This window comes from Parambassis ranga, chromosome 1 (genome assembly GCF_900634625.1).
Source record: "Parambassis ranga chromosome 1, fParRan2.1, whole genome shotgun sequence".
Lineage (NCBI taxonomy): Eukaryota > Metazoa > Chordata > Actinopteri > Ambassidae > Parambassis > Parambassis ranga.
In genome coordinates this window covers 25,001,408-25,128,637 of record NC_041022.1, presented here as the reverse complement: position 1 = coordinate 25,128,637, position 127,230 = coordinate 25,001,408, and the positions used below count along the sequence as shown (strand labels likewise).

The 127,230-nt window shown below is 44.9% G+C and overlaps 11 protein-coding genes, 1 non-coding gene and 1 pseudogene across 15 annotated transcripts in view; 7 read left to right on the top strand and 6 right to left on the bottom strand.

Annotated features, from left to right (window-relative positions):
* Positions 1-6,290: 6,290 nt before the first annotated feature.
* Positions 6,291-35,623, top strand: LOC114442536 (nidogen-1-like). The gene is made up of 21 exons (XM_028416215.1): positions 6,291-6,376; positions 6,850-7,171; positions 17,133-17,426; positions 19,653-19,882; positions 20,046-20,629; positions 20,709-20,849; positions 20,943-21,194; positions 21,429-21,629; positions 21,803-22,036; positions 23,689-23,826; positions 23,894-24,022; positions 24,704-24,847; positions 26,227-26,355; positions 29,136-29,378; positions 29,575-29,747; positions 30,514-30,640; positions 30,724-30,895; positions 31,303-31,460; positions 31,553-31,676; positions 32,069-32,181; positions 34,649-35,623. The coding sequence occupies exons 2-21, from the start codon at positions 6,965-6,967 to the stop codon at positions 34,765-34,767; spliced, it is 3,912 nt and encodes a 1,303-aa protein (XP_028272016.1). The 5' UTR covers positions 6,291-6,376; positions 6,850-6,964; the 3' UTR covers positions 34,768-35,623.
* On the bottom strand, positions 32,299-32,370 carry trnat-ugu (transfer RNA threonine (anticodon UGU)). The gene has a single exon. It is a non-coding gene; the product is annotated as a tRNA-Thr (tRNA).
* Positions 35,624-37,847: 2,224 nt separating the features above from the next.
* On the bottom strand, positions 37,848-46,438 carry tbce (tubulin folding cofactor E). Its single transcript, XM_028413792.1, has 17 exons — positions 46,163-46,438; positions 45,929-46,054; positions 45,440-45,524; positions 45,100-45,267; positions 44,852-44,937; positions 44,624-44,723; positions 44,444-44,546; positions 41,920-41,996; positions 41,717-41,809; positions 41,288-41,352; positions 41,113-41,168; positions 40,842-40,994; positions 40,634-40,772; positions 40,461-40,529; positions 40,309-40,368; positions 40,074-40,165; positions 37,848-39,254 (listed from the first exon to the last, which is right to left on the bottom strand). The coding sequence occupies exons 2-17, from the start codon at positions 46,041-46,043 to the stop codon at positions 39,159-39,161; spliced, it is 1,557 nt and encodes a 518-aa protein (XP_028269593.1). The 5' UTR covers positions 46,044-46,054; positions 46,163-46,438; the 3' UTR covers positions 37,848-39,158.
* Positions 46,437-49,817, top strand: rbm34 (RNA binding motif protein 34). Its single transcript, XM_028413804.1, has 11 exons — positions 46,437-46,647; positions 47,052-47,208; positions 47,371-47,498; positions 47,625-47,835; positions 47,994-48,053; positions 48,163-48,206; positions 48,329-48,412; positions 48,499-48,562; positions 48,648-48,690; positions 48,777-48,895; positions 49,390-49,817. The coding sequence occupies exons 1-11, from the start codon at positions 46,535-46,537 to the stop codon at positions 49,729-49,731; spliced, it is 1,365 nt and encodes a 454-aa protein (XP_028269605.1). The 5' UTR covers positions 46,437-46,534; the 3' UTR covers positions 49,732-49,817.
* A 997-nt stretch (positions 49,818-50,814) lies between these two features.
* tomm20b (translocase of outer mitochondrial membrane 20b) lies at positions 50,815-54,019 on the bottom strand. Its single transcript, XM_028404225.1, has 5 exons — positions 53,774-54,019; positions 52,330-52,376; positions 52,033-52,114; positions 51,740-51,882; positions 50,815-51,419 (listed from the first exon to the last, which is right to left on the bottom strand). Exons 1-5 carry the CDS (start codon positions 53,895-53,897, stop codon positions 51,375-51,377), a joined length of 441 nt encoding a protein of 146 aa, XP_028260026.1. The 5' UTR covers positions 53,898-54,019; the 3' UTR covers positions 50,815-51,374.
* Positions 54,020-67,801: 13,782 nt separating this feature from the next.
* On the top strand, positions 67,802-68,216 carry LOC114440191 (histone H3). Its single transcript, XM_028412511.1, has one exon. It carries the CDS (start codon positions 67,806-67,808, stop codon positions 68,214-68,216), a length of 411 nt encoding a protein of 136 aa, XP_028268312.1. The 5' UTR covers positions 67,802-67,805.
* Positions 68,217-70,575: 2,359 nt separating this feature from the next.
* LOC114440360 (histone H2B 1/2) lies at positions 70,576-70,958 on the top strand. The gene has a single exon (XM_028412783.1). The coding sequence runs from the start codon at positions 70,584-70,586 to the stop codon at positions 70,956-70,958; it is 375 nt and encodes a 124-aa protein (XP_028268584.1). The 5' UTR covers positions 70,576-70,583.
* Positions 70,959-72,893: 1,935 nt separating this feature from the next.
* On the top strand, positions 72,894-73,536 carry LOC114440033 (histone H1-like). Of its 2 annotated transcripts, XM_028412291.1 has the most exons (2): positions 72,903-73,428; positions 73,480-73,536. In XM_028412291.1, exons 1-2 carry the CDS (start codon positions 72,907-72,909, stop codon positions 73,534-73,536), a joined length of 579 nt encoding a protein of 192 aa, XP_028268092.1. In that variant the 5' UTR covers positions 72,903-72,906. The 2 variants fall into 2 exon arrangements, with proteins under 2 accessions (XP_028268102.1, XP_028268092.1); XM_028412301.1 differs by having other exon boundaries at positions 72,894-73,536.
* Positions 73,537-74,896: 1,360 nt separating this feature from the next.
* Positions 74,897-76,826, bottom strand: LOC114440570 (histone H3-like; annotated as a pseudogene).
* Positions 76,827-79,545: 2,719 nt separating this feature from the next.
* Positions 79,546-85,199, bottom strand: LOC114431740 (GTPase IMAP family member 4-like). The gene is made up of 5 exons (XM_028399352.1): positions 85,028-85,199; positions 83,598-84,464; positions 80,066-80,265; positions 79,656-79,897; positions 79,546-79,552 (listed from the first exon to the last, which is right to left on the bottom strand). The coding sequence occupies exons 1-5, from the start codon at positions 85,038-85,040 to the stop codon at positions 79,546-79,548; spliced, it is 1,329 nt and encodes a 442-aa protein (XP_028255153.1). The 5' UTR covers positions 85,041-85,199.
* An 18,462-nt stretch (positions 85,200-103,661) lies between these two features.
* On the bottom strand, positions 103,662-109,444 carry LOC114439537 (GTPase IMAP family member 4-like). The gene is made up of 2 exons (XM_028411559.1): positions 109,263-109,444; positions 103,662-105,053 (listed from the first exon to the last, which is right to left on the bottom strand). Exons 1-2 carry the CDS (start codon positions 109,273-109,275, stop codon positions 103,960-103,962), a joined length of 1,107 nt encoding a protein of 368 aa, XP_028267360.1. The 5' UTR covers positions 109,276-109,444; the 3' UTR covers positions 103,662-103,959.
* Positions 109,445-122,210: 12,766 nt separating this feature from the next.
* LOC114439603 (GTPase IMAP family member 4-like) lies at positions 122,211-123,886 on the top strand. The gene is made up of 2 exons (XM_028411657.1): positions 122,211-122,332; positions 122,732-123,886. The coding sequence occupies exons 1-2, from the start codon at positions 122,311-122,313 to the stop codon at positions 123,736-123,738; spliced, it is 1,029 nt and encodes a 342-aa protein (XP_028267458.1). The 5' UTR covers positions 122,211-122,310; the 3' UTR covers positions 123,739-123,886.
* Positions 123,887-125,658: 1,772 nt separating this feature from the next.
* Positions 125,659-127,230, top strand: part of LOC114440091 (UPF0687 protein C20orf27 homolog) — a 7,385-nt gene continuing 5,813 nt past the window's right edge. For all 3 annotated transcript variants that reach the window (XM_028412393.1, XM_028412385.1, XM_028412377.1), the window contains exons 1-2: positions 125,659-125,790; positions 126,976-127,071. The gene's annotated coding sequence lies outside the window, so the exon portion shown is untranslated. The remainder of the gene's footprint in view (positions 125,791-126,975; positions 127,072-127,230) is intronic.

Sequence of the window (127,230 nt, the reverse complement as noted above, 5' to 3'; positions counted from 1 at the left end):
TAAATTGGGATCTGTGGTCCCACCCCACACAGACACACACACACACACACACACCTACTGTGTCACAGCAGCATCATACGACAGATACAGTTTTTACCATCACCTGCAGCTCGAACCTCCAGTCTGATTATTAGCCTTCAGCAGGGTGATTTTAATGTTTTAAAGTAAAAATCACCATGTACAACAGTATTTACTCTTTTCATTCAGGAGTATAGATTACTGTCACACCCCTCCTCTCAGATTGCTTGTGTGGTTTTAGTGAACGGCGAGTATCAGCGCTGGTATCAGTCCTCCTCTCTGCAGTTTTCTTCTGTGCTGTTACATAACAGGCGGGTTGTTAGATAATAGAGGCTGCTGTGAAGTTCCTCTCACCTCGCCATGCTGACAACAAATACAGATCTCCTGCAGCTCCATTTTTATCCACCATTATGAGATGGCATAGATGTGAGCACAAATAGTGTCTCGTTTGACGTCACGCTAAAGCCTTTGTGTGTAGGATCCACACTGTTTCTTATGTGAACGCAGGAGTGGATTTAAGATCCTTACAGCACTCCTAATAAGTACGTTGGTCTGTATTTATAGTTTTATGCAATGATTATTATATTATCGGGATTTTGTTTGCGTAGCCAGATTACAACGCAAAATTTTATATTGAAAGATATTTTTGAGTCAGACCAACTGGAATATTTGACTTTATTGCTAAAAATACAAACACCATGGCTCACATTGGTCATTAATATACTGCATGGCCACTTGTAATCCCCGGGATGCAACTGCTACTTCCCCATTACTTCTGCAAGAATAAAGGTTTAGATGCTTCCTACGCCACTGAGGGTTTGCATGTGACGTCACAACATGCAGAAATCACTGAGTGGTGTAGCGCCATTGTATTCTAAACCGTGGCCAAAAGTATTCAAAAACTCATCTAAAAACAGGGGAAGAGCTGTGACGTATTGTTTTGTAAATGAAATTATGTTCTAAGTGATGATATATATATATATATATATATATATATATATATATATATATATATATATATATATATATATATATATATATATATGACTGCAGGAAGATCAAAGGGTCTGGGGTTTGAATCCCGACTAGGGCATCACCAGTGTGGGCTACTAGCACTACTACGCTACTAGTACTACCGCCTACCTCGTTACGAAATGAGTTACAAATACTGGACATACTGGCTCGGACGTCGCCCGGGTCAACAAGGTCCACGTCAGGGGTTAGGGGACCAGGGCAACCTGATGAGAAATAGGCTACTGGAACAAGAACAAGACACTCTTGGACGAGGGAACTATTGGAATGTTACTACATGAGTAACCCCAGCATTAGGGGTTACATGAAGCGGATGTGGGACCTTCATCATGACATGACGAGACATGTGCTGGTTTGGATTCAGGTCTGGGGAATGGGCAGGCCAGTCCATAGCATCAAAGCCTTCATCATCATCAACTTTTTACTATTAAACTCGGACAAAATTGAGGTAATTGTTTTTGGACTTAAACATCGCAGAACTAGATTATCAGATACTTTCTCTCTGAATGGATTTACTTTGGCCTCCACTACGACTGTGAGGAACCTTGGAGTTATCTTTGATCAAGACATGTCGTTTGTCTCTCATATTAAGCAGGTCTCCAAGACCGCTTTCCTTCACCTGCGTAATATTACTAAGATCAGGAGCATCCTCTCTCAGAGTGATGCTGAAAAGCTCATCCATGCTTTTGTCACTTCAAGACTGGACTACTGCAACTCTTTATTGTCAGCATGTCCACATTACTCCATCAACAGCCTGCAGCTGATCCAGAACGCAGCAGCTAGAGTTCTGACAGGAAGCAGCCAAAGGGATCATATCTCTCCTGTCCTAGCGTCTCTTCACTGGCTCCCAGTGGACTCAAGAATACACTTCAAGATCCTTCTTCTAACCTACAAGGCTCTTCATGGACTTGCTCCATTGTATCTGCAGGACCTGATTGTACCATATGTTCCTAATAGGACACTCAGATCTCTGAGTGCAGGTTTACTTGTGGTTCCTAGGATTCATAAAAGTAGAATGGGAGGACGAGCTTTCAGCTATCAGGCACCACTATTATGGAACCAGTTACCAATCTGGGTCCGAGAGGCAGACACTGCCTCCACCTTTAAGACTAGACTTAAAACTTTTCTGTTTAGTAAGGCGTATAGTTAGTCTCAAACATAGTGTGTAGGGCTGATAGGTATAGTTACAGTCGCCTCAGCCACAGGTATAACAGGTGTCATAGGGCTGATGAAATCTTAACTTTTAGCACAGCTATGCTGCTCTAGGCCTACGTTGTCGGGGGGCACCAACATGATTCACTGAGCAGTTTCCCTCTCACCCTCTGACCTCTCCTCTACTCTCCTTAGTCTGGATCATACTGGTAATATCGTCTCATAATCTGTGTTCTCTGTCTTCCTCGTAGTTTTGTTCCTCTCTCTCTCTCTCTCTCTCTCTCTCTTTGCAGGTCTCCAGACCTGCATGCTGACCTGCAGTCCGGCCCCTGATCTCTCCTGTGCTCATTGACTTCACCAGCCCCTGCTGCTCATCTTTGTTTTGATTAATATCAAATTACTATTACCGGTACTACTTATGGACTGACGATATATATAGATATCCATTATAATATAATCACTGTTTCATCTTGCTGTCATGTTTGCTCTGTACTGTATCATGTTTGCTGCATGTTTGTTCCTCTCTCTCTCCTTCATCCTCTCTGTCCTGTCTCCCTCTTCTTCTGCTCTCTCTCTCTCCTTCATCCTCTCTGTCCTGTCTCCCTGTTCTTCTCTTCCTCTACCCGGCCGACTGGCAGCAGGAAGGTTGTTCCTTAAGAGACGGGTCCTGCTCAAGGTTTCTTCCTCTTAAAGGGAGTTTTTCCACCTTGGTTTGTCACCCTTTAACTCCACCATCAACAAACATTACAGTAAAGAAATGGAGTCTTGTGCACCTTTTCTCACCTGTAAAATCTATAAAGGGGTTTCCAGTGACACTCAGTATCAGTCACATGTTTTCTGCAAGAGTCTGTTACACTGCCAGCACTAAATGCACCTTGACAGAGCATAAATATTGTAAAGTTTAGGGATCTTTTTTGTTTCTTGCTCTGCACTACTGGCAGCTGCTGAACCTACTGAACTCTGTTCTAACTCAGACAGAGAGCAAATAAATGCAGAGATCTTATGTAAACAAAGTCACGCATGACACGTGGTACTACTTTGATCTTTTTGCTGCCAGCCGTCGTGTACGCGGGTTGATTGCTTCGTAGGTTTGTGTTTCAGATCTCTTCGTATTTTTTGCAGGTCGTAGAAGAGAGGTGAGCACAAGTGGTGTGCTTCAGGGTTGCCTTCCTGCCTGTGACTTTGTGTCAGAGTGCAGTTTACTGCCCTCTAAGGCTGTGGTTGGCAATCTGTTTTACCATGGCTACTGCCGGAATTCGTTCTAGCTTACATAGGTAAGTAGGCTATAGTGATAAATGTTAGCAGCTAGGGCGGTTAGCCTGCTTAGCTGCCAAGCAATTTAGCCAGGTGGCTCTACCACCTGTCTGTTGTGGATTCCAGCCAATTCCTGTGTGAGATCACAGCTTACATCTGGTTTCCTGGTTAACCTTCATGTGTACAAATGTGGGGAGTGGCCAGAGATTCCGGTCGCATTTGGTCCACGGTTCTTGCCTGAATTGCCTGGCTGTGAGTCTGGTCGGAAGGTCCTGTGGCAGAGTCACAGTTCTCACTCAGATTGCCTGACATATATATATGTCTCTCTCTCTCTCTCTATATATATATATATATATATATATATATATATACTTCCCGGACTCTGGCAGGGGCTGCCCTTTGTCACCGGTTCTGTTCATAAATTTTATGGACAGAATTTCTAGCCGCAGCAAGGGACCGGAGGGGGTCTGGTTCCGGAAACACGGATTTCATCTGCTTTTTGCAGATGATGTTGTCCCGTTGGCTTCATCGAGCCAGGACCTCCAGTGTGCACTGGGACGGTTTGCAGCCTAGTGTGAAGCGGCTGGGATGCGAATCAGCGCCTCCAAGTCTGAGGCCATGGTTCTCGACCGGAAAAAGGTGGCTTGTCCTCTCTGGGTGGGAGGAGAGCTCCTGCCCCAAGTGGTGGAGTTTGTGTATCTCGGGGTCTTGTTCAAGGGTGAGGGAAAAATGGAGTGGGAGATTGACAGGCAGATAGGTGCAGCCTCCGCAGTAATGCGGCCACTGTACCGGTCTGTCGTGGTGAAGAAGGTTTTCTCGATTTACCGGTCAATCTACGTTCCTACCCTCACCACTGTTCATGAGCTCTGGGTAATGACCGAAAGAATGAGATCGCGAATACAAGCGGCCGAAATGAGCTTGTCCTTCGAAAGGTGGCTGGACGCTCCCTTAGAGATAGGGTGAGAAGCTCGGTCACCCGAGAGGAGCTCAGAGTAGAGCTCCTCCACATCGAGAGGAGTCAGCTGAGGTTTTGGATGCCTCCTGGACGCCTCCCTGGGAAGGTGTTCGGGCATGTCCCACTGGGAGGAGACCCTAGGGAAGACCCAGGACGCGGTGGAGAGACTATGTCTCTCAGCTGGCCTGGGAACGCCTTGGAATTCCCCCAGAAGGTCTGGAGGAAGTGTCTGGTGAGAGGGAAGTCTGGGTGTGCCTGCTTAGACTGCTGCCCCCGCGACCCAGCCCCGGATAAGCGGTAGAAGATGGATGGATGGATATATATATCCCATATATAGGTACACGAGGAGAGGAATGGTCGAATGGTCAAAGATGATACCCAAGTTGCGGACCTCAGTGCATATATTGTTAGACCAGGTGCCAAGACAGGTGGAGAAGTGGGCAACATAACTGGAGTTGGGGGTGGAAGGTGTAATGATGATAATTTCTGATTTAGCATTGTTTAACTGTAAGAACTGCTGGACATCCAGTTCTTAATTTCTGTTAAACAGGACAAGATATGTGAGACATCAGAGCTACCGGGTGTGAGTGGTATATAGAGTTGAATGTCGTCGGCATAACAGTGGAAATTAATATTGTGTCTGTGCAGGATATCACTGAGGGGTAGCATGTAGATAGTGAAGAGAAGAGGACCCAGTATGGACCCCTGGGGCACACCACAGGACAGGGGGGCGGACACTGAGGATGTGTCACCCAGTCTCACAGAAAAGGACCTGTTAGACAGGTATGAGGTGAACCATCCTAGTGCCACTTCACTGACTCCAACAGTGTACTTCAAACGGCTGATTTAAACATTGTGATCCACAGTGTCGAATGCGGCGCTGAGGTCTAGGAGGATTAAAATTGAGTGCAGACCGGAGTCAGTCTGCAATCTCTTATGTTCCTGTCTTTCTAGAAAACTCTACAAGTCCAGACGCCTTGCTTCAATCTTCTCTACGTCCTTGTCTCTTCATTTAACCAAGGCAGGACTGCAGGCTTTAAAACTTTACATCTAGCCGGAGCTATGGAGTCTAAAATGCAAGAGCAAGTGCTATTAAAATTTCTAACCAGCTCCTCAACTGTGCTGCCGTTTTCCTTTTCAGATTCCCAATTTTCAATAAAAGCTTGACAGAAAATCAGGGCAGAGAGTCAGCTCAGAGGGCGAGAGTGGATTTTTTGATGGGTTTATGGTCAGGAAGGAGTGGAATTTGGAACTGCACTGCGCTGTGATCAGAGACAGGAAATGCTGTTAGGGATGCCTGTTCTACGGCAACACAGTTTGAGATCACAAGATCCAAAATGTGACCTTTGCTGCGGCTGGGGGATTTTACATGTTGGTTCAGATGAAAAGATTGTAGCAGTTTAATGAAGTCGGAGGCAAGTGGAGAAGAAGTAGGACAACAAACGTGAATGATAAAATCCCCTAAAATGATGACCCTGTCATATTTGACCATAATGATTGGTGAGTAATTAATGAAAAGTGAGATTTAACCACCAAATGTGGCTTGGTGCATTTGAAGAGATGGCAGCCACAAAGAAGATCTATATAAGGAGTTATTTTGTAAATAAACCTGTAAGTCACTTAAAGTCAAGTTCCCTAATGAAATTAGTTCATCAAAATAATAATTGTCGGAGACTTGGTCCCCACCAATGCCAAAAGCTATTCACCCTTGCCATACACACTCACTCCTACAGTGGTCACAAACTCGATTTTGTAGCCTTAATGTCACAAGGTCATGGACAATACAAAATGTTGGTCATATATTTGTGCAAACTAACAAACATCCTTTCTCCTTTAAAAAAAAACCCTACACACATTCTGCATGTGTCTCCTGTGGAGTGGAAGGCTAAAGAAAACAATTCTGTACTTACAGCCTGCGTCCAGTAGGTGGCATTGATATGCAGCTGCTGAATATCCTAATGATAGGTAGGTTTACTTGCTTCTTTGCCTTATTCTTATTATTTTGTAGAATGTGATTGTGGTTTGTGGCCAGGTGCCTTTGTTTGGTTCACATACTTGTTTATAAATGTATGGAAAAGTGTTTTGTTGTGTAGTTTTTTTTTTAAGAAACCAAACTTACAACACACACATTACTCTACGTGACGATTCGAAACATCTTATATGCAATTTAGAGATGTTAAAATGAAAAGTAATTACACAAAGAAAAAGAATAATACTTATGACATTTAATTGAATTGAATTGAATTGAATTGAATTGAATTTAATTGAATTTAATTGAATTGAATTTAATTTAATTGAATTGAATTGAATTGAATTTAATTGAATTTAGGATCGCTGCGACCTTTACTTTGATAGGAATTCGCGGAAGTTGTGTGGTTGTTACTCCCACTGTTCTTCCATCCATTCATCCCTCCCTCCCGCCTGTCCGTCTCCTTCAGTCCGCCGGTGAGCGCTGCTGTGTCGGTTCTCTCTGTTGCCCGCTGACCTTACATCCTGCCCAACTTTCTTCAGTGGAGAACACCGCTACCTGTGGAGCATCAGCAGGGTTAGAAGATGGGCCCCTGGTTCCGGAGCTCCTTGTGGGTCTGGTCGTGCATGTTAAGCCTGAGTGTTTGGACCCGGGCTTTGGAGTTCGAGGAGCTGTTTGAGTTCGGAGAAGAAGCCGGGGACCATGAGCTGCAGCCCGGCTCCGACGCCACTGCCGAGCTCTATCTGAACCAGTCCCTGCTGTTCTTCAGTGAAGCTTTCGACAAAGTTTATGTGAGTTTATCATCCCGTTAAATGGTTAATGTTAATGTTTAAATGTGAAATTCATCAAGTTGAGGAAACTGCTGAATAACCCCGAAATGCGTAAAGGCTGATTTTTATTTGTTTGTTTGATAAAGTTCAGTTTTAGCACAACATTCTAGAACTGGATTTGACTTTAAATATAATTTTGACTGATGAATTCATGATTTCTGAAATGTATAGTGATACAGATAATGCAAAGTTTTAGTTTTATGTGAGTATTATTAATCCCCATTTTATTTCCATTGTGCTTTACTCTAAACATGAAGTTACTTTTATGTAATAATTGCTCACATGCTTTCAAAGTAACAGTATTACCTTTTAATTTGGCATCTCAAGCCTTACAAGTATGTCTTCATCCTAAACACACACAGGTCAGTAAGCTACTTCTGCTGCTTTCAGAGTCACTTCTACTGGCATCAGCTCTACTTTTGAACAGCTGGTTTCAAGTTAATACTCTAAAGCTAATTTCTCCAGGACTTCGCTGTTATTCTGGTACTTCAGGCTCAATCTGTGTTAACTTTGTGACAGTTCCCACTGCTTTCAACACTTCAAATGATGACTGACTCGGCCCAGTGCTGCTCTTTGTTGTCACTGCAGTTTCATTCACTTCATGATTTCAGGATAGTCCTTAAAAATCTCAATGGACTTTTCTGTTTATTCTGCACTATGTAACCGACTTCAAACTATACTTATAGTTCCTGGTGAACTGCAGTTACACTTCAAATCTCAGAAATTCAGCAATAACAACAGTTTATTCATTTGACCCCTTCAATTCTTTGATGATTTCATTATGTTTCAAGACCAGTAGTTGAAGTTTTCAGCAGTGTGCCCCTGCTTGATTGATCTGATTGATAAGCAAATTGCTGTGTCAATACAGCCTTGGAGTACTGTCTGCTCTCTTTGTTTGTTGAAGCCTGATAAACTCTTCTATTGGTTCTTGATTACCTTCACACATTTTTATAGGTGTTTACAAAACAAGAGTCCTCTCCCCCGTCCACATGGAGACTAAGTTGTTTTTGTTTCCAAAATGTTTTCCGTACAGACGACATTGTTTTAATAATGCGGCGTCCACATGAATCCACACAAAACCTATGAAAACGCTGTACATATGCCAGGCCTGTGAGTGGCGCTCTAACGCTACCACAGCTACACTACAAAAACAGAAAAGAAGACATGGGCATGCACACAAATTCAACGTAAAACAGAATAACATGGATTTTAAAACATGATTGTTTTGTGTCATACATTAGTTATGCGCCTATACGATACAAACCTTTTGTTGTTTTCGTCCTTGTGTGGGCGGGGCCTCTGTGTCCCTTTGCCTGGAGTTGAGGTTAATTGTTTCGGATCCATAATGACACTGCTGATTTCTGATTTGGGTGGCGTTGTCTTTCTAGTTTAGATCAGTTCAGAGGTGTTGAATTCTCTGTGAATATGTGAACAGGGGCTGGAATGTGAGTCAATTAAAAGCTAACCAAGATAAGCCCCTCAATGGCTGACACACGCGTGAGCGCGCACACACACACACACATGCACATGCACATGCATTCCTGAGGTCATGTGACAGCTAATCCAGGTTAGAGCATCTACAGTTGTTGGTTAACTCAGTTGAAGTTCAACACCTTTTTCCGCTGGTTCCTCCAATAGTGCAAAGCAGTATCTTGTTTGGACACAGTCGTGTTTGGATCAATGGGCTTGAGAACCTCATGTCATGTTTCTGCTCTGTAGTGCATGATCATGAGGTCTGATCCAGATTATTGGTAGAAGTGGTTGGAAGGCGTGTTGTTGTTTGTCGCTGTTACATTTCTCACTGGTGACACACCTGTTGCCTCTGCCTGAGCTGTCTTTTATTTAGCAGCATGCTGGCTGCTGTCCTCAATGTCTCCTCCATCTTCCTTTCATCAGCTAAGTTATGTCTTGGAGGCAACCTGCTGTGAAATGAAGCCTACTAGGAAGGGTCAAAAACTGCAGTTCCGCCCCTGTGCCTCCAGGGGCTGGCTCTAACAGTGAGTCAATCAAGGGTCCACCAATATGGGTAAATAAAGCCTCCATCACCATGTTTGGCAATGCTCAATTGTTTAATTTGTGTTGTTCCACTTTTCAGTATTTTTTCAGAGTAGACCCCTGCTACATCTTGTACTTCTCCACCACAGAGATCACTTTATCATAACTTGGAAATTGTACTACCAGGGCTGATACTGACAAAGTAACTGGTCCTGGTCAGTGACATACACATAACATTTACGCTGGATTTACACCAGATGCGTAACGGAAGCGTAGCGGCAGCCAGTGTTGATACACTTCTGTTTTAATGAGAGTATTTACACCAGTTGCGTAGCAGTGCGTTTCAGAAGTGTCCCAGAAGTGCTGCTCCACAACAGATACACACCTGTTCTGTTTTTGAGCCAAGACCATTGACAGTAAAAACTGTGGGCAGAGCTTCCGTGACATCACCCAGGCTGTAGACATGTTCATTTCTGCTGTGAAGTCGGCAGTTGCGGCGTGAATTACAAGTTTTGACACTTCCACATGGGCTTCAAGTTTGAGCCCTGAAGTTTGCCGCTTGACCAAGACGCATAAATTTGCACCAACCAGATCGAGCAGACAGGAAGTCAGGCACCAGAACACCAGAGAGTTTTCCGGTAGATTTTAAAAATAAAACACTAACTAAAGGCTGAATGCTCGCTGATTAAACATCGCTACCAGCAGAGAAACACAGAAACAGTGTAGGTTTAATTTAGGTAAATTTGGCATTATAATGAAATGTATCAATATTTTTCTATGTATTTTCCCTAAAAATATATACATTGATATATTACTTACAAAAACTGCATTGTACACAAATCACAATTTATAACAGAACTATGGAAACTAAAAAAAAGCCACAGTAAGACTAGGATTAAGCTAATTATATGTGTGAAAGAAGGCAGGTTGGTGAATTAAAGTTAAGCTGAAACATGACAGGTTGTAGTACCTACTTTTTTGACCAACTTTCTGTGAATTTACACAGGCCTGGAACTTTCATTGTTTGTGCCCCCCTCTCCCCCCGTCTTAGTCACTTCACCATTTGTCTTCCTCCTGTTAAAACAAAAGCTTCAGACCACACAGATGTCCCCTTGTCTCCACAGGAAGTTGACGGGACACAGTGAACTCCGGTCGCCTTCGTGTTTCACGTTATTTCAGACACCGAGGGCCAAAGTTGTTTAATTAATTGTGAGCAGACATGTATTCAGGTTTGTTGTTCGGAGGATTAGGTAGTTAAACAGTGTTTAGCTGTTCAGCCGTGGGCTGCATTCACATACAGGACAGGAAATGTATGGATGCTGGGTGTCCTGTTGGTTTTACCTCACAGGCAAATACTTTGTTGGCAGGCTGTTGTTTTTAGATGCTTGTGTTGATATTTCTGTCTGCAAATGATACTTTGATGGCTTTGCTTTGACAAATTCTCAAAAACTAAGACTCAAACTTTGTCTAAACAAACCATTTCAGAGCTGAAAGCTGTTTGCATTTCTTTGAACACTTAAATTTTGTGTGTTGAGTTGTTTGTGAAGTTAATTCTCTTATTTAGTCTGTGTGTGTTTTTAAAATCCTCAAAGCATGTGCTGTGTATGACAAATAACTTAGATTATATTAGTTTTACTATGTCAGTAATGATCTTACTGTAAATAAGTGCTGAGAATGTGTCTTCTCTTCAATAATAAATACTGTGTAAAATGGATGACTGTAGTGACCACAGTGACCATTTAAGGAGTTTTCGTAAACTTTGATTCAGCTTTTACAGCGTATACAATTATTGTATTTATTGTAAAGTGACTTTTTCAAAGAGCCTGGTTGCACCAAATGGTGTCTGAATAACGTGCTAATTTCTCGAGTCATTTTGTGTGTTACTAATATGCAGCATTTTGTGTGTCATTTCACGCCACGTTCGTTTCCACTGATTTGCATTAACATGCTATTGCAGCAACAGAAGGTTTTTCTTGTGTGTGTGTTCTAAGACAAACCTTGAACTTTATTTAACCTCTAACTGTTTAACATTAGTTCTAATAACTAACTATGACCAAGAAAGTTTACAGCAAGTGAAAATAAAACTTTATTACACGTGAAAATGAAAACCTAACAGCAAGCCTGCCTTAAAGTGTGCATGAAAGGTCCACAGCATTATGCAACCAACAATGTTTTTGTTAAAAAACTGCGTGAAATGACAAGAAACGTCAAAATAATATGCAGTTAAAAAAACTGTTGTTAGTGTAGGCAGAATGTCATCATACATCCTGTCGTAGTTGTACCCCATGGCATGACATCACGTTGGAAAAACAATGGTTGTCTTGCTTGCACAGCCATTGTGGCAATGCCTACATGTACCTAAAAGTCAGTCTATCAAAACCATCTAAGACCTCATGTAAACATAATACAAGTGCTGAAATAACTTTTTACACTAAAAAAAATTGAAGAACACAATAAAAGAAACAATTGCTGCCTCAAGTGGAGGAGCTCATGTATTGCATGGGGTCTGCTCTGGTCCATTATGAGTTTCAGTCAACTTAGTGGCTGATCTACCTACCCTACTCTCACTTATGGCCATGAGAATCTGAAAAGATGCTTATAGTTTTAGGAAAGTTTTAGGGTGAGGAGCTGAGCGTAGAGTTGCTGCTCCTTCCTCCACTTTCTGAGGAGTCAGTTGAGGCATCTCAACGATCTGGTTAGGTTGCCCCTTGTGAGGTGTTCTGAATATGTTCAAATGGAAGGGGCCACAGCTCAAGGATTATATCTCTTGGTTGGCATTATAACTTTTTGGTATTCCCTTTGGTGAGCTAGAGAAGGTGGCCAAGGAGAGGGAGGACTGAGCTGTATGTCTACATAGTTTTTAGTTAGATTTTAATATAAGCATTGGTTGATTTAGTTGTGTTAAGGTTCTAGCTTGGCTTAGAGCTTTGTAGATTCATGTTGTAGCGATGTGTTTCTAGGAGCATCGAACATTTGTGGAACACCCTCAACTTTGTTCTTCTGTTTGTTCTTCTTCTTCAATCCAACTTGTTAAAATCCTTGCTTACTTTTGGAGGACTTTGGTATATCTTCTTACTGAGTGAATGCTTTGTTGGTTTAGATTTGAGCAGTTAAACTTTTTTTCTAAGAGGGAATATTTGAGTAAAAGCATCAGACTGACAGCTGCCAGTGATTATCTCTCTCTCTCTTTTCTCGCAGTGTGAAGCTCTAATTGGTCGCTGTGAGTTCATAAAGGACCCACCCCCTCTTTTAAGTGTCTCCAACTTACCCTCCCAGCCCCCCTAAAATGAGTGACATCCTGCTGCACTGCGTTTCCCCAGTAATTATCAGCCCTGCAGTGACACTTTTCAAGCCTCTTCTTATACATTCAAAGCAACATGAGGGTTTAAATTCCTAACTAAAAACTAAAATTCTATCTCCTGGCTGAGCTCCAGGTTTTGCTGCCGTGAAGGTTTTTCCGGCCGTGTGCTGGATCGTTTGTCAGGAAGTGGAGCGTCCTTGCAGACCTGGCACATCTGGAATGTGTAGACATCTGTCCTCCAAAACCAGATGGCAGCGCTCAGGGTGTTTCCTCCCTCTGCTGTTCTCACACTGATAATGATGATCTCAGGGGTCGGACATGTGTGATGTCAGTGGCGTCCTGGCAAACCTCCCCCCTGAGGAAAACATGAGATCTCAGTGCTCCAGGTCTCCGGACAGTACAGGCATTATTACATGTTGAGCCCGGCCAGCTGAAAGTATCACACACACAGTATGCAACAGAGCAACAACATGCTTCACACAAATGCACTCATTGTTTTCATCACTTCCACAGATGTGTGTGAGTGGTGAATAGTGAGTTCCATGCTGTGAAATGTTTTGGAGGACTTCATTACATGCAGGATTTATTTATTTAAGTTCTTAGCTTCTTAAACAGACATTTTTGGGGAAAAAATGATTTTTAAATGGAATTCTGAAACTGAAGTCAAAATGAGTAAAAAAACAAAAAGAAAAAGTTTTGGTTTTATTCTCACAAAGACAATGCTCCTATCATCTTTCCATTTAGCTTGTTGCTGAAAGCTAAAGCTTTAGGAATGTGTTGAGCTGTTAATTCCATTTAGACAAAAGATCTCCTGTGTCCTCTGTGATGTAGCCCGAGCGTCCTCAGCTCTGCAGGTGTCTTCTCTAAAGTCAGATACCTGCTGGGAGACCCTGGCCTTTCACCCACATGCGGCTGCCAGTCATGCGGTTCTCTGGAGGAAGTCTTTGTGGGGTGGTGGTGGGGGAAGGATGGTGGCAGTCAAAAGCCTCCTTGAAGACATGTTTCTGCTGAGACACTGGAGTATTTACAGAGGCACTCAAGCAGGACGGCTCTTCGCTTTGTCTCCTTTTCCCTCACTGCTTTCATCTTCCACCATCATCTCAAACTCACAGAGATGTTTTTCTTTCAAGTTCTTAGAAGCTCTGACCTTTGGACTCACTGCTTGTGAAGACCTATGAGGTACAGGAAAGAATTATTAGAACCCCTGCGAATTTTGTAAGTTTGCCCACAAAACAATACCAAAAAATCCAGAAAATTGCATTTCAAAATGATATATATTAAATCACATTTTCATGAATGAAATAAGTATTTGATCTCCTGTCAATCAGCAAGATTTCTGCTCACAGGTGTGCTTTATACAACTGACACTGGGAGCCCTCTCAGCTCGTTACCTGTATAAAAGACACCCGTCCACAGAAGTAATCAATCAATCCAGATTCCAAACTCTTCACCATGACCAAGACCAAAGAGCTTTCCAAGGATGTCAGGGACAAGACTGTGGACCTATACAAGACTGGAATGGACTGCAAGACCATCACCAAGCAGCTGGGTAAGAAGGTGACAACGGTTGGTGTGATTATTCACAAATGGAAGAAACATAAAATAACTGCCAATCTCCCTCGGTCTGGAGCTCCATGTAAGATGCCACCTCGTGGAGTTTCAGTGATAATGAGAACGGTGAGGAATCAGCCCAGAACTACTCAGGAGGAACTGGTCAATGATCTCAAGGCAGCTGGGACCATAGTGACCAAGAAGACTGATGGTAACACACTACACCATGAAGGACTGAAATCCTGCCATGTGTCTTGAAATGGCCTAGTCAGTCTGCAGACCTTAATCCCGTAAAAAAATCTGTGGAAGCTGAAGGTCTGAGTTGCCAAACATCAGCCACCAAACAATAACTTGGAGAGGATCTGCTGAACTAGGACAAAATCCCCCCTGAGATGTGTGCAAACCTTGTGGCCAACTACAAGAAAGCTCTGACCTCTGTGATTGCCAACAAAGGTTTTACCACCAAGTACTAAAGCACGTTTTACAAAGGGATCATTACCATTGAAATTAGACTGATCTGACTGATTTCTTTGTTAGTGGGCAAACTTACAAAATGAGCAGGGTTCAAATAATTGTATCTGTGACTAATTCTGTCTGTCACTAAGATATTACTGAGTAACAATTGAAATGTAGAAAAATGTGTCAGCAAAACCATTTCTAGCAATGATAAAGTTGCATTCAAGTACCAGATGAAATTGTGTGTGATGCTTTCCATGATGAACAATGTTATATTGATGGTTTTAGAGGATATAAGATGGTTCCCAAATCCCCATCTGTGGTACAAGTGGATTAAAGAGTCATCAAAATGTGGAACCACTGTAATATTCTAATGTGTTTAGCATAAGTACTGGTTATCATCTGTACTCTCTCTGTCAGGAAGACATGAAGAAGAGGTGCAGCTGTTTGGACTTTCTGCCTGGCTGACAGCAGAAAGTCCATGCTATCCATTATATACAGTTTGGGCCTCAGTCACGCACCAGTATCAGCTCTCATTAAATATAAAGTTAGCCTCTGAGCTGCAGCAGTTTAAACTACCCTATAGTCATTGTGAGCAGTTTAAAAGATAACACTGGTTCCTCATGCAGTGTACCTGGAAAAAATACCCTTTTGTCAATCTATAGATGCCTTGAAGTTCAATGTCACTACAGTAAATGAATAGCAGGCATATTTCTGCTGTAAAGTTGGCTGTTTTATCTGGGTCCTTTGATGCTAGTCCTCAAATGGCCACATAAGGAACCGTAGATTTTTGGTCCCTTGCTTTTTTTGTTTGGCCTGGAGGTTGTTGTTTGATCAAGTCAAATGATCTTAATTTTTACTCCATTTCCAGCACACCTTAGTGTGGTTGGAAAAAGGTCAAGGACTAAGACTGGATACTTGGTGAAAATGGCCTGCAATTTATTCCACAGTCACCTGTAGAAAAATCCCTGATCACTGATTTTCTAACGTATCAAACCTTGATAGGCTGTAGCTGTAGCACCTTCAAAACATGAGTTACTGTGTGCCTTTTTACAAGACAAAAATACAGTTCAACAGGAATTCCTGTAGTGCCCTTTGTTTGGAGCTCCTTAGTTGACAGTTACACATTAACCACCTGAATATGTGAGCCTCTCTTGAAAAAACAGCCCCACAATCCTTTAGTCAATAATAGTAATAGCTATACAGCCTGCAACCAGATTGCTGCTCAGGAACACTGATCTGCACTAATGGGACACTAATGACTCACATTGCAACCCTTCTGTTAATTTTATTCAGCTTGATAATAAGAGAGAAAAAACCGGTATAGGCAGGGTTTATGTCCAAATGAAATGTAAACTTTAAGGTTTGTTTTGTTTTTCAATGCATTTATTGCTCATCAGTTGAGGGCTTCTATTTTACAAAATAGTTCTATTTTATTAAGTCAAAGCACAATGTACACATTTTTGTTTGTTGGCTTAAGAACTACAAAATATTCAGAAGAATTAAAAACTGCCACTGGAGAACAGACTATTGAGAGTTAAATCATTCCCTGGAACTTCATTCAGTATCTGATTCCTCCACCAAAAAAATAGAGAACTTAAAGTACTCAAATGTTTCTTAGTCCCTTGGGAAAGTTAGGTAGAATTTTACACTGTATATGATGAAAAAAAAGACTTAGGATCGAGCCCCGCACACAAGATGTATGAAAAATTACCAACCATGACTGATCTTTGCTGTAGGTACAATTCAGACCACTCCAACCCTAACCGAAGGTTCCTTCATTCCTTTGTTACCTGCATTTGTACTGCGGTCCAGAGAAGATTAGCCAAATTCCTCCAGAATCAGGGTCCTGCAGGGAATCTGCACCCAACCGGAACCCCCATCTAAACCCAGACAGAAGACCTGGCTTCTCAAAAGGTTTTTAATCTCCTGTTACCGAGATGCTTTAGTGGAGATATTTAAAAAATGAGTTGTTGCAGACATTATAAAAACATTCTAGTTGCTATCCCTGAAATAAAGTGACTGCTTATCTACTGCTTTATCTGGAAAGGAGAGGATACACTTCATGGTCATGGTTCGTGGTGTTCTTGGCTCAAACAGTAAGGTGGATTTAAGTTAATGATGTTAAAGACTTTGTTCTTCTGAGTGAATGGGGAGTTTTTGTGTGGAATTCCTGTGGGCTGAGGCTCCTCTCATTCATATCTCTCCACACTCGTTAAACGTATAGATTTTTTTTTAAAACTGGCCCCCTTGAGTTTTCACTGTGTAATAATCCTCTTTGTCTGCTGTATGGAAGCCCATTCCTGCTAAGAAAGCAAGCAATCTTTTTTTTTTTTTTTTTTTACAATACTTGAAAATTAGTAAACTTTGTTTACTGTTACTTTTGAACAACTATAGCATATAATCTAATACCAATCTAATTATGACTAAAATGCAATTTATAGATCTAACTTTCAAAGACTATAAAATATAAAAGACTTGTTTGTCAAACTAACCCATATATTTTTGTGCGATTTATTAAGTGAGCTTCTGTAAAATATCCAAATAAAGCATACAGCACTTTGTTAAAAGAATAATGATAATAATCTTGGATTAAGTAAACCTGATCTTCTGTTCCAGATTAACACCAATGGATTTGTATCTTTTGTCAACCCTCCGGCTGAGAATGAGTACCTGGGGGACATGCCCAGCAGTTTCAAAATGATTGCAGCCCTGCTGGGAGACCTGGACAACAGTGATGGACAGGGAAAGGTCTACTTCAGGGAGGACAACAGCCCCAACATACTGAGTCGAACCGCTGAGCACATCCTGCAAGCTTTCCCCAGGGATACGGGAGTGGAGCCAAAGAACACGCTCATTGTCACCTGGGAGAACATAGCTGCCAATGGGATGCCTGGTCAAGTGGCCACTAAGGTGATTTATGTCAATGGGTTTTATTTTTGCACTGGATTATATCATGATACAATTTTTGGGTTATTGGTTTATCTTAGCAGACAAGGAGTATTACTGTATTTATTTCATACTTTATTTTGTATGCCAACTACAATATTGTTCAGGCACTCTCAGAAAAGGGAAGAATTGCAGTATTTTAAAAGCCCTTGTATATGTGAATATTAGTCACAACCATACACATAAACATGTCTTTCCATGACAATTTTAGCAGGTGTGGTTAAAAATAAATAAATAACTTTAAAAAAGTGGTTATATATGAAACATGCTTTTTTGTAGCTTCACAAATTAACATGATAAATTTATTAGCATGCTAATTACCAAAGAACACACATGTTTACAAGATCTTTTTGCAGTTAATGCAGTAATAGTAAGTCCGTCTCTGCAAAGACAAATTACACTCAACAAAAATATAAACGCAACACTTTTGTTTTTGCTCCCATGTTTCATGAGATGGACTTGAAGATCTAAACTTCATTCCAGATACACAATATTACCATTCCTCTCAAACATTGTTCACAAATCTGTCTAAATGTGTGATAGTGAGCACTTCTGCTTTGCTGAGATAATCCATCCCACCTCACAGGTGTGCCACATCAAGATGCTGATCTGACATCATGATTAGTGCACAGGTGTACCTCAAACTGCCCACAATAAAAGGCCACCCTGAAATGTGCAGTTTTGTCTCACAGCAAAATGCCACAGATGCCACAAGCATTGAGGGAGTGTGCAATTGGCATGCTGACAGCAGGAATGTCAACCAGATCTGTTGCTCGTGCATTGAATGTTCATTTCTCCACCATAAGCCGTCTCCAAAGGCGTTTCAGAGAATATGGCAGTACATCCAACCGGCCTCACAACCGCAGACCACAAGTAACCACACCAGCCCAGGACCTCCACATCCAGCAGGTTCACCTCCGAGATCGTCTGAGACCAGCCACTCAGACAGCTGCTGAAACAATTGGTTTGCATAACCAAACAATTTCTGCACAAACTGTCAGAAACCGTCTCAGGGAAGCTCAACTGCATGCTCGTCGTCTTCATCGGGGTCTTAACCTGACTCCAGATCGTCGCCGTAACAGACTTGAGTGGGCAAATGCTCACATTCGATGGCGTCTAGCACGTTGGAGAGGTGTTCTCTTCACGGATGAATCTCGGTTTACATTGTTCAGGGCAGATGGCAGACAGCGCGTGTGGCGTTGTGTGGGTGAGCGCTTTGCTGATGTCAATGTTGTGGATCGAGTGGCACATGGTGGTGGTGGGGTCATGGTATGGGCAGGCATCTGTTATGGACGAAGAACACAGGTGCATTTTATTGATGGCATTTTGAATGCACAGAGATACCGTGATGAGATCCTGAGGCCCATTGTTGTGCCATACATCCATGAACATCACCTCATGTTTCAGCAAGATAATGCACGGCCCCATGTTGCAAGGATCTGTACACAATTCTTGGAAGCTGAAAATGTCCCAGTTCTTGCATGGCCAGCATACTCACCGGACATGTCACCCATTGAACATGTTTGGGATGTGCTTGACCGGCGTATACGACAGCGTGCACCAGTTCCCACTAATATCCAGCAACTTCGCACAGCCATTGAAGAGGAGTGGACCAACGTTCCACAGGCCACAATAGACAATCTGATAAACTCTATGCGAAGAAGATGTGTTGCACTGCATGAGGCAAATGGTGGTCACACCAGATACTGACTGGTTCTGAGTCCCCAGACCGCCAATAAAGCAAAAACAAAATGCACATTTCAGGGTGGCCTTTTATTGTGGGCAGTTTAAGGTACACCTGTGCACTAATCATGATGTCAGATCAGCATCTTGATGTGGCACACCTGTGAGGTGGGATGGATTATCTCAGCAAAGCAGAAGTGCTCACTATCACACATTTAGACAGATTTGTGAACAATGTTTGAGAGGAATGGTAATATTGTGTATCTGGAATGAAGTTTAGATCTTCAAGTCCATCTCATGAAACATGGGAGCAAAAACAAAAGTGTTGCGTTTATATTTTTGTTGAGTGTATATTCTGTAACCCAGCAATTAATGAGGCCCACAAACTGAAAACATAATGGCAATCACATTATGCTATACATCTGCTGGAATATTTGGCAAAATAATTTGCAGTATGTATGCCACCAAGAACCCAAGAAGTCTAATTATACAATCATCTTCTTTCAGAGAAACACGTTCCAGCTGGTCGTAGCCTCATTGGAGTCGTCCTCGTGCGCCATCCTCCTGTACCCTAGAGATGGCCTGCAGTTCCTCTACACACAAGTGAAGGGAGCTAGTAAGCTGCTGGAAGTTGGCTTTAATGAAGGCCTTGTGGCGGGCTGGTTTTGGAACACCAAACAGGGAACGTACTTCCAAGCCACCACCACTGAAGAGACCTCCATCAGAGAACTGACCAAGTAGGAGTCCGGTGTCACCTGTTGGCCACTGGTGATGGTTGTTTTGAGAGTGAAATACTGTAATTTGAGTTGAGTTAGAGGAACTTAGATGGGAGGGGCATTGATGGTAGATTTATACAAAAAAGTCTGCTAACAGATTTTATTCCTTGTTGTCTCCAACCAGAAAGACAAACTCTGCACGGAATGGAGTTTGGGTGTACGAGATTGGTGCCTCACCATTCTTTTCCGCCATCACACCAGGGATGGTCACTAGTTCTCCTGAGGACGAGGAGGCTACTGAACCTCCTGTGACAATGTTGCCAAGGCAACCAGATGAACAGCAGGAAGTGGACTTCTCAATCTTCCAAACCCAGACAATTAAATCTGAAGCAATACCAGAAGAAACGCCAACTGAAATTCCCAGTGAGTACCAGACAAGTTATCCACAAGCTGAGACTGAAGAGCCAGAATATGAAGAAGAAGAATATCCTGATGAGACTCTGACACCAACACCTCCTAGCCCTGAAAGCACACAACGCGCAAGATACCCAGAGGTACCTGAGCCGAGATACCCTGATCAGTCTGAGCCAAGATACCCCACCTTAGAAAATGTACAACCAAGGTACACCATTCCTGAACCCAGCGAGCCGAGATACTCTCCAGTGGAGCCAAGGTACCCTGAGCACGAACCTGTCCAACCAGTGCCACCACATTCACGTTCACAGCACCCACAGATTGTTGTGGTGGATGAAGATGAAATTCTGGATGGTACTGATTTTTGTTGTTATTTGTCTTCAATTACTTTGCCAAATGTGTCGAACTGATTCATTTGTGATTCTTGCCTTAGAGTTTGAATACCATTTGGAGACATGCGCCCACAGCAGGCAAAAATGCTCTCCTTTCGCTGACTGCCGGGATTACAGCAATGGCTATTGCTGCCACTGTAGGCCTGGTTTCTATGGTAACGGGAAGGACTGTGTTGCAGAAGGTGAGAATTATGATACGGCTTGTTCTCATTCATGACTTAAGTCATTAATTCATGACTTAAGTAGAACTTGTGTAATCAAATGCTATTTTCCAGGCAAACCCCAGAGGATGAATGGAAAAGTCAATGGTCGGGTGTTTGTGGGGAATATGCCTTCACCAGTGGAACTTAATAACAATGATTTACACTCCTACGTGGTGGCCAATGATGGACGGGCCTACGTGGCCATCAGCAACATCCCTGACAGTGTGGGCCCCTCCTTGCAGCCGCTGTCCTCCCTTGGTGGAATCATTGGCTGGGCCTTCGCCCTGGAGCAGCCTGGCTTTCAGAATGGTTTTAGCCTCATAGGTAAGTGAACATGTGAGGTAGTTGTCTATAATTAAATCTAATTAAGTCTATAATCTATAATTAAAAGTAAAAGTAAAAATTGGATTTTGTCAAAACTGCTGCCCAGTTCTCGGAAGAGAAATTGACTGTTTACTGTATCTCAAGCCTTGGCCTTGCTGTGCATTTTTGCCAGTCTTTGCGTTTTTAGAAACATTACATATTTTGATGCCCATATGTTTACCCACATCCATGCAGGTGGACAGTTTTTCCGGCAGGCCGAGGTGATCTTCCAGCCTGGAAACGAACGTCTGAGCATCAAACAGCAGTTTAAGGGAATCGATGAACACGACCACCTGGTTGTGAGCACTGAGCTGGAAGGCCGCCTGCCTGCCATCCAGCTTGGATCGTCTGTCCAGATCAGCCCCTACAAGGAGATCTACCAGTACGGCAGAAACTGTAAGCAGCAACATACAAACACTGAAGCTGAAGGCTGACACACTAAATCTAACATTCATTTATTTTAACATATTTTTTGTCATTCAAAGCGAATCATAATGTGTAATCAATTAATTAATTAAATGCATTATTAATTTCTAGCTGAATGGATATATTTTTCGTTCTCCATTCAGTGATCACTTCCTCCTCCAATCGCGAGTACACCATCACCACTCCGGGTGGCAGTGTCCAGATCAGAAGCTACCAGTGGCGTCAGACCATCACTTACCAGGGCTGCGCTCATGACGACAGTACTAGGGAGGCGCTGCCTCCTCAGCAGCTCAGTGTGGACCAAATCTTTGTCATGTTTGACACTGGCAACCATCTGATCCGCTTTGCCATGAGCAACAAAATAGGCTCCATTCACAGTGAGTTCTGACATGCACAAAAAAAGGGAAAATGTCTTTTTTTAAACAATTTTCTCTAATTATCAGTGGAAGAATCTGTGTGGGGGTAATTTTAAAGATTTCAAATATATCAATTGGACTGGAATTTTTGGTGTTTTGAAAATGTATGTATTTAATTTGTTTATTAGTTTATTGTAAGAGAAAGTAAATGGCAAATATTTTCCTAACTGGTTAATATTTATTTTTAAAGAAGTAATTTGTTTCACATAATTAGAGCATATTTTGGTGAATTTGTGTATTGTTAGATTTTGGTGTATTGTAAGGAACGGAAGGAATGGATTTTAAATCCATAAAAAATAATGTAGTAGTTGTTGCTTCATAGTCCTTGTAATGTAAACTAATTTTCCCTATACGGAGGCTCAAATAGGCCGAATATTTTAGCTATTTTGACTAAAAACAGGTGCAGGGTTTTCTTTGCGTTGTGTTTTTAGCATTTTTTGTCTCACCTATTTTGGCACAAACATCAATACTAAATAAATAAACAGGGAAACTTGCTGTTACACACGCACATAATGAGCAGAGTTCATGTTGTGTAGTTACAGATGGACACATTGCAGGGCGATCAGTGTTTTCCAACCTTTATTGAGACAGCACATTCCACATTTAAAAAATCCCACATCAATAGATCATTTAGGGTTACCCTCCTGTAGAACAGGTCTAAATAAATATCCTTATGTTATACCTAATGTACATGATGGCATGTTATTTCTGTCTCTAAGGTTACGCACACACCGACTGCACTAAGTTAGTGGTCACATTGCCAGACCAACACAATGCATGCACTGACACAAAAGTCTGTTCACTTATCTAACTCTAGGGGTATTTAATAGTTCTGCTGGCATAGACGATCAAAGACAAATTATTTATAAATAATATTTTCGGACCAATTAAGTGAAAATGAATCATTTCCCACCTAATGATCTCTAATGGCACACTAATGTGCCACTGCGGCACACTGGTTGGGAAACACTGAGGTGGATAAGGTGGTCTGACTCCAGCTGCAGGTCATCAGATTGCATCTCCTCTGTCAGGGACAGTCAGGAGTAAAGCAATGTGTGTTATTACCCAGAGGAATGCACTGAAACACGCCTCCGACAGTTTTATGCCTTGCTGGTGTTTGCAGTGGAACATCAGAGGAAGATAAACAGTAATCTGAGCCTGGCTGTATTTCCTCAGCTGCACTCAAGAGAGGCAGTGAGTGTGGCAGGGAGGTGGGTTGAAGGTCAGTGGCTGAGGTCAATCAGATACCAACCTTTTTTGTACAAGATTGTAGGAGGGCAGGGCATCAGGAAGATGTTTTGTTAAAAAAAAGAAAGAAAAGGGCTAAAGGTAAAAGTGCAGGTGGGTCTATTTGATGGGGCGCCCTGAGTTAAACAAGCAAACAGCACTCAACAGCTGGAGTTTGTTGGCAAAAGGTTGAACATCTGGCCGTGTTTTCTGTGAGGAAGAAAACTTCAACTGAAGCACCAGCTCTCAGCTGCATGATGGGAACATCTCTCCCGATAAGTTGTAGTCGGATGCATCATTTATTTCTCAAGAACTGTATGTCCGTGCTGCCAGATAAGACGTGTCAGACTTTGTTAACCTGCATTGTGTTCTCATTTTTCCGACAGGCAGCGTTCTAGAGCAGAATCCGTGCCACACAGGTCGACATGGCTGTGACATCAACGCGGTGTGCAGACCCGGCGAAGCCCTCCACTTCACCTGTGAATGCACAACTGGTTTTGCTGGAGATGGACGCTACTGCCAAGGTAACACCACTTTTTTTTCATATGTGTTGGTTAACATATCACTGATCTGTTGGTGTGTGTTTGGCAGATATTGACGAGTGCAGGGAGAACCCTCAGGTGTGTGGACCCAGTGCAGTCTGCAATAACCAGCCTGGAACCTTCCGATGTGAGTGCTTCACTGGCTTCACTTTCGCTAGCGATGGAAGGACCTGCATTGGTACGTTTGAATTGATTGTGTGTGTATTGACAGCTGTATGGGTGGGCGGAAATACGGGTTCCTGTGTGACTTTATTTAAAGAGTCCCTTGTTTCGCATACAGATGTTCCACCAGCTGCCAACAGACATAAACAATGGAGGTTTTGTAAGACTCTGACTGTAGATGGGACTCATTGCAGTGCAGACATGAGTGACGTGACGTTATTCTTTGTTTATATTCCTGAATCACTTTGATTCTAACACATATGGGCAGATCAACATCATGTTTGGAATGCTATCATCAGCTGTTTATGTTTTAAGACACACTAGCTGCTGGCTAATGCTTATTAAAAGATTCAAAGCAATTAGCAGTGGTACTGTCACAAAAATGTGTCAGCTGTTTGTCCCCTTGCAAGGTTTGAAAACTCTGTCTCATTTGTTTGTTATTCCACCATGTACATAAGATGTCGGTCGATGGTGAAAAGTGTACATAATGTCATACTTCTGGACAGCATGAAGACACCATCCAGTTCTCTGCAAGTTCCCATCCTTGTCACGTAAAAATAGGAGGTTTAGGATTTGAGAAGCAGCATACTGTTAAGTGGACTGCACTGAGCATAGAATTGTTTTTCCATCTAACCCTTTTTGTTCACATATTTGTTTTTCTTAAACTTGACTAACACTTGTCTCCCTGGTCCTGCAGAGGAGAATCGTCCAGTGGATCACTGCCAGAGAGGAAGTCATGACTGTGACGTCCCTGAGAGAGCAATGTGCAGCTACACTGGAGGCTCAGCCTACGGCTGCTCCTGCCTGCCAGGGTTTGTGGGTGACGGCCGGTTGTGTCAGGGTGAGTTGGGAATTTACTTACCCAGCTGTGTGTCAGTGAAGTCAGCGCACCCTGGGGTCACGTCAGCCAAACCTCAGCGCTATGACTTACGCTTGTTACATACTCCGTGAGAACAGAAAAATCTGTTTGTGTTCCCGAGGTGGCAAGAACAAGAACAAGAAGTTCATTTCGGCCGGGACTTCTCATACTTCATGAAAAACGTGTGTGCAGGACTCATAGGGCCCTTCCACTGCAGCGTGCAGCATCGTTTGACCTGTGTGAATTCTGCACACCTGAAGAAGCGTTTCTGTTTCTTCACATTCACCGCGACCACTCCAACAAAGTTATGCCCAGACAAGAACAAGCTGCGAGGCCTCCCAAACCAGCGAGAGAGCGCCAGAACAACTTTCTCTGTTCTCATGGAGCATGTAATAAGCTTTATATCAGCATTAACTACATAATAATCACTCATGTATCAAGAGGACAGTGTTTTGCACAATTCTCACGGTTTTGCCATTTGTAGGAGTTCCAGAGATAAAGATAAAATATTTGGGAATTACTGTAACAACTTCCTTTTTCCACAGTCCTGTCTCTCTCTGTGTAATCCAGCCCGACTTCATAGTTTAGCGTCAAGGCTCTGTGGGGGCCTAGCCATCTGTTATAGGACTCCATGTCTGTTTTTGGCCACAGTTCTTCATCAGTCTGGCTGAATGTTTGGACTCATCATCCTGCTGCAGGAAGATCTTTTTTATTTTGAATGTCCATTTCTGAAGACTGCTCATACAGCTCGACTGGTCTCTGTGCAGAGAAGGTTGTAGCAATGCTTTACCTGTCACCTTGATTTGAAGACATTCAGCTGAATCTCCTGGCCTTTATTTCAGTATTTCCAGAGGCATGATTTAAGTTGATTTAAATGGATTTAAGTCCACTTTTATTAGCAGTTATGGTCTGTCTAAGCTTTTTTGAAGATGTTTCACGTCTCATGCTTGTTGAGGTCACATGACCTTAGGATCACATGACTAAAGATGTAAATGGGAGTTCTGTTTATTAACCTCAGACCACCCTCTTTGTTTAGTGATGACCGTTTGAGGTTGACTGATGAGTCCTTGTTCCTTGGCATTGAACTGCACTGTGCCTGTTTTAAACTAGGATAGAAAGCCTTCTAATGCAGGAATGCTCGAAATTTCAACATTGTAATTCTGTTCTGTGTTTTTGTGCTTTTAACAAAGCCTAGTTTGTGTAAGTACAGGTTCTAAAGAATCGCCTCTAAAGCCACCTTCAAGCAATGTCAGTATCTCAAAGCATTATCTACAGCTTTGTAGATCTGCTTATATGACGCGTGTCTCTACTTCTAAATGCTTTCGAAGACAGAAACCATATTTTGTCTTCATTCCCCCCAGATGTTGATGAGTGTCAGCAGGAGCTATGCCACCGTGACGCCGTCTGCTCAAACACACAGGGCTCCTACACCTGCCAGTGTCATTCAGGTTTCTATGGCGACGGCTTCCAGTGCACTCCAGTGTCTTCAGGTAGGTAAAAAAAGTTAGGGGCTGGTTCAGAGAATTGTATTACATATTTTAGTCATAATTAATGTGCTAGGACTTTTCATTGACCAAAAGCTGTAATAACAGACCATTTTGTTCAGATGATCGCACAGACTGAAGCTCCTTCAGACATTCCAGAGACGAATGGAAGCTGTGTAAACACTGTGGTGTATAAACATTTGTGACTGTACGATAATTCAGCCTGAGAATGTGAAAGTGTGCAGAGAAGACATGACATGAGGTGTAAACACTGGACGATACACAGCTGAGCTTCGTGATAGTACAATAAATGTTATTTACGAATTTGCACTACATGTGTATCCAAAGCTATATAATGTATGTTGATCTCATATGTTGATGAAGGTTCTCAGTCATCCAGGTCATCATACGTAGAGAAGGTTGAAGCAAGGCATCTGGACTTGTAGAGTCTCTTAAAGACGTTTCTCTGCTCATCCAAGCAGCCTCATCAGTTCTGTCTGTTTGGTGGGAAACATGGTTTATATGTGGTGGAGGACCTCAGTGGGTGGGTCTGGATAAAACTTACAAACAATAGCTCTAAATGTTTCCATACTTACCTGTGATGATCTGGCTGACTGGGCCAGGTGTGTCTAACGACTGAAACTGCTATGAAACTGCCGGAGGTGGACTGGTTGACAGCCCTTTGTTCTTGCTGTGAGTATGTGCAAACTTCCTGGAATGGATGGAAGCTGCATTGTATGTGGTAGAAAGATGATGTCTCAGGCCACCTCTGTTAAGGGAAGGTTTTTCCAGCTTAACATAGATGCTCCCTTGACTCCTCTTTCTCTTTGAGGTGGAGGTGAACAGCTGAGTCTTGTCCTGAGGAGGTGGCTCTCCTGTGCTGAGCCATTCTTCTGTGGAGTGGTTGTTTAGTTTCTCCAATGTACAGATCAGAGCATTCCTCACTGCACTGGACTGCATATATCACATTGCTGTGTTTCTCCCTGGGAATCTTGTCCTTTGGGTGAACACACTTTTTTCCAAAACCTACCCAAGAGAAAGAAACTCGCTTTGGGGGGCGCTCTCTGGGTTGTACACTCAAGACTGCATAAAGTTCCTCAACATACAGAAAATACTACCCCTTTAGTAGATACTTATGAGGCATAACACAAACCTCACTGGAACTTAATTCAGACTGGGAATTCTCTGGGAAATGGGGAGAAACTTTGTAAAACAGAACAGCACCTATGTTTGATTAAAAACTGGGGCCTAAGATGAAGGCTAGGGGTGCACCAAGCCTTTCCATCATGTTATAACAGCCTAGTCTGCTTATATCTCATAGCTAACAGAAGCTTTGAGCAGGATAGGAGCTCACCATCTCAAATCTACACTAATAAGGCCTGGACTTGTTGTGTACCAGACTTTTCTGTTGCTTCACTATGTGTTATCAAAATACAAAAACAAAGCTGCCACCTCACCTAAGCTCCACTCCTCCTCCATCCCTCAGCCTGTATTTGGATTGGCTAGGAGTTCAGTGGACTGAGGTGCTGCAGAGATGGAGGGTTAGACATTTTTATTTAAGTTCTTGGTGGAATTGTAGATAGAAGACCAACAAAAGTACAAAACACGCCCATGAACAATCTTCCTCGGACCTACAATGATGTGATTTCCATACAAAGCAAAGCAGTAGTTCACTTGTGAGTTCTAACAGGTGGGACAATATTTCAACATAGGAAACAGTCTGTCTTTCCTCTTTCATCCTGTCTCCTTGTTCTTCTTCTTTGTCATATTCAACCTACGCAGACACCACATTGGCTGACAGACTGTAGTTAACAGCTGCCTGGTTAGTTATTGTTGTTGTCTGCTGGTGGTTTGCTGTTGACCTAAAGCTGCAGACACTTTTAGTGAGTCCAGGTGTCACTAAGTAAGAGCTAATTACAGCTTCACTAGTCCACTCCAACGTTTTGTCATATTTTCATTCTTTTTATGACCCGCTTGGCCTCTGAAAGGCATCATTTAGTGTCCCCTGTCAAAACTTGTCAGTGTCTCTTACTGTAAGCCACAGTCAGCCTCCTTTTGTTTCCACTGTCGGCCTTTGATCTTCGCTTGTCTCTCAGGGGTCCAATTTTTTGTTGTTTGATTGTTGGTAGATGACGTGGCGCTTTGAGGACACCCTGCTGCCATCAGACAGTGTTATGGCTGCCTTGTGGTTTGTCTCACAGGTTGATACCTTTTGCAGAATAAGTGTGTGGAGATAGCAGAGTCTCTGTCAAAAGTCTCTGTGGCCCCTGGATGCAACCACAGAGATACAGAGCTTCCAGCTCGCCTTTAATCTCTGGTTCTCTCCACAGCTTGTGGAGCTGCCACGTACTAAAACCCCTCTGTTCAGGAGCTAGGGCATGTCACATGAAGTTCCTTTATGTTGTTTGTGTTACTATCCAACTGCCGGATCATTCTCCACCCATGCTATCCCAAGTTTCACTGCTCACCAGTGACTGCTGGGAAAAGGAATACACTGCAGGATTCATATACACTTTGGTGACATATGAAGCCAGTATGTGGCCAAATCTCTCTCCCCATAATCAACTGTAATGCTAAACATAGCTGCTAGCTCACAACAAGTAATTTTAGCAATACAGTCAGCAAACATAACTTTTGTGTTTTTGTGTGACTTTATCTTTATTTGACATCATGCTAACCGTTTCCATTCTAACCTGATTCTACCTAAATTAAAATTCGGATCTGTTTCCAAAAAAGTAGTATTTGAAGCAAAGATCCTCGACCCTCCACTCTCTCTGTGTCCACAGAGCGTGAGAAGACCCAGTGTGAGCGGCACAGAGAGAGTGCCCAGGCTGCCACCACCTCCAGCACAGGCTTCTTCTCCTTCTTCCGTCCTCGGCCAGCTGTCGGTCAGTACATCCCACAGTGCAATGAGTATGGAGCATACGAGCCCACGCAGTGCCACACCAGCATTGGGCAGTGTTGGTGTGTGGATGCCAACGGCCAGGAGATCCCAAACACACGCACCGGACCTGGCAGCACTCCTCTGTGTGAGTCTCACACTGGCGTTTGTTATTTTATGTTTGAAACCTTTATCAGACTAGATGTACTGGATAATTGTTACCTTTAAGACCAAACACATTAATAACTTATAAGACACAGATGTAAATCACATATATTCTAATGAATTAATTGATGCTACTGTATACTATATCAGAGTTCAGTATCATCTCCTCTTCTGTTTAGGTATCGATCAGTCGGTGACTCCTTCGCCGGTGGGCCCGACCCCACGGCCTGATGTTCATCCTGTCGCTCCTGGAACGCACTTGCTGTTCGCTCAGAGTGGGAGGATTGAACACATGCTGCTGGATGGATACAGCATGAATAAGGAGGAGGCCAAACCGCTCCTGCACATTCCTGTGAGAACAACATCACTGCAGACACAGAAAACCACCGGCTTTCATTCTTATCCTGTTCGTATCCAGTGCACTGCTGCACATTGTCCTGCTTGTTACTAAAGAAATCAGTCACTTTGCAAAAAAGGTTTATCTGATATGAAATTTATTGCACTTCTTAAACACAGTTCAGGAATAAGAGATCACTCCTCTGTGATCCTGTGAGCCATAGCAGCAGTATGGTGTACAGTACATAGCAATGACCAAACCAACAGACCATAGATGGCTTCTAGATTCCTTCTAGCAATATTTCACATACACTAGGAACATAGTAACATTACCACAAGAACTTTCGGTCTGTAAACTGTGCTATTCTTCTTCATAGCAATGCAATTAACTCACTCACTCACTCACTAAATGTGTGAAATGCATATGACTTCCAGGAGTGACAGACAAAACTCCAAAAACAATCTTTTTTAGCTTGAGCACTCGGCCAAACTAGATCCTGGTGGAAGGAACATGTAGCAGCAGCAGGATTTTTGTGATGTCGACTTTCACTCCCTTTATGTTCAGATGTTCTAGAATTTATACCCACTGTTCATCATTAATTCAGTCAAAACCCCATCTCAGCATTCTTCTGAACAATCATTGGGTTGTTCCTGAGAAGATTTCAGCCTCTGAAGCCTTTTCTTATCTTTCATGAAGTCTGTAAATCATCCGTCACACAGCAGCTGAACACAAAGACTCCTTGTAAAAAGTCTCAGATGAATGAAACTGTGTTTTCTGTCAGGACCGGGTTGCGATCGCTGTGGCCTACGACTGTGTGGAGAAGATGGTTTACTGGTCTGACATCACAGGGCCAGAGATCAGCAAGGCCAGTCTGAGTGGAGGAGACATCATCCCGGTCATCACTAAAGGTACAGTGGACCTTACAGTCCAGTCATGTCATCGCTGAAGTATCAGTAGCTGTATTACACTGTGTCTCTTCCTTCCTCCTCAGAGCTGCAGAGTCCTGAAGGTATTGCCATTGACCATGTGTCCCGCCTCCTCTTCTGGACTGACTCCATGCGGGACACCATAGAGGTCTCCAAGCTGGACGGCAGCCAGCGCAGAGTGCTTTTTGACACAGACCTAGTCAATCCTCGACCCATCGTCACCAACCCAGCATATGGGTAAGTGATCTGTTAAGCTGAGGAGGTGGAGGGAGGAGACGGTGAGTAAATACATGTTGGCTGACATGTCCTTTGAAGTAAGATAAGATAATGCTTTATTAGTCCCCCACAGGAGAAAAACACAGTGTTACAGCAGCCAGGAACGATAGAAGCACACATTGTAAGAAGAAGACATTGTAACTATATGACTATAGTAATAGTTATACATTGCCATAGTGATGTAATCTTAGTTATGTATAAACATACATACATGTAAGTTAGTAGTCATAGCAGTAATCTTGGTAGCAGTCTCAGAGTTGTGGTTTAGGAGTAGTAGTAAAAATAGTAGTAGTAGCATCAACACTTACAAAAGGTTTTCCAGCTCAGGCATCCAAGGCGTACTTTTTACGAGATGTTTTTGTTGTCAGACGGCTGTACTGGGCAGACTGGAACAGAGACGGGCCTAAGATTGAGATGTCCAACATGGATGGGACAGAGCGGGTTGTCCTGGTCAAAGATGACCTGGGGCTTCCCAATGGTCTGACCTTTGACCCTGAAAATCAGCAGCTGTGCTGGGCTGATGCAGGTGAGACTCCCGGTGGGCAGGATTTGCAGAGCTGTTGTACAGCAAGATGTACTCTCAGTGTCCCTGACTAATTTATCCACACTGATGTGCAGGCACTCACAAAGTGGAGTGTATGGATCCGCACCGCCAGCTGAGGAAGCAGATCGTTGAAGGGATCCAGTATCCCTTTGCACTGGTCTCCTTTGGAAGGAACCTGTATTACACAGACTGGAGGAGGTATGCTGCTATATACTTACAGATATATTCGAAGTCATGTGAATCATGGAACGTGACATTTGATGTTTTTTACATTTGCATTGTCATGATGAATTAGCCATGGCTCAAAGAGCTGGCTGCAGAGTAACACACTCACTGTGCATTGTACTATGTACAACTGTGTATGTGACGAATAGAATTTGACTGAACACATCCATTAACAGGCCCAGAGTCTGAGTGGATTTTAAATAAACTGTTAATGGTGCATTAAAGTCTGCTGTTTAAAGCTCAGCTATTTGACTGGGTAAGGCATATAAAAGCTAAGTGTGTTTAATCTAACGTGTCTCAAACCTCACTGTGTGGTCTGTATCAAATACAGTTTACATGATGTAATGTTGTGGTTATTTTTGCAGGGAGGCTGTAGTGGCTGTGGACCGTCACTCTGAGAAAGAGACAGAAGAGTTCCTGCCACAGAGGCGCTCCAGGCCGTATGGCATCACCACAACACCAACACAGTGTCCGCAAGGTAAAGGGCATTTGCACAGTAAACTGCAACACTTGAAGGAATAGTTCCGCATTGATTAAGAAAACCTTTATTTGTCCCACAATAGGGTTAATCATATAAAGCTTGTCTGTATTGCTAAGGCACAGATGGGGGTTGAACCCATGATCTTTGGTTTACAAGACCAACGCCTTACCACTTGGCCACCATGCCCCTGATAAAAGTCCAGACTAGAAATTGATGAACCCAACAGCCCAAACTACAGGATGCTAAAAGAGCTGTGTGATTAGTAAACTGAACTTAGATGTGAATTTCTGAAGTTAATGTTACTTCAAGTCAAATAAGTAAGTTGCACAGATAATTGCTTACTAGCTGATATAATGATATCATGTCATGCATATAAATAATACAAAACACAACTTTCGATGACATTCTGTGTGCAACAACTATGCATTTTTGCTGCATAAACTCACATTTTAAGCCACTCGCATATTATTTCATGCTGTTTCTGGACAAAACAAAACAATGGTGATGAAAATCTTTTTCTTCTTTCCCTGGTTGACAATCACCAGGAGGGTCCCACCTTATGAGCTGGGTCCTGTTCAAAGTTTCTTTGCGTTAAGGGGGAGTGATTTCTTGCCAGTGTTTGACTTCAAGTCCTTGCTTCGTGTTCAGGCTCCGGGTCTATGTAAATTACCCAGAGACAGTTTAAGATGTTATACAAATAAAATTGCATTGAATTGATGTGCAGTACTGGGGGTGCAGTGGTTAGCACCGTCACCTCACAGCACCTCAAGTTATCCCGATTCGATTCTGACTGAGGCCTTTTTGTGTGGAGTTTGCATGTTCGCGCCTGCATGGGTTTTCTCCGGGTGCTCTGGCTTCCTCCCACATTCTTATAGGTCAATTGGTGGCTCTAAACGATGCCCTGTCATGGACTGGTGAGCTGTCCAGGGTGAGCTGTCCTGGGTGTAGTTAGCTGGGATAGGCTTCAGCCCCCCATGACCCTGCACTGCAGGACAAAGCGGGTTCAGATAATGGATGGATGATGTACTGGATGATGTTACCCGATAAAGCTGAAACCATCCATTTGCTACCAACTATTATATTGAAAGTTGTTTTTTGAGGTGTTTGTACTTGGGGTCTAGCTTTGGATAGAAGGAGGCTAGGTGTTTCCCCCCTGCTTCCAGTTTTTATGCTAAACTATGCATAAAACTCTTAGCACAGTTAGCACAGTTAGCTAACCTTCAAACAGTTGTGTTTTTTTATGTTTTGCATTTGGAAATGTGGATGAACCCTGGAGTGGTGAACTTCAGCTGCACAGTCCGTTGGTCAGAGCAGCTTAATGCAGTGGGAGTACAGATGTGCTCAGTGAGCGTAGTAATTGATTCCAGGCTCATATAGCTTGTGGATGGATATAGGCGTGGGAACACCAGGCTGATGTGACCTCAGGGAAACCAGCTGTGGATCTGGAGACGCACAGCTGGATCAGTGCCCTGAACTATACAGCAGGCAGTGAGAGAAACCACATCACCTGCTGCTTTCTCTGGAACATGAATGGGTGAATGAGTTTCTGTCACCAAATGTTGAACCATTCCTGAAGTTGCAGTCTCTTTAAAACATTTCTGTGGTGATGTTGTTTTTTTAACCAGATGTTAAAAAGAACATTTATTGTAGATGATGGTGTTGTAGGGCGTTTTCATTCTTGGCCTGTTTAATGTGTTCTTGTCTGGGGATTGGAAGCTAATATTTAGAATACCAAGGATGCTAAATTATTGTCCCATTGCTTGTCAATTGTATAAAACCACATGGTGCAACTAAAGATTACATATGAACGCTACTTAGCATCCCAGCAGGTGTAATGTTGACATCCTGGTAAGAAGGAAAAAACTAAACAAATAACTAAGATGACATCACTATGACAATGTAGCCTATAACTAATAACACAGACTGAGGTTCACCAAACTGCATCTGAACAAAGAACAACACTTGGAACAATGTCCTATGGACACATGAGACCAAAGTGGAGCTGTTTGGTCTTAATGATCACCACCATGTCTGCTGGAAACCAAACACAGCATTTCAGCAGAAACTCCTCATACACACTGTCTGACAGTTAAAGCTTGGTGGAAATTGGGTCATACAGCAGGACAATGATCCAGAGTACAGCAGCTATACAACTTTAGAATCTTTGAATCTTTACCTTACCTTACCTTACCTTACCTTACCTTACCTTACCTTACCTTACCTTACCTCAGTCTTCATCTTTGCCAAATAAATACTGGCATGGTGAAAAAGGTTATATGTTGTTGTTCATGTTGCTGTCATTCTTCCTGGATGATGCCCCTATAAAATAACCTAAATTGATTGATTACAAATATTTTTTAAGCTTGTACTTTTCCATATTGTGTGTTATGATGATCAGAAGTCATGAATCATGTGTTTCAAGCTGATTTATTAATGACTTCCTGATGTTGTTTTCCTGCTTTAGCTTATAACTACTGCTCCAACAATGGTGGCTGTAGTCACCTGTGCCTGCCACGGCTCGGAGGCTTCACCTGCCGCTGCCCGGACGCCGCTGAAGGCCAGTGTGTGGAGAGGAACCTGTGAGTCTGCAGATCGACCAGAGTGCTGCTGGAAACCAAACACAATTTATACTTTTTTTTTACTTGAACTGAACATTTCTATGACCATTTTAGAGTTGTGTTTAGATTTGATCAGTAGCCTAAAACCACTTGGATTAATCAGGAGATGAAGAAGAACTGAATAATACTTCAGGTGTCTTCATGGTTTTTTTACAAGCTTTCTTACAAATGTGGTCTAATAGATTTATGCGAGAAACAATCGTTTTTTATAATATTCTGTGCAGTTTAAAATAAAGTCACAGAGATTTGTCATTGACATTTTCCCACCAAGAGGTGTATGTAATTGCAATAATAATTACCTGTTATATATAATGTAAAACCATCCGACATTTCTTCCCATTCTGTTTGCAATGATCTGATTGGAAGAACTAGTTAACTGAATTATGGGTTTAAATATATGTATAATACCACTAAATGATATTTTAGGTGTGTTCTATATAGTTTTTTGTTATTTGTTTTATTTTTAAAATAACACTTTAGTCACATGAAATAATTATATCATTTACAATCCTAGATGATGGCCGTTTTTTTCATGACTGATGTACTCAACATTTTGGAATTGAACTGCTAATAGCAGCACTGTGAGCCAGTGACAGATCCTGTGTTGTAGTAGAAGATGTTTTCTTTTGTATTTTTTTGTATGGACTTGTAAATAATTACCTGTTATGTAGACAAGAGTTTTTGATATGTAACGGTGCTGATGATCTACCTGATAATGATGATGATGATGATGATGATTACTGTGAAGGCATGACCACATTCATGTTACATTGAGTGTTTACACTGACACCCTTTCAAAATAAAAGGAACAACAGATTTAATATTTCCCATCCTCATATATGGAAGACAAACAGTTGCTCATTTCTCTCATAAATGGTGAATATGGAAAGTTAGATATTTTACCATTGAAAGGCATGAGAAAGTCTGGAGTACAATGGGAAGATTACCATCTGTTATATTGTCTGCAACTTATAATTACTTTCTGGAAATCCAAAGTAAGATTTTACTTCAAACCTAGCTAGCCTCCAAGCACAAGCCTCCATGTTGTGTTGGATTTGGGAAACTCAGCTCAGGTTTTTTTTTCTTTTTTTTTCCTTCAATTTAAATGAAAAGCCATAAACTGTCAAACAGGACTGCACTACAGCAACACATTATTTAGTATCTGAAGTTTCAGCACAGCCTGAAATAAACTAACCATGTATATTGAAGTATACTGAGTTTAATTGTTATAGTGTTGTTAGGGTCGTGTTGCCTGGTTCAATCAGGTCGCATCTCTGAGCAGGAAGTTCTCTTGTTTGTACTGGCCATCGGCCTAGGAGGGAACATTCAAAACATGTACAGCCTCAATAAAACTTTTGGAACCCTGAGTATTTTGTTTCATTTCAGTTATTATAACCTATTGTTGACATTGCATACATTAACTCTGAGCATGCTCAGTGAGGTCTGTAGGCTCTGACATGTAGCTCTTGGATTTTCTTTGTATTTCTCTGATCTTGGGGTGAATTTTCTGGGACGTCCACTCCTGTGAAGATTGACAAATAAACTGTCTTGAATGTTTGTGAATAATCTTTCTCTCTGTAGAATGTTGAACTCCAAATAGTTTGAAATGGTTGGCCAGATCTGTACCTTGTCCCAGTTCTGTCTCTGAGCTCTTCAGGCAGCTCCTTTGACTTCATGATCCTCACGTGCTCTAACATGCACTGTGAGCTGTAAGGTCTTATACAGACAGGTGTGTGTCTTTCCTAATCAAGTCCAATCAGTGTCATCAAACACAGCTGGACTCAGATGAAGGTGTAGAACCATCTGAAGGATGATCAGAAGAAATGGACGCACCTGAGTTCAATATATGAGTCACAGCAAAGGCTCTGAATGCTTAGGACCATGTCATATTTCACTTTTTCTTTGTTAATACATCTGCAAAAATGTCAACAAGTCTGTGTTTTTCTGTCAATATGGAGTGCTGTGTGTACATTTATGAGGAGAAGAATGAATTAAAATGCGGTTCAGGCTCTGGCATGGACGAACCTAGGGCTGACAGATGGTGTCCCAGCTGTCCCCAGCAGCTGGGACACTCACAGAATATGTACACCTTACACACATTAAATGGCACCAAAACTGTCCCCAAAACTGTGGCATGGACCAACAAAGCGGCACATACCACTAAAACAGCCAGCGAGTGATGCATGTAGTGCTTGAGCAGACTGTCTAAGCCATAAAGTCCAAAACAGGCACTAAATTCCATCAAAACTTCCCCCAACATACCACTTTAAGATAGGCACATACCACTTCAGCAAGCGAGGCATGCCAAATGCCACTTCGGGATCTCGCCCCTACTGTTTCTGTGTGGAGTTTACATGCTCTCCGCGTGCCAGGTGGTTTTTCCCCCGGGTTCTCCGGTTTTCCCCCACAGTCCTAAAATATGTCAGGTTGATTGATAAAGAATCTGAACTTTCCATGTGAATTTAAGTAAGTAAACCCTATAAAATTATACTTAACATGCCATCATTTCAAGAGTCATGAAGGTAATCAGTTTCTTAATGTTGCATATCATCAAATGAATTTGTGACAATCATCACCTGCAAAAGATCCGAACACAGAAAAACAGTGTGACACACAGTAGTGTCCATCCATTGTAAAGTTTGTCCTCTTGACTGAAATCTCTAGACATGATTCTCTGAAAGTAATGAGTGGTTATAACTGCCCTGAGTATTAAGTGTGCAATAAATGATCGGACTGACATCATCCAAAGATGACATGATATATGTGGGGCAGCAGAATTAGAGGCTGGTCTCAGGTCAGTTTTCTGATCCCATGGAATGCAGAAGTTCAGTTTAAAGGACTGAAGCTGAGGTGGACATAACACATGAGAAGCCATTTTTAATGAATGGTCAGATCTTAAATTGTTTACACCAAAGGCTTTTTATTAAAATGTGAAATATGAATGAAATGTGTAAAACTGAAAAATAAAATGAGTGAGAGATAAGCGATGTTTTTGGGGTAATTTGTTTGGAAAGCTCCTCACACATAAGACAGTGGAGACAGAACTGCAGTTTAAAGAACTCAGCATTTGAGTTTATTTAATGAGTCATCAGGCGACTGCTCATTGGAACGTTCACCTTCCGTTCCTGTCTGGGAGAAGAACAAAATATTCATCTGTTCACTCCATTTTTGCCACATGCAAGATGGCGGCGGTGGTGACGCGAGATTCATCGCTCAATGATGTCGCCTTTATGCATGCCCGCTAGCTCCCTCCAGATTTGCGTGGGGTCGCGCGGGAATTCCCGCCCGTTGCAGGGCTCTACCTGGTGGTTCTGCCAGGCGTGTCTCCCACATGAGGCTGGTTTTCCAGTCTGCTAGAACTGAGCTGAGGGCACAGGTTAGGGCTTTGCTGTACCACTAATGGAGATTCTTTGGAAGCAGGTTGCTCTGATGACAAAGCTGATCCTTCTACTGTCTACAGTTCAAAGACCTGTACCACAGCTTTCAGGCAGTTCATGACTGATGGTGTGAGAGTTCGTCATATAAATATCAACAGCACACATTCAATCAACAACAAACGTGGGAAAGGCCTCTATCCAATGTAACAAGTTCAGGGTTAGTATTGTATGATTTGTATACCCACATACATTAAACTACAGAATTCAGAAAAGGGTGTTCTTTATGTATTTGTATAATGCTTTCAATTTTACACAAGGGTGTGGCAGAATTAGGTGACAGCATCACAGCTCCACCTGTTTGCCCATATTTGGATAACTGAGTTAAGGCAGACTCAGGGACACTAAACATGGTGACTTTTGCATTCAGTAAACACAGCATTCAGCGTACATACCTGTGTGTGAACATAAAGAAAAGAATGAATTTAAGCCTTTAGCAGAGTTGCACTACTTACATTTTGTGCCATTACACATCTCTACTCTTTTGCAGTGTATTCCAGTGCAAATAATGCAACCAGGTACAAGGGCTGTGTGATTAAAGACCAACATCAGCTGCTGAAGGGTCATTTTCTTCTTCTTTGTGACTGAGAAAAGAATATTTTTTTTCTGCAAATTTCTGCAGTAATTCATTATTTTTGTTTTCCTTTGTTTCCATATGTGTTACATACAGCAATGAAGAAATGAACGTCCTCACAGTCATACATGAAACAAAAACAAATCATAGTAGTCATATTTGTATCTTCTTGTTCATCTGAAATGAACTCAAATGTAACCCAGGCATTAACCAGACAGAGGAGAAATTAAATCCACCTCTTAGGGTGAGGGTGCGGCCTCTTCAAACAGCACACCAATGGAAAGCATCCCCAGAGTCTGACAGTTCATGCGTGCTGCCTCTGCCGTGTTCTCCAGCTCTTGGTGTGGGTCAGGACCAGCGCACCAGCACCTGGTCTCCATCTGTTATTGAGTAAAACTGCAAAGTCTTCAGGTCGCTGTTCATCTCGAACTCTGTGTCCATCCTCTATAATGGATGTTTGACCCATCGGCACAGATGGACATTAAATACAGACGACAAAGGATCAGTTAATGTCTGACAACATTCTGTAGTCCAACAGTGAAGCTGGTCATTTCTTTAACTGGTGCATCGTTCATAAAACTGCCCCAACAGCCAGACTGGAATATAAAATGAACTTCTCTTTCAGTAATGTGTGTTTGTGATCATCCTACATCCAACATCACAGCTGAGCCTATGTGTGTTATCATTAGCAAAATACATAATACATAATGATGCTATATACCAACAGTATATACATACATATATACATATAGCTTCATTATGCATGTTACAGATTAGCTTTGTACTGTAGAGGCTGTTTTGTTGGTAAGTTCTACACCATTGGACATATCACATGTTAGTTGGAGGAGTAGCTGGTGAACATGGGGAAAAAAGCAAGCTATCCAACTGATGATGGCATTGGTCATCTAGCAAGCTAATTGTAGCCAGCTAGCTGTGGCAACACTACATCAATTGAACCAAGCTCATAACTTTGGTTCAAGCGAGGTAGCCAATTTAGAAACTAATCACATGACATTATCCTCAGTAAATTGCTAACAACACATACCTAGCTTACCGAATACTCTACGAACTACTCTAACATAAAAATATTGAATTGCAGATTGTTTGCACCAAGGCAAAGCTGGTTTATAGCTCTGTTCATGCATTAGCAATGCAAACTTTTTTTTTACATATCAACCTAAAATAATACCAAACAGGGTGTTTAATAGTATTTACCGCAGGTCCAAGCGTATTTTTAAGCAGCACTGTGTGTGAGCATGTTACCTTAGGGGTGGTGTAGGTGAGGCTAAGACCTGCTGCAGGGACCTTCAGCAGTCTGTACAGGAGTCCCTTCACCTTGTGGACGTCCATGGTGGCTACAGAACAGAAAACATGCTTTACCTCATTGGTTTCAGCTTCATCTGGAAACACCCTCTCGTGGCAGGCTGCTGTGTTACAGTTCAAATACAGTAAAGAAAAAGAAGACAAAAAACACAGCATAGTGTTGCTGAGTGTGTACCTGGAAGTTTCTTCACAATCGGCCTCCGGTCAGGGTGATCAGGAAACACAAATGTGATATCTGGTGAGGGAAGAAGTGCTGAAAATGATATCAGATCGGATGGAATTGTATTTATGTTTATTCATTTGACAGCAGAAAGAGGAGGCACTGACTTAACAGCTGATTTTTCAGGACAGATGGCTGCTGCTTCTTCAGCTCGCTTGAATCAGGAGCTCCATACTCTGAAAAATGAAAAAGCAGGGACTAGTATTCTATGTGGGGAAATAATCTTTGGTGTTTTTTCCTGTTATTCACTGATAACACCATGATCCACAGTATGACTTACTGGTGATGAGCTTCTGGTAACGAGGGTGCTGACAGGTGAACTGGGTGCTGGTCTGACTCTCTCCTCCCGCCTTCAGCCACTCCTCCCCAAACATCTTAATGTAGTCCAGCTCTGCCCCCCTCCTTTCCTCAGGTAGAATCTGCAGTAAACAAAAGACTGGATGAGTTAAAGCACACGTGCAGACACACATATGCGCAGACACACTCACCTGAGAACCGTTCAGGATGAGCAGCTGTTCTAGTTTGGCAATAATCATCTGATTGGCTGTTTTGGGGTTTCCATCACTGCTCTTCAGTCGGTTTCCACGACACGAAAGTCGCGACAATCTGGGAAGCTTGGCTAGCTCATCCACCACACACCACTAAAGGAGAGAGATTAAAAGTATCGACCCACACCAATGAGAATATGATCTTTTTGCATTACCAAATAAACTGGATGCAATTCTGTGAACTCCTGTTTAAGCAGGAAGACACACTGACCTCTGAGATGTTGTTGTTGTCTAGGATGAGATTCTCTAAAGCTGGAAACATGGCTCCTACAGGACAAAGATTCTAAACTTAACATGCATTATATCTCATAAAAAGGAAGTGAAAATCAGAATTAATTTGATCATGAATCACATTTAGTAGAAAAATATTCAATAATTGTTTTTACCGGGAGAAACATCTTCAAACGGAATGACAGTCAGGCTGGTGTTGGACAAATTCAGCTGCTCCAGTCTGAGATAAGACACACATAGTGACATTAAAACACTGACTGATGAAGTGACGAGATAAGACAGCTCACTGAGCAGTCACTTCCTCTATCTGCCACATGGACTTTTACTGCCATGTCCCTTTAGGACACCAGTAGCAGGTCCTAACATTTTTTCTGTCACTTTCAACACAGAACAGGCATAATAAAGTGCGACAATATGAAAATGTGTTGATGTCTGTAGAAACAATATAAATTCTTCTTTTCATGTTTTTGGCTTTTATCAAATGCCACTGAGTCCATCACAGAACGTACTGATTCCTGATGATGTGACCTTGCTAACACTTTGCTGCATTCAGTCTTAAAGTCATTAGGAACACCACACTGTACCTGGGCAATGCAGATAAACTGAGCACACTGTCTTGTACTAATGGATTATTGGACAAGTTCAGGCACTTCAGTGATTGCAGCGCTCCCTCTGGCCTTTAAAAGAACAACAACAAAAAAAACAAAATAATCAAAGTCAGTTACAAGAGTTGGTTTTAGAACAATATGAGAGGTAAAAGAGAGATAAATGAGGAGGAAGGAGGTACCTCTGCAGTTCTGTGATGTTATTTTCTTCTACAGACAGATCCTCCAGCTGTGGCCACATGATGGCACACCTCAGGATCTAATAGACAAACAGAAGAGAACAAGGTAACTCAAGGCTGTTCCATACTCCACGAGACAGAGAACAGAGAACTCGCTCCACGGGTCGTAAGAGTAAAAAAAAAGTTCTTTTCCGCACGGAGGTACCATACTCCGCGAGACGTGTGTGTGCAGAACATCTCATACGGCCCACGCAGCGCACGTCACACACAAAAGGTTGACATGCAGTTGTATTGCAAATTGTGAGCACAGTCGTGGTTACTTGGCCTAACGAGCTGATAATGTTCAGGGAAGAGGGCGCACAGCATGACAATAGATAGATCAGTGCAGCAGACTACAGCAGACCTCTGGTCTGTGTGAGTTTAACTCTGTGAACGTGTGGATGACTGTCTGCAATAATACATCCCGTCTCCCGGTGTTTACTGTGCGTGAGCCACTGTAACGCCGTGATCAATACTGGGATTAGTTTTTATCGCCACCTTGTGGACAGACTCTCTCCTCTGTGCGCCGTGTTTCTCCTTCCAGGGGCTGTTTGCCAGCTGCTCATCTAAACTGTCCATTGTCGCTGTGCTTCCTCCTTCTGTCTGTGTGTTCTGCACCTGAAGAGGGTCTTGCGCTTCTCCACATTCAACACGCCCACAATAAATTCCGACCAATTCCAGCATGGTTGATGCACAGCCGTAAGAGAAAAAGTTCTGCCCGGGCCATGTGCACAAGAGTGCTGCACAACGGGCGGTCCACAATAAAAAAATGACGTCATTTTGTGGGCGTAACATCTGCAGGGGGAAGGGAGTTCTCTGTCCTCGCGGAGTATGGATCCAGCTTTGGCCCAGTTATGGGTTTATATCCATCTACTATGGGTTTATATCTTATCTCTCCTCTACTCTCCTTAGTCTGGCTCATACTTGTAATATTGTCTCATAATCTGTGTTTACTGTCTTCCTCGTAGTTCTGTGCCTCACTCTCGCTCTCTCCAGACCTGCATACTGACCTGCAGTCCGGCCCCTGATCTCTCCTGAGCTCATCGACTTCATCGGCCCCTGCTGCTCATCTTTGTTTTGATTACTATCAAATTACTATTCCTACTTATGGACTGACGATATATATAGATATCTATTACAATATAATCACTGTTTCATCTTGCTGTCATGTTTGCTCCTCTCTCTCTTCTTCTCCTCTCTCTCCTTCATCCTCTCTGTCCTGTCTCCCTCTTCTTCTCCTCCTCTACTGACTGCCGACTGGCAGCAGGACTGGTTCCCCCTTAAGTTGACGGGTCCTGCTCAAGGTTTCTTCCTCTTAAAGGGAGTTTTTCCTTGCCACAGTGTTCTTAAGGGGTTCAGGCTCTGGGTCTCACGCTCTGAGTTTCTCTGAAGCGCTTTGAGACCATTTCTGATTGTAAAATGTGCTATATAAATAAAACTGAATTGAATTGAATTGAAATATCCTACTCCTGCGTATCTGCTCTTCAATTCAATTCAGTTTTATTTATATGGTGTTTTTTACAATCATTTTTTACATGGCACTTTACAGAAACCCAGAACCTGAACCCCTTAAGAGTGGCAACAGTGGCAAGAAGAACTCCCTTTAGAGGAAGAAACCTCGAGCAGGACCCGGCTCATAAGGAGAACCTTCCTGTTGACAGCCGGCTGAGTAAAGGAAGAGATGAAGAGGTAGAAGAAGAAGAGAGAGCGAGAGAACTCTGTCGTTCTCTTGTTAGGCTCACTTTAAGTATAAAGTCAGTATTCAGTGTCATTAACATTATGTTTCTCGTATCCAGAGTTTAAAATTGAAGCAACTGCACTCATAACATATTTTATCTATAGACACTTCATCACGGTCACATATAGTGGCTTCATCAGTTCTCCATGTTTTATGTACTTGGGATCTCTTTGGGTAGATCCCATTGAAACTTACATGACTAAATTTCTGTTTTGTAGGTTAATGGTTGGGTAACAGCCTCAGCTACCACACAGCCATGTGTGGAATTAGTTACTGACCCACTGCCATTGTGAAACATCATACAAGAAAAAGAAAGCTGATGTCTCTGTCCTCCGCCTCTGCAGAGCGGGTTTCTAGTTTTACATAGATGCCTTGGAGACTTTCAAACAGTTTGTCCTCTCTGTCCAAGAAAGCGGTGTTTTTGTCCTCAAAGGAGTGTTCACTGCCTTTAAGGTGAAGATGGACTGCTGAGTGCTGCCATCTGTGCAGTGGTTGTGTGGTGATTAATGTCTTAATAAACTATGCCATGAGCTCAGTTGACTCAATGTCAAACTTTGAGCGAGAGTCGCCAAAGACATATTATGTTTCTTCCATAGTATTGTGCATGTCTCCTACTTCTATAGGTATGCCAGGTTAGAGAGCTACATGCACTTCAAAAAAACAACAAGGTCAGTGCTGAACACAGCCTAACAAGAGCAGGTTAAATCACAAATAAAATGAAATAAATATCAGTGTGTGTAAGCTGTGTACCTGTGGCCAGACCAGATCACAGTTGTTGAGCACGAGGACTCTGAGGCTGCAGAAAGCCTGAGAGTGACTCAAGGGGTCAGAGGGCTCAGTCATTCTGTTGTAGCTGAAGAATAAGACATAATACAATGTTCAGTGGAAGAATACCAATAGACCAATATTTAAATTCAACATAAACAATACCTGAGGCACAGTCTCTCCAACTTGTCCAGCTGCTGGGTGATAGCAGCCACATCATCCCAACAGGACAACAGAGTCTTGCTGAGGTCCAACCACTGAATGTCTGAATACAGCTGTCAAGGTGTCAGCGAACATGCTGAGAACCACACTTCCAACGAAAACCATCTTCTCATACACAAACTTTCATAAACAATTCGATCCATTATTAGTTATTTGGGCAAAAAAAGATACTGGGTGTAGTTTTCCTGATTTCTCCATCGGCTCCGGGCCCATTCACCTCACGACAGTTCAGCAAAACAGACTTAAGTTGCTCAAGTCTGTAAAGAAAAATAAATCTTCCTCTTAATATTCCTCCTCTACAAATGGGTTATGAAGGCTAAACTGGAGCAGCTGTTGCTGGAATGTAGCTAAACATGATCAACCATGATGACTGCATCAGTGTATCAAAGGTACAGTGTCCTGTTCTACAACAAACACACCTGACTAAGCCCTTCACCCAGACCTTACAGTCTGAAAGAGTGGTCTCCTTGGAGGAGATGTGCTCACTCTGCACCACATCATCCTGGTACACCTGCCGCACAGCAGTCAAAAAGTCCATGCCAAAGCTCGCCTTCGCTGGACGGATGAAGGAGCCTCCTTTATAGTGCCTGGGAGAGTGGACAGAAACACCAGCATGGTGGTCATCACATTTAGAACTCTCTTATAAGCAATTAGAAGATAAGATGGTAAAAAACTAGATGTGTCATCATCAGTCATTAAATATCTGCACACATATGGCATCCTATTTCAGGCTTTCATGACAAACACGCTGAGGATTACCTGCAAGTAAAGTATTGCACTCCGTCATTAGTGCCGTCATGTTTGCCTCTCTCTGGGTTATCCCACTCCACCCCGAACCACAAGCCTGGAAACACAAAGCAGTCATAAAGGAGGGTAAGGTCGCTACCATGTGGAAGCCTTCAATCCATCCCAAAGGTCCGAACAGTGTGTGTCAGAACCTAAAATCCTGTAAGGTGCCAAGAGATACTTCCAAATATGGCATCATGGTAGCATTCGGTTTGTGCCTGTGTAGAACACAATTTGAACTTATTTAAATTTCCAATATGTAATATCGGGACCTTAGCAATGTTGTTTGATGTGACAGCTGGCTTACCTCTAACTTACAGTGTCCATAAGCTTCTTAGCTGTTGTTTCTAAACACGTTGTAACTGGTTTAAAATGTTCTGTTACAAGTGTATCTGTTGCCAACGATAATTCACATGTCTTGATGCGTTACTGTTACTGTTACCGTTACACTCCTGGTCTTACCAGTAGTCGGTGGTACCGGGCCCACGTACCGCACTGTAGCCCGTTCTTCTCCGCAGACAACCCGCCTACCCACCGGGTCCACTGGCACCTCAGGTTCCGTGTGGTCCACTCCCATTGAGCGGCTTACTGAGGAGAGAACCCCAAAACCACACGAGACAAGAATTGTAGGCAAAACATTGCTGTGTTATAGTTGAGTTGTGTAAATTAATAATCAATGAATACAAATAAACCTACCTGTGTTGTTAAGGTAAAAACAAGTGTGTTCGCTGCTACGCTAGCTCTCACACCAAAACATTCACGTATCACCGGAAGTGACATGTTTCGATGTCGTACCAGTTTTTCCTCTTGTTTTTTTCTCGAAAATAAAGCTAATCGAAATGTCTTGTAAGGTACCATGTACGCATTCTATCTGTACGTGTGTGTCATTCCTCACATCTTCAGTGTTAAGTTCAGGGGCTGTGAGTAAAACCTCAGCTAGGAACCGTGTCCCGTTGTGACCGTGTTCCCTGTAGGAAGTAATTTAGAGAAGGACAGCTGAGCGCTTGTTGAGAAACGTGTGTACGCGCTCAAACTAACATGTAAAACGAGTCGTAGAAATCAGATTACATGCTGCAGATAACCTCGAATGATTCATTTTTTATAAAAAACAAGCCAGAGGTCAGTTGTGGCGTGAGACTGAATATTATTAAGGAAACAATGAAGAAGAACGTTCACCAGAGGTTTGTTTACACAGTTTTATTTCCCATCGTGGTCATCTCACTTAGGCTTAACAGTGACAAAAAATGTTTCAAATCAATTTATTAGCTTTAGCTAACGCAGATTTTTGGCTCCTAATGACGCATCTAGCTCGACTCATTCTTTAAGATTTAGCTCACGACTCACAGCAGCCACCACTTTTTACCTTTAACTCTTAGATTTATGTTTTAGCTCATGCTGTGGAGTAGCCATGTCTCTGTGTGTTTTGAACACTGATAATCTTGTCCTGGTCAGATTCAAGGCAGCATAGAAGCCCTGTCACACCCGAACATCCTCAATATTGAGAGGCTGCTATTAAAGAAGTTGCTGTGACCATAGAGATATTGCAATATCATTTTTACAGTTGAGTATCTTTTTCTGTCCTCAGTGGAGACACATCGGTAGGGCAGCAGTCAGCCAGCTACGTGGTGGGACAGGTGTCAGGAAGTTTGTTCCAGAAAACCTTTGCAGCCACCGGGTCTCTTTCAGCTTTGTTTACCACAGCTGCACCAGCTGCACCTCTGCTGTTTCAGCCAGCACCCAAGGTACATCCAACACTTATCATCTGTGAGGAGTCAAAAAGATTAGATTTATGCACAAACAAGTCTGTAATGTCATTGAATAGGTACAGCAGACATGCATCAGGACTTCCTTCTTCAGTGACAATTTCAACATTAATTAAAACTTCTTATTTCTTATTGTGTCAGCCGATTCAGAGGGCCGCAGAAACACAAGAGCAGCAGGAGGAAGGTCCAGAGGTCAAAGGTCAGCCATGCCAGAAGAAGAAGAAGCCACCAAAGGAGAAATCAGCAGCTGAACAGAAGCTAGAAAACAGGTGAGGTGTTCTGATATTGTTCTGCTTTTTATTACTCTTCTCTGAAAACAAATAAAAAATAATAATTTTTTAAAGTTATTTCCAAAAAACACCTGACATTCAAACCTTCTTCCTGCCTTCATTCAGGGAGAGCAGTTTACAGACAGCAGATGCGGAAGAACGAGGGCAAAAGACACCCTTGAAGAAGAAGAGGAAAGCACCTGAGTTGGGCAGAGAGAATGATGTGGAGCACTGGGTAATGAAGAGACAGAAGCTGAAGGTCATCAAAGATGTGGAGGCCTTGAAGAGCAAGAGGACTGTGTTTGTCGGCAACCTGCCCATCAGCTGCACCAAGAAGGTAGTTTGTTGTTCATTCGCATACACAGTGACATGTAAACTAGCCATGGACTGGGCTGCAAGGCTACAGCTGTAACATGTAACATTATAATAACAAACCTCTTACATTTTATTTAACACTTATCTGACACCTATTTTTGTTGTTGTTTGTCTCTTCAGACCATGCGGAGCATCTTCAGAGATAAAGGATCCATTGAGTCTATACGGTTTCGCTCTGTGGTAAAAAAACCCATTTATTCATTAAAGAAATTTCACATCATTGTAGAATTGCTGTCTTTCTTCTGTTTTTGACATTAATTGTATGATTTACTTTGTTTGAACTTTACAGGTTAGAGAGGATCCCTCAATGTCTCGCAAAGTAGCAGCCATCCAGTAAGTGTCTGTCCAGAGAGGTCTATATTTCTTAATACTTATTACAGGACAAACAACAAAAACAATAAACTGTCTGTTGAACAAGCTTTCATGTTGTATTAATGACTTTCTTCTCACTTCAGGCGCAAAGTTCATCCCAAAAAGCAAAGCATGAATGCCTACGTTGTTTTTAAAGATGAGGAAAGTGTCATCAAAGCTTTGGAGAGGTCAGACACACCTGACATGCACCTCACACAAAAACTCACCACACTGTTTACAAGCTAATTGTTCTTTTTGTTTACTGTCCTTACAGAAATGGCATGGAGATAGAGAAGGACTTTCACATAAGAGTGGACAGAGTGACGGACAGTTCATCAGTGAGTTCATGTTTCATATCTAAAAACAATCGGACTCAGTATCTGCTGTAAGCACTGGATGAGAAATCCTCTTGTTGTCTTGCAGCATGATCATAAGCGCTCAGTTTTTGTGGGGAATCTGTCATTCGGTGAGTCACTCCGCAGAGTTTATGCTGACAAAATCCTTTATGCAGTATATCAGGTGTGTAGATTTACATCTGCTGCATGTTGGCAGACCTGAATGATCTGGCGTTTCGGAAGCACTTTGAACAGTGTGGTGCAGTGGAAGGTGTGCGACTGGTGCGAGACAACAACTCCGGACTTGGGAAAGGATTTGGCTATGTCTTGTTTGAGGTAAGATAAGTCACACCAGGGTTTCCCATACATAGACCAATTTGTGGCGTGCCACCACATAGCTGCAGGTCTCTTCCTCCAGACCTGCAGTCCGGCCTCTTCTCCTCTCTCTCTCTCCTTCATCCTCTCTGTCCTGTCTCCCTCTTCTTCTCCTCCTCTACCTGACTGACTGGCAGCAGGAAGGTTCTCCTTATGAGTCCGTTCCTGTTCAAGGTTTCTTCCTGTTAAAAGGGACTTTTTCCTGACTGTTGGTTTTAAGGGGGTTTAGGCTCTGAAACAAATGGATTGCTGCAATTCACAGCAATGCTGTGCTTAACTGGCGGTTAAATGAATCATTTATTTTTGTAAGCATTTAAAAACAGCCATGATAATGAGCCTTTTGTTTCTTAAAACAAAGGCAGGGGGACAGTCGGCTACAGATGTTTTGTTTTTGTGTTATCCTTAGAGGTTTGCTGTGTGTTCAACATGTGTACCTTTGTGTGTCCACACTGCAGAGTGCAGACTCGGTTCAGCTGGCATTAGAACTGGACGGTTCAAAGCTGGAGGGCAGGGCCATCAGAGTGAAGAGATCAGTGAAGAAGGAGAAGCAAAAAAACAAAACTGACAGCAAAGGGAGGCCCGGAATGGGCCCCATCAAGGGCCCTAACAAGGGTTCAGGACGGGAGAAGGGAGCCGGTGGGGGACATTTCAAGCCCCAGCAGAAGTTCACAGGAAAGCGGCAGCAGGGGAAGAAAAGCTCCACCTCCTTCAAAGGGGAGATGGTGGATCCAAGCAAAAAGATGAAAAAGAAAGGACTGAAGAAGAAACCGAAGACAAACAAGACTGTTCATATCTGAGGGGACGTTGGCATCAGAGCAGCAGCATCTGGAGTGATGAGCACACTCTCATGTGTCCTCAACATAAAATAAAATTCAGTGTCACATGTATTTTTTATTTGTTGTGTACAGATTAAATCAACTAGATCCTATTGGTTGCAGTTAATCTTTTTACTTTACTTACCCTTCCCTCATAATAATCGTCATGTCTGCATCTAATGTAGTCACGTGGCCTAACAAACATAATATCTGGCAAGCTATCTCACCAAGTAGCTGTCAGGGACAGGGCAGTGTAAATTGAGAAGAGGATAAATGTGTGGCTCATTGTTTAACTTTCCAGCAATCTGTGACAAACTACTGCAAGACAGCCAGGCGCCTCATACTTTAAGCTGTGATGCTACCATAGCTACATGCATACAGTGTAAACAATTCTGAGGGTGTATAAACTGTCAAGCTGCACTGTATGTGGTGCATATTCACTGATCACCCATATATCTGTGATTAGTGGCAAAAGTGAAAGACAGGTAAGACATCACATATACCATTCTATGTGAGGTTTTTAAAGACCACCAACACTCTCAGGTTTCCTTTAAGTCACAGTCTGCATGTGTCCACTGAGCTCTATCAAATGTTTTGTTACGACAGGGTTGCACAAATTCAATTCAATTCAATTCAATTCAGTTTTATTTATATAGCGCATATTACAATCAGACATTGTCTCAAAGCGCTTCACAGGAACCCCCCTAAGAGCACTGTGGCAAGGAAAAACTCCCTTTTCCTACAAAGTTCAGCCACTACTTTGCAGAAGAGGTTGTGATAGCCATAGGAACTACAAAGTGGGTTAGTCCATCATGGCGTTTTATTTTGAAAGGGCAGATTAGAAGCTTTAAAAACCTAAATTGTGTTGCGGAGGATACCAGCACAGCAGCCAGACAGCAAACTGTTCATGGATCAAAATAAAGGTGATGAACGTGCTTTACTTCTGACTCCTGTCCTGGGTTGTAGTTTCTTAGATACAAAGTTTGTCAATTTTTGAGAAGAGAAAAAAAGAATATATTGAAAAAACTAATATCCTAAATAAATAAAACTCTGTAGACACCTGGGTAAATTATTCACCTTTTTTTATTTATTTTTTTCTAAAGGGAATCATTTTCTTCTTTACTTCTTAATGAGCAAAACAGTTTTTTTCACTTTAAAAAAGTGTTTCCAAGATTTAAACTGAAAAAGACAACAACACAACACATACTCCGTCAAGCATCCATGCAGCCGGAAGATTCCTGTTTCTGCAACTTTGTACTTCTGATATCATGGTGAAGATACAAAACCATCTTACAGCGTAAACCTGGTACATGAAGCTCTCCAGGAAGGAGCTGATTAAACCTATTATGGTTTGTTAGTACATAGCTACAGATAGACGAGTGGGGACAAATGTTTGTCTGGGCTTTATGAAGATTTTCTAATACCTAAAAGAAAAGGTAATAAGTTAAAAAAAACAAAAACAAAATGAGAACAGGAATAATAAAAAAACGAAATCCCTTCAGGACAACTTGATGGGGAAAAATCAGCTGTGATGATGGAGACTGAGGAGTTGGCATGTTGAGATGAAGGAGGACACCATGACGAAGAGAAGGGTGAGGAGGGCGATGCTTCCTCTTGTTTCCTCCTTATTCTATATCGTCCTCGCTCAGACTCTGCGCGCTCACGATACGCTGCAGAAGAAGCAGGAAACACATCTTGGATTAACTTTGGACAAGGCAAGGCAACAGTGACTGATTACAGACCAGAGCTATCCATCTGTAGGTAGACCAGAGGAAAAGGTGCAGTGGGTAATTTGCAGGAAATGGGTGCTACTTAGCTGATGACAACGAAGGGTCTACAAGGCTGATTCAAAACCAGTTTTAGCATCTTTTCCTGCCAGATAATCTGTAGCTGTAGGATCATGCTGGCCCATCTTGGCGGATGGAGCATTGTTCCATAGGTGTGGTGTTACAAAGCTATAGTTAGGGGGGCTCCTCCTCCTGTGTCATACCTGGCTGATGCTGGGCAGTTTAGTGAGCAGCATCTGGAAGACGGGTGGTGGCAGAGTCTGCTGCAGCACCTGCAGCAGCTGCTGTGGCTGACCACACACTGCAATGGCATTAGTCAGGTGGTCCACGCCTTTCTCATAGTCTCCTGTAAAACAGAAGACATATTCAGTCTGCATGTCCTGTTGAACTATAGTTGAAGAAATCCTCAACTAATAAATGTAAAGAAGAGAATATTTCAACAATTGACATCTGAGTGTGCTAAGCCTGTGTGTTGTGTGGCTTTGCTGAGCGTTACCCTGAGCCAGCAGCTCCTCCCCCAGCTGGATCTCCTCCAGGAAGAACTTCTGCACGGCTTCAGCATCCTTCAGGTCTGGAAGCTGGGGACAATCAAAAAAAGCAGATAAGAGATATAGGCTGGTTTTCTGTCATGGCTGACAGTGTGCTATGGCACAGTAAGGAAAAGAACCTGTACTCACAATATATATTCAGGTAAAGAAACATGTTGAACTTCATTATTACAATATGATAGTGCCAAACCTATGTTTCATTTTGACTGAGTCTGTGACATTATGTCTACAGTGACTGTACTCACCTTAGCCAGGCCTGCCCTCTCTTTAGCTACCTTCTGCTTTCTTCTCCCTGTGAAAAAAAGTAACCTTAGTGAACAGTCACTAACAGCCTCCCAGTATACCACGGTGTGTAAAACATGAGCTGGAGCTGATGAAAGACTCAACATCAGTGGGTCAGAAGGGAAGCCGATTTGTGTTAACACAATGACAAGAGAGAAAGACCTAAACAATGGTGTTAGAGAAGCAGTTGTTGCTGCACATCAACCTGGAAAGACTTTTAAAACCATTCCAAACTATTTGGAGTTCAACGTTCTACAGAGAGAAAGATTATTCACAAGTGGAAACATTCAAGACAGCTGTCAGTCTTCACAGGAGGGCTATGAATTTGTGCTTGTTGACACCTTGCAGTCATTGAGTGGACCATGAACTCCTCTGTATACCAGGGTGTTCTAGAGACAAGTGTGAGGACATCTGTCTGACAGCTAAAGGTGGTGGAAACTGGGTCACACAACAGAGCAATGATCCAAAGTACAGCAGCTAGTCTCCATCAGAATGAATGGAAAATAAAAGAATCAGGGGTTTGGAATGGTCTAGTTAAAGTCCAGACCTCAACACAACTGAAATACTTTAGAGGGCTGTGGATAAGAGAATGTCCGAAGATCTCAATGAACTGAAGAAATGTTGTGAAGAAGGAATGGACCAAAGTTCCTCCACAACAAAGAGAGATACATGGAACAATGATACGGCTGCTTGAGGTGGACCTACAAGCTACTGAGTGACTGGGTTACAGCCCACAGCCTGGCAGTGTGTAACATCCTGTTAGGTCATCCTAATTTAATCAAATGTAACCCACCCATCAGACAGAGAACACAGACTGTGCATGATCTGCACACAATCATCTCTAGTGATCCCATGTAGGTCTAACTAATCCAAATCCTTTCACTTCAGTAACATAATACAATGCTGCCAACACGCTCTCATTATGCACCTCTCCCTCTTCTGTTTGCATGATAAAGAAGGCATGTGCTGTAAAACCCTAAAAACATCACACACACACACATTTACCCTGTTATTTCTGTGCTCAGAGGAGATCCCCAAATATTCAGATGGAATATTGAGTGAAACCATACGTCGTACAATGACCCCATCGAAAACTGAGAAAACTGGTACAGAAAAAAAGGCTGTAAATGTGGCCCTGTCCTCTGATCGTGTTTTAACTGCTGCCTGACCAACATCAGAGCCGATCTTCCTCTGGACTTCGTGAGATCAGCATGCTCTGCTGGGTATGCCTATGGCCATGTATTGAGACATTTAACCTTCTTCTGCAGGTCAGTGTCACCAAACCAGCCCCGCCGGAGTGCAGCCACCACAGTGTATTTGTAGCAGGCTACTAAAACACACTGGTCCTGATTCGAGCTTCTGGACTCGATGAAGGTGAGGCAGAAGCAGGGGGAGGTCAACACTCACGTTCTCGCAGCCTGTTCTTGAAGTTGGGGTCACTCCGTCTTTTTCTGTCGAAATAAATACAGTAACCGACCAACAAAGCCCCGCACACACCCGCCGCTATCGCGCTTGTCCTACCGCCCATCATAACTCCACAGATATGGGTTTATTTGGTGGTTTATTAGCGAATTTCTCCACCGTAGACGTTTCTGTCAAGCGGCTGATAGAGCTGCTTAGAGCAGAAAGGACCCGGAAGGCCCCGCCGGGTGACAGCTGGGGCCGCCTGAACATGCCTGACTGAAAATAACATTCTGTTTTAAAGGGACGATCAAAAATACAGATGATCAAATATACAGATGATTAAATACACAGATGATTAAATACACAGATGATTAAATATACAAATGATTAAATATACAAATGATTAAATATACAGATGATTAAATATACAGACATGAGAACATGTTATATTAAACCATACAATGACGTCCACGTCTCAAACACAGCGCTGTGTGTGTGTGTGTGTGTGTGTGTGTGTGTGTGTGTGTGTGTTTAACATCGTGGTACATAGATCGGCGCGATGACACATGAAGCAGCAACAAGGAAATAAAAGGAAATCTTTATTTATTTAATAATTATGTAAATTAAACTCATACTTACGCCTAAATGCTTCACTGTGTTTATGTTTCATGACCCCGAAAACGTTTTGTGATTTGAATTAAAATGCATTATTAATTTGTAGCCTGTGAAATGTTATAAAGATGACGTTAACGAACACATAACGTCATTATTCATACTCAGACTGCACCTAAAAGTACTCGGCCCCTGGTCTAGGAGTACAGAGGACCCAGAGACGATTGTCACATGGTAACACTGTCTGGTTTGGTAACAGCACCTGGGCAGATAGGGGGAGCTCTCCAAAGGGTTAACAAGACTCTGGCCTACCATCCATGGACACTCTGTCCACACAAAGCTGCAGGGAAAGAGCAGAGGACATCTTCAGGGACACTCACCACCCAACCCAGGCAGAAACTATTGAAATTGTTTGTAGTGGACGAGCCTCAGTCACTAAGCACCCCCACTGTGGAACCAGCTTCCTATTCAGTTTGGGAGGAGGACTCCGCCTGCACCTTTAAGACCAGGCTTAAAAACGTTCTGTAGTGTTGTCTCTAGGCTCTATGCAGACTGTTAGTAGAGATACCTGTATAACCTTCGACATCCTGAAGTCTATATTATATAGGACACTTTGAAACTCTACCACTTAGGAAGCAGCTAAAGAAGATTATTCAGCTGGATATGTGACAGCTGCCATAAACAAATAAAGCCTCCAGCTGTCATCATGTTAACAGTGAGCTGTTGATAGATACCCACACACTGTCCCTTTCATGATTGAACATTGAACAATGATTTTTTTAAGAAGACACAGCTACCCAAGACTGACTTCAGTACTTTGTGTTGAAACAGGAATCAAGGAAATTTGTTTGTAGCTGCTATAACGGTAGCCAACCACTAGATGTCCCTGGTAGGCTGTCTTAAAAGCTTCACAAGGTTTAATCCACCCATCTCTACCAGAAAGAAAATTCTTTTGCTGTTATACACATTATTGATTTTCAATAATTTTTTAAAATTTCACGAAAGTTTGCCTGCTTGGGGGTCCAGGCTCCATGTTAGCACTTATCATAGCACATAAACATAAAACTCCAGGACATCAGCTCTTTATGTTAAGGTGTGTGGTGTCGGGGTGAAAATCCCCTTGTTTCCTTCTGATCTCCCCCTGAATTAGTTTGTAAGGAAGGAGCGGATAAATTCTGGTCTCAAAATTATAATTTATTAAACAATGAGGCAAATTCTGAGTCGCAGAGCTCTGGGTTGTTGCACACACAGAACCAAACAAGAACAACACAAGAACAGGACAACCAACAAGAACAAACAACCACACAGCAACAACGAACAATGCAACAACAACTGGACATGGGATTCACACATTGATATACCCCATGGGCGTTCCTGCCTGCCGGCCCACAGGGGCATCTACCGCCCCCCTGCAGACCCTGGTTCATACAGCAACTAGACCATTAGTGTTTACTGCCAAATAAGGTAAAACTTCAATTCCTTAAATCTCATAGGTTGTGAGTCCGATCTGGGGGTGACCATAAAACTGGGTACTCAGGAGAAAAACACATTCCTTTAGAATCTGGCTTTTATCAGGTCAAAGGTGCTGCTGTCCTTAGTCTGAATTTATGACCATCTCGTACCAACCGGAGCTCTCTCCAGAGAGCAGAAAAACAACTGATCTCATCTGCCACAGCCTGAACTGCAGAAAACAACGTTATATGACATACTATGAAATTACTTATTAATACATTCAGTATCCTCAAATTACTTTGATTTTCTATAAAACTTCCTAACACATAAACACTTATGAAAATCACATTATTAAGCGATAAACACATATAAACATGAATACTTATATATCTGAACACACTGCATGTTAACACCATGCAGAATAAATTCTTTCACCCTACAATTCCCTCTTTTGAGCTCTTATAAGAGCTCACAACAAATCTTCCTCGTCGTCACCTGGCACGGGCACCTCTGCTGCCAGCAGAGGCATCTGATATGAAGGAGAATGAAAACCTGAATCCTTCTTTTCAATTGCTGACACAATTAACCTGTAACCTAAACAGTGCACACAGGGAATATAACAACAACAACCACATATAGTCAAAATACCCAAGAATGCTGCAAAAAAAGTGATTAGTGACATACCATACTACCACCTTCCAGGGTCCCAGCACCCTAATCAGCCAGTCGTCCAGGGGGTTATCTATCCCTGAGTGCTCATGCAAGTACTGGAAAGAGTTCTTAAACCTTCTAAAGCTTTAGTGACCTTACCGTCGGGAGCAGTGTTATTGGGAATGAAAGTACAACACATTTCATCAAACATAGCACATACACCTCCTTTCTCTGCCAATAACATATCCAAAGTCATCCGGTCCTGTACTGAAATCAGATCCCCATGCATCGTCTGGATATAATGGGGCAGGTTCAGTGTACAGGTGGGGCCTCGCTGATGCACAGGCAACACAACCTGACATATTTTGCTCCCTCACCTGTTTTACCATCCATCTGAACCAAATATTACCATCCTCATATCCAGTAGATAACGCTAATACATCAAACGGGGTGAGCTTAGTGTAATCATGGACTACAATGTCGGGTTGGGAGTCCCAACATTGGCCAGGCACTCCGGAAGATTTAACATAAGGGTTGTGGTCCAGGCCAGTAATTGATAACATAATGGGATTCTGCGTGCAGCTCCAATCTCTTTGTATATGGAAATACCCACTGAACAAGATCCGCCCGCCTGAGGTGGTTTTAGCTTTTTTAGGTGCCCAATTTGTGTGCTGCCACCCCAATCCACAAACTTCTCCATACTGTCTCCACGACACATTATGTCCCCCGCAGTTGATTACTGCGCACAAATCAAAGATAAAAGAGAACTCTGAACCCTTATAGTAGTCTAACTCTATACCTCCCCTGTTTCTCACACATACATCTCCTCCTGTCCCTGGTGCTCTCCTCACCCTGCGTGTGCTGGGCCCTGGATTTGACTTACCATTGGATCCTGGAAAACTGACAAAATAAGTACACACGAAATTATGTTACACAGAAAAAGTCAAAGATACACTAACTACAGACATGAAAACACAAGCTCCCAACACCCTCCAGTTACCCCACAGTCCCATCTTGTCAGCCGGAGTCTTCTTGACACAGGAACTAGAACCTCTGCTCCTGAAACTTTAGACCTTCCTCTCGACAGCTGACCTTACTGATGACTGTGGTTCGTTTCCTGGTGGGGTGATGCGCTTAACTTCGCCTATCACCCTTAGTTGGAGTGATGCGCTTAACTTCGCCTATCACTCTTAGTCCCACGCTGATCCTGATGATTGCTCATGTATGTGTATTCACCGTCTCATCCTCTTCAACCAAGTAGGGTAGACTACCTACTGGTCACACTCCTGGTTTCAGGGGATTATTCTGCCCCTTTCATTTTCTCCTCCTCCTGCTGCTGCTGGATGTCGCTCAGCGTTCTCCCTGGTTCTGTAGCTGGGGTGCACTGGCTCCAGTGATACCAGGTGTCTCCTTTGCCTTTCAGCCGCACCGCGTGGGAGGTGCGCTCCACCACCTGGTAAGGACCTGTCCACCTTGGCTCCGACCACTTTCTCTTTATCACCTTCAGGAGGACCCACTCAGCTGTGTGTGGCTCCTTCTGGACTCTCCATCTCTCCTTTCTCCTTTAATACAAATACTAACACCAAAGCTTTAAATTCATTATATTATGGTTTATATTAATACCATACTGCATACTTCTTCAGTCTCAGCTGGCCAGCTGGTCCAGGAAACTGTCGACCTGTAAGAAGCTCATAGGGTGTACATTATATGGCGTGATTAACAGAACATCAATACAATAGATAATACTTGAACCCATATAAATTTGGTCTGTGCACAGATTTTAGCCAATTTTTGTTTTAGGTTGTAGTTTCATCCTTTCCACTTTTCCCTGTGACTGTGGTTGATATACTGCACCATACCTATGTTTTAGGCCTAAAGTCTGCTCCACCTTTTCCAGGTCTAAACTCTTAAAATGAGATCCATTCTGGCAATCCATGCTGTGGAATGTAATAGTTATTCAAACAGTTTATTGTCCGGTTTAAAACTCAAATACATTAATACCTGTCTCACCCTCTTTTTTCTGAAACAGAACACCATTCACAACTCCACCTGTTTCAGAAACATCAAGATAAAATGGGACCAAGTGATCTAGGAGAACCAGATCGGTATGGAAGTTGAGACAATGAAAGAGACAAGAGTACAGGAGGCACAAAACCTACATCAGTAAATGATGAAGACCAGATGTTATGTGGTAGTGTGGCTAACATCTCCTGAGCCTTATTATGCCTCTACTGTATGAATGGCAACCTAATAAGCTTTAAAGGATGAAGAATTCTAAACACCTATCCTCTGTGCCTATTTATTAGAAATAGCTTTACATTTCCTAACCATGGAGCCTAATTCTTTAATATTATGTGTGGTATAATTACTAAGCAAACAAGTGGCACACTATTATGTGCCATTTTGAGCCATTTAAAACTGTTCTGGTGTTAACTATACGTCAGCAGCTACTCCCTCCTCAGTCACAAACAATTTATCTGCTGTGATGGACCAATGTAGTCCCTCTCATTAGGAGGTAGAACCTCTCCTGATAGAAGAGATCCTCACACCTGTCATAGAAGAGAATAACCTACAGGGATCAGTGGACAGCCTATAGAGTCAGAAAGACATTATCCAGGGTTTCCACAGCTGGAATAGACTGAGGAGACCGCCCCCTTAAGGAGACTCAGGTAAAAACGAGTCCAGCAGATATCTTCACAAGACATCTGTATCATAGTGGTTCTCATCAGCCACTGTCCAGTTACTCCAACACTCTGGGAGCATAAAAAGTCTGTCCAGTAAGAAAAGTCACTATTAATCCATCTGGGGAGCACATAACGGAGGTTCCAGTTTTGATCAACAAGTCTCTGCCCATCAAATTCACTGGTGATGAGCTGGAGCAAATGAAACAATGTCTGTGGTGCTGCTAACACAGTTTCACAAGTTCTGTGAATGGCAAAGGTTTCCCAAAAGAAGCCAACCGACGAAACGATGTGAGATGCCGGTGTGATCTTTGACAGCCATTTCCCTGGGGAGGATACCAGGGAGCCCCTTGTGGTCACTGACGGGGCTGCTTGTAGTTACAGTCTCTTTCCCAGTGGCCAGGTTTTCCACAATAGAAGCAGTCACCTCCACTCAAACCGCTGTATCCACCCCTTCCATGCCCCCCTCCCCTACGGCCACCCTCTTTTCCCCTCCAGTTACCTCCTCTATGATATTGACCCCACCCACCTTGATAGTGGGGGCGGGTGACCCAAGATGGGGTTAAATACATATCAAGATTTCCCACAACTGGGGACTGTGGCTGAGGTGGGGGAGCAGGCTGAGGCTGGACCACCCTCTGTGATGCAGGGGTGTATTTCTTCATTTTCCTCTGATATGCTGCTTTCTTTCTAGCTTGAGCTAACTGCAGCTTTAATAATTGTGTCTGCAGCCCTTTCATCTCCATGGTCTCTGTGTCTGTGTGTAGATTCATATGGTGTACAACATGTCTCTCCCAAGCAATAGAATCACTTCCTGGTAAATCAGGGTCATTTTTCTGGGCCTGCTGAAGCAACAGGGGAAGCCCCCCCCCCTCTGTTGCCTGTCTGTACCAGTGCTGCTGGGCACCAAGTTGACTAGAGTTCACTCCTGTCTGTCTGTCTGTTACTCGCCCCCTCCCATCAGGGACAGTCATGATGGGGTACATCCCAGGAAATGGGGTCTGAGGCGAAGCAGAAGCTACAGCAGAGGCTGGTGAATAGGCAGGCGGTATCTCCGCCCCCTGAGTTCCCTCGCTCTCTACTTCCTGTTTAATGTCAGTGGTACTACCAGACTCCTTACAATCATCATCTATGCAGCACAGATATGCCTGATATAGAATCTTACGTCTCTCCTCATCAGCCTGCACTGCCTCCTTCAACTCAACTGTCTCTAACACTAATAATCTAATAATCTCCTCCTCTCTCTCTCTCTAGTTTAACTCTATTCTCCACTGTTGCAATCACACTTTTTAGTGGCTTTTTATCATCTCCTTTCACTCCCTGTCCTGTCATTGCTGTACACACCGCTGCTTCCATCTTAGCTGCAGCCTTCTGTTGTCCCTCTGGTCCTGCCTGTCCGCAGCAACGGCTCAACATCTTACTCATCTGTTCATCAATTGTCTTCCACGTAGACATGATTACCACTCACCAAATCCTTCTTGCGTACCTGCTGTATGTTAAAAATGTACCTTCTATATGTGCCTTCTCCTATCCCTCACTGTGACTCTGGCAACAGAGTCACACACCTTCACTTAAACACACTTTCACACACACAGACACGCATTCAACCTACAAACACACACACATAGGCCTACACACACACACTCACTTCTCCGACGGCACGGAGTAAACACCTTTCCTCGACGGCACGAGGTCAAAACAATTAAACACAATTTTCAATACATAAAACACAACTTAAACAATAGGCTATATATTTTCTTCTCTTTTCTCTTTTCTCGTGATCCTTTTTTTTGTCTTTATTATTTTGTGATCACTGTGACACTTTTCCTCTGTGTGACCCTTTTTTTTTATTTTTTAAGCTTTAGGCGGTCATCACTGTCGTTTCAGGGGTCATCAAATCCCACGGGCTTTCAACCGAGCTTTATCTATATTTGCGTCCAAATATAGCGGGGGATGCCACTCCCAATGACATAACGCTCATTCACGTTATTGTATTAACCCTTTTTTTATTCTTTTTATTTTTAATTGGTTAATATCTCTCTCAGTGTCACTTTTCCTTTTTCTCTTTTACTTCATCTCATTTTCTTTTACTTCATCTCATTTTCTTTTACTTCATCTCATTTTCTTTTACTTCATCTCATTTTACTTCACTTATTAAGACTTACAATCTGCCTCTTACAATTTGAACTTTAAAACACCGTCCCCATCCCAGTGACTACTTAATTTAGATTGTCCAATGTGCAGAATTTTGATTAAACAGGTATCTGCTTACCTTGTTATTATTGGCCAGCCAGTAGTCACTCCGTCAGGCAAGATGTCATTTGACCCACACTCCTTCGTGTCCCTGTTCGGGCGCCAAATTGTCGGGGTGAAAATCCCCTTGTTTCCTTCTGATCTCCCCCTGAATTAGTTTGTAAGGAAGGAGCGGATAAATTCTGGTCTCAAAATTATAATTTATTAAACAATGAGGCAAATTCTGAGTCGCAGAGCTCTGGGTTGTTGCACACACAGAACCAAACAAGAACAACACAAGAACAGGACAACCAACAAGAACAAACAACCACACAGCAACAACGAACAATGCAACAACAACTGGACATGGGATTCACACATTGATATACCCCATGGGCGTTCCTGCCTGCCGGCCCACAGGGGCATCTACCGCCCCCCTGCAGACCCTGGTTCATACAGCAACTAGACCATTAGTGTTTACTGCCAAATAAGGTAAAACTTCAATTCCTTAAATCTCATAGGTTGTGAGTCCGATCTGGGGGTGACCATAAAACTGGGTACTCAGGAGAAAAACACATTCCTTTAGAATCTGGCTTTTATCAGGTCAAAGGTGCTGCTGTCCTTAGTCTGAATTTATGACCATCTCGTACCAACCGGAGCTCTCTCCAGAGAGCAGAAAAACAACTGATCTCATCTGCCACAGCCTGAACTGCAGAAAACAACGTTATATGACATACTATGAAATTACTTATTAATACATTCAGTATCCTCAAATTACTTTGATTTTCTATAAAACTTCCTAACACATAAACACTTATGAAAATCACATTATTAAGCGATAAACACATATAAACATGAATACTTATATATCTGAACACACTGCATGTTAACACCATGCAGAATAAATTCTTTCACCCTACAGTGGCTCTTAAAAGAGCCTTTGGGGGTTTGTGGGTCTCCGTCTTTACTTGGCTTTGACGGGCTTCTCGGTCTTCTTGGGCAGCAGCACGGCCTGGATGTTGGGCAGCACGCCGCCCTGAGCGATGGTCACCCCGCCCAGCAGCTTGTTGAGCTCCTCGTCGTTGCGCACAGCCAGCTGCAGGTGACGGGGGATGATACGGGTCTTCTTTCTGTTCTATTTCGTATAGGCTTCGCCCTTTAAGGCTATCGCTAGTGGGTTTCATCCCTTCGCGCGCATGCGCAGCACTGAAAGATTTAATCACCGCCCACCTATTACGTGGGCCTCACCTCGGTCTCACCTCGAGTATAAATTGGACTGAGACCGGACAATCGGCTCCCATTTTTCTTCAGCGTAAGCTGCAGCACTAAGAGCAAGCTAAGAGCGAGCTAAGAGCGAGCAATGACGAGCAATAGCCAGCAAGAACGAGCAAGAGAGTCCGCTAAGTCCTCGGATGGCATCAGGATCTGCCCGGTGTGCCAGATCGGCTTCATCATGAGCTTTGATCTGCATGCCCGTTGCGAATCCTGCCTTGGCCCGGAGCACGCCGGCCTGGCGCTAACTCCACTGGCAGCGTGCCCCTATTGCAAGCTCCTTCCCGAGGACGAGAGGCGGCGGAGAGCAGATGCTTTCACCGCTGCAGCGGACGCAACTTTTCCCGTGGCAGAGGACTACCCGTTAGAGGACGCTATTGCTCTTTTTGCAGAAGGGTCGGAGTCGGACGACTCTGCCCCACCTTCACCACATTCTCCTCAGGTCGATCCCCCTCTCCGGATGGAGGGGCAGAGATCAGCTGATCGCACGTTTCACTGACCGTTCTCATCAGTGTGCTTTTCAGATCAAAGCGGCAGCCAACAACATTTCTCTCCTGGCGTTTGCTATCACTAAGCTGACGGAGGATTCCGATCACCTTTCTGAGCAAGCCTTGGAGCTCGGCAACCTTGCCAGCGCCATCCTGAATCTGTGTGCATCAACTGCTGTCTGCGCGGCCCGGATCGCAGTGTGGCAACAGCTGATTCAGAGGAATATGTGGCTGCACCTGTCATCCTCCATTCCCGATGCTGTGAAGAAGGAGTTATTGGAGTGTCCCATCAGCTCGGACGGGCTGTTCGGTCCTCACCTTCAAGTGTTGGTGGATCACATGCAGAAAGCTTCTGAGGACGCAGAGAAAATTAAGAAGCATGTTGCTCGAGCCCAGCGCTCCTCTGGTCACTGGCGGGACCGCCGGGACCCGCGCCCCAGGCAGAGACGCCCCCCAGTACCTATGACGGCTGCGTCTCAGCCACAGCAACCACTACCTGCTTCTTTCAGTGCTCCACCGCCGTCTCACCCGGTGCCCGCGACGGCACACCGAGGCAACAGACAGCGGCGGCCGGCATGCACTTGGTCTAACCCTCCTCTGCAGCCTCCCAGGAAGCAGCCCAAGAAACAGTGACGGTGCGGGGGGGATATGTGTGATATTGTTTGTAAGGATGTTGGGAGTGTTTCTCCCCGTTTTGAAATAAAACACGTACATCCTGTTGAGAGCAATCCTACAGCTCAGGCTGTCGCACACATGTCTCCCACACAGTGTGAGCCTGCAGTCTCTAACCTTTCGGTTACGATACAGCAGGAGCTCATATCACACAAGCAGCACGTCTCTCTGTCTTCACCTGTGCCTCTCTCTGATGAGCCGTCACACACACAGACGCTCTCAGCTTTGCACAGTCTCTCTCCTCCTCACTTACCAGTGAGCGGGGATGAGTCTCCCTCTCTGTGTCATAAGCCCTGTCTGTCAGCACAGCGGCACATAAATGACTTTTCTGACGCCGCTCCACATCTCTCGGGGATGGCAGCGTGCGCTGCGTCTATCCCACAGACACATGACTTGCCCTTTCGATCGGAGCCCCCCATGGGTTGCCATGGCAACGGCGGCAGGGGCTCAGACAAGGGGCGTCTCCGTAGCAGCGGCGGAGTGTCAGACAGGTGTACGCCCGCTTTCAGAGCGTTACTCAGAGTGGCGGCGCGTATGTTCCCTGGACAGATGGATGGACAGGCTGATCAGCAGAGGTTACACTCTACAGTTCGCCACAACACCTCCGCCCTTCAACGGCATTCTGGAGACAGTTCTCTCCTCCCCAGGCCAGCGTCAGGCTCTCCAGGCGGAACTGGAAGAGCTGCTGGTGAAGCGGGCAATTTCCAGGGTTCCGCGGGGACAGGAAAATCAGGGGTTTTACTCCCGTTATTTCCTGGTTCCGAAGAAGACAGGGGGAATGAGGCCCATTCTCGATCTGTCTTACTTCAACCAATCAATAATGAAAAGACCGTTTCACATGCTGACTGTGAATCAGGTGCTGGAATGTGTGCGTCAGGGAGATTGGCTCACATCCATAGACCTAAAAGACGCGTATTTCCACGTCCCCGTTGTTCCAAAACACAGGAGATACCTGCGTTTCTCTTTTCTGGGGATCCAGTACGAGTACAATCGCCTTCCGTTCGGCTATTCTCTGGCTCCCCGGACTTTTTCAAAGTGTGTGGAGGCGGCGCTGCGGCCGCTACATATGTCAGGGATGAGAGTGCTGTTTTACCTGGACGACCTGCTGCTGCTGGCTCGGTCCAGAGAGGAAGCTGCGTCACACACAGAGCGGCTAGTGAGCCACCTGTCGAACCTGGGGTTTATGATAAACTGGGAAAAGAGTTCCCCAGTCCCTGCTCAGACGGTGATTTATCTGGGGGTGGAGCTGAACACAGCCGTGATGAGAGCGCGGCTCTCACAGCAGAGAGTGGAGGCGCTGACGGCGCTTCTCCATCGTGTGTCACCTGGCAGCGTTGTGACAGCGCTCTCCATCATGCAGCTGTTGGGCATGATGTCAGCGGGTCATGCCGTAGTTCCTCTGGGACTGCTTCATATGAGACGACTGCAGAGATGGTTCATCCGTTTGCGCATCGATCCCGTACATCAACGGAGACGCATGGTGTCGGTGCCTCCCTCCGTAAGTCCCGATCTTTCTTATTGGAGGAATCGACAGATCCTGTCGGAAGGTGTGCCTCTGGGAAGGGCAGTGTCACACATCTCAGTGTTCACAGACGCATCTCTGTCAGGATGGGGAGGAACGTGTCTGTCTCAGGTGGTGGGAGGACGGTGGCCGGCGCGCCCGTCACTCCACATAAACGCGCTGGAGCTTCTCACCGTGTGGAAAGTGATCCAGCATTTCGCCCATGTACTGCAGAATCAGCATGTTCTGATTCACACAGACAACAGAGCAGCAGCGGCATACATAAATCGACAGGGAGGAGTGCGCTCCGCCCAGTTGTTACACATAGCCAGACGGCTGCTGCGCTGGGCGCACACACACCTTCTCTCTATCAGAGCGGTGTACGTCCCAGGTGTACTGAACAAAGGAGCGGATGTGATGTCGAGGGGAAGTCCTCGTTCCGGGGATTGGAGTCTCCATCCCGATCTGGCCGGGCAGATCTGGAGCAGGTTCGGAAGAGCGCAAGTGGATCTGTTTTCCAGACGCGAGAATGCGCTGTGCGCTCTGTGGTTTTCTCTGAGCGCACGGGACAATCCTCCACTGGGAGTGGATGCTTTTGCGCATCGACCGTGGCCCAGGATGCTTCTATATGCGTTTCCTCCAGTCACACTTATCCCTCAGTTTCTGGACAGAGTGAGAGTGGAGCAGCTGTCGGCCATTTTAGTGGCGCCAGTGCGCACGAATGCGTCGTGGTTTCCCTGCCTACAGCAGATGTTATCAGGCAGTCCGTGGGAACTACCCTGGCGCGGGGACGCGCTCTCACAGGCAGGAGGAGCGATCAGGAGCTATCCCATAATAGGCCAGCGGCTGTGGGTCTGGCCGCTGAACGGGAGCGCCTAGAGAGACTGGGTCTCTCCCGCGAGGTTGTGGGGACTATCCAGGGTGCTAGAGCTGAGTCTACCAGAGCCTCTTACTCTGCAAAATGGTCTGCTTTCCAGCAGTGGTGCATTGACAGGAGTGTGGATCCCACCAGCTGCCCCCTGCCTCTTGTGTTGTCTTTTCTCCAGCGGTTGCTGGACAGAGGCTTGGCTTTTAGTACAATTAAAGCCTACGCGGCTGCGGTGTCTGCCTGTCATGAGGGTTTTGGTGACAGAACAGTTTTTAGCCATCCTTTAACAAAGCGTTTTTTGAAGGGAGTGCGGAGACACAGGCCTGTGTCCCGCTCCTTTGCTCCCCAGTGGGATTTGGCGTTAGTTTTACGCGCACTAACCAGGGCGCCCTTTGAGCCCCTGGATACAGTTTCACTGAAGTTTGTGTCTCTTAAAGCTGCTTTGTTGTTGGCTTTAACATCTGCAAAGAGAGTCAGTGATTTATCTGCCCTCTCTGTGGCCCCCTCCTGCCTCAGGATTCAGGGGGATGGCAGTTCAGCTGTATTGCGTCCTAATCCGACTTTTATACCTAAGAGCATCACTAGCTCTTTCAGATCCAGGGTGATAACGTTGGATGGTTTTTTCCCTCCTCCTCACAGTTCTGATGAGGAGAGGACATCTCATCTTCTCTGTCCGGTGCGCGCATTGTCCTGTTATGTGGCGCGCACAGCTGCTGTGCGCCGCACGCAGCGTCTGTTTGTGCATTACAGAGTTCAGTCTTTGGGTCTTCCTTTGTCTGCTCAGCGCCTGTCACACTGGCTGTGTGAGGCAATCTCACAGGCATATCTGTCATCTGATGCTGTCCCTCCAGACAGGATCAGGGCACACTCCACCAGGGGGATCTCATCCTCTGCGGCTTTGCACAGAGGGATGACAGTGGCTGATATCTGCTCTGCAGCATCCTGGTCCTCCCCCTGTTCATTTGTGCGTTTTTATCTGCGGGATGTTTCTGGGTTATCCATGACCCGCGCTGTTCTGGGTTTTTTGTCAGAATGAGCTGTGCTGTGTTCCTCCTCCCGGCCTGTTGGCGGGTGGGGCACGTCTCTCTCCCTGTGCTTCCTTCCTCTGTTTTTTCGGCACATGGTGATTGTGTGACTACACTGCTGTGTTATTGTTTCAGTGTAGTGATCTGGCAGGTGTGTGGTTATGCTTGTGGTACCGTACGGACCCAGTGAGGCATGGACTACATCCTGCTTCGCCTTTAACCCACTAGCGATAGCCTTAAAGGGCGAAGCCTATACGAAATAGAACGTTGGTTACGTATTGTAACCCCAGATTCTATGAGTATAGGCGCAGCCCTTTAAGCTGTGGGCCTCACTGGTTCCTATTTTTGGCTGAAGAAAAAGCCGTTTATTTGGGAGCCGATTGTCCGGTCTCAGTCCAATTTATACTCGAGGTGAGACCGAGGTGAGGCCCACGTAATAGGTGGGCGGTGATTAAATCTTTCAGTGCTGCGCATGCGCGCGAAGGGATGAAACCCACTAGCGATAGCCTTAAAGGGCTGCGCCTATACTCATAGAATCTGGGGTTACAATACGTAACCAACGTTGTTCAGAGAAAGAAGAAATGGCAAGAACCAAGCAGACCGCCCGTAAATCCACCGGAGGCAAAGCCCCCAGAAAGCAGCTGGCCACCAAGGCTGCCCGTAAGAGCGCCCCGGCCACCGGCGGCGTCAAGAAGCCTCACCGTTACAGGCCCGGTACCGTGGCTCTGAGAGAGATCCGTCGCTACCAGAAATCCACCGAGCTGCTGATCCGCAAGCTGCCCTTCCAGCGCCTGGTCAGAGAGATCGCTCAGGACTTCAAGACCGACCTGCGCTTCCAGAGCTCCGCTGTCATGGCTCTGCAGGAGGCCAGTGAGGCTTACCTGGTCGGCCTGTTCGAGGACACCAATCTGTGCGCCATCCACGCCAAGAGGGTCACCATCATGCCCAAAGACATCCAGCTGGCCCGCCGCATCCGCGGAGAGAGAGCTTAAAGCGTCTGCGGCTCCATAAACAACAACAACGGCTCTTTTAAGAGCCACCTCACTGACCTATAAAGAACGTGATCCTTATTTTCTGAATTTATTTTCATATGATTGACAGCAGTGCTCACACAAACATCCCTACAATTCACACCAACACAGACTCACTCATCCCCCGCCCCTGCAGCTTCTTCAGTCCTAAAGAAGCCTCTCGGGATAGCGGCGAAACGTCTTCAATAAAACGAGTCCTGTTGCATTCAAAGTCTTGAAAATATAGAGACATGTATGCAGGCATAAACTGCTGCATTCAAAGTCAGCTTTGTCATATGTGCTGGACATACAGAGAGTCTTGCGTTACTCTACTCCGCAACATATAACTAAAAACTTAAGATAAATATAACGTGTAAAAAATGTACCTAACATACAAGGCACAAAATGAAGGCACAATGCAGTGAGAGTGCAAAAGATGTAACGTGCAAGACAGTGCAGTTGGCATAATGCATAGGTTCTCAATGTGCGGCCCGCGGGCCAATGGAGGCCCACAGAAAAATTTATGGCGGCCCGCAATGAACTATATGAATTTGTGTTATGAATTTTAAATTACCTAAAATGTCCTTTACTTAACTTTATAAAATGTCTCCTTCATCTAGTCTGCCTTCACTCGAAGCCACGAGTGAAGCCGAGTGTACCCCCCCCAAATTATTTGTAATTATTTAAAAAAATAAAATAAAAATGATGGTTCTTTAATCGTAATTGAGGGAAAAGCCTCAAGTACTCACGATACTACTGGATATTAAATATTTTTTTGTACAGTTCTCATGACCTGGAACAGGGTAACCACTCTGCAGTAATTCTTCTCACAATCAATGCAGTTAACACGTCATGCATGAGGGGAAAAAAATCTGTAAAATACCGGAAACTGTTATAATAATATAAAAATACCGTGATCTAGAATTTTGGTCACACCGCCCAGCTCTAATCCCCAGGGATTTTTGTGCATTATGTTTCCCAGATTTAGGCCCATATGTGTTTATTGCACATTGCTGGATACAGACCAATAAATGTAAACTGTAGAGATGCAACCGGGTCATTAAAATGATTACACATGTAATTTTTTTTTCTTTTTTTCATTTTTTTTATTGGCAGCCCTCAGTCCAATGTCGAGTTGATGAACTGGCCCTCAGCTATCAAAACTTTGAGAACCCCTGGCATATGTAAACAGTTCAGGAATGGTTTAAGTTATAGCAGCTTATATGAGACTGGTGTGACATGACTAAGGTGCAACAGAATGCACAGGGTAAAGTGGCTGGTGCACAGAGTTCCCATCTTAAGCGGTGTGAAGGGAGGGTGGGGTCTCCTGTGATGTGGAGGGCCTTGCGGGTGAGACGGCTGTCGTAGAGGTCTTAGAGGGAGGGGAGAGGGACGCCGATGATCCTCTCAGCTGCTCTCACTATGCGATGAAGCGTCTTCCTGCAGGTGGCTCCGTACCACACAGTGATGCAGCTGGACAGGATGCTCTCAACAGCCCCTCTGTAGAAGTCATATTCCAGGTTAAAATAAACAATTACAAAAATGTTTTTTGATGTGCCATTTACACAGGTCGTCAAAGGAAAACATCTCTCTTTCTCTCACACACACACTCACAAGCGTACAGCTATCTTTATAAAGACATTTCTTGACAAATAAAATGAGGACCAGCCAAATGTCCTCACTTGATAAAAATGTCCTCACAGAAACAAGGTGTGCAGTCACATGACAGTGTGGAGCAACATCCAAAGCCTCACTTGTCCACTACTAGTAGAAACACCAATAACACCATGAATAAATTCACTAATAACAAATATATGCAGACCTATCTTGAAGGAGTTCATCCAGCTTGTGTTTTCATCAGGCTGGTTTTGACTCACGCAGTAACACTGCTGTGAAGGATGACCGTAACAGAAATTAGTCTGGCTGTGTTGAAGGCCTCTCTCCTGAACCAGGATGACTTAAAGCATTGATGGAACCATGCATTCTGAACCATACCAGTAAACTGGACAAGGACATGTCCACACAAACACCTTCTGTATAAATCATAAAAGGGGAACTCAATGAAACAAATGAAACACAAATATTTGATAACTGATTCAATATTATACATTGGTGGTAAAGGTAAAGAACCTTTGCTTCTTGCAGAAGCTTTTGTCTTCTGAGGAAAATGAAACCTGACTACAGCAGAACTGATGCCGGAGCAACGCACCCATCCCCCTACATCCAACCAGTCACAAGCTGAGCCAATCACAGACAGGGGACTGCACAGAAGTATTTGCATGCAGTCTGTATAAGAAAAGTCGTTATCGAGTCTCAGACCCATTCGTTGAGAAATCCCGAATAATCAACATGCCTGAACCCGCCAAGTCTGCGCCCAAGAAGGGCTCCAAGAAAGCCGTGACCAAGACCGCCGGCAAAGGAGGCAAGAAGAAGAGAAAGACCAGGAAGGAGAGCTACGCCATCTACGTGTACAAAGTCTTGAAGCAGGTGCACCCTGATACCGGTATCTCCTCCAAGGCCATGAGCATCATGAACTCCTTCGTGAACGACATCTTTGAGCGCATCGCCTCCGAGGCCTCTCGTCTGGCTCACTACAACAAGCGCTCCACCATCACTTCCAGGGAGATCCAGACCGCCGTCAGGCTGCTGCTGCCCGGTGAGCTGGCTAAGCACGCCGTGTCTGAGGGCACCAAGGCCGTCACCAAGTACACCAGCTCCAAGTAAACAGCTGTTGCTTCAACAACAACCCAACGGCTCTTTTAAGAGCCACCCACATCACGTAAAGAGCGAGTCCGTATTAACAGGGACCTTGTTTTATGGGTGGTTTGTATTGATCCCCATAGTATAGAAGTACTTGACTTATTCCTCGCTGTTGCAGTGGCAATATACAGGCACTCGGCATAAAATAAACGGTGTAAACATTATTTACAGCAAATGTAAGTGCAATTATAATATAAGAAAGGGATTGCGCAAATCTGTCGGGAGAGAGAAGCGGTGCTGGCCTGTGGCCGCAAAGACCTCCAGCCTCTTGCTGCAAACGTTGAAGGACCTCAGCTGTCTAGTAGTCTGCTGCAGGTCTGCTTGTACACAGCTGTGCTGTCACCCAGCTCAGTCTACTGTCGGTGGTCACTGCCAGATACTTGTATAATACCTTACATTTTTTAAAATGTTATTTTTTTTTAAATCGAAATTAATTCTAGGAGTGATTGAGTACCGGCAGTTCTGTTAGTCTGTCAATAAACAGTACACGTGCATCAAGTGTCTGACCTGGCCTGTTATTCCATATAATGCTGCTTTGTTTCTCTTTTTCTTAACATGTGTAACCCGGTGTGTCTGGTACCCTGCGCTATGTAGTGTACAAACAGACACAAATACATACACAGACAGGAGGCAGGGCTGAATGTCACGAGCCTTTACTGCGTCTAAAGGGGCAGATGTTGTATGGAGCAAGCTCAGCTTCTCCGGCCTGTAAGCACCAAAGAACATTAACAATAAAAGTCAATAAGTGGGATAAAAAAGTACAATAATATAACAAAATGCTCTTCAAAAAGTACTTATAGTACTATAATAAATATTCACAATAAAAACTCAGAACTGTCAGCGTTGAGCTTACAATGGTTGTAATTGCAAGTGAAGCAGTAAGCATCCCTCTGTTCTCACTCTTATTACAGTCGATTGTTTTCTTGAGCTATGTCACAAAATAACAAATGACAAAGACAGTATAAACAAATACATTATGATAACATATTGTTTTAAAATAAAACCAGCGTGATTTCCAAATTTGTCCTCAGATCACTTTTTCTTCCACTGGATGCAGGCAGCGCTGTTGTACCATGTGCGTAATTACGCACGACTCTCTTTCACTTTAGGGACTTTTTTGTGGATCCCGCTGCCGTTTGAATGCGCAGTGGTTACATGACCTTATGATAAGATAAGACGTGAATTATTTTACTGTATACAGTAATATAGTAAAATGATAACTGAGGCGAGGCTATAGGATGCAAAGTGTGCATGAGGACTGGCTATTCCAATATTTAGCAAAAATCCAGTAATGAAATTGTTTCCATTTACAGTGACCGCATGTCATTCCTCTGTCAGTTTAAGTTCATTCTAACATTATTAGAAGACAAACAGTGGCGGCATACGACAGCAAGCAGCTCCGATAGAAGTCCGTCTGCAGCGTCATCAGTGTGTTTGATGCTGCCACAACAACGTGACTTTGTGACAAAGTGACGGTCAGCAGATGTTTGTTTTTCCCCTGAGTCTCTGAACTAACATGTGTTTCAGCTGGAAAACAGCTTTTGATGGAGCTCTGATGCATCTGAGATCATTTATGAGAGGAAGAAGAGGGAAAAGGCGCTGCGCAGCGCGCTGACTCTCTGAGCTTTGGAGGCTCCAGCAACAAAGTGCAGCGATGATCAGAGCTGAACATGAGCTGGACATGAAGAGACACTGTCCGCTATCAGCTCCTCCACTGTCAGCCTGCAGCGCTGCTCCCACACTCAGTTTTACTCTTTTATCCACGCACAGAAAACACAAGTGGAAACATTCAGCCTGCACGGAGGAGGCAGGCTTGGATTGAGTCTCCACGGTTTTCATGCTGCGTTCAAGTACCGCCTCCTGCGCTCACTTCACCATAACTACACTCTGACTCTGGTTGCGCTGATTAAACATGGCAGAAGAAGCTCCAGCTCCAGCCGCTCCTCCGGCCAAAGCTCCCAAGAAGAAGGCCTCCAAGCCGAAGAAATCCGGCCCCAGCCTCGGCGAGCTCATCGTGAAAGCTGTGGCCGCTTCCAAGGAGCGGAGCGGCGTGTCTGCAGCCGCTCTCAAGAAGGCTCTGGCTGCCGGAGGATACGATGTGGAGAAGAACAAGTCCCGCGTCAAGATCGCCATCAAGAGCCTGGTGGCTAAAGGGACTCTGGTTCAGACCAAGGGGACCGGGGCCTCCGGCTCCTTCAAGATGAACAAGAAGGCTGAGACCAAGGCCAAGCCCGCAAAGAAAGCCGCTCCCAAAGCCAAGAAGCCCGCAGCCGCTAAGAAACCCGCAGCAGCCAAGAAGGCGGCAGCAAAGAAACCAGCAGCTGCTAAGAAGTCCCCCAAGAAGGCCAAGAAGCCCGCAGCGGCCAAGAAAGTGGCCAAGAGCCCCAAGAAGCCCGCCAAGAGCCCCAAAAAGGCTGCAAAGAGCCCCAAGAAGGTGGCTCCCAAAAAGGCCCCCGCTGCCAAGAAAAAGGCCCCCGCAAAGAAGGCAGCCAAGCCCGCAGCTAAGCCCAAAGCCAAGAAGGCAGCACCCAAGAAGAAGTGAGCTGAGATCACTGCAACACTCAAAGGCTCTTTTAAGAGCCACCACATCATCCACAGAGAGCTCATCCTTACTCACTGTTGTTAAACGTGTAATTACCAGTGGCTGTTTAATTGCACACAATTCCGGACACTGTACACTAAGGGGGGGCTACTGAAAATTAGTATCTATTCAAGTAACTGCCAATACGATACTTTCCATTTGAAATTCCACGGTGAACGATTCCTTTTTTAGTGATCGTGATTAGGAGAATCATAATACACAAGAAACATTTAAGTCAAACTGCAACAAAAGTGCAGAACTAACTGAAATGATAACTTCACAATTATGTCAGTGATGCTCCTCTGATAGCCATGGCTTTGTGAATCACGTAGGTGAAATAAAATAAGACCTGCATGTAGAATAGAACAGAATAGAATATACTCTATTAATCCCTTTGGGAAGGTCCCTCAGGGAAATTTGGGTACCAGCAGCAATACAACACGTTATCACAATTTATATAGTTAAGATTTATTTTAGAATTTGAGTAAATGAAGATTTATTTCACTGCACTTAGAAAGACACCATTAATGCTGCAGATACTTGGGTATGATGTGGCACTCATTACAGGTTTACAATTGTGTGGTGTACCAATGTTGCCTCTGTATACCTTTGTATATAGATCCCATTAAAAACCAGCCTTTTCTAACTAGAATAGTACATTTTCCCCCAATTGTCACCCCTAACTTTTGAACTGTAGTACCTTTCAGACTAGAAAGAAATCACACAATATAACACTTATTTCATATTTTCAAACATATTTCAGGTGATTAACTCTTCATTGACAGTGTGTGGTCCTTAAAAGGACCTTTGTTTTGTGTTGTTGGATCTGTCAGTTTAATTAAAATAAGGTAAAATAGTAAGAATATAATACAAATAATACCTGATAAAATTCTAAACAATAATAAACAAAACTTAAGTTAAATCCAGGCAAGTTATATATAATACAAGTAAAACGGGACAGTGTCTACAACAAATCCAATATTTATTAATAAGACAGTTTGTTAGATTGTCTGATTTCTAACCTACATTTTCTGTTTAGTCTATTTCACCAGCTTTCTTGCAACAAGTAAGTGTAAGGTCCCTCCCTAATGTTGAATTGACTTGAAATAATTATTACATGGCCACTTATAATGTCAACTATATAGAGATGATGACTAGATATAGGTATAGAGATACATGACTGTACTCATTTTCAGCAAGAAATGCTTTACACTTCACGTGCTTTGACTTTACATTGTTACATTTATGTATTTTCAATACCACACGGCCATGGGTGAACTCAGCTCTTCATTGACAGTGTGTGTGGTCCTTAAAAGGACCTTTTGTTTTGTGTTGTTGGATCTGTCACAGTTTAGCCGCCGAAGCCGTACAGAGTGCGTCCCTGCCTCTTCAGAGCATACACCACATCCATGGCGGTCACAGTCTTCCTCTTGGCGTGCTCGGTGTAGGTGACGGCGTCACGGATCACGTTCTCCAGGAAGACCTTCAACACACCGCGGGTCTCCTCGTAGATCAGACCAGAGATACGCTTCACTCCACCACGGCGAGCCAGGCGGCGGATAGCGGGCTTGGTGATTCCCTGGATGTTATCACGGAGGACTTTACGGTGACGCTTGGCGCCTCCCTTACCGAGTCCCTTTCCTCCTTTACCACGTCCACTCATGTTTGTTGTTGAGTTGTTTTCTCGACAGTGAGGACAGCTGCGCGATCACTGGAATTTACTTTGTCACTGAGGACGTGATGGGAGACAGAGGTGGAGTTTACCACTGGGATGTCTTCAACGACTGAACGCCACCATCTGGACAACAGTAGGAACAGCTGTTACATGTAGTACCACAAGCACAAATACTTTAATAAAACCTTTATTGGGTGATCAAGACACAACTACTGTGAATGCACCTGAAATGCACAATACTGACATGAAAGCATGTATCGTTCTGCTGTTACTGTCCTCAGCGAGCAACGACTGTGAGCTCCTCCGCCCCAAAGCACTCATAGGCGGTCAGTCTCAGAGGAGCTTCACGCAGCAGTTTCAGCTGCTGTCAGTGCAGAGAGGAGACCCACACTGTCATATAAACAAACGAACAAGTTATTATTTTATATTTCATATTATATTTATATTTTTGACAATAATAGTAAAACTGTGTATATATGCAATCTAGGGCAATCTTTCCACAGGCACTTCCCACATCTGCTCCTGCATATTAAGTGGCAGCAACATGCAATAGATAAGGTGTAATGAGTCTGCCTACATTTCACAACAATTACAGCAGTTTCAAAACTTTTTGGATGCATTTACACAAGACATCAAGTCACATTATGCTCATTTTCAGAGCTACCGATAATCTGCATGGATTGTCATGAAGCTGATGAAAAGAATCTTAAAGATAAAGGTGGACACCACCATGACCACCACTACCATCCACCGAATTCTGTATCTACAATCAGAATGTGGCCACAGAAATAACCTTGTTTAATAAACAGTCAACCTGCAGCAGGTCCATGAAGGAACAGGAAAAGATCCAAAACACAGGTCTCAAAAGGCAAGAGCCTTTATTACAGTAAAGTACACTAGTGGGTTCAGGTGCTTGGGAAAGGGAAGGCAGAACTGCTAGGTCTCACCGGGTCCAAGGTCAGTGTAAATTGTGAAGTTCAGGAGTTTTACGATGTGAAGTAAGCTGATCACGTTCTTTATAGGTCAGTGAGGTGGCTCTTAAAAGAGCCGTTGTTGTTGTTTGTGGAGCCGCAGACACTTTAAGCTCTCTCTCCGCGGATGCGGCGGGCCAGCTGGATGTCTTTGGGCATGATGGTGACCCTCTTGGCGTGGATGGCGCACAGGTTGGTGTCCTCGAACAGGCCGACCAGGTAAGCCTCGCTGGCCTCCTGCAGAGCCATGACAGCGGAGCTCTGGAAGCGCAGGTCGGTCTTGAAGTCCTGAGCGATCTCTCTGACCAGGCGCTGGAAGGGCAGCTTGCGGATCAGCAGCTCGGTGGATTTCTGGTAGCGACGGATCTCAGAGCCACGGTACCGGGCCTGTAACGGTGAGGCTTCTTGACGCCGCCGGTGGCCGGGGCGCTCTTACGGGCAGCCTTGGTGGCCAGCTGCTTTCTGGGGGCTTTGCCTCCGGTGGATTTACGGGCGGTCTGCTTGGTTCTTGCCATTTCTTCTTTCTCTGAACAACAGAAAAATGTACAAAGAAAGAGAAGACGCGCGCCTCTTAAAGTGTGGGACCGGCTGTGAAACGTTGGTTACGTATTGTAACCCCAGATTCTATGAGTATAGGCGCAGCCCTTTAAGGCTATCGCTAGTGGGTTTCATCCCTTCGCGCGCATGCGCAGCACTGAAAGATTTAATCACCGCCCACCTATTACGTGGGCCTCACCTCGGTCTCACCTCGAGTATAAATTGGACTGAGACCGGACAATCGGCTCCCAAATAAAAAACGGCTTTTTCTTCAGCCAAAAATAGGAACCAGTGAGGCCCACAGCTTAAAGGGCTGCGCCTATACTCATAGAATCTGGGGTTACAATACGTAACCAACGTTCTATTTCGTATAGGCTTCGCCCTTTAAGGCTATCGCTAGTGGGTTAAAGGCGAAGCAGGATGTAGTCCATGCCTCACTGGGTCCGTACGGTACCACAAGCATAACCACACACCTGCCAGATCACTACACTGAAACAATAACACAGCAGTGTAGTCACACAATCACCATGTGCCAAAAAAACAGGAAGGAAGCACAGGGAGAGAGACGTGCCCCACCCGCCAACAGGCCGGGAGGAGGAACACAGCACAGCTCATTCTGACAAAAAACCCAGAACAGCGCGGGTCATGGATAACCCAGAAACATCCCGCAGATAAAAACGCACAAATGAACAGGGGGAGGACCAGGATGCTGCAGAGCAGATATCAGCCACTGTCATCCCTCTGTGCAAAGCCGCAGAGGATGAGATCCCCCTGGTGGAGTGTGCCCTGATCCTGTCTGGAGGGACAGCATCAGATGACAGATATGCCTGTGAGATCGCCTCACACAGCCAGTGTGACAGGCGCTGAGCAGACAAAGGAAGACCCAAAGACTGAACTCTGTAATGCACAAACAGACGCTGCGTGCGGCGCACAGCAGCTGTGCGCGCCACATAACAGGACAACGCGCGCACCGGACAGAGAAGATGAGATGTCCTCTCCTCATCAGAACTGTGAGGAGGAGGGAAAAAACCATCCAACGTTATCACCCTGGATCTGAAAGAGCTAGTGATGCTCTTAGGTATAAAAGTCGGATTAGGACGCAATACAGCTGAACTGCCACCCCCCTGAATCCTGAGGCAGGAGGGGGCCACAGAGAGGGCAGATAAATCACTGACTCTCTTTGCAGATGTTAAAGCCAACAACAAAGCAGCTTTAAGAGACACAAACTTCAGTGAAACTGTATCCAGGGGCTCAAAGGGCGCCCTGGTTAGTGCGCGTAAAACTAACGCCAAATCCCACTGGGGAGCAAAGGAGCGGGACACAGGCCTGTGTCTCCGCACTCCCTTCAAAAAACGCTTTGTTAAAGGATGGCTAAAAACTGTTCTGTCACCAAAACCCTCATGACAGGCAGACACCGCAGCCACGTAGGCTTTAATTGCACTAAAAGCCAAGCCTCTGTCCAGCAACCGCTGGAGAAAAGACAACACAAGAGGCAGGGGGCAGCTGGTGGGATCCACACTCCTGTCAATGCACCACTGCTGGAAAGCAGACCATTTTGCAGAGTAAGAGGCTCTGGTAGACTCAGCTCTAGCACCCTGGATAGTCCCCACAACCTCGCGGGAGAGACCCAGTCTCTCTAGGCGCTCCCGTTCAGCGGCCAGACCCACAGCCGCTGGCCTATTATGGGATAGCTCCTGATCGCTCCTCCTGCCTGTGAGAGCGCGTCCCCGCGCCAGGGTAGTTCCCACGGACTGCCTGATAACATCTGCTGTAGGCAGGGAAACCACGACGCATTCGTGCGCACTGGCGCCACTAAAATGGCCGACAGCTGCTCCACTGTCACTCTGTCCAGAAACTGAGGGATAAGTGTGACTGGAGGAAACGCATATAGAAGCATCCTGGGCCACGGTCGATGCGCAAAAGCATCCACTCCCAGTGGAGGATTGTCCCGTGCGCTCAGAGAAAACCACAGAGCGCACAGCGCATTCTCGCGTCTGGAAAACAGATCCACTTGCGCTCTTCCGAACCTGCTCCAGATCTGCCCGGCCAGATCGGGATGGAGACTCCAATCCCCGGAACGAGGACCTCCCCTCGACATCACATCCGCTCCTTTGTTCAGTACACCTGGGACGTACACCGCTCTGATAGAGAGAAGGTGTGTGTGCGCCCAGCGCAGCAGCCGTCTGGCTATGTTTAACAACTGGGCGGAGCGCACTCCTCCCTGTCGATTTATGTATGCCGCTGCTGCTCTGTTGTCTGTGTGAATCAGAACATGCTGATTCTGCAGTACATGGGCGAAATGCTGGATCACTTTCCACACGGTGAGAAGCTCCAGCGCGTTTATGTGGAGTGACGGGCGCGCCGGCCACCGTCCTCCCACCACCTGAGACAGACACGTTCCTCCCCATCCTGACAGAGATGCGTCTGTGAACACTGAGATGTGTGACACTGCCCTTCCCAGAGGCACACCTTCCGACAGGACCTGTCGATTCCTCCAATAAGAAAGATCGGGACTTACGGAGGGAGGCACCGACACCATGCGTCTCCGTTGACGTACGGGATCGATGCGCAAACGGATGAACCATCTCTGCAGTCGTCTCATATGAAGCAGTCCCAGAGGAACTACGGCATGACCCGCTGACATCATGCCCAACAGCTGCATGATGGAGAGCGCTGTCACAACGCTGCCAGGTGACACACGATGGAGAAGCGCCGTCAGCGCCTCCACTCTCTGCTGTGAGAGCCGCGCTCTCATCACGGCTGTGTTCAGCTCCACCCCCAGATAAATCACCGTCTGAGCAGGGACTGGGGAACTCTTTTCCCAGTTTATCGTAAACCCCAGGTTCGACAGGTGGCTCACTAGCCGCTCTGTGTGTGACGCAGCTTCCTCTCTGGACCGAGCCAGCAGCAGCAGGTCGTCCAGGTAAAACAGCACTCTCATCCCTGACATATGTAGCGGCCGCAGCGCCGCCTCCACACACTTTGAAAAAGTCCGGGGAGCCAGAGAATAGCCGAACGGAAGGCGATTGTACTCGTACTGGATCCCCAGAAAGGAGAAACGCAGGTATCTCCTGTGTTTGGGAACAACGGGGACGTGGAAATACGCGTCTTTTAGGTCTATGGATGTGAGCCAATCTCCCTGACGCACACATTCCAGCACCTGATTCACAGTCAGCATGTGAAACGGTCTTTTCATTATTGATTTGTTGAAGTAAGACAGATCGAGAATGGGCCTCATTCCCCCTGTCTTCTTCGGAACCAGGAAATAACGGGAGTAAAACCCCTGATTTTCCTGTCCCCGCGGAACCCTGGAAATCGCCCGCTTCACCAGTAGCTCTTCCAGTTCCGCCTGGAGAGCCTGACGCTGGCCTGGGGAGGAGAGAACTGTCTCCAGAATGCCGTTGAAGGGCGGAGGTGTTGTGGCGAACTGTAGAGTGTAACCTCTGCTGATCAGCCTGTCCATCCATCTGTCCAGGGAACATACGCGCCGCCACTCTGAGTAACGCTCTGAAAGCGGGACTGCGTTACTGCGTGAGTCAAAACCAGCCTGATGAAAACACAAGCTGGATGAACTCCTTCAAGATAGGTCTGCATATCATTTGTTATTAGTGGATTTATTCATGGTGTTATTGGTGTTTCTAGTGGACAGGTGAGGCTTTGGATGTTGTTCAACACTGTCATGTGACTGCACACCTTGTTTCTGTGAATAATCATTACTGAAGGACCATACAAGACCCCAAATCACTATTCAAGTGAGGACATTTTATTTGTCAAGAAATGTCTTTACAAACGATAGCAGTACCCGCTGTAATTAAATTAAAATTATAAAAAAAATTAAGAAACCTTTATTAGTCCCACAATGGGGAAATTGCTTAAGGCAGCCCAGCAAAGAGTGCCATACACCAGTGAGTACACTGGAGGCTATGCAGGTAAAGTCTTGCCCAAGGACACACACAACAGTGACTAGGGAGGAGTTGGGATCAAACCACCAACCTTAGGTAATTGGACAACCCTGCTATACCACTGAGCCACTGCTGCCCAAATGACTGCAGAAGATCCGGTTGTTGGAAATGGAAGCAAGGTGTTTAGTGCTTTTTTTTCCGGCAATCTCAGGCTATTCCATCTCCATGTGCCAAAGCAGTTTTGAAGGCTTCATTGCCTCATTTGCGTGCCTGTTGCCACATGTTACGCGGAGCAGACTTGGTGTGTGCTGACCGGGCTAGGTGTGAGAATCACATGTTGCAATAAACCTGTATTTTAAGTAGGACTCCTGATATTGATTTTCAAATGCAGCATTCTTCTTCTTGGAAGTCGTAGGCTCTTCTCCTGTCTTCTCATTGTGGCTTTTCCCCTCGTTATGCCCGGTGGCATTCAGGGATACTGTCTGGTCCATAGCTTTGTATGGGTTGGAGCTATGGAAGGAGTTTTCATTCCAGAGAACCTGGTTGCTGAATAATAGTGGGTGCACCTGTGTTTGAGTGTTGTTGTTGGGGTCAAAATATCTGTTGCCTTAAAGCCACAGCAGATGTGTGTTTTTGTTATTAGTGAGATAGCTGTTGGTAGATGGCCGCTAATGTTGCTGCCTCTCTGAAGATTGTGTGGTTTTAAAAAATGTCTTACAAAGTGACTGATCACTGATGTACAGGTCACATTCCTGGCTTTGTTTCATTTACCACAAAATAAACAGTAGAGGTCAGAGGTCCAATTATGACCTCCCGCCTGTCCTGATGCTGCATTAAAACAACTATGGAAAGTCACACAGCAAATTAAAGACCATGACAAACTCTTTTCAGAGGAAAGGTCCTAGTAGGTCTTATAACCAAATAACCACATGTCAGAGAGCAGAGGAGAATAGTAAATGTGTAACCATGTAGAGACAAAAATGACATTGTGTAAAATAAGATGAATAACATAAGCCTAGTTTGTTAGTTAGCAATTTGCCATCTTTACATCACCAACTCATTGTATCGTCTTGCAGACACCGACTGCCACCCTTTAAGTCCACCTTTCACCATGGGACCAGGGGCACTATTTAATTTTTAATATTTATTGTGTGTGTGTACTATAAGAGATTTGTACAACTTTACTATTTTAACACTTCATCATCCACAATGATTTCCAGTCTTTCACATTCAATCAGTAGGTAGCAGTTTGTGGAGAACATGGCCAATCTTAATAACGTACAATGAGAATGAAACTGGACTGATTCAGATGTGAGAATAAATTCACAAGGTTTAGTCTTCATACGTCTTTCTTTCTCCTCTCAGTACATGAAGCATAGGCGTCGCTACCATTGTATCAGAGGGGGACGTGTCCCCCCACATTTTAAAACGGCCCGTTTGGACCCCCCCACATTTAGTAAGTTGGAAACTCCACCTAACGCTGTTTCAATTGCTCGTGAAAAACTCTGTTCCACTTGGTTCATAAGAGAATAACCTCACCGCTGAAATCCACTCCATGCTGCAATACCGTTACTATAGTAACGGACCTAACAAAGCCAGTGGCTTTCTTCGAGCGAGCGTAACACACCGCAAAGAGAACCGTCAGTGCTGGTCGAAGCTGGAGGAGGTGACGTCAAACGGCAGTTTGGTTCATTTTTCTATGGGATTTGCCAGTTTTTTGTCTGGCAAGCCTCAGATATGGAGGCTTTGTATCATCTGTTAGTGTAGTAGCACCAGTATGTTTGACAAAACTGTTGTTTCACTTGGAATTAGTTTCTGTTTGTCACCAAGTGTTTGTTGAATCTGTCTCTGAAATAGTCATTAAGTGTTTACTTCTGTAGGTAAAATAGTTCAACAACCTGTTAAAATCCACAGGAAATCGCAACTACTTCATATTATTATATTATATTTCATAATATACTGATGTACTTTTTTCACCACCCACCCACAGAAGCCCTCCCCCCCCCACATTTTTAATGCTTCCTACGCCACTGACATGAAGACATATACTTTACCACAATTAAGTGATGATCAAACAAAGAACAAAGCCAAATAATCAAAGGATTCCAATGAACATAATGAACTGTATAATTAGAAGAACATTTCAAATCAACAGCAGATATTATGAATGAGATGCAAACATTTTCCCTACATGACTTCATTTTAAACGTTTTGCGATGCTGTAGCTCAGTAAGTAGCTCTAGAAATGTTAAAATCTCTACTCAGAAGTTTGAAGCTTCAGGTTCTTTCGTACCAGCTCCAAAAAAGACTGTCCCAGATTTTTAAATCCTTCAAATAGAGCTCTGAATGGATTGCTCTTTTCAGCTTCCTCTCTGGCCTCATTTTCATACATGGATTGAAGCTTGTTTATTTCCTCTCTCAGTTCTCTGTGATATTTTTCCTTTACTCTTTCTATTAACTCCCTCTCTTTCCTCTCTCTCCTTCTCTCCTCATCCATCTCCTCTTTCATCTTCTTCTTCTCCTCCTCTCTCTCTTTCATCTCCCTCTCTTTCTCTGCCTCTCTCTCTTTCATCTCTCTCCTTCTCTCCTCATCCATCTCCTCTTTCATCTTCTTCTTCTCCTCCTCTCTCTCTTTCATCTCCCTCTCTTTCTCTGCCTCTCTCTCTTTCATCTCTCTCCTTCTCTCCTCATCCATCTCCTCTTTCATCTTCTTCTTCTCCTCCTCTCTCTCTTTCATCTCCCTCTCTTTCTCTGCCTCTCTCTCTTTCCTCTCTCTCCTTCTCTCCTCATCCATCTCCTCTTTCATCTTCTTCTTCTCCTCCTCTCTCTCTTTCATCTCCCTCTCTTTCTCTGCCTCTCTCTCTTTCATCTCTCTCCTTCTCTCCTCATCCATCTCCTCTTTCATCTTCTTCTTCTCCTCCTCTCTCTCTTTCATCTCCCTCTCTTTCTCTGCCTCTCTCTCTTTCCTCTCTCTCCTTCTCTCCTCATCCATCTCCTCTTTCATCTTCTTCCTCTCCTCCTCTCTCTCTTTCTTCTCCCTCTCTCTCTCAGCCTGAAGTTGCTCACTGATTTTCTGCATCTCCCTGTCATATTTTTCTTGTATTTGTTTCTCCATGTTTTCAATTTCTCTGCGGATTTTCTCCTCCTTTTTTTTCAGGATGCGTTGTTTCTCCTCTTCGATGGCCCTCTCAGCCTCTTGGAACATCTCGTTGGTGTAGTGGCTTCCTCCGTTCTTCTGGACTATCTGTCTGATCTTGTTGAGCAGCTCAGTGACCTGAGGCCTGCGGTCCTTCAGCTTATTGTTGAAGACATGGTACTGGTTGTTACATCTGTCTACAAGTTCCTGCAATTGTGGGCTTTCACTCAGGAATTGTTCAATAGTGGTATCTTCAAGATTGTCACCATGAGTAAAGAGAACCATGCTGTATCTGTCTGCAGCCCCACCAAAGATGTTTTGAATCATCTGCACCGTCTGCTTTTCCTCATCAGTGAACCGGCCCACCCCGATGACCACCAGGAAGATGTGGGGTCCAGGAGCACTGTAACTGATGCACTCAGTTACATCTTTAGTTGTTCTATCCATGCCGAACCTGGTGTCAAACAGACCAGGGGTGTCAATGACAGACACCTTTTGTCCATCCACAGCACCTTTGCCTTTAGAACAGTCCACAGTCATGGACTTGGCGCTGCACTTGGACTCAAAGCACTGTCTTCCCAGGATAGTGTTTCCTGCGGCGCTCTTACCATTACCAGTCTTCCCCACCATCACCATCCTCAGCTCCTCATCATTTCTTATGAGGGATCCTGTGGAGGAGAATGAGTAAGAATCGGGTACTCTGCAATGAATTCAGCTGACAGGTGGCAGTTGAATGACGGATTTAATCTGATCTAATACCAGTTACTGCTTTAATGTAATTCATTTCCTTTCGTGTTTCACGATCTAACACAGCTTCAGAACAAGCTTACATGTTTACAGGGAAGTGCTGCAGTTCTGTTAAATGGCTCCCTCTGCTGGATTCAAGATAAGATATACCCCAGTGATAAAGAAATGAGTAACGGACTAAATACCAGATAATATGTAATAGGTTTACATGTGCTGGCATGCTTAGGGTTATATGTCACCTGATTGATTTTTTGTTATTAAAGACAAATAAACAACAACATATACTTTAATGTTTATAGTGATATATTCTATTTTTTGACTGTTTTTGTTTACTTCTCTGTCTGTCCTCTCGCCTCCTGTCCCCTGTCCAAGCTTCTTGCCTTGCAGACAGGTGAAGTGGCAATAAAAGGGCCTTTCACAGAAACTGGTCTTCTGTATGGGTAGTAGTTGCATTTTAAAACAGGAATAAAGTATGGTGACTTACCAAAGTTGGCCATATTTGTCTTGAAATTGTCCTGTTGAGGTTAAAGATGCAGTGTAGAGTCTTCAGATGAAGTGAAGAAGCAGAGCTTACACAGTCTGCTATCACCCTTTATATAGATCCTCAGTGTGTGTTAAACCACACCTACAAATAACTGATGATTCACAGTGAAAGTGAAACCGTGTCTGGATCTTTTTTTCTTTTTTATCAGGAGAGATTTATGTCTCAAGTAGAAGGGCAACGTTGGCCCATAAAAGCAGATAAGTTGTTTGTGGCTGAGGAAGGAGTGGTGGCTGATGTGCAGCTGACATCAGCACAATATGAGTGGTTCAAAATGACAGAAGAAAGTGTATCATTTACAGTCTCCACATCAACACCCATTTGGCGGCCTCAGTATTCTCATAAACCACAAGCCGAGGCAGGAATAGCAGACACCATTGAAGGTCTACTCCAAAAGGGGGTGTTAGAACCCACCCAAAGTAGTTGGAATACCCCTATCCTCCCAGTACAGAAGCAGGGGACTGATAAGTATCGCATGGCTCATGATTTGAGATCTGTTAGTGCTGTAGTGACTACTGCTACACTTCTTGTTCCTAACCCATACACTGCCCTCTCTAATCTCACTCCTGAACAGAATTGGTATACATGTATTGATTTGGCTAATGCTTTCTTTTACATCCCATTACATCACAGTTGCAGAGATATCTTTTCATTTACATACAAAGGCCAGCAACTACGCTACACAAGGCTTCCACAAGGTTTCAGCCTGTTTCCTGGTCTGTTTAACCATGTGCTCCTGATACCACTGTAGTACAGTATGTGGATGATATTCTGATTGCAGCAACTTCTGCAGAAAACTGTCTAGCTGCTACTCATTCTATACTGACTAGATGGGCTGAGAAAGGTTTTAAAGTGAGCAAGGAAAAGCTACAAGTGGCTAGACGACATGTGTCATTCCTAGGCCGTACTCTGTCAGGGAAAGGATCAGGCGTCTCTCCATCACACAAAGAAAACATTCTACACCATTCACACCCATGCACTGTCAAGGAAATGTTGTCTTTTTTAGGATTGACTGGTTACAGTAGACATTATATTCCCAACTATGTAACTTTGACCATGCCCCTTCGAAGGATGGTTAATGTCAAAGGCATGAGAAACCTGTCTGCTCCTCTGGAGTGGACAGTGATCAGTGATTTATTGATCTTAAAGTATCTTTGGCAAGAGCAGTTGAGTTGGCTCTTCCTGACTACTCAGTTCCGTTTCACCTTGATGTTTCTGAAACAGAGGGAGTTGTGAATGGTGTTCTGTTTCAGATAAAAGAAAGAAGGGGGTAAGAGACAGGTGTTAATGTACCTGAGTTTTAATTTGGATGCGATGGAGAAAAGACAACCAGAGTGCACCAGACATGCAGCAGGAGTGGCTAAAATGGTGCAGAAAACAGCTCATCTAGTGATGGGACATCCGTTAATAGTACTAACGACACATAGTGTAGTGGCCTACATCCCAAGCATTCACCATGACATCACAGGCAACAAGACAAAGAAGGATGAGTAAAATTTTGGAAGCGAGCAATCTCACCTTCACACAGGAGGGCATCAATATGGCGGATCAGATGGTAAAAGGAGAATTACATACATGTCAGTCTACGGTTGAGGTTGAGATAAAAGCCAGACCAGACCTACAGACAGAGCCCCTCCCACAGGCTGAAGATGTGTACACAGATGGCTGTTGTTTCAGGAAACCTAACAATGAGTTACAGGCAGGCTATGCAGTGGTAAGAAGAAAGGAAAATCAGTTTGAGGTCGTATGCCACGAGGAGGTCACAGAGAGGCAGTCAGCACAGAGAGCAGAAGTTTTAGCTATGATAGCAGCACTAAAATGGAGCAAAGGTGTCACGTCCACAGCTCGGCTAGGGCATTTAGGGAGGACGTGCACTAAGGCAGTGGATTACTTTGAATAATAGAGAAGAAAATAAGACCACTGGCAGGCGGAACTCAATGATATTTATGTTTTTACTCAAAGGTTGTGGTGCAATACAAATAAAACAGGTTTTCAAACGAAACCTCACAACCAAGAAAATAAAACTACAAAAGTTGTAAAAAGAAAATCAAGCAGGAACCCTACAGGGGGAATTAGCCTTAGGGAACAGGACAATCTAAGGAGAACACAAAACTACCCAAATCGAGGGATTATCACAACTGTACAACAAACAGAAAACTACTCAGAGCGAAACAATACACAAGGCACAAACAAACTGAAAACTACTCCGCAGAGCGACACACTCACACAATGGAGGACAGCACAGCAAGGCTAAGGTTAACACAGGTTCTGCAGATCGAATCTTACTCTTTTCTTACACAATAGACATGGCACGGGGGAGAACAACCAACACACTCTACACACAAACCAAGTCACTACAAATACTCCCCCAGGACCGTTGGTTACGTATTGTAACCCCAGATTCTATGAGTATAGGCGCAGCCCTTTAAGGCTATCGCTAGTGGGTTTCATCCCTTCGCGCGCATGCGCAGCACTGAAAGATTTAATCACCGCCCACCTATTACGTGGGCCTCACCTCGGTCTCACCTCGAGTATAAATTGGACTGAGACCGGACAATCGGCTCCCAAATAAAAAACGGCTTTTTCTTCAGCCAAAAATAGGAACCAGTGAGGCCCACAGCTTAAAGGGCTGCGCCTATACTCATAGAATCTGGGGTTACAATACGTAACCAACGTTCTATTTCGTATAGGCTTCGCCCTTTAAGGCTATCGCTAGTGGGTTAAAGGCGAAGCAGGATGTAGTCCATGCCTCACTGGGTCCGTACGGTACCACAAGCATAACCACACACCTGCCAGATCACTACACTGAAACAATAACACAGCAGTGTAGTCACACAATCACCATGTGCCGAAAAAACAGAGGAAGGAAGCACAGGGAGAGAGACGTGCCCCACCCGCCAACAGGCCGGGAGGAGGAACACAGCACAGCTCATTCTGACAAAAAACCCAGAACAGCGCGGGTCATGGATAACCCAGAAACATCCCGCAGATAAAAACGCACAAATGAACAGGGGGAGGACCAGGATGCTGCAGAGCAGATATCAGCCACTGTCATCCCTCTTTGCAAAGCCGCAGAGGATGAGATCCCCCTGGTGGAGTGTGCCCTGATCCTGTCTGGAGGGACAGCATCAGATGACAGATATGCCTGTGAGATCGCCTCACACAGCCAGTGTGACAGGCGCTGAGCAGACAAAGGAAGACCCAAAGACTGAACTCTGTAATGCACAAACAGACGCTGCGTGCGGCGCACAGCAGCTGTGCGCGCCACATAACAGGACAACGCGCGCACCGGACAGAGAAGATGAGATGTCCTCTCCTCATCAGAACTGTGAGGAGGAGGGAAAAAACCATCCAACGTTATCACCCTGGATCTGAAAGAGCTAGTGATGCTCTTAGGTATAAAAGTCGGATTAGGACGCAATACAGCTGAACTGCCATCCCCCTGAATCCTGAGGCAGGAGGGGGCCACAGAGAGGGCAGATAAATCACTGACTCTCTTTGCAGATGTTAAAGCCAACAACAAAGCAGCTTTAAGAGACACAAACTTCAGTGAAACTGTATCCAGGGGCTCAAAGGGCGCCCTGGTTAGTGCGCGTAAAACTAACGCCAAATCCCACTGGGGAGCAAAGGAGCGGGACACAGGCCTGTGTCTCCGCACTCCCTTCAAAAAACGCTTTGTTAAAGGATGGCTAAAAACTGTTCTGTCACCAAAACCCTCATGACAGGCAGACACCGCAGCCGCGTAGGCTTTAATTGTACTAAAAGCCAAGCCTCTGTCCAGCAACCGCTGGAGAAAAGACAACACAAGAGGCAGGGGGCAGCTGGTGGGATCCACACTCCTGTCAATGCACCACTGCTGGAAAGCAGACCATTTTGCAGAGTAAGAGGCTCTGGTAGACTCAGCTCTAGCACCCTGGATAGTCCCCACAACCTCGCGGGAGAGACCCAGTCTCTCTAGGCGCTCCCGTTCAGCGGCCAGACCCACAGCCGCTGGCCTATTATGGGATAGCTCCTGATCGCTCCTCCTGCCTGTGAGAGCGCGTCCCCGCGCCAGGGTAGTTCCCACGGACTGCCTGATAACATCTGCTGTAGGCAGGGAAACCACGACGCATTCGTGCGCACTGGCGCCACTAAAATGGCCGACAGCTGCTCCACTCTCACTCTGTCCAGAAACTGAGGGATAAGTGTGACTGGAGGAAACGCATATAGAAGCATCCTGGGCCACGGTCGATGCGCAAAAGCATCCACTCCCAGTGGAGGATTGTCCCGTGCGCTCAGAGAAAACCACAGAGCGCACAGCGCATTCTCGCGTCTGGAAAACAGATCCACTTGCGCTCTTCCGAACCTGCTCCAGATCTGCCCGGCCAGATCGGGATGGAGACTCCAATCCCCGGAACGAGGACCTCCCCTCGACATCACATCCGCTCCTTTGTTCAGTACACCTGGGACGTACACCGCTCTGATAGAGAGAAGGTGTGTGTGCGCCCAGCGCAGCAGCCGTCTGGCTATGTTTAACAACTGGGCGGAGCGCACTCCTCCCTGTCGATTTATGTATGCCGCTGCTGCTCTGTTGTCTGTGTGAATCAGAACATGCTGATTCTGCAGTACATGGGCGAAATGCTGGATCACTTTCCACACGGTGAGAAGCTCCAGCGCGTTTATGTGGAGTGACGGGCGCGCCGGCCACCGTCCTCCCACCACCTGAGACAGACACGTTCCTCCCCATCCTGACAGAGATGCGTCTGTGAACACTGAGATGTGTGACACTGCCCTTCCCAGAGGCACACCTTCCGACAGGACCTGTCGATTCCTCCAATAAGAAAGATCGGGACTTACGGAGGGAGGCACCGACACCATGCGTCTCCGTTGATGTACGGGATCGATGCGCAAACGGATGAACCATCTCTGCAGTCGTCTCATATGAAGCAGTCCCAGAGGAACTACGGCATGACCCGCTGACATCATGCCCAACAGCTGCATGATGGAGAGCGCTGTCACAACGCTGCCAGGTGACACACGATGGAGAAGCGCCGTCAGCGCCTCCGCTCTCTGCTGTGAGAGCCGCGCTCTCATCACGGCTGTGTTCAGCTCCACCCCCAGATAAATCACCGTCTGAGCAGGGACTGGGGAACTCTTTTCCCAGTTTATCATAAACCCCAGGTTCGACAGGTGGCTCACTAGCCGCTCTGTGTGTGACGCAGCTTCCTCTCTGGACCGAGCCAGCAGCAGCAGGTCGTCCAGGTAAAACAGCACTCTCATCCCTGACATATGTAGCGGCCGCAGCGCCGCCTCCACACACTTTGAAAAAGTCCGGGGAGCCAGAGAATAGCCGAACGGAAGGCGATTGTACTCGTACTGGATCCCCAGAAAAGAGAAACGCAGGTATCTCCTGTGTTTTGGAACAACGGGGACGTGGAAATACGCGTCTTTTAGGTCTATGGATGTGAGCCAATCTCCCTGACGCACACATTCCAGCACCTGATTCACAGTCAGCATGTGAAACGGTCTTTTCATTATTGATTGGTTGAAGTAAGACAGATCGAGAATGGGCCTCATTCCCCCTGTCTTCTTCGGAACCAGGAAATAACGGGAGTAAAACCCCTGATTTTCCTGTCCCCGCGGAACCCTGGAAATTGCCCGCTTCACCAGCAGCTCTTCCAGTTCCGCCTGGAGAGCCTGACGCTGGCCTGGGGAGGAGAGAACTGTCTCCAGAATGCCGTTGAAGGGCGGAGGTGTTGTGGCGAACTGTAGAGTGTAACCTCTGCTGATCAGCCTGTCCATCCATCTGTCCAGGGAACATACGCGCCGCCACTCTGAGTAACGCTCTGAAAGCGGGCGTACACCTGTCTGACACTCCGCCGCTACTACGGAGACGCCCCTTGTCTGAGCCCCTGCCGCCGTTGCCATGGCAACCCATGGGGGGCTCCGATCGAAAGGGCAAGTCATGTGTCTGTGGGATAGACGCAGCGCACGCTGCCATCCCCGAGAGATGTGGAGCGGCGTCAGAAAAGTCATTTATGTGCCGCTGTGCTGACAGACAGGGCTTATGACACAGAGAGGGAGACTCATCCCCGCTCACTGGTAAGTGAGGAGGAGAGAGACTGTGCAAAGCTGAGAGCGTCTGTGTGTGTGACGGCTCATCAGAGAGAGGCACAGGTGAAGACAGAGAGACGTGCTGCTTGTGTGATATGAGCTCCTGCTGTATCGTAACCGAAAGGTTAGAGACTGCAGGCTCACACTGTGTGGGAGACATGTGTGCGACAGCCTGAGCTGTAGGATTGCTCTCAACAGGATGTACGTGTTTTATTTCAAAACGGGGAGAAACACTCCCAACATCCTTACAAACAATATCACACATATCCCCCCCGCACCGTCACTGTTTCTTGGGCTGCTTCCTGGGAGGCTGCAGAGGAGGGTTAGACCAAGTGCATGCCGGCCGCCGCTGTCTGTTGCCTCGGGGTGCCGCCGCGGGCACCGGGTGAGACGGCGGTGGAGCACTGAAAGAAGCAGGTAGTGGTTGCTGTGGCTGAGACGCAGCCGTCATAGGTACTGGGGGGCGTCTCTGCCTGGGGCGCGGGTCCCGGCGGTCCCGCCAGTGACCAGAGGAGCGCTGGGCTCGAGCAACATGCTTCTTAATTTTCTCTGCGTCCTCAGAAGCTTTCTGCATGTGATCCACCAACACTTGAAGGTGAGGACCGAACAGCCCGTCCGAGCTGATGGGACACTCCAATAACTCCTTCTTCACAGCATCGGGAATGGAGGATGACAGGTGCAGCCACATATTCCTCTGAATCAGCTGTTGCCACACTGCGATCCGGGCCGCGCAGACAGCAGTTGATGCACACAGATTCAGGATGGCGCTGGCAAGGTTGCCGAGCTCCAAGGCTTGCTCAGAAAGGTGATCGGAATCCTCCGTCAGCTTAGTGATAGCAAACGCCAGGAGAGAAATGTTGTTGGCTGCCGCTTTAATCTGAAAAGCACACTGATGAGAACGGTCAGTGAAACGTGCGATCAGCTGATCTCTGCCGGAGGGCAGGGCTGGCCGGCGTCCGCTCAGCACGTTGGCCCTGACTCCAAACAGAGATGTGAGGCTGGGGTCGAGGGGAGGGACGGGGGGAAAACCAGAGGCGGTGAGCCCATCTACCTTGGTGATGGGAGAATAGGTAGAGACCGGCGCCTTTATTTTCCCAGGTTCTGCCGCTGCCCCCGACAGATACGGCACAATAGCAGGAAAACGTGGCCAGACAGGGTCCCGTCTAGCCGCGTGTACTGAAGCATAACGCCCTCCCATCTCGTCCCGAGGAATTACTTCCTCGGCCGACGGCACCGTCAGGTTCCTGAGCGCTGCCGCACGCTGAATCATTTGAGGAAGATCCCTGACGAGAGCGCCTATTGCCGGCAAGGGAGAAAGGATTAAAGCGGGGACCTCGGGGACTCCCGAGTGAACCCCAGGCATCTCCTTATCATCATCATCATCCAGCCCCTCCATCCGGAGAGGGGGATCGACCTGAGGAGAATGTGGTGAAGGTGGGGCAGAGTCGTCCGACTCCGACCCTTCTGCAAAAAGAGCAATAGCGTCCTCTAACGGGTAGTCATCTGCCACGGGAAAAGTTGCGTCCGCTGCAGTGGTGAAAGCATCTGCTCTCCGCCGCCTCTCGTCCTCGGGAAGGAGCTTGCAATAGGGGCACGCTGCCAGTGGAGTTAGCGCCAGGCCGGCGTGCTCCGGGCCAAGGCAGGATTCGCAACGGGCATGCAGATCAAAGCTCATGATGAAGCCGATCTGGCACACCGGGCAGATCCTGATGCCATCCGAGGACTTAGCGGACTCTCTTGCTCGTTCTTGCTCGCTATTGCTCGTCATTGCTAGCTCTTAGCTCGCTCTTAGCTCGCTCTTAGCTTGCTCTTAGCTCGCTCTTAGCTTGCTCTTAGTGCTGCAGCTTACGCTGAAGAAAAATGGGAGCCGATTGTCCGGTCTCAGTCCAATTTATACTCGAGGTGAGACCGAGGTGAGGCCCACGTAATAGGTGGGCGGTGATTAAATCTTTCAGTGCTGCGCATGCGCGCGAAGGGATGAAACCCACTAGCGATAGCCTTAAAGGGCGAAGCCTATACGAAATAGAACCGAAGTTTCGCGAGTCCTTTTATACGAGGCCTCGTCGACACTCTCGTTCTAGTTGGTCCACGCTCTCCCAGACGAACCAATCAGGGCAGGGGGGCGACGGTGCAGCAATTTGCATATTAAAATCACACTCAGCAAGACTCTGAGGAGAACGTCACTCACTCCCCTCCTAAGGACCTCAGGGGCTGTGACAAAAGGTAAAAGAGTGAACATTTACACTGATTCAGCTTATGTTATAGGAGCAGCCATCACAGAACTTCCCCAATGGCAGAGAACAGGGTTCCTGACTGCAGATGAGAAGCCCATAAAACATAAACGAGATGAGAGAGCTGTTAGAGGCTCCGCAAGAACCACAGGCAGTGGCCATTATTAAGTGTAGAGGTCATAGTGGAGACAACACTTTGATAGGCCGAGGAAATGAGGCTGCAGATCAGGCAGCAAAAAGAGCAGCAGGATACATAAATACTCTCCAAATGGTAACCACAGAAAAGATTCTACCAGAACTTCTCCCTAGAATCTCTATAGACATGATAGCAGATGATCAGGACAAAGCATCACCACAGGAAAAGTCTGGGTGCAGAGGGGGGCAGCAAAGAACCAAGATGTATGGAGATCCCCAGCAGGGAAGCCTGTGCTTCCACCAGGGCTCAGGAAGAGCGTCTTAAGTGAGGCACATGGGCTTGGACATGTGGGACATAAACAGATGCTGAGGAATCTGGTACATTGGTGGCATCCATTTATGTCAGAGATTACTAAAAATTGCGTAAAATAGTGTAAAATATGTACAAAGTATAATCCCAAACCCACAGTGAGGCCAGATATGGGAAGTTTTCTGCTCCCAGTTGTACCTGGACAGGAAATAGTTATTGATTACACAGACATGGTGGAGAGGCACCAGAGATGTCGGTATCTCCTGGTGGCAGTAGAATCATTCACAGGGTGGCCAGAAGCATGGCCTGCAAAGAAGGAGGACAGTGCTACAGTGTTTGATTAATCATTACATTCCATGATTTCCAGAGCGAATTAGATCTGATAATGGGTTTCACTTCAAGAGTGCAGACCTAGAAAAGGTGGAGCAGGCTTTGGGCCTAAAACACAGGTATGGTGCAGTATATCACCCACAGTCACAGGGAAAAGTGGAAAGGATGAACCAAAATTTAAAACAAAAATTGGCTCAAATCTGTGCACAGACTAAATTAACATGGGTTCAAGCACTGCTTGCACTGGTTGGTCCATTGAGACTAACAGATTATGAAGTAAAGTATCAGTATAAACCTTACTTTAATGAACTCAAAGCTCTGGTGTCAGCATTTGCATTACAGGTGAAAGGAGAGACGGAGAGTCCAGATGGAGCAACACCACAAACAGCTGAGTGGGTCCTCCTGAAGGTGATAAAGAAGAAGTGGTCGGAGCCAAGGTGGACAGGCCCTTACCAGGTGGTGGAGCGCACCTCCCATGCAGTGTGGCTGAAAGGGAAAGGAGACACCTGGTATCATTGGAGCCAGTGCACCCCGGCCTTGGAGCCAGGGCGGATGCTGGCTGACATTCAGACGGAGCAGGACAAGGAGAAAATACAAGGGGCAGAATAATCCCCTAAACGCAGGAGTGTGACCAGTAGGTAGTCTACCCTACTGGTTGAAGAGGACGAGACGGTGAATTAAAGCCGACACGAGTGAGCAGTCGTCAAGAGGATGGTTTGAAGCTTCAGGAGCGGAGGATCCTGTTTTCAGGAAGAGTTCGACTGACAAGATGGGACTGGGGGGGAAAGTGGAGAGTGTTGGGTGGTCGTATTTTATTGTTTGTAATTGTTGTTGTTTGTTGTTGTTGCTTTTAGTTGAGAAGAAGGATATAGGTGTATATCATCCATATCAAATGCCTTTGCTAGCAGCATAGGTGCCTGAGGGAGATGAGGAGGCTCCATTGTGAAAAAGGGGGAGCTGTTAGGTGAAAGATTTTATTAGGGCCCGAGCACCGAATGGTGCAAGAGCCCTATTGAAACCCTTAGGATTATTATTTTTAGGGCCCGAGCACCGAATGGTGCAAGAGCCCTATTGAAACCCTTAGGATTATTATTTTTAGGGCCCGAGCACCGAATGGTGCAAGAGCCCTATTGAAACCCTTAGGATTATTATTAGGGCCCGAGCACCGAATGGTGCAAGAGCCCTATTGAAACCCTTAGGATTATTATTTTTCCTTCGCCCCCTGAGATCGCATTTTTGGGGGCCTTAACATGCCCAAAAACTCACCAAACTTGGTAGGAAAATTCATTCGCCCGAAAAATTTTGAAATTTGCTGACTTTTGAAACTCACATAGAAAAATGGCTCTATAGCGCCCCCAACGCGTAGCCCCTCTGGTCGGTTTGACACAGGATTATGAAAATTGGCACACATATGTATCACCTCAAGATGCACAAAAAAGTCTTTTGGACCCCCCCTCCAAACCCAACAGGAAGTCCGCTATTTGAAAGTTTGTGGCCATTTTTGGCGATGTGTGACCCTGCTGCAAAACTTTTCACGCCTCGCATACTTTATCGGATTGAGCTGAAAGTCACACCATAGGGACACCATAGGGAATAGACACATAGGGAATAGACACATTCCAAAACTCTTACAAAAGTCTGACGGTGTGGCCGGGGCGTGGCCTCAAAGTTTGACCATTTCAGAGGAAACAGGAAGTCGCTATAACTTCTTTACCTTTAACCTTTACCTTTAACTTCTTCTGTACCAAATGCCACATGTATGATCAGAGTCTGACCCTAAACACATCTATACAACAATATTGAGGCTTTGACAGAGCGCCACCTACTGGCTACACAAAATGTTGTGTTTTCATAGGTTTTTTGCCTGCCCCTGTGGCCTGTTTTCAGTAGGGTCATGAAAATTGGCACACGTGTGTATCACCCCAAGATGCACAAAAAAGTCTCTTGGACCCCCCCTCCAAACCCAACAGGAAGTCCACCATTTTGATTTTTTCTGTAATTTTTGGCGATTTCTGACCCTGCTACAAAACTTTTCACGCCTCACATACTTCATGCAATTGAGCTGAAATTCACTGTGTCCACTCAGGACACCATAGGGAATAGACGCATTCCAAAACTCTTTCAAAAGTCTGACGGTGTGGCGGGGGAGTGGCCTCAAAGTTGACCATTCGCCATTACAAAGGAACTCGCTGTGTTTTATGCAGTACTACCCATATACTTTATGCAATGTGCACAAAATCTTACAGGACTGCTATGGACCCGAGTCTGAACAGATATATATGCTAATAGGATGATACGGTCATAGCATCACCTACTGGTAGCAGGAAAGTTTGGTTGTAAACATGTGTTTGTTGTATATCTGTGGAAATGAGAGGAGGAGAGCATAGGACAGGAGAGTATAGGAGACAAGAGCATAGGAGAGAAGACAGCGATAGCGCCGCGGATCGCAAGGTGCGCGAGGGCCCGCAATGCTGCTTGCAGCTTTAATTTTTCATGATGTTGTTATGTGGTGTGGGTCCACATATATATAAAGTGTGTCCCTAACAGGAAGTTTTCATTTCTGTGTTTATTACTGTGGGCATATTACTGTAATGTGTTTTATAAGTACTTATATTAGCTTCTGGCGCGGCCTCGCGGTAGCAACCAGCCAGAGAAGCTCCGCACACCGCGGGTGTATTAAGTTGTTTTTCGTAATTTATTCCTACTCTAAACACTCCACTTCGTACTAAATCGAGGTATAAGCAGTCAGGCACTGCAATAATGCGTCTTTTTCGGACTTTCTTCGTGGTCTTCATCGCTTTTGGAGCACTTTTATCATGCCGCGTCTCGGCCGTGACGGAAACACGCCAGGGCTCCATTGTTTACACCAGGGATCAGCTGATGAGTCTCCAGCACAGCGGGATGTATGGCCAGCGACACGAAATCCCCAAAGAGCTAAGAAGGAAACAACGCGGAAGCAGAGGGGGCAAAAGAAGACAGCTGAGGAAAAGAAGATACAAGCCGTATCTTCCTTCTATCGTCATGGGTAATGTTAGATCACTGGGTAATAAGATGGAAGAGTTAACATCTCTCACAAAGAGCGAGTGTGTGTTTCGTGAGGCGTCTGTAATGTGCTTTACAGAGACGTGGCTGCACGCAAACATACCGGACTCTACCGTGAGTTTAGCCGGCTTTCAGTTGGTACGGGCAGGAACTGCACCGAGAGCAGCAGGAAGAAAGGCCCCCTCCTTTCTTCCTGCTGCTCTCGGTGCAGTTCCTGCCCGCTCTACGTGAACAACCGGTGGTGCAGCCTGGGACACGTTACGGTAAAGGAGCGTGTGTGCAGCCCGGACATTGAACTGCTAGCGGTGAGTCTACGTCCATATTATTTGCCCAGAGAGTTCTCTCACGCCATTGTACTCGTTGGCTGTGTCCCAATTCAGGGTCTGCATCCTTCGGAGGACGCAGCCTACGCGGTCTCAGGAGGCCGCGTCCTCCTGAGGATCCTCCGGAGGATCCTCCACCGTTGGTAAATGGGACGGTCTGGCCTTCAAAGCACTTCCTGATTGTGGCGCGACGTCATAAATTTTGCCCCGGGAAAAACAAAAGCAGCGACAGCGACACAACACGGACTACACAACAAACGGGACAACAGTGTGGATTTAGACATTTGGAATATTTTAATATATTTATTTGTTGTTGGAGGAAGAGGAGAGGCGGCTCCAGCGGCAGCAAAACCGGTGACGGCTCATTTTCTTCAGGCTGGGAGAGCGCAGTGGGGAGGTGACGGTAAGCTGCTGTTTAACCATATTATTGATCATAATTAATATACCGGTTACTGAGCAAACGCTAGATATATAACCAGTAGATAGACAAATATGATTAAATGTAATTTATATTTGATTCAATCGTAAGACTTGATACAGGGTCTGTAATTTTAATACTTTAAATAAATAGCTAAATGTGTAAGAACCCTGCAAATAACCCTGAAACCACTGCTTTAATGTGTCATTAAGCATCAGGTCTGTCACTGCACCAGAGAATTACTGCTGGGTGGAGGAGAGTGGGGCTCCCTGCAGGACCAGCTGTCTGTCCTGGAGGAGGTGTACTGACCATCATCACCTTTGGAGGGTGAGGATACATATTTTATAGCTTTTCATATTTTAAGCTGCGTTGGAAGCCGCTCTGTTGAAGTTATTATTTTTATTTTTGCCCTTTTTAAAAACATCTTTAGTAACATGGCAGCCGCCGATCGTCAGCTCTGCAAACCCTGATGGACGATGTGGTGGACAGAGGAGACAGGCACCCCCCTCCCCCAGATGATGTCCCACTCACAGCCAGAGGACTCCAAGGTCTTCATCGTGGCATCATCCAGTCCAGCAGCACCAAGGACTCCTGCTCAGCCAAACATTTATATATATGTTCTTTGTGAATAGTATTTTCTGCTGATCTTTATAAATAATAAACTGTACATTTTCATAATGCCCACTGGTAAATAGTTAGAAATGTTCAAACTGTGTCTTTGTAAATATTGTACATAACACAACACACACACAATAAATGATTTACTGTGGTCACTGAGAAGTTGTTCAAAAGTTTACTTCAATTATAAATAGGTGATGAAACACATAATGTAACAAGGTGAGAAGAGTTTAAGAACACAGAGACAAGAACGATTTAATATCATCCTTTAATTTAATAAGTAACATTTAAATAACACAGAACATAAAATCACTGCTGTCCACCATCCTCTGTATGAGCTGAGGTCTGTCCGTTCTTTCTCTGCTCTCCCCCTCTCTCTCTCTCTCTCCTCTCCCTCTCCAGTCTCATCTCCTCCGTTATCAATTGTCAGGTTTCTTCTGTTTCTCTCTGCTCCTCCTTCAACAAAATGACAACAGGCAGAATGACCGTTTGATATAATAACGATAATATTGCTCCTCACGTGAACTATACTTTATACTATAGTAAACAGTCCAGAAACATTCAATCAAAGCGTTTACTTCACAGCGCCTCGTATCAACAGGACGTCATGTTTGTAAATATAAAACTCATTTTTTTAATGCCGCTATCACTACTAGCATTTTAAAACTCTCGAACTACTGCTCTGTACTTACATTTAAATGTGAATTCGGCACTCCTGCCGCTGCCGCTCGCTTGGTCCGTCATCGTACTATTGGACAAAAAGTAGGTCCGCAAAGCATTGTGGGATATTTAAGGCCACGAAGGATGGTAGCGATGCGTCCTCCAAATTCAGGCAAAAGGAGGACGCATTTGGAGGACGCATTTGAAGGACCCTTCGACTTTTGGCGAATTGGGACAGCCTTCGCGCAGCTTTGTGACGTAAGCGGCCTTAAAATGCGCACTCCGAAGGATGCAGACCCTGAATTGGGACACAGCCGTTGTTTACATTGCTCCCTCGGCTGAGGCGTCGCGGGCTACTGACGTCATCAGCTCTGTGACCGCGAGGCTTCAGACCCAGCACCCTAATGCCTTCATAGCGATTTCTGGCGATTTTAACCATGTTAATCTGAAATCAACTCTGCCCACTTTCAAGCAGTTTGTGGACTGTAAAACAAGAGAAAACAAAACTCTAGATTTACTGTATGCTAATGTTAAAGAGGCCTACAGCTCCATAGCTCTCCCTCCCTTGGGCAGATCAGACCATAGCCTAGTCCACCTCAAACCCCAGTATATACCAGCAGTACAGCGGCAGCCGGTGACCACCAAAACTGTACGGAGGTGGACACCGGAAGCCCTGGAGACCCTGCAGGGATGTTTTGAGGTGACTGACTGAGATGTGTTCTGTGACACCCACGGTGAGGATGTAGACACACTCACAGACTGTATCACAGAATATGTTAATTTTTGTACAGATACTCCAATCCCCACCAGGTCAATACGCTGCTTTCCAAACAATAAACCATGGGTGACAAAGGACATCAAGGCATCACTCAACAGAAAGAAGACAGCCTTCTTGAGTGGAGACAGAGAGGAGATGAGGAGGGCCCAGGCAGAGGTGAAGGAGAAGATTGGAGAGGGCAAGGAGAGCTACAGGAGGAAGCTGGAGAGCCAACTTGCCCGGAACAACTTGAGGGAGGTATGGAGTGGCATGTGAACCATCACCGGCCACAATAGGATCTCCGACCAGCTGATGGATGGAGATCTGCAGGAGGCCAACCAGCTGAACCTGTTTTTCAACAGGTTTGATAGTCCACTCCCTGACCACCCTCCCCCTCCCCCTCCCTGTGATGCACCATTAACACCTGTCAATAACAACAATGTACCTCCTCCTCCCCCTCCCCCTAACCATACTAACCAGTTTCACCTCCTCATCAATAACATCACCCTGCCCCCCTTACCCCACCTCCATTAACAACCCCCCACCCTCCCCCATCAGATCTCTCTCTCTGCTCTTCTGTGTCCACAGTTGCCATCACCACAGAAGATGTGAGGAGGGAGTTCAGTCGACTACGACCGGGAAAAGCTGCAGGACCGGATGGACTCAGCCCAAGAGTACTCAGGGACTGTGCCACACAGCTGTGTGGGGTCTTCCAGCACATCTTCTCCCTGAGTCTGAGCCTGATGACTGTCCCTGCCCTGTGGAAGACAACATGCCTTGTTCCTGTGCCCAAGACCAAACATCCAAGCACACACAGCGACTACAGACCAGTTGCTCTGACTTCACATGTGATGAAGTCTCTGGAGAGGCTGGTCCTGAAACACCTGCGTGCTGTTGTGGAACCATCGCTGGACCCCCTGCAGTTTGCTTACCAGCCCCGTATTGGAGTGGAGGACGCCATCATCTACCTGCTGCACAGAGCACACACCTACTTGGAGGAGGCAGGTAACACTGTTAGAATCATGTTCTTTGATTTTTCCAGTGCGTTTAACACCGTGCAGCCTGCCCTTTTGAATAGGAAGCTCCTGGACATGCAGGTAGAGACCCCACTGGTCACCTGGATCACTAACTATCTTACAGGTCGACCACAATTTGTGAGGCTGAGGAACACCGTCTCGGACACGATAGTGAGCAGCACGGGGGCACCCCAGGGCACGGTACTGTCTCCATTCCTGTTCACACTCTATACATCGGACTTCAGACACTGCTCACAGTCCTGCCACCTGCAGAAGTTCTCGGATGACTCTGCCATTGTGGGCTGTACCAGCAGAGGTCGGGAGGCGGAGTATATGAGTGTGGTGGACAGCTTTGTGGAGTGGTGCATACAAAACCACCTGCAGCTGAATGTCACAAAGACAAGAGAGCTGGTGGTGGACTTCAGGAAGCACCAGACACTCCCAAACCCGGTCAGCATCAAGGGTACCAACGTGGACATTGTGGACAGCTACAAATACCTGGGTGTCCACATTGACCACAAACTGGACTGGTCCACAAATGCAGAGGCAACATACAGGAAGGGACAGAGTCGCCTGTATCTACTGAGGAGACTCAGGTCCTTTAACGTCTGCCAGACCATGCTGCAGATGTTTTACCACTCGGTGGTCTCCAGCGTCATCTTCTACGCTGTAGTGTGCTGGGGCAGCAGGATGAAGACGGCCGACACCAACAGACTCAACAAGCTCATTAGGAAGGCTGGCTCGGTGCTGGGAGTGGAGCTGGAGTCTGTGGTGGAGGTGACAGAGAGGAGGATACTGAGGAAACTCCTCGGTATTCGTAACAACACGTCTCACCCCCTGCAGGACACACTGCTGTCCTACAGGAGCACATTCAGCGGTAGACTGAGACTACCGAGGAGCAGCACAGAACGCCACAGGAGGTCCTTCCTGCCAGTGGCCATCAGACTGTATAACTCCTCCCCTTTCTGTAGGGAGAAGCGCTAGATAATCATGTCAGGCATCACTGTCATTCCCTCCACTGGTTTATATTTATGTTTACTTAGTACCTTACATCTCCATATTTGTATCCATGTATCATATATTGTGCTCATACTGCGTACTGTACTCTTTTTTGGATTATAGTGACACTTATACTCTGTACTTAACTGCATTTATTGTGACTTGATACCTCTGGCACAAGAATTTCCTTCGGGATTAATAAAGTTTTATCTTATCTTATCTTATCTTATGTGTTAAGTAAGTTTTACAGAAGATCAAAGGAAGACAGGTATACTGAATGTATTGAGAAGTGTGTAACTTCATTCTTCTCATAGACTTTTGTCTATTTTGTCTGTTGTTTTCTGCTCCTTGGATATAGCTCTGGTTGATATCAAGCTAAGGTTGTAAATCCAGATCTTGATTGAAAGAATGTGTTCATCCCCATGACCCCATTTTACGACCCACCCTTCCTATGAGTTTCTCTTCCTGGTCACCTCCAGATCTGACCCACAGCCTATGAGATTTTAGGACTTAAAGTGAACTTACATGGGGGAAGAGGTGTAAGCTTTTATGGGGCGTCATAAAGTCACTCGTATGGGACAGTGATCATTCTCATGAACTTATCTTCAACTTAGGTTTACGATTGACAAAAGGGGACCCCCTGCTATTTCCTTTCCGTTTTCTCCTGACTCTAAGGTTTAACCATTACCAAATAAGGTAAACTAAATATCAGTTGAGCTGACCCCATTGGTGCAGGATTAGGGGAGGACATGATTTTATGGTACCTCAAGATAAGATAAAAGGTGTTTGCAAAAGAAGGGCGTGTTGTTCTCCTGCTGTGAGGCCGGGCAACCACAGACATCTCTGTTTGTGTGACTCAGAATTTGCTTCTTTACTGTTAGAATAAATTGTAATTTTGAGACCACATATTGTCAACTTCTTCTTAATCAAAGAACCGGGGAAGATGAACGAAGGGATCCAGAAGATCATTCCTCAATAATGTGCTCAGTGTCACTGCTCTCATTCATGAAGAGGACAGAGGACAAGCGCCAATGGTGAATCTGCCAATCTTGGTGTTCTCTCATTTTTGAAAAATTTCTCTTAGATAAATTTCTTCATGTTGTTCATAACGTCGCTGTCACCTACTGTCTTAGGTGTGCTGTAAAAAAACAGCAGCCTCCCACACAACAGCTAAATATCACAATGAGGTAAAATTTATTACATTTATTATCTGGGACAATCTTATATTTTATATAATATATTTAATGTAAAATGCTGGCACTTCAAAGTCAATCAACATAAGTTTGTTCACACAAAGCAGGGCTATAGTTGGATAGGTTGAAATTTTTGGACTCAGCTCTTCCCTGAAAGCGCTGATAGCTTAGCATCATTCACAATGATTTCCAGTCTTTCACATTCAATCAGTAGGTAGCAGTTTGTGGAGAACATGGCCAATCTTAATAACATACAATGAGAATGAAACGGGACTGATTCAGATGTGAGAATAAATTCACAAGGTTTAGTTTTCATACGTCTTTATTTCTCCTCTCAGTACATGAAGACATATACTTTACCACAATTAAGTGATGATCAAACAGAGAACAAAGCCAAATAATCAAAGGATTCCCATGAACATAATGAACTGTATAATTAGAAGAACATTTCAAATCAACAGCAGATATTATGAATGAGATGCAAACATTTTCCCTACATGACTTCATTTTAAACGTTTTGCGATGCTGTAGCTCAGTAAGTAGCTCTAGAACTGTTAAAATCTCTACTCAGATGATGATAAAATGGATTATGATCAGAGTTCCTCACTTGTATCTTCCTCACTTTCTATTTCAAAAAGTGCTGATTGTCCTGCCCACTTGTACAAAGCTATTCAGCAGGAGACATATTGGATTAGACATCTCAGCTTCCTTTCTGGCCTGATATTCATAACTGGTTTGAAGCTTCAGGTTCTATTTGAACAAGCTCCCAATAGCCCGTCCCAGTTGTGAAATTCCTCCAACTATAGTTCTGCCTAACATCACCAGAGAAAACAATGGATCAAACCCTTCAGCTTCCTCTCTTGCCTGATTTTCATGCCTGGATTGAAGCTTGTTTCTTTCCTCTCTCAGTTCTCTGTCATGTTCTTCCTTTATTCTTTCCATTGTGTTTTTCATCTCCCTCTCTCTCTTCTCTCTCTCTCTCTGTCTCTCTTCCTCTCTCTCTTTCCTCTCTCTCCTTCTCTCCTCATCCATCTCCTCTTTCATCTTCTTCCTCTCCTCCTCTCTCTCTTTCTTCTCCCTCTCTCTCTCAGCCTGAAGTTGCTCACTGATTTTCTGCATCTCCCTGTCATATTTTTCTTGTATTTGTCTCTCCATGTTTTCTCTTTCTCTGCGGATTTGTGCTTCCTTTTCTTTCAGGATGCGTTGTTTCTCCTCTTCGATGGCCCTCTCAGCCTCTTGGAACATCTCGTTGGTGTAGTGGCTTCCTCCGTTCTTCTGGACTATCTGTCTGATCTTGTTGAGCAGCTCAGTGACCTGAAGCCTGCAGTCCTTCAGCTTATTATCGAACACATGGTACTGGTTGTTACATCTCTTCACAAGTTCCTGCAGTTCTGGGCTGTCGCTCAGGTATTCTTCAATGGTGGTATCTTCAAGCAGGTCACCATGAGTAAAGAGAACCATGCTGTATCTGTCTGCAGCCCCTCCAAAGATGTTTTGAATCATCTGCACCGTCTGCTTTTCCTCATCAGTGAACCGGCCCAGCCTGATGACCACCAGGAAGATGTGGGGTCCAGGAGCACTGTAACTGATGCACTGAGTTACATCTTTAGTTGTTCTATCCATGCCGAACCTGGTGTCAAACAGACCAGGGGTGTCAATGACAGACACCTTTTGTCCATCCACAGCAGCTTTGCCTTTAGAACAGTCCACAGTCATGGACTTGGCGCTGAACTTGGACTCAAAGCACTGTCTTCCCAGGATAGTGTTTCCTGTGGCGCTCTTTCCAATGCCAGTCTTCCCCACCATCACTATCCTCAGCTCCTCATCATTTCTTATGAGGGATCCTGTGGAGGAGAATGAGTAAGAATCTGGTACTCTGCAATGAATACAGCTGACAGGTGGCAGTTGAATGAAGGATTTAATCTTAATCTGATCTAATACCAGTTACTGCTTTAATGTAATTCATTTCCTTTCGTGTTTCACGATCTAACACAGCTTCAGGATACAGAACAAGCTTACATGTTTACAGGAAAGTGCTGCAGTTCTATTAAATGGCTCCCTCTGCTGGATTCAAGATAAGATATACCCCAGTGATAAAGAAATGAGTAACGGACTAAATACCAGATAATATGCAATAGGTTTACATGTGCTGGCAGGCTTAGGGTTATATGTGACCTGATTGATTTTTTGTTATTAAAGACAAATAAACAACAACATATACTTTAATGATTATACTGATATTTAGGGCCCGAGCACCGAATGGTGCAAGAGCCCTATTGAAACCCTTAGGATTATTATTTTTAGGGCGCGAGCACCGAATGGTGCAAGAGCCCTATTGAAACCCTTAGGATTATTATTAGGGTGCGAGCACCGAATGGTGCAAGAGCCCTATTGAAACCCTTAGAATTATTATTAGGGCCCGAGCACCGAATGGTGCAAGAGCCCTATTGAAACCCTTAGGATTATTATTTTTAGGGCGCGAGCACCGAATGGTGCAAGAGCCCTATTGAAACCCTTAGGATTATTATTAGGGCCCGAGCACCGAATGGTGCAAGAGCCCTATTGAAACCCTTAGGATTATTATTCCCCCCCCCCCTTAGATCGCATTTTTGGGGGCCTTAACATGCCCAAAAACTCACCAAACTTGGTAGAAAAATTCATTCGCCCGAAAAATTTTGAAATTTGCTGACGTTTGAAACGCACATAGGAAAATGACTCTATAGGGCCCCCAATGCGTAGCCCCTCTGGCCAGTTTTACACAGGATTATGAAAATTGGCACACATATGTATCACCTCAAGACGCACAAAAACCCAACAGGAAGTCTGCCATTTTGACTTTTGTGGCCATTTTTTGCCTATTTGTGACCCTGCTTCAAAACTTTTCACGCCTCACATACTTCATGCAATTGAGCTGAAATTCACTGTGTGCACTCAGGACAACATAGGGAATAGACTCATTCCAAAACTCTTTCAAAAGTATTACCGTGTGGCGGGGGAGTGGCCTCAAAACCCAACAGGAAGTCCGCCATTTGAAAGTTTGTGGCCATTTTTGGCGATGTGTGACCCTGCTGCAAAACTTTTCACGCCTCGCATACTTCATCGGATTGAGCTGAAAGTCACCGTGTCCACTCAGGACACCATAGGGAATAGACGCATTCCAAAACTCTTACAAAAGTCTGACGGTGTGGCCGGGGCGTGGCCGGGGCGTGGCCTCAAAGTTTGACCATTTCAGAGGAAACAGGAAGTCGCTATAACTTATTCGTTTTCTGTCCAATCTATACGAAATGTCACATGTATGATCAGAGTCTGACCCTAAACACATCTATACAACAATATTGAGGCTTTCACAGAGCGCCACCTACTGGCTACACAAAATGTTGTGTTTTCATAGGTTTTTCTGCGTGCCCCTGTGGCCTGTTTTGGGGAGGCTCATGAAAATTGGCACACGTGTGTATCACCCCAAGATGCACAAAAAAGTCTCTTGGACCCCCCCTCCAAACCCAACAGGAAGTCCGCCATTTTGATATTTATGTTACTTTTTGGCGATTTGTGACCCTGCTGCAAAACTTTTCACGCCTCGCATACTTCATCCAATTGAGCTAAAATCACTGTGTCAACTCAGGACACCATAGGGAATAGACGCATTCCAAAACTCTTACAAAAGTCTGACGGTGTGGTGGGGGCGTGGCCTCAAAGTTGACCATTTGCCATTACAAAGGAACTCCCTGTATTTTTTGCCCTAACGCGTAGCCCCGCTGGCCAGTTTGACACAGGATCATGAAAATTAGCACACATGTGTATCACCCAAGCGGCAACCTTCGGGGCTCAAAGTGGAAGCCCATGCGGAAGTGTCAAAACTTGTAATTCACGCTGCAACAGCTGGGGGTTGGCTCCAAAAGCGAGTAATTTCCCATAGACTCCCATGTTAAAATGGCCGACTTCACAGCAGAAATTAACATGTTTACGGCCTGGTACAAAAAACCACTCTGGTCTCAGATGATAGGTTCTCTTCTAGTGTCAATTGTAGGGGGGGTGAATTTTTTTACAACCCACTCGTTTCAATTGTATTCGGACTTAAAATTACGCATAATTATGGGCGTTGCCACTTGAGTGACAGACAGTTGACGTATCACAGCGTGAGTTTCCTGCTCCCACGATCGCCCGCCCCCCTAAACCCCGCTCATGCTCCCCCTCTTTGTCCATATTTGAGAGTTTTGGCGGACGTGACGCTGTCAACATGGCGGCGGTCATCACGTCCCGGAACCTCCCACCGAGCCTCAAAACGGCTCTTCAGAAACAAACGGGTGACGTCACGGAAGCTCTGTCCATAGTTTTTACTGTCAATGGTATCACCCCAAGACGCACAAAAAAGTCTCTTGGACCCCCCCAACAAAACCCAACAGGAAGTCTGCCATTTTGACTTTTGTGGCCATTTTTTGCCTATTTGTGACCCTGCTTCAAAACTTTTCACGCCTCACATACTTCATGCAATTGAGCTGAAATTCACTGTGTCCACTCAGGACACCATAGGGAATAGACTCATTCCAAAACTCTTTCAAAAGTATTACCGTGTGGCGGGGGAGTGGCCTCAAAACCCAACAGAAAGTCCACCATTTGAAAGTTTGTGGCCATTTTTGGCGATGTGTGACCCTGCTGCAAAACTTTTCACGCCTCGCATACTTCATCGGATTGAGCTGAAAGTCACCGTGTCCACTCAGGACACCATAGGGAATAGACGCATTCCAAAACTCTTACAAAAGTCTGACGGTGTGGCCGGGGCGTGGCCTCAAAGTTTGACCATTTCAGAGGAAACAGGAAGTCGCTATAACTTATTCGTTTTCTGTCCAATCTATACGAAATGTCACATGTATGATCAGAGTCTGACCCTAAACACATCTATACAACAATATTGAGGCTTTCACAGAGCGCCACCTACTGGCTACACAAAATGTTGTGTTTTCATAGGTTTTTCTGCGTGCCCCTGTGGCCTGTTTTGGGGAGGCTCATGAAAATTGGCACACGTGTGTATCACCCCAAGATGCACAAAAAAGTCTCTTGGACCCCCCCTCCAAACCCAACAGGAAGTCCGCCATTTTGATATTTATGTTACTTTTTGGCGATTTGTGACCCTGCTGCAAAACTTTTCACGCCTCGCATACTTCATCCAATTGAGCTAAAACTCACTGTGTCAACTCAGGACACCATAGGGAATAGACGCATTCCAAAACTCTTACAAAAGTCTGATGGTGTGGTGGGGGCGTGGCCTCAAAGTTGACCATTTGCCATTACAAAGGAACTCCCTGTATTTTTTGCCCTAACGCGTAGCCCCGCTGGCCAGTTTGACACAGGATCATGAAAATTAGCACACATGTGTATCACCCCAAGATGCACAAAAAAGTCTCTTGGACCCCCCCTCCAAACCCAACAGGAAGTCTGCCATTTTGACTTTTGTGGCCATTTTTTGCCTATTTGTGACCCTGCCCCTTCCCCATAGGGAATAGACTCATTCCAAAACTCTTTCAAAAGTATTACCGTGTGGTGGGGGAGTGGCCTCAAAGTTGACCATTCGCCATTACAAAGGAACTCGCTGTGTTTTATGCAGTACTACCCATATACTTTATGCAATGTGGACAAAATCTTACAGTACTGCTATGGACCCGAGTCTGAACAGATATATATGCTAATAGGATGATACAGTCATAGCGCCACCTACTGGTAGCAGGAAAGTTTGGTTGTAAACATGTGTTTGTTGTACATCTCTGCAAATGAGAGGAGAGGAGAGTATAGGACAGGAGAGTATAGGAGACAAGAGCATAGGAGAGAAGACAGCGATAGCCCCGCGGATCGCAAGGTGCGTGAGGGCCCGCAATGCTGCTTGCAGCTTTAATTTTTGACTGTTTTTGTTTACTTCTCTGTCTGTCCTCTCGCCTCCTGTCCCCTGTCCAAGCTTCTTGCCTTGCAGACAGGTGGCAATAAAAGGGCCTTTCACAGAAACTGGTCTTCTGTATGGGTAGTAGTTGCATTTTAAAACAGGAATAAAGTATGTGACTTACCAAAGTTGGCCATGTTTGTCTTGAAATTGTCCTGTTGAGGTTAAAGTGTAGAGTGTAGAGTCTTCAGATGAAGTGCCGAAGCAGTCTGCTATCACCCTTTATACAGATCCTCAGGAATTTTAAAAAATTCCCCACATTCCAGTTTCTCAGGTAATTCTTCAGATGACGTGCAGACACAGAGTTGCTACAGCCGTTAACCCACAAATAGGTGAAAGTGAAACTAAAACTGTCTGAATCTTTCAGTTCAGTACTTTTTTTCTGACATAGTGTTGCTAAGAAGGAGATTTAACAAAGAGAGATATGGTTATTTCATTTATGTTAAGCTTTTGTCTTTGATTCTGTGTTCTTAGAAAGAGTGATCGGAGTTTGATTGCTTCTGTCTCCGCCTAGGCTGAGCAGGGAATCGTGGAGTTACTTCCTTACTCTAGTAAAAATGCAAGAATGAGGAAACATGAACAAACAACTCTTATAGTTATTTCCCCCTGTTTCACAGGGGTTCTCTGGTTACTTGACTAACAGCAGCAGAAGGAAGATCATCTTGATGATGGCGATACTATTCTCTGATTCCTAACTTGTACACCATTGCTGCACTCTCATTGGTGGTACAACATGTATATTGAGGTTTAATGACACACAAAACATAGAGTGCAATACAACCGTAGAAATAATCAAATCAATGCTCAGGATGCAGTTCACTTAGCCACAGATGTTACGATTAAGACAACCAAGACAGGTTACTTCCTTCATTCCTTCAAGTGAATCGGTGACTAAAACTGTCTGAATCTTTCAGTTCAGTACTTTTTTTCTGACATAGTGTTGCTATCACCCTTTATACAGATCCTCAGTGTTTTAAACCACACCTACAAATAACTGATGATTCACAGTGAAAGTGAAACTGTGTCTGGATCTTTCAGTACTGTTTTAACATCTATAGCATTACACTGCTCAAAAAATGAAGGGAACACTAAAATAACACATCCTTCACATGTGCTCAGTGTGAACCTGCTCTCATTCATGAAGAGCACAGGGTGCCAAGGGTGAATCTGCCAATCTGGGTGTTCTCTCATTTTTGAAAATTTTCTCTTAGATAAATTTCTTCATGTTGTTCATGACGTCGCTGTCACCTACTGTCTTAGGTGTGCTATAAAAAACAGCAGCCCCCCACACAACAGCTAAATATCACAATGAGGTAAAAGAGGTAGCCATTCAGCAGCAGCAACCTTCTGTCTCCTGTCCCATTTATTATCTGGGACAATCTTATATTTTATTTAATGTAGACAGTGTAGGGATTTAAGCCAGGGATTTATTAAAAAACTGACACATAATAGCTAAACATTGTCAGCTGAATGAATGAACAGAGAGCAGCATGAAACGTCAGTTGAAGAATAAATGATTAGATTCATAAAAGCATGTTCAACTTCTTGGCTGCATGCTATGTTTGGACTTTTATTTTACCTTTTCCTCTTCTCTGTTTTTGGAGAGATGGAATGACTCAAACACTAACTGACGTAGAGAAGTAAACAGATTTTAAAAAATTCCCCACATTCCAGTTTCTCAGGTAATTCTTCAGATGACGTGCAGACACAGAGTTGCTACAGCCGTTAACCCACAAATAGGTGAAAGTGAAACTAAAACTGTCTGAATCTTTCAGTTCAGTACTTTTTTTCTGACATAGTGTTGCTAAGAAGGAGATTTAACAAAGAGAGATATGGTTATTTCATTTATGTTAAGCTTTTGTCTTTGATTCTGTGTTCTTAGAAAGAGTGATCGGAGTTTGATTGCTTCTGTCTCCGCCTAGGCTGAGCAGGGAATCGTGGAGTTACTTCCTTACTCTAGTAAAAATGCAAGAATGAGGAAACATGAACAAACAACTCTTATAGTTATTTCCCCCTGTTTCACAGGGGTTCTCTGGTTACTTGACTAACAGCAGCAGAAGGAAGATCATCTTGATGATGGCGATACTATTCTCTGATTCCTAACTTGTACACCATTGCTGCTCTCTCATTGGTGGTACAACATGTATATTGAGGTTTAATGACACACAAAACATAGAGTGCAATACAACCGTAGAAATAATCAAATCAATGCTCAGGATGCAGTTCACTTAGCCACAGATGTTACGAGTAAGACAACCAAGACAGGTTACTTCCTTCATTCCTTCAAGTGAATCGGTGACTAAAACTGTCTGAATCTTTCAGTTCAGTACTTTTTTTCTGACATAGTGTTGCTATCACCCTTTATACAGATCCTCAGTGTTTTAAACCACACCTACAAATAACTGATGATTCACAGTGAAAGTGAAACTGTGTCTGGATCTTTCAGTACTGTTTTAACATCTATAGCATTACACTGCTCAAAAAATAAAGGGAACACTAAAATAACACATCCTTCACATGTGCTCAGTGTGAACCTGCTCTCATTCATGAAGAGCACAGGGTGCCAAGGGTGAATCTGCCAATCTGGGTGTTCTCTCATTTTTGAAAATTTTCTCTTAGATAAATTTCTTCATGTTGTTCATGACGTCGCTGTCACCTACTGTCTTAGGTGTGCTATAAAAAACAGCAGCCCCCCACACAACAGCTAAATATCACAATGAGGTAAAAGAGGTAGCCATTCAGCAGCAGCAACCTTCTGTCTCCTGTCCCATTTATTATCTGGGACAATCTTATATTTTATTTAATATAGACAGTGTGTGTTTTGTTATTGGACTTCTGTGCTGGGCATGGTTTGTCCATAACGAACACCATGTTCGAGCACAAGGTTGTCCATCGGTGCACCTGGCACCAGGACACCCTAGGCCGGAGGTCGATGATCGATTTTGTAATCGTGTCAGCCGACCTTCGACCTTGTGTTTTGGACACTCGGGTGAAGAGAGGGGCTGAGCTGTCAACTGATCACTACCTGGTGGTGAGTTGGATCCGTTGGCGGGGGAAGAGGCTGGACGGGCCCGGCAGGCCCAAACGTACTGTGCGGGTCTGCTGGGAGCGTTTGGCCGAACCCTCCGCTAGGGAGATCTTCAACTCCCACCTCCGGGAGAGCTTCACCCAGATTCCGAGGGAGGCTGGAGACATTGAGTCGGAGTGGACTATGTTTTCCACCTCCATTGTCGATGCAGCTGTCCGAAGCTGCGGCCGCAAGGCCTCTGGTGCCTGTCGTGGCGGCAATCCCCGGACCCGGTGGTGGACACCGGAGGTCAGGGATGCCGTCAAGCTGAAGAAGGAGTCCTATCGGGCCTGGTTGGCTTGTGGGACTCCTGAAGCAGCTGATGGGTATCGGCAGGCCAAGCGTGCTGCAGCAAGGGCAGTTGTAGAGGCAAAAACTCGGGCCTGGGAGGAGTTCGGGGAGGCCATGGAGGAGGACTATCGGTCAGCCTCAAAGAGATTCTGGCAAACCGTCCGGCGCCTCAGGAGGGGGAAGCAGTACTCTGCCAACACTGTATTCAGTGGAGGTGGGGAGCTGTTGACCTCGACTGAGGGGGTGGTTGGACGGTGGAAAGAGTACTTTGAGGGCCTCCTCAATCCCACCAACACGCCTTCCATTATGGAAGCGGAGGCTGATGACTCAGTGGTGGACTCGTTCATCACCTGTGCTGAAGTTGCCGAGGTAGTCAAAAAGCTCCCCGGCGGCAAGGCACCGGGGGTGGATGAGATTCGCCCTGGGTACCTTAAGTCTCTGGATGTTGTGGGGCTGTCTTGGTTGACACGCCTCTGCAACATCGCGTGGCAATCGGGGGCAGTGCCGCTGGACTGGCAGACCGGGGTGGTGGTCCCTCTTTTTAAAAAGGGGGACCAGAGGGTGTGCTCCAACTACAGGGGGATCACACTCCTCAGCCTCCCTGGGAAGGTCTACGCCAGGGTACTGGAGAGGAGAATTAGGCCTATAGTCGAACCTCGGATTAAGGAGGAGCAATGTGGTTTTCGTCCTGGCCGCGGAACACTGGACCAGCTCTATACCCTCCGCAGGGTGCTGGAGGGTTCATGGGAGTTCGCCCAACCAGTCCACATGTGTTTTGTGGACTTGGAGAAGGCATTCGACCGTGTCCCTCGTGGCATCTTGTGGGAGGTGCTCTGGGAGTATGGGGTCCGTGGCCCTCTGCTGAGGGCCGTTAGGTCCCTGTATGGCCGGAGCAGGAGTTTGGTTCGTATTGCCGGCAGTAAGTCAGACCTGTTCCCAGTGCATGTTGGACTCCGGCAGGGCTGCCCTTTGTCACCGGTTCTGTTCATAATTTTCATGGACAGAATTTCTAGGCGCAGCGAGGGACCGGAGGGGATCTGGTTCGGGAACCATAGGATTTCATCTCTGCTTTTTGCAGATGATGTTGTCCTGTTGGCTTCATCGAGCCGGGACCTCCAGTGTGCACTGGGACGGTTTGCAGCCGAGTGTGAAGCGGCTGGGATGAGAATCAGCACCTCCAAGTCTGAGGCCATGGTTCTCGACCGGAAAAAGGTAGTCTGTCCTCTCTGGGTCGGAGGAGAGTTCCTGCCCCAAGTGGAGGAGTTTGTGTATCTCGGGGTCTCGTTCACGAGTGAGGGGAAAATGGAGCGGGAGATTGACAGACGGATCGGTGCAGCTTCCGCAGTAATGCGGTCGCTGTACCGGTCTGTTGTGGTGAAGAAGGAGCTGAGCCGGAAGGCGAAGCTCTCGATTTACCGGTCAATCTACGTTCCTACCCTCACCTATGGTCATGAGCTTTGGGTAGTGACCGAAAGAATGAGATCGCGAATACAGGCGGCCGAAATGAGTTTCCTTCGAAGGGTGGCTGGGCGCTCCCTTAGAGATAGGGTGAGAAGCTCAGTCACCCGAGAGGAGCTCGGAGTAGAGCCGCTGCTCCTCCACATCGAGAGGAGCCAGCTGAGGTGGCTCGGGCATCTGGTTCGGATGCCTCCTGGACGCCTCCCTGGGGAGGTGTTCCGGGCATGTCCCACTGGGAGGAGGCCCCGGGGAAGACCCAGGACGCGGTGGAGAGACTATGTCTCTCGGCTGGCCTGGGAACGCCTCGGGATTCCCCCAGAGGAGCTGGAAGAAGTGTCTGGTGAGAGGGAAGTTTGGGTGTCCCTGCTTAGACTGCTGCCCCCGCGACCCGGCCCCGGATAAGCGGTAGAAGATGGATGGATGGATGGATGGATAATATAGACAGTGTAGGGATTTAAGCCAGGGATTTATTAAAAAACTGACACATAATAGCTAAACATTGTCAGCTGAATGAATGAACAGAGAGCAGCATGAAACGTCAGTTGAAGAATAAATGATTAGATTCATAAAAGCATGTTCAACTTCTTGGCTGCATGCTATGTTTGGACTTTTATTTTACCTTTTCCTCTTCTCTGTTTTTGGAGAGATGGAATGACTCAAACACTAACTGACGTAGAGAAGTAAACAGATTTTAAAAAATTCCCCACATTCCAGTTTCTCAGGTAATTCTTCAGATGACGTGCAGACACAGAGTTGCTACAGCCGTTAACCCACAAATAGGTGAAAGTGAAACTAAAACTGTCTGAATCTTTCAGTTCAGTACTTTTTTTCTGACATAGTGTTGCTAAGAAGGAGATTTAACAAAGAGAGATATGGTTATTTCATTTATGTTAAGCTTTTGTCTTTGATTCTGTGTTCTTAGAAAGAGTGATCGGAGTTTGATTGCTTCTGTCTCCGCCTAGGCTGAGCAGGGAATCGTGGAGTTACTTCCTTACTCTAGTAAAAATGCAAGAATGAGGAAACATGAACAAACAACTCTTATAGTTATTTCCCCCTGTTTCACAGGGGTTCTCTGGTTACTTGACTAACAGCAGCAGAAGGAAGATCATCTTGATGATGGCGATACTATTCTCTGATTCCTAACTTGTACACCATTGCTGCTCTCTCATTGGTGGTACAACATGTATATTGAGGTTTAATGACACACAAAACATAGAGTGCAATACAACCGTAGAAATAATCAAATCAATGCTCAGGATGCAGTTCACTTAGCCACAGATGTTACGATTAAGACAACCAAGACAGGTTACTTCCTTCATTCCTTCAAGTGAATCGGTGACTAAAACTGTCTGAATCTTTCAGTTCAGTACTTTTTTTCTGACATAGTGTTGCTATCACCCTTTATACAGATCCTCAGTGTTTTAAACCACACCTACAAATAACTGATGATTCACAGTGAAAGTGAAACTGTGTCTGGATCTTTCAGTACTGTTTTAACATCTATAGCATTACACTGCTCAAAAAATAAAGGGAACACTAAAATAACACATCCTTCACATGTGCTCAGTGTGAACCTGCTCTCATTCATGAAGAGCACAGGGTGCCAAGGGTGAATCTGCCAATCTGGGTGTTCTCTCATTTTTGAAAATTTTCTCTTAGATAAATTTCTTCATGTTGTTCATGACGTCGCTGTCACCTACTGTCTTAGGTGTGCTATAAAAAACAGCAGCCCCCCACACAACAGCTAAATATCACAATGAGGTAAAAGAGGTAGCCATTCAGCAGCAGCAACCTTCTGTCTCCTGTCCCATTTATTATCTGGGACAATCTTATATTTTATTTAATATAGACAGTGTAGGGATTTAAGCCAGGGATTTATTAAAAAACTGACACATAATAGCTAAACATTGTCAGCTGAATGAATGAACAGAGAGCAGCATGAAACGTCAGTTGAAGAATAAATGATTAGATTCATAAAAGCATGTTCAACTTCTTGGCTGCATGCTATGTTTGGACTTTTATTTTACCTTTTCCTCTTCTCTGTTTTGGAGAGATGGAATGACTCAAACACTAACTGACGTAGAGAAGTAAACAGATTTTAAAAAATTCCCCACATTCCAGTTTCTCAGGTAATTCTTCAGATGACGTGCAGACACAGAGTTGCTACAGCCGTTAACCCACAAATAGGTGAAAGTGAAACTAAAACTGTCTGAATCTTTCAGTTCAGTACTTTTTTTCTGACATAGTGTTGCTAAGAAGGAGATTTAACAAAGAGAGATATGGTTATTTCATTTATGTTAAGCTTTTGTCTTTGATTCTGTGTTCTTAGAAAGAGTGATCGGAGTTTGATTGCTTCTGTCTCCGCCTAGGCTGAGCAGGGAATCGTGGAGTTACTTCCTTACTCTAGTAAAAATGCAAGAATGAGGAAACATGAACAAACAACTCTTATAGTTATTTCCCCCTGTTTCACAGGGGTTCTCTGGTTACTTGACTAACAGCAGCAGAAGGAAGATCATCTTGATGATGGCGATACTATTCTCTGATTCCTAACTTGTACACCATTGCTGCTCTCTCATTGGTGGTACAACATGTATATTGAGGTTTAATGACACACAAAACATAGAGTGCAATACAACCGTAGAAATAATCAAATCAATGCTCAGGATGCAGTTCACTTAGCCACAGATGTTACGATTAAGACAACCAAGACAGGTTACTTCCTTCATTCCTTCAAGTGAATCGGTGACTAAAACTGTCTGAATCTTTCAGTTCAGTACTTTTTTTCTGACATAGTGTTGCTATCACCCTTTATACAGATCCTCAGTGTTTTAAACCACACCTACAAATAACTGATGATTCACAGTGAAAGTGAAACTGTGTCTGGATCTTTCAGTACTGTTTTAACATCTATAGCATTACACTGCTCAAAAAATAAAGGGAACACTAAAATAACACATCCTTCACATGTGCTCAGTGTGAACCTGCTCTCATTCATGAAGAGCACAGGGTGCCAAGGGTGAATCTGCCAATCTGGGTGTTCTCTCATTTTTGAAAATTTTCTCTTAGATAAATTTCTTCATGTTGTTCATGACGTCGCTGTCACCTACTGTCTTAGGTGTGCTATAAAAAACAGCAGCCCCCCACACAACAGCTAAATATCACAATGAGGTAAAAGAGGTAGCCATTCAGCAGCAGCAACCTTCTGTCTCCTGTCCCATTTATTATCTGGGACAATCTTATATTTTATTTAATATAGACAGTGTGTGTTTTGTTATTGGACTTCTGTGCTGGGCATGGTTTGTCCATAACGAACACCATGTTCGAGCACAAGGTTGTCCATCGGTGCACCTGGCACCAGGACACCCTAGGCCGGAGGTCGATGATCGATTTTGTAATCGTGTCAGCCGACCTTCGACCTTGTGTTTTGGACACTCGGGTGAAGAGAGGGGCTGAGCTGTCAACTGATCACTACCTGGTGGTGAGTTGGATCCGTTGGCGGGGGAAGAGGCTGGACGGGCCCGGCAGGCCCAAACGTACTGTGCGGGTCTGCTGGGAGCGTTTGGCCGAACCCTCCGCTAGGGAGATCTTCAACTCCCACCTCCGGGAGAGCTTCACCCAGATTCCGAGGGAGGCTGGAGACATTGAGTCGGAGTGGACTATGTTTTCCACCTCCATTGTCGATGCAGCTGTCCGAAGCTGCGGCCGCAAGGCCTCTGGTGCCTGTCGTGGCGGCAATCCCCGGACCCGGTGGTGGACACCGGAGGTCAGGGATGCCGTCAAGCTGAAGAAGGAGTCCTATCGGGCCTGGTTGGCTTGTGGGACTCCTGAAGCAGCTGATGGGTATCGGCAGGCCAAGCGTGCTGCAGCAAGGGCAGTTGTAGAGGCAAAAACTCGGGCCTGGGAGGAGTTCGGGGAGGCCATGGAGGAGGACTATCGGTCAGCCTCAAAGAGATTCTGGCAAACCGTCCGGCGCCTCAGGAGGGGGAAGCAGTACTCTGCCAACACTGTATTCAGTGGAGGTGGGGAGCTGTTGACCTCGACTGAGGGGGTGGTTGGACGGTGGAAAGAGTACTTTGAGGGCCTCCTCAATCCCACCAACACGCCTTCCATTATGGAAGCGGAGGCTGATGACTCAGTGGTGGACTCGTTCATCACCTGTGCTGAAGTTGCCGAGGTAGTCAAAAAGCTCCCCGGCGGCAAGGCACCGGGGGTGGATGAGATTCGCCCTGGGTACCTTAAGTCTCTGGATGTTGTGGGGCTGTCTTGGTTGACACGCCTCTGCAACATCGCGTGGCAATCGGGGGCAGTGCCGCTGGACTGGCAGACCGGGGTGGTGGTCCCTCTTTTTAAAAAGGGGGACCAGAGGGTGTGCTCCAACTACAGGGGGATCACACTCCTCAGCCTCCCTGGGAAGGTCTACGCCAGGGTACTGGAGAGGAGAATTAGGCCTATAGTCGAACCTCGGATTAAGGAGGAGCAATGTGGTTTTCGTCCTGGCCGCGGAACACTGGACCAGCTCTATACCCTCCGCAGGGTGCTGGAGGGTTCATGGGAGTTCGCCCAACCAGTCCACATGTGTTTTGTGGACTTGGAGAAGGCGTTCGACCGTGTCCCTCGTGGCATCTTGTGGGAGGTGCTCTGGGAGTATGGGGTCCGTGGCCCTCTGCTGAGGGCCGTTAGGTCCCTGTATGGCCGGAGCAGGAGTTTGGTTCGTATTGCCGGCAGTAAGTCAGACCTATTCCCAGTGCATGTTGGACTCCGGCAGGGCTGCCCTTTGTCACCGGTTCTGTTCATAATTTTCATGGACAGAATTTCTAGGCGCAGCGAGGGACCGGAGGGGATCTGGTTCGGGAACCATAGGATTTCATCTCTGCTTTTTGCAGATGATGTTGTCCTGTTGGCTTCATCGAGCCGGGACCTCCAGTGTGCACTGGGACGGTTTGCAGCCGAGTGTGAAGCGGCTGGGATGAGAATCAGCACCTCCAAGTCTGAGGCCATGGTTCTCGACCGGAAAAAGGTAGTCTGTCCTCTCTGGGTCGGAGGAGAGTTCCTGCCCCAAGTGGAGGAGTTTGTGTATCTCGGGGTCTCGTTCACGAGTGAGGGGAAAATGGAGCGGGAGATTGACAGACGGATCGGTGCAGCTTCCGCAGTAATGCGGTCGCTGTACCGGTCTGTTGTGGTGAAGAAGGAGCTGAGCCGGAAGGCGAAGCTCTCGATTTACCGGTCAATCTACGTTCCTACCCTCACCTATGGTCATGAGCTTTGGGTAGTGACCGAAAGAATGAGATCGCGAATACAGGCGGCCGAAATGAGTTTCCTTCGAAGGGTGGCTGGGCGCTCCCTTAGAGATAGGGTGAGAAGCTCAGTCACCCGAGAGGAGCTCGGAGTAGAGCCGCTGCTCCTCCACATCGAGAGGAGCCAGCTGAGGTGGCTCGGGCATCTGGTTCGGATGCCTCCTGGACGCCTCCCTGGGGAGGTGTTCCGGGCATGTCCCACTGGGAGGAGGCCCCGGGGAAGACCCAGGACGCGGTGGAGAGACTATGTCTCTCGGCTGGCCTGGGAACGCCTCGGGATTCCCCCAGAGGAGCTGGAAGAAGTGTCTGGTGAGAGGGAAGTTTGGGTGTCCCTGCTTAGACTGCTGCCCCCGCGACCCGGCCCCGGATAAGCGGTAGAAGATGGATGGATGGATGGATGGATAATATAGACAGTGTAGGGATTTAAGCCAGGGATTTATTAAAAAACTGACACATAATAGCTAAACATTGTCAGCTGAATGAATGAACAGAGAGCAGCATGAAACGTCAGTTGAAGAATAAATGATTAGATTCATAAAAGCATGTTCAACTTCTTGGCTGCATGCTATGTTTGGACTTTTATTTTACCTTTTCCTCTTCTCTGTTTTTGGAGAGATGGAATGACTCAAACACTAACTGACGTAGAGAAGTAAACAGATTTTAAAAAATTCCCCACATTCCAGTTTCTCAGGTAATTCTTCAGATGACGTGCAGACACAGAGTTGCTACAGCCGTTAACCCACAAATAGGTGAAAGTGAAACTAAAACTGTCTGAATCTTTCAGTTCAGTACTTTTTTTCTGACATAGTGTTGCTAAGAAGGAGATTTAACAAAGAGAGATATGGTTATTTCATTTATGTTAAGCTTTTGTCTTTGATTCTGTGTTCTTAGAAAGAGTGATCGGAGTTTGATTGCTTCTGTCTCCGCCTAGGCTGAGCAGGGAATCGTGGAGTTACTTCCTTACTCTAGTAAAAATGCAAGAATGAGGAAACATGAACAAACAACTCTTATAGTTATTTCCCCCTGTTTCACAGGGGTTCTCTGGTTACTTGACTAACAGCAGCAGAAGGAAGATCATCTTGATGATGGCGATACTATTCTCTGATTCCTAACTTGTACACCATTGCTGCTCTCTCATTGGTGGTACAACATGTATATTGAGGTTTAATGACACACAAAACATAGAGTGCAATACAACCGTAGAAATAATCAAATCAATGCTCAGGATGCAGTTCACTTAGCCACAGATGTTACGATTAAGACAACCAAGACAGGTTACTTCCTTCATTCCTTCAAGTGAATCAGTGACTACAACTGTGTGTGGGGAGTTTTGGTGTTTTTTTCATTAGCTATTTCAGTTTCTAGTTTTAGTCATTCCATCTTGTTAAATTAAGAAAAGAAGAACAAAAAGAAAACTAAAGTAAAATATTATTATTGCTAAATAATAATTTAGGGCTTAGAAGTCTAGAATGCTGGCACTGGCAGTGAACTGGTTGGACCACTTTCCTCTAACACAAGGATCTGTAGGCTATGTTGATTTTTTTCCTCCTGATGTGCAGATGTGCAGTGTATTAGAGAATAGAATAGAATAGAATAGAATAGAATAGAATAGAAATACTTTTTTCATTCCAAGGTTGGAAATTTCTATTGCATATACCTCTACCTAAAATAAACAGTATTATTTACAAAAATGGAAATATAAGTGCAAAACAAACAAATTTGCAATTTCAAAAGTTAAACCTTCTGTTACATCTAACAATCAGTCAGTGTTGTCTATTGCACAGAAATGAGGTATTATACAGCAGTTCTTTCAGTTTAAAAGAACTGCTGCTCCTTCTTGTAAAAGGGGAAGGGAGGGGTGAGTGGGCGCCATCATCAGAGGGTGAATGGGTGCACAGCTTCAAGAATGACCTCACAGTCTATACTCTGACAGAAGAGAAGGAGGAAGTCTGGAATAAACACTCAAATTGTCCTGTAGGAGAGTCAAAGCTGACACGTGCTTCAAGTTCTTTCTTTTCTGCTGGTTTGGTTTGTCATTTCCTGTTTAAGAATGCCAGCATTAGATTCAGTACATTCTATTTAAGCTCTACTTGTCTTGGACCTAGAGACTGAGGACCTCATGTAATATACTGTAAACTGTACTTTCATGAGTTCCTATTTTTCCATAACTGCCAAAATTAAGAAGTTACTTAACAAAGTAGACAATGAAATGTGAAACCTAACAAAACATACCTTAACATGCTCTCTGACTTCTGACATGATGTGCAGAGTAACAATGCACGCAGTGCAGTTTCAGCATGTGAGGCTCCTTTTTCTCACACTGTCCATGCAGGTTAATTATATTTTGTTGTCAAATCAGGGATCAAACAGGTAAGACGTAAGTTTTTGTTATGGTTGATGTCTTTATAACTGTGTTATGTTGCACAGACACCCTGTTTAGGACACTGAATTACTCCATCAGGGACTGCCCAAAATCTAAAGTCATTAGCTGGCACAAAGAAGAAGATCATTCAGCATATACAGTGAGGAAAATAAGTATTTGAACACCCTGCTATTTTGCAAGTTCTCCCACTTAGAAATCATGGAGGGGTCTGAAATTTTCACCGTAGGTGCATGTCGACTGTGAGAGACATAATCTAAAAAGAAAGATCCAGAAATCACAATGTATGATTTTTTTAACTATTTATATGTATCATATATATTTATATGTATCACCTTCACCTACAATGACAATTTCAGACTCCTCCAAGTGGGAGAACTTGCAAAATATTTTTTTTTAAATAAATGTGGCACAGCACACTGTGTGGCTCATCATCTCCAATTCTATGGTGTTTTTTACATTAAGACGCCAGTGTGTAAAATGTTCTATTTTCAGTATGATCATAGAAGTCTGAAAACAAACATATATGATAAACAGACCAAATGGCTTCCGGTCCTCACTCACTTTCACTTTCATTGTGATGTTGACTATATAGCTGCAAGCTGCCTCTAGTCATTCGACAAAGAGAGCAGCAGGAAGAGGATCATATTTAGCACCAGCACATTGCACTCTGAAAGCAATTATGCCTGGACCAACTCACGACAGTAAGTCTACTGCAGTCTTCATGATGTTAAGTATGAAGAGTAATGTTTTTTTTTTATTTGTATTTTTTTTAATATCCAATAATCCTAATCTTCTCAGTTTACAAGTAATATGTCGAGCTATGTTTTCCCTCTTAGTGTGTTTATCGAATGTTTATTGAATGTTACGGCTTTTAAAGTGCAGCACATTGTCTCTGAGTGTTCTGCTTTCATTTCAGTCGACTAGGGTGTTCTGTGATGTCATATCTTTGACCTTCATTCAGTCAGCCTTCCTGTGAACAAGCATTCAGACAATAGACTTTAGTTTCTTGACTTCCTCTGCATGCGTCTTTGATGCTCAAAGAAAGTCCCATTTTTCAAACGGCACACTAGTCAGCCTGATCTGTTTTATCTTCCACACAGGACCTGAAAAAAACGAGGAGCTGAGGATGGTGATGGTAGGAAGGACTGGTAATGGCAAGAGCGCCACAGGAAACACTATCCTGGGAAGACAGTGCTTTGAGTCCAAGTTCAGCGCCAAGTCCATGACTGTGGACTGTTCTAAAGGCAAAGCTGCTGTAGATGGACAAAAGGTGGCTGTCATTGACACCCCTGGTCTGTTTGACACCAGGTTCGGCATGGATAGAACAACTAAAGATGTAACTCAGTGCATCAGTTACAGTGCTCCTGGACCCCACATCTTCCTGGTGGTCATCAGGCTGGGCCGGTTCACTGATGAGGAAAAGCAGACGGTGCAGATGATTCAAAACATTTTTGGAGGGGCTGCAGACAGATACAGCATGGTTCTCTTTACTCATGGTGACCTGCTTGAAGATACCACCATTGAAGAATACCTGAGTGAAAGCCCAGAACTGCAGGAACTTGTAGACAGATGTAACAACCAGTACCATGTGTTCAATAATAAGCTGAAGGACCGCAGGCCTCAGGTCACTGAGCTGCTCAACAAGATCAGACAGATAGTCCAGAAGAACGGAGGAAGCCACTACACCGACGAGATGTTCCAAGAGGCTGAGAGGGCCATCGAAGAGGAGAAACAACACATCCTGAAAGAAAAGGAGGAGAAAATCCACAGAGAAAGAGAAAACATGGAGAGACAAACACAGCAACATTATCAAGAGCAACTGATGATAATTAGGAGACAACGTGAGGCAGAAAGAGAGAGAGAGGAGAGGGAGAGAGAAAAGGAGAGAAAGCAGGAAATGGAGAGAATGGAGAGGGAGCAGGAAAGAGAGAGGGAGGAAAGGGAAGCACAAAGGAGGAGAGACGAAGAGGAAAGACAGAGGCAGATTGAATATATGAGGAGAAGTTTAGAAGAACAGCGTCAGAGAGAACTGGAAGAGGAAAGAGCACGGCTAAGGAGGCAGGTTGAGCTCAGCAGAGCTCAGCAGGATGACTGTACTATTCTTTGATATCTTACTTCCACTCCAACTACAAATGTGGGGAATTTAATGACATGTTTTTCCTTCTCTTCATCAGTTAGTGTTTAATTCGTCCCATTTCAAAAGCAGAGAAGAAAGAAGAACAAACAGTAAAATAAAAGTCCAATCACAGCATGCAGCCAAAGGCTTGAACATGCTTTTATGTTTTCTGGTCTTTTACAGTGATTATCTACATTAAAATGAATGTTTTGTGTTGGAGTAAAACATATTCTGTGTCGAGGAATCTAATCATTTATTCTTATAACTGAAGTTTCATGCTGCTCATGAATGTAGCTGACAATGTTTAGTTATTATGTGTCTGTTTGTGAATAAATATCACTTAAATCCCTGCACTTTCTATATTGAATTAAATATGAGATTGGTCAAAGTTAGACTTTATAATATGTCCGATATTAAATAATTAAATTACAGTAGTAATTAAACCTTTAAGAACTGTTTTGGCAGAGCAGAGTGACATGTACCATTAAAGAAGCAGAAGGAACATTTGATTTCTTATTTGATTTTGAGTGTTTATTCGATGAGGAGAGCAGAGGTCACATGACCAGAATTTCGTTTACACTGAGGTATTGTGGGTCCTACAGAGCCCCTCTGATGACATGGTCAAAAAATAAATAAATCGTGGCCACGAAATATGTATAACATGCGCACGAAATACAAATTTGTGGACATGAAATACTAGTTCGTTCCCACGAAATAGCCTACTAATCCGTGGCCATGAAATAGTTAATTCGTTCGCACAAAATACTAATTCGTGGCCACGAAATAGTATTTTATGCGGACGAATTAGTATTGTTATTGACAGGGTGCATAGGAGCGGGCTGCCCGGCCAGGGAGCACCCTTCCTGGCGACACTCATTGTACCTGTTGGCTGGGAAGGGTGCTCCCTGGCCGGGCAGCCCGCTCCTATGCACCCTGTCAATAACAATACTAATTCGTCCGCACAAAATACTATTTCGTGGCCACGAATTAGTATTTTGTGCGAACGATTTATTTATTTTTTTACCATGTCATCAGAGGGACTCCGTATGGGTCAGCTAGCATGGATAATGCACTGCCAGAGAATCTTTATCACAGAGTCTTTTTATACTTATTTAGTCCATTACTCATTTATTTATCACTGGTGAATATCTTATCTTGAATCATAAATTGACAGAAACTTGTCAGTCAGTAAGTATTTTTTCCTTTCATCCAGCAGAGGGAGCCATTTATCTCAGAACTGCAGCATTTCCCTGTAAACACTGAGCTGAACTGCATGCTGTGCATCCTGAAGCTGTGGTAGATCATGAAACACAAAAGGAAAATATTTTACATTAATGTAGTAACTGGTATAAGATATGAAATCCTTCATTCCACTGACACTTGTACCTGATTCTCACTCTCACTCATTCTGCTCCACAGGATCCCTCATAAGAACTGATGAGGAGCTGAGGATGGTGATGGTGGGGAAGACTGGGACTGGAAAGAGTGCCACAGGAAACACTATCCTGGGAAGACAGTGCTTTGAGTCCAAGTCACTAGACTTGTCCTTTATTTCCTTTTCTATTCAAGACAGTTTTTTTAGTTTTCAATATTTTCTCTCAGCCCCAACTCTCACTTTTTCCTGATTTATCTCTTCCCCCTTTTCCTGCCTATGTTGTTTTTATCCTGTGATTTTGTCCTCTGTAAAGCACTCTGAATTGCCTTGTGTATGATCGGTGCTGCATAAATGCCTTGCCTTCTCCCTCTTTCTGCCATATTCGTTCCATAATCGTATGCTTGGCTATATGTTTCTAATCACAACAAATACATGTTCTCACAGTGCACATTTATATTGCAAGGATCATGGTTCTCAGTCTTGTGGTCCAGCGCGACGCTGACGCAGCGTGCGCGTCCCCATTTCCAAGGGCCGCACCACGCGCGTGCACGAAACACGTGAGCCTGCAACGTCCCCTCAGCATCACAAGGACAGATCTACTGTTTGTGCTCAGAGCGGACATGTCAGCAGTGATGATGCGAAAGTAGAAAGGCGCTACAAACTGAGCGGTACGTACACTGTGTTCTGTCTTATTCAGTGCATCCTCCGCCTTTTAGCGACAGGAGGGCTGCTGCAGGATGCAGAGCCCGTGATGGGCGTGGATTTTGTATAACCTATGAGTGGATACTGACCAAGAAACGTCATATTTTATTATGCGATCAAAGCAGTAGTAAACAACAGTCTGCTATAGGCATTTTCCCTCATATCCGTATAGCTGAGAAGGCTGGATACTCATTTCTGTTTGCAGGAGCGCTGTCTCCTGCCAGAGTGAGACAGCAGCCTCCCTAATGAAACAAGATCAGGCTACAAGATTCATTTTATTTTCACTTTGTTGTTAATACAGAAGCCATGCTGCACCAAGAAGTGAATCATTTGTCAAGTGGGCAGTCCTGTTTATAATTGTATGATTTTAAGGAAAAAGGTTGAGGTATGCATGATAAAGATGTTTTTGGGTATGCTGATCCTATGTGCAGATATCTGTCTGACTGACTGATATTTCATTTAAAGGCCAGTACCTGCTAATAATAATCTCTTAACAACAGTTACTGTGAAGCTGGTGTGGTAGGCAGAAATAAACACAGGCGGAGAATAATCACAGGCCACCTCCAGAGAACCACAAGAACATCTGGCTGCTGATGGTGTAGTTGTTCATCTTTCCACAATCCAGTTTTCTTAATTTTTTGTATCCTTGGCCAGATCTGTGCCACAATTCTGTCTCTGAGCTCTTCAGGCAGCTCCTTTGACCTCATGATCCTCACGTGCTCTAACATGCACTGTGAGCTGTAAGGTCTTATACAGACAGGTGTGTGTCTGTCCTCATCAAGTCCAATCAGTATCATCAAACACAGCTGGACTCAGATGAAGGTGTAGAACCATCTGAAGGATGATCAGAAGAAATGGACGCACCTGAGTTCAATATATGAGTCACAGCAAAGGCTCTGAATGCTTAGGACCATGTGATATTTCACTTTTTCTTTGTTAATACATCTGCAAAATGTCAACAATATGTTTTTCAAAGTTTCTCTGTCAATATGGGGCGCTGTGTGTACATTAATGAGGAAAACACATTTTAGCAAATGGCTGCAATATAAGAAAGAGTGAAACATTTAAGGGGTCTGAATACTTTCCATACCCACTGTAGGTCTGCTGATATTATCAGCTGATGTCTCTCTGTCTCTATCTCTCTGACACAGGAGGAAACCAGGACCTGAGCTGCTCATCCGCTACATCTCACATGGATTACTGTGGGTCTTTGAAACAGTAATCTGCAGTGTTGTAAGGTTGTTAAGGTATAGACCACCTGCTAATCACAGATTTCCTCTGTATAGTTTATAGTATACAGCCTACATCCCAGGGGGCTTGCCTCAGTATTGTAGCGCCCTTCAGAATGTGAGCAAGACTTTTAGTGGCATCATGGCAAAAGGCCCTACCACTGTATTCTAGATACT

Coding starts and splice junctions, on each gene's coding strand:
- LOC114442536 (XM_028416215.1), top strand. CDS start 6,965: ATGGGCCCCTGGTTCCGGAGCTCCTTGTGGGTCTGGTCGTGCATGTTA. Junction 31,461..31,552: donor GCTGTGCTGGGCTGATGCAG/GTGAGACTCCCG, acceptor ACTGATGTGCAG/GCACTCACAAAGTGGAGTGT. Junction 32,182..34,648: donor ACCAACACAGTGTCCGCAAG/GTAAAGGGCATT, acceptor TTCCTGCTTTAG/CTTATAACTACTGCTCCAAC.
- tbce (XM_028413792.1), bottom strand. CDS start 46,043: ATGGGAGTGGACCACACGGAACCTGAGGTGCCAGTGGACCCGGTGGGT. Junction 40,995..41,112: donor ACAACAACAACATCTCAGAG/GTCAGTGTGTCT, acceptor TCTCTCCTTTAG/TGGTGTGTGGTGGATGAGCT. Junction 40,530..40,633: donor TTACCAGAAGCTCATCACCA/GTAAGTCATACT, acceptor TTCATTTTTCAG/AGTATGGAGCTCCTGATTCA.
- rbm34 (XM_028413804.1), top strand. CDS start 46,535: ATGCTGCAGATAACCTCGAATGATTCATTTTTTATAAAAAACAAGCCA. Junction 47,836..47,993: donor CCATCAGCTGCACCAAGAAG/GTAGTTTGTTGT, acceptor TTGTCTCTTCAG/ACCATGCGGAGCATCTTCAG. Junction 48,896..49,389: donor TTGGCTATGTCTTGTTTGAG/GTAAGATAAGTC, acceptor TCCACACTGCAG/AGTGCAGACTCGGTTCAGCT.
- tomm20b (XM_028404225.1), bottom strand. CDS start 53,897: ATGATGGGCGGTAGGACAAGCGCGATAGCGGCGGGTGTGTGCGGGGCT. Junction 52,377..53,773: donor CAAGAACAGGCTGCGAGAAC/GTGAGTGTTGAC, acceptor TTTTTTTCACAG/GGAGAAGAAAGCAGAAGGTA. Junction 51,883..52,032: donor GGAGGAGCTGCTGGCTCAGG/GTAACGCTCAGC, acceptor TCTGTTTTACAG/GAGACTATGAGAAAGGCGTG.
- LOC114440191 (XM_028412511.1), top strand. CDS start 67,806: ATGGCAAGAACCAAGCAGACCGCCCGTAAATCCACCGGAGGCAAAGCC.
- LOC114440360 (XM_028412783.1), top strand. CDS start 70,584: ATGCCTGAACCCGCCAAGTCTGCGCCCAAGAAGGGCTCCAAGAAAGCC.
- LOC114440033 (XM_028412301.1), top strand. CDS start 72,907: ATGGCAGAAGAAGCTCCAGCTCCAGCCGCTCCTCCGGCCAAAGCTCCC.
- LOC114431740 (XM_028399352.1), bottom strand. Junction 80,266..83,597: donor AGAGGCAGAGAAAGAGAGGG/AGATGAAAGAGA, acceptor TCCCGCTTTCAG/AGCGTTACTCAGAGTGGCGG. Junction 79,898..80,065: donor TGAAGCGGGCGATTTCCAGG/GTTCCGCGGGGA, acceptor TGTGTGCGTCAG/GGAGATTGGCTCACATCCAT.
- LOC114439603 (XM_028411657.1), top strand. CDS start 122,311: ATGCCTGGACCAACTCACGACA. Junction 122,333..122,731: donor GCCTGGACCAACTCACGACA/GTAAGTCTACTG, acceptor TCTTCCACACAG/GACCTGAAAAAAACGAGGAG.